Source organism: Drosophila subpulchrella, unplaced genomic scaffold (assembly GCF_014743375.2).
Source record: "Drosophila subpulchrella strain 33 F10 #4 breed RU33 unplaced genomic scaffold, RU_Dsub_v1.1 Primary Assembly Seq365, whole genome shotgun sequence".
NCBI classification, from domain to species: domain Eukaryota; kingdom Metazoa; phylum Arthropoda; class Insecta; order Diptera; family Drosophilidae; genus Drosophila; species Drosophila subpulchrella.
In genome coordinates this window covers 1,972,646-2,116,824 of record NW_023665585.1, presented here as the reverse complement: position 1 = coordinate 2,116,824, position 144,179 = coordinate 1,972,646, and positions in this window count along the sequence as shown.

Sequence of the window (144,179 nt, the reverse complement as noted above, 5' to 3'; positions counted from 1 at the left end):
TTCTTCAAACAAAAACAATAGTAACTGCAAAAAGAATTTTTCAAAAATCATTTTTCTTATATTTTTTATGAATTTTTGAAAATGCTTAAAAACAGGCATTTGAGCCATATTTTTGTCTTTTTCATACAAATTTTTTCCGACATTGTCACCTTCAAAAAATCATAAAAAATATAAGCAAAATGATATTTGAAAAATTCTTTTTGCAGTTACTATTATTTTTGTTTGAAGAAACTTTTTGCATCAAAAAATTTAAGTTTTCAAGACGAGGAAAAAAGTTTTTTTTTTAAATTTCAAAGTTGATTTACACAAATTCGTCCTTTTCAATAAGTACTGAATGGGTAAAGAAATGTATTGTATCATTCAAACGGCATTGAAATTACCTTTCCATTGATGCCTATAGTTTACAAGAAGTATATTCAAGTTATGAGTATACTTAACTTTTATTTTGTCAAAATACATATGCCGACCAGTGTATGTTAAAAAACACCGAAGCTATAACTTGTTTCATATTATATTCCCACCAATTTTCCGATCGTTCCTATGGCAGCTATATGATATAGTCGTCCGATTTTGATAAAATTAAATTCGAAATTCAGAACTAATTTAAAAATGTTATTTTCAAGCGTAGGAGGTTATATGTTAAAAAACACCGAAGCAATAGTTTGTTTCATATTATTTTCCCACCGATTTTACGATCGTTCCTATGGCAGCTATATGATATAGTCGTCCGATTTTGACAAAATTAAATTCAAAATTCAAAATTAATTAAAAAAATGTTATTTCCAAGCCTAGGAGGTTATATGTTTAAAAACGCCGAAGCTATAATTTGTTTCCTATTATTTTCCCACCGATTTTACGGTCGTTCCTATGGCAGCTATATGAGATACTCGACCGATTTTGATAAAATTAAATTTTAAATTCAGAACTAATAAAAAAATGTTTTTTCCAAGCGTAGGAGGTTATATGTTAAAGAACACCGAAGCTATAATTTGTTTCATAAATTTTTTCCCACCAATTTTACGATCATTCCCATGACAGCTATATGATATAGTCGTCCGATTTTGATAAAATTTAATTCGAAATTCAAAATTAATTAGAAAATGTTATTTCCAAGCGGAGGAGGTTATATGTTAAAAAACACCGAAGCTATAATTTGTTTCATATTATTATCCCACCGATCTTACGATCGTTCCTATGGCAGCTATATGATATAGTCGTCCGATTTTGATAAAATTAAATTCGAAATTTAGAACTAATTAACAAAGGTCATTTCCAAGCGTAGAAGGTTATATGTTTAAGAACACCGAAGCTATAATTTGTTTCATATTATTTTCCCACCGATTTTACGATCGTTCCTATGGCAGCTATATGAGATAGTCGTCCGATCTTGATAAAATTAAATTGGAAACTCAGAACTAACTAAAAAATGTTTTTTCCAAGCGTAGGAGGTTATATGTTAAAGAACACCGCAGCTATAATTTGTTTCATATTATTTTCCCACCAATTTTACGATCGTTTCTATGGCAGCTATATGATATAGTCGTCCGATTTTGATAAAATTAAATTCGAAATTCAGAACTAATTAAAAAATTTTATTTCTAACCGTAGAAGGTTATATGTTAAAGAACACCGAAGCTATAATTTGTTTCATATTATTATCCCACCGATCTTACGATCGTTCCTATGGCAGCTATATGATATAGTCGTCCGATTTTCATAAAATGAAATTCGAAATTCAGAACTAATTAACAAATGCTATTTCCAAACGTAGGAGGTTTTATGTTAAAGAACACCGAAGCTATAATTTGTTTCATATTATTTTCCCACCAATTTTACGATCGTTTCTATGGCAGCTATATGATATAGTCGTCCGACTTTGATAAAATAAATCAGAAATTCAGAACTAATTGAAAAATGTTATTTCCAAGCGTAGGAGGTTATATGTTAAAGAACTCTAAATCTGAGTTCCCAATTCTCTATCTTACGATTACGATGACGATTTTTTGAAGTTTTTGTGCGTTAAAGTGGTCGTGGCAAACTCTTGGGTCAATCGATAGGTTTTGATGAGAACAATACATTTTAGTTAACATTTTCATTCTAGCATCAAGGCTGTAGGAGCCGCAGTTTTGGGCAGCTAGTGTTCGTTAGAGTGGGCGTGGCACCCTGCTGAAACAAACTTGCGCTGCGCAAGAAGCTCAGGAATCTGCATGCCAAGTCCGAATAGCCTAGCTATAGCCTAGCTTTTATTGTTTCCGAGAACTCAGCGCTTAGACGGACAGACAGGCAGACGGACATGGCTGGATCGACTCGTCTAGTGATCCTGATCAAGAATATATATACTTTATTGGGTTACTCTACGAGTAACGGGTATAAATAGTTACTGAAATATTACAAGTGCACCAAAGATTTACATAAACAATAATAATAATATTATTTAAAAAAAATATACATATTGTGGTAAAATGGGCGTTATTAAAATTTTATCAATGTCTGATTTTTCTGTTGTTGTTGAGGATTTTTCTCTTGTGGTTGTTGTTGTTTTTGGCGTGGTTGTTTCTTTTTCTGTTGTTGTTGTTTTGGTTGTTTGTGAGGTTGTTGTTGTGGTTGTTGCTCTCGAGGTTGTTTCTTTTACCGTTGTTATTGTTGGTGAGCTTGTTGCTGGGGGTGTTGTATCCGTTGTTGTTGTTGTTGGTGAGGTTGTATCTGAGGGTGTTGTTCCCGTTGTTGTTGTTGTTGGTGAGGTTGTTTCGTTTGTCGTTGTTGTTGTTTTTGTGGTTGTTGCTCTCGAGGTTGTTACTTTTACCGTTTTTGTTGTTGGCGAGATTGTCGGGTTTTGATCCGGTTGTTGTTGTTGTTGTTGTTGTTATCGTTGTTTGACTTGAGCTGATTCTTGTAGCTACATATAATAGCAAAGACAATACGTAAAAATTTATTTTTTTATATCTTTACTTAAATGTTGTTAAATGCTTGAGTAAGTTCTTACACACTAAATCGAATGTCAAACATGCAAGCAATTTTATGGCTGAATCTATACTATACAAATCGCATTCTCTTTGGTTAATTTATCAGTTTCCCTTACATACAAAGTAATACAAAGTATGCACAGGAAACTACTAAATTGAACACTCTCCCTCTCTCCCTCTCTCTCTCTCTCTCTCTCTCTCTCTCTCTCTCTCCCTATCTCACTCTCTAATACACAACAGGAAGACTCCTTTTATTCAGATAGATGATGTCGAACTAAAATAAAACAAAGAAAATAACTGTAAGGCATGTGTAGCGTATATTATATATTATTGATATACTTACAAAATTTGATAGGAAATCATAATTTGTAATGCGTCATGTTCATCAATCGATTTTTGTTGAATGTACATAGAATGTTTTTGTAGTTCTTTTCCACAATCTACTTCATCGTCATCAGTTGTGTTCATCTCTTTATTCGTTTCAATTTGATTAAAGGTAATACTCAAATTTTTAATATTTCTAATCGCATATGAATACTTTGGAGAGTTTCCTTACCCTCGGGCGACAGAATGTGTAGATATTTTTTAATGAAATCAATAATTTTTCTTGTAAACACCATATTTTTTGTGTGGTTCTTGTTTTTATTTGCGTATTTATTGAACATTAATATGCAAAACCTGTTCATAGTCATTGATGTTATAGGTTCCGATGTTTCTCGGTAACTGAACGTCTGCAGGGTGGTGGGGTTGGTTTCATCATCCTCGTCGATGTTAAATTTCCGTTCAAGCAAATAATTTTTTTCTAACTGGTTTCGCTGATGGACATTGCTTGCAGCATTATAGTGATGACAATAAGTTTGTAATGTCTTATTTTTGAAATCGCTATGATAACTGCATCGAATATTGAAAATACTTTTCAAATATATTTATTTGAAATATCTACAAACCATAGTGGGTGCATCAATTATTTCACCAATATCCTGTTCTTTCTTAATTAACTCTCGGCGAAAATTTGCAAGTGCATCATCGACCGTGGGGAAAGAATGCGGCATTTGCTCGTATACCACATCTCGTTTTAATCTATTGCCATGTTGATTTTGGTGTTGTTGTTGTTGTTGGATCACTTCCACAAATGCGGTATTTAGTTCGAAAATTAAATTTACTTTGATAGTCAATGTTTTGTTTACAACGAGTTCAAATATAGAGTATTTAATTTCCGTTTGATAGGGAGTTTTGGTATCAAATTCACCTTTTACTTCCGATATTCTTAGCCCATGTTCAAATATTAATAAAAATAAAACCACAGTTATTTTAATTTTTTTCTTTTATTAATTTATTATGTGATTATATACTTTCCCCTTGGGCGATTGCTTAACAACTAGCCTTACAGAATTGTGCTTAAGTAAATGCATGAATAAAGTATTTTTGTATATATATATATATATAGACATAAATTTAATGACTTTTTTTGCACTCTCTCTCTCTCACAGTTTTGGGCGGTTTGTGGGCGTTAGAGTGGGCGTGGCACTCTGCTGATACTAACTTGTGCTGCATAAGAAGCTTAAGAATCTGCATGCCAAATCCCAATAACCTAGCTCTAATAGTTTCCGAGATCTCAGCGTTATCCGGACGGACGGAGAGACGGACAGACGGACATGTCTAGATCGACTCGGCTAGTGATCCTGATCAAGAATATATGTACTTTATGGGGTCGGAAACGCTTCCGTCTGCCTGTTACATACTTTCCGACGAATCTAGTACACCCTCTTACTCTACGAATAACGGGTATAAATACGAACTCTGCAGACCTCGCGGTTTCTGCAACTGTGCAAGAATTTGTCAACGCCACCAACGCCGCTGCCAACAACGTCAGCGCCGCCGCCGCCGAAGTCAACGTCGCTGCCCCAACCCACAGCTTAGATCAGGGTATCGATAAGTAGAGTAGAATCAGTTCCGAATTGAATCTCGAATAAATAAGACATCCTAATTGTAAAATTAAAGTTTTAACTAATTTGGAAATTAACTGGCGCCCGAACACGGACCAGGGCGAGTAAATCCGATTAAGTTCTTTTAGTGGTAATAAACTATTCCGTGCAACTCCGTAGAATTCTCCTTAAAGTTCAACGCGGGGACATCTGATAAAGTTCGATCTGTACGGGAAATTGGCAAGTGCAACTCCGCTGGCCCAACACAGGTCAGACTCAGAGGAACTCCTTCATAATAAAATTGAGGCTGAAGACGACAACTGGTCGGCAAAATAATTGCTGATCCATCGGTGGACTACAAGTACTGTCAGGCGAGCCCGCATGCCACTCTCTATTTTTGTGCGTCGCAGGATCCTCAGAAGGCAACAAACAGAAAAACATCCAGACCATCAGGAGAAGTAGCCACATCAAAGTTAAGTTAAGTGCGACTAGTGATTAAGTGATACTTTTAAGAAACCAAATTAAATGAAACAAGCTTAGTGAAAATCCAATTTAAAATTAAAATCAAAGTAAAAATTTTTTGCAAACAATTACAAATTTGAAGAAAAAAATCTTTCTCCAAGCGTAAAGTTTAAATTTAAATTTAAAATCTAAAAGTTATTCTATCAAACTCAAATAATTAAATTAAAATTAAATTTATAAATTAAAATATAAAACAAAATTAAAATTCAATTTAAATATTTTTGCACGATTTAAATGTTATATTAAAAAAAAAAATTAAAATAATACACTAAAGTTCAAACTTACAAATTAAAAAATTATTTAAATTTTTTTTAAATTTAAATTATTAAATTTATATTCATATTATTATATCTTGAAATATTTGCAAGACACACCCATGGAATATTCCCTTTCTTTAAAAACAAATGGCCAATCATGGAAATCTTAGAAGAACCCCCATTATCAATATTGAACAACAACAGCCAGCAGAACAAAACGCAGTTTTCCAGTTAGAACAGCTAGTAGATCCAAACCAAATCGATTTAGTTCAGCAGCTTCAGAGACTAGGAATTCAACAGCAACAATACAGGATATCGGCCGTTAGGCAGATACTTGCGGAGCAATTACCAATTTTATTACGACAAGCACAAAACCCAGGGTTTGATTTCGCACATGCCCCATATCAAGAAATTTCTCCAGAAAATAGGGGTTATCTCGAAGGTCTAGACAGGGTACCAGACATAGTAAAATGTCTTCGAGAATTTTCGGGATATTCAGCAGAATTCAGTTCTTGGAAACAAGCAGTCGATAAAGTGCTAAGAACTTACGAAAACACTGCAGGAACGTCTAAATATATTGGTATTCTACACAATATTCGAAACAAAATAACGGGAAATGCAGACTCTGCAATGGAATCCTACAACATTCCATTAAATTGGAATGCTATCTCGAAATGCCTCACCCTTCATTACACAGATATACGAGATTTAGGAACCAAATGACAACAATTAGCCAGGGCACTAATCAGACTGTAGAAGAATTAACGGATTAATTATATGAATAAACCAGGACGTTTTGAAGCTGGCAAAAGGCCACCAATGCCAATTAACGAGACAGCAAAGAAATCCAGAAACTTTAACATCCAGTCAGCTACAGGTACTTCCACGGAAGTTAAAGAAGAATTACCATAACTCGCAGATTACGACCAAACTTTAAAATCACAATAGGAAACACCAACAGAATACCATGAAACTCTTTCCGAGTACTGTGACACAGAAGACCAGGAATACCCATATAACTACACACCTTAATTTTTTAGAATAACAAGCTCCTCATTACCATATTTTGAAAGTAAATTGAGGAGTGGAGAAACTCTAAAAATTCTTGTTGACACCGGTTCAAATACCTAATCCTACCTAAATTTATTAAAAATCCAGTAAAAAATATATCCCCATTCGATGCCATATCGGTTGGCGGAAATATCAAAGTCACACACCATAAATTAGCAAACTTATTCGACGACACCGATACGAAAATTAAATTCTTTTTGTTACCAACGTTAAATACATTCGATGCCATATTGGGAAACGACAGTTTAAAAGAGTTAGGAGAAGAAAGAATAGAAACAGTCAACCTAATTATTGCTCGGACAGACCATCTTAATAAGACGCAAAAAATAGAACTATGCCAACTTCTCCGAAAATACCCAAATCTCTCTGCTGAACCGGACGAAAAACTGACCTATACACAAATGTGAAAGCTGAAATTCATACAAATACTTATACTCCAGTTTATTAAAATTTTACCAATATCCTATGGCACTAAAAGACGAAATAGACCGACAGAAAGAAGATATTTTAGAAAGCAACATAATAAGACCCTCAAGATCACTTTACAATTCACCAGTCTGGATAGTTCCAAAAAAAAACATAGTTCCAATGTAAAAAAGTACAGAATGGTAATAGAGTACAGAAAATTAAATAGTGTAACAATAGCGGACAGATACCCCATACCAGATAAGGAAATAATAAAATGTTTTCTGTGTTAGATCTCAAGAGCGGATTCCATCAAATTCCCTCAAAAGAAAATGATGTGGAAACAACTGCCTTTTCCGTGAACAACGGAAAATACGAGTTCACAAGACTTCCATTTGGGTTAAAAAACGCACGATCAATATTCCAACGAGCATTAGACGACATTCTCAGGGAACACATAGGTAAAATCTGTTACATTTATATCGACGATATAATTGTATTTAGCCCCGACGCTGAAACCCATTCCAAAAACTTAGGGAAAATATTTGAGACCTTAAATAATGCCAAATGGACAAGTGCGGGTTCTATAAAAGTAAAGTTGAATTCTTAGGTTTTGTAATATCAGATAAAGGAATAGAGACAATCTCCAAAAAGGTAGAAGCGATCGCCAACTTCCCTTCTCCCAAAACCGTTAAGGAATTAAGAGCCTTCCTTGGACTGTCTGGATACTATAGGAGATTTATTATGGGATACGCAACGCTAGCAACACCTCACGACTTTACTTAGAGGCGAGGACGGCCGTATTTCAAAAAAGGTTTCATCGAGAAAGACCATCCACCTCAACGACGCTTTTAATAAACTAAAAAGCACCCTAATATCAAAGGACGTATGACGTATTACAATATCCAAACATAATGAGGAATTCTTACTAACGACAGACGCTTCCGACCACGCAATAGGAGCAGTACTTTCACAAAAAGACAGACCAATAGCCTTCATATCTAGAACCTTATCACAAACAGAAGAAAATTACGAAACAACTAAGAAAGAAATGGTAGCCATCTCTTGGGAAGTAAAATCGCTTAGAGGATACTTTTACGGTGGCACTAAGGTCAAAATTTACACCGATCACGAACCACTTACACACGATTGTAACTGGAAAGGAGGAATTGCGATCAAGAGATGAAAATCATACCTTGATGAATACAATAAAGAATTACTTTACAAGCCCGGAAAAGAAAACGTAGTGGCTGATGCCTTATCTGGAATCCCAAAAACCAAGGAAATTAATTCATTAACTATAACACAACATAGCGCTCAGAGTTCAGGCCACAACCTTATTAACAACGTAGAAGCACCCATAAATGTATTTAAAAATCAAATATTCATTTATAAAGAAAATCCGCCTGACTACAAGTTCACTATTCCATTCCCCACATTTCATTGGCACATTATCACTCAACCGGACTTTCAAAGAAATAATCTTTTAATATTACTAAATATCACAACAGAAGAAATAATGTGAGAATTGCAAAAAATTTATTCAGAACATTTTAGATCCTTTAAAATCAGGTTCACACAGAATAAAGTGGAAGACATAGTAAACGAGAGTGACCAAGAAGAATTCATATTAGAAACCCATAACAGAGGCCACAGAAACGCGGATGAAAATAAAGTTCAGCTTGCAGAAAAATATTACTGCCCCAAAATGAAACAAAAAATAATAAATTTAGTTAAACAATGCAAGGTGTGTAAAGAAGGAAAATACGACAGACACCCACCTAACCCAGAAATTACAGAAGCCCCAATTCCTGAATACCCAGGACATACAATTCATATTGACATTTTTTCCACAGAAAAAAAATTAGTTTTGACCGCAATAGACATTTTTTCGAAATTAGCACAGGCAAAAATTATTAAATCAAAATCAACAGAAGACATTAAAAAACAGCTACACGATATTCTATTTTACAACGGTGTACCAAAATACGTTGTAATGGATAACGAAAAATTTTTAACTCAGCAACCATTAATTTTATGAAAGATCAATTAAATATTACTATTTTTAGAGCCCCACCTTATAAAAGTTCAGTTAAGGGTCAGATTGAAAGGTTTCGTTCCAGTCTTTATGAAATAATGCGATGCATTAAGACAAAACAAATTTACAATACTTTTGAAGAATTGTTAAATAAAGCCATTTATGAATAAATTTACCCAATCCATTCCGTTACAAAGAAACGACCGTTAGAAATATTTTTTGGCAGAAACGTTACTACTGATCCAGAACAATATGAAAAAAGCGGACGCGATAATATAGTTCACCTCAAACAAACGTAAAAAATTGACCTTGAAAATCACTACAAAAAAAGAAAAGACATAATAACTTATTTACCAGGACAGGAAATCTTTGTTAAACAAAATACAAGATTAGGTTCAAAATTATCACCACGCTTTAAAAAGAAAATTGTCAAAGAAAATATAAATACAACCGTAATTACTGAAGCAGGAAGGGTTGTTCACAAAAGTAATATTAAAGGAGATTAGGTCCGATTTTCCATAGCGAAACTTTTGTCCACCTTTGTTTGATTTAAAAAAAGAAACCGTAACCTATAACTTTAAAAATGTTGTCCGCTTGGGGTTATCAGTCCGTTCGTGAGGGATCGGCCCATAACCCTAAAATACCGATGTTTAATGGCAAATTTTCTATTACAGGATGCTGTTCCAAACAATATTGCTACCATTGGTAACCGTAACCACCGACATAACAAACATAACAATAACAATAACAATAACAATCTACAAAGGAATAGGGAAACTACAGATATCATCAGTAAAACTTATCCATTTAATTAATCTAAGCCACATCGAAAATGAATTACTTCAAATAAGGAAACACACACAAACCAGATTAAGAAATAGCTATCATTAGCATACTTTAACACACGAGATAATACAATCACTCACAGCACTCAGTACACTTACAATAGAACCAAAGAAACGCCAAATCAGATCCATAAATATGATCGGCTCAGCCTGGAAATACATTGCAGGTATCCCAGATCATGAAAATTTAGTATCGATAGAAGAAAGTTTAAACAACCTAGCATTAAATAACAATAATTAATAACCAGAACAGAATAGATAATTTAACAACAATTTCAAACATGTTAGCAAACACTATCCAAAATGACAACCGTTTTAGTAATGAAATTGCATCAAATTTACAAAATCAAAAAAAGAAGAAATAAGAAACATTAAATTCGCGAAACAATGGCCCAAAACTAGCGTAATAATAAGTACCCTACTACTAAACGAATTCGAGTTAACTAAAATAAACAAGATATTCCAAAGAAATACTATCTCCTCCTTTTCCGTTTAAGAAATGTTAAAATTCGTTGATGTGTCTGTCTTACGAAATAAAACAACCATTATTTACATGATCAAAATTCCCGAACTTGAACCAAGCAACTACGAAAACCTTATAATTAAACCTGTTATTAAGAATCAAGCAGCAATACATTTACATATTATTGAAATTTTGGTGTCAAACAATAAAATATTAGTCTTACCCAAAAATTGTAAGTCATCCAACCTCATAAAAATCTGTAAAAAGAAAAAACAATTGACCTGAGAGAATCTAAATGTATTTCTAAGTTAGTTCAGGGAAAGGAATCGCTGTGTGACTATAGTAACTCGGACCACATAGAGCAAATAAAGGAACTAGACGATGGCGTTATACTTCTCAACGACTTTGACGGCAATATAATAGCAGACAACACTTCTCGCACCTAAAAAGGCACCTTCATAATACATTTTTTTAATGATACCATAAGTATAAACGGATAAAACTACACAAACAAGAAAAAAACAATGACAAAACCTGAAATACCAATATCACTTTAACATGTGTCATTATTCTTGTTTTAATCACATTCAGAACCTGCTTCCAAAGAAAAGAAAAAGTAATTTTACAAGTTCACGAAACACTTTCAAAAGTTTTAAACAACAAGACCAACATCATATCAACCCCGAAAACAATATTCCTGGAATTTGATAACATTCCCTATTTCTAACTCCTCTTGAGGACAAAAAGAATTTGGGGGAGGGTGAGGTAACAACAGTAGTATTTCCTCATTTTTTTCTCAGAAAATATTGTAACATTGTTAAGCACAAAAAATGCAACATAGTAAGAGCCAGCCTAAGTTCAATAACATAAACACGAGCATCCGGTCAGCCGCAACAAAGTTAAATCGAAAATACGAACTCTGCAGACCTTGCGGTTTCTGCAACTCATCAAGAATTTGTCAACGCCACCAACGCCGCTGCCAACAACGTCAGCGCTGTTGCCGCCGAAGTTAACGTCGCTGCCCCAACCCACAGCTTAGATCAGGGTATCGATAAGTAGAGTAGAATCAGTTCCGAATTGAATCTCAAATAAATAATATTGTAAAATTGAAGTTTTTATTATTTTAGAAATTTAATAATATTTCTCTAACCTCGTTTGATAGCAGCGTATATTCGAATAATTTATCATGAATTATGAGGCAGTATGCAGATGTTTTTGCAGAGATATTAGTTAATGTCTTAACATCAATTCGTATATCAATGGGTCCACTTATTACTGCTTCATTTTGATGCGTCACATCTAAAACAATGATGGGAGCCTTATCTTTGTAATTCTCTAGCGATAATAACGATTGTGGTTTACAGCCGAAATAACTTTTTTGAAAATTGACATACATATCGTATAATAGTGCATATCTATTAAAATTAAAATTTTGATTTAATCCGTCATACGGATATACTTCAGAACTTAGATATACTTTCACATCGTTTAAATCACTTCTTGTCTCTTTTAAATGCAATAATAACTTAGCGGGGGCGTTCAGTTTCAACAGCTAATTTAACATTCCATAAAAATGTAGTAGTCTGCGGGACTACTGGGTCATAATAGATATCCTGAATGGGATCAATAATGGTGTTTGTTTGTTTACAACATTAAACATGTACAATTTATAAGCATCGGACAATTGTATATGGGGCATTTTCCATACAATGCTAGAAATCGTCATTTTCAATTGCGCCATAGTTAAAGTAGCAGCAGTGTTTTTATAAACATCATCGTTATCTTTTCCTCTTAATAGAATTATCTCGTGTTCCCATTAAGCATTCGGCAAATCCAAGTAACAGGTTCAACGGCACACACAAATTAAAGTTTCCATTTTCAATTTTTAAGTCAGCATCATCGATGGACCATCCAGTTATTTTATATCCAAGGCTAACGACAAGTGCAAACTGATGTAGTGTGTTTATATACGTTCCATTTATAATATTACATTGCACACAAATGTTATTGATTTTTGTTATATCGATCGTCTTATAGAAAGTATGTTTTGTAATAGGTTTTAATATTTTAGGAGTGAATCCTTATAATGATCCGATTGATTCATTCTTATTAAAATATATTGGATCAGTTAAAGAGAAAATTTCTGATTCCAAAGTGTTGTAGTTTGAAACTAGACCAAAATTTATGGGTTCATGCTGTGTTAAATTAGCATATTCTGCCGACAAAAGTTCACTAATATCACTGATTTCGTAAGAACCTACAGGGATTTTTATCACATGCTTACCAATATGAAATAGATTATTTTCTACGTCGACGTTTGGAACCGAACGGTAAGTGTCCAGACTGATTACCCGCACTGATAGTTCCGGTCAAGTTCAATTGGAGGAAAATAATCTGCGACAAGTACTGACGTATTGCCTGTTAGTGTTAATGGGAATGAAATGTTAATAGGCTTTACATATACACATATAGTATGCTGCGAATGCTTACAAATCAATCCAAGAATTATGAAATATGCTCTGCACCATTTCGGTGTCTAATAACCTTCTCTACTGGATATGTGTCGGGAAACTTAGTTTTTATTAACTCATATTCGTAAAATCCTCCTTTAATATCATTTTCTTGATATTCTTTCAATATATACGTAAAAGGATTGGTATTTTGTATCCGTTTGATTTTGAATATCTCAGTTGTCCAGTTTGGAGTATAGCCTTTTTTAAACACATGTTTATACTTACTTATTCGCACATAATCGTCAACTTTGAATTTTGGCTTATGAATGATTTTTAGATGATTTTAAACGGTATCGAGGAGTAATGGTTCATTTAGGAAATTAACATCGTTTGGCGCCATCCTTATTGTTTTATGGTATGTGTTATTATATTTGGCAATCAATGCCTTGTAGATATTAATCCATTTGTAGCTACCTTGATAGCTGAACTCTTTCCACATCATATTTTTGATGGTCCTATTAAATCGTTCAACGATACTAGCTTTTAAAATGCTGTACGTTGAATAATGGTTAATATGATTTAATTTAATCAGATTTTGAAATGTCTTATAAAATTCTTTGCCATCATCTGTTTGCAAATTTTTCGGCTTTCTTTGTGTGTCATCGAAAATGCTTTTCATACTTTTTGTAACGCTGTCTCCTGTTTTGTTTTTATTAGCAACAGCCCATGCTTGCTTCGAAAACGTGTCAATAACAGTTAAAAGATATCGATATCCCTAATTATATAATTGATAGGGTATCATTTCAACTAAATCGGCTTGCCATCAATCATCTATCCCTTTCATTATCACACGCCGTATGATACAATTGTTTCGTCCTTGTCTATGCAACTCTTTGGTGAGTTGCCTTTTATCCGCATTCAAGTTGTTGTTGTTGTTGTTCTCACTCATTTTTTTTTATTTTTCAATATATTTAATAATGAGGAAATGTACTTTAATTTTTTGCACATCCTTCGTAGGTTTGTATGCAGTGATTAATTGAAAGAGAACCTCCTCAAGACGTTTAATATTTAATTGTAATCCCTCTATATACTTAGTATAATTAACTTGAGAGTAATTTTCAGTGACATCTGCTTGAAGGCTTGTTTCTAATTGAATTATTTTGCTATTTATAATATTTATGCTCTGTCTCTAGCTTTTTAAATCAATATCCGTTTTCTCCTGTCGATGTAAGATATATTGTATCCTCAATCCTCCTTTGAGTAAGATTTTGTTGTTGTTGTTGTTGTTGTTGTTGCTGTTGTTGTAAGCAAACCTTTGCCGATAAGGTGTGTTTTTTAGGTTTGAATAGCTTTTTTATAATATGCTGGTATTTAAAGGACTTAGACCCCTTAACTTGACAACTATTCTAATATTTTCGTTTATGAGCGTTTGTTCTTAGCAAAATATCTCGATAATTTTTCAAGTCCAGATTTAAATAATGCGCGGGCTTCATGTGAAAAGGCAATTCAAATAGACCAGGCGTCAATTTCCAGTATTCCTTATCAATAATAATTGTATTACTATTATATTTCAATTTACCATTAGACTGAGGTGGAGATAAATTTTCTGTGAGAGCATTACGTTTTTGGCACAAAATTTACAGTGTTTGATGACGCTGTTTTTTTAAATCTGTTAAATTTAGGTCCATTGACTTTACGGCTTTTTTAGCAGATTAAAAGGTAATTTGAATCTCTTATTTTTAGGCTGAACTGCTAAAGATAAATTCTCTATGTTAGCATTACGTTTGAGATTTTTAAAAAGACTTAATTGTAAATTATAATCATCATCATCTGCAGCAGCAGCAGGGTGACCAGCGGGGACAGGAAGAGCAGGAGGGACAGGGAGAGCAGGACTAGGATCTAGAGCATCAGCAGCAGAAGCAGCAGCAGCAGCAACAGGAACAAGAGCATTAATTTAATTATTTTGTGTAGTGGATGTACTAACTGCATTGTCAGCAAGAGTGTTTTCAAATAAATAAGAGTATTTTGCTCTTTGACTATCTAAAAATGAAGTATAGTTTGTTAGGACTTCGTCGGAAGCATCTACTATCAAGTCGGGGGGATCTGAGAATTCCCCCCTTTTTTTTTATTGGTAAATTCTTTGAGGGCGATCAAATTCCATTTCATCATCATCATCATTGGTAGCATCCTCATGCTGTGTTTTTCGTTGATAAGGTCTTCTTTTCCCTCTGTTTCCATTATAGGATTTTACTTTTCTCACTTTATCCCAATCGTTATCGAGTCTTTTGTGTTTAAGCATTTCAACATGTTGTTGTTGTTGTTGCTGTTGTGCCTGATCGTGTTGTGGTTGTTCTTGTTGGAGTTGATGCCCTCGTCGACCTCGGTGATGATGCTCAACATCATCATCATCATCCTCATATTTTACCAGTTCACGCTTATTATTATTGTTGTTATTGTTATTCCCAGTAGTAGTAGTAGTCGGATTCTGAAAGTTGTATTTGCCCGTCTTCTTTTTTTTTCTTAGAAAATTTTCCGCAATCACATTCAAAGGTTTTGTAATTGGTTCAAAGGTATTTTCCAGCACATTTATTCGGTCCATTTCATTCGACTTCATGCTCTTCAATTTCTGAGTCAACAACAATCTGGTTTGAACCAGATTATTCAACACATTGGACTTCTTTTTTGATTTCGCCATTGTTGTTGTTAGTTGTTTAAAATTCAATTAATAACTAGTAAAATAGGCCATATTATCACATATTATATAGCTGATACGGAGCTGATCCAAAGCTGATGCAGAACTGATCCGGAGCTGATCTAGAACTGATACGGAGCTGATACGTAGCTTATCCAGAACTATTCCAAAGCTGATGCAGAGCTGATCCGGAGCTGATCTAGAGCTGATACGGAGCTGATACGTAGCTGATCCAGAGCTGTTTATAGATATACAAAACTATCGAATCCTTTTCTATGTCGTCCTTTTTCAATATCATTATTTTTACTTATGAGAACAAATTCATATTTTTGCTTCCAGCATTCCTCGCAAATATTGTAAATATTCATTGTAAATATGTTTAATATTCATTTCATATTGTTTAAAAATTATAATCAAATTATCGTTGTCACGTATTAAATGTTTTGGTATTTTTGTATACGTTTGACATTCAGGGGTGGTCAAAATTATTTTCACAAAACAAAAGTTAAATATACTCATAATTTGAACTTACTTTTTGTTAACTTTCGCATCAATGGAAAGGTAATTTAAATGCCGTTTGAATGGTACCATACATTTCTTAACCCATTTTGTACTTATTGAAAAGGACGAATTTGTGTGAAAATCTACTTTTGGAACTTTTTTCCTCGACTTGAAAACTTAAATTTTTTGATGCAAAAAGTTTCTTCAAACAAAAACAATAGTAACTGCAAAAAGAATTATTCAAAAATCATGTTGCTTATATTTTTTTATGATTTTTTCAAAATGCTTAGAAACATGCATTTGAGCCACATTTTTCTCTTTTTCATACAAATTTTTTCCGACATTGTCACCTTCAAAAAATCATTAAAAATATAAGAAAAATGAATTTTGAAAAATTCTTTTTGTAGTTACCATTATTTTTGTTTGAAGAAACTTTTTGCATCAAAAAATTTAAGTTTTCAAGTCGAGGAAAACAGTTCAAAAAGTAGATTTTCACACAAATTCTTCCTATCATTCAAACGGCATTTAAATTACCTTTCCATTGATACCAAAGTTAACAAGCAGTAAGTTCAAATTATGAGTATATTTAACTTTTGTTTTGTGAAAATACTTTTGACCACCCTTGTAGATAGAAGGAGTCTATGTGTCTGTGGCGACCCATACAGAAATAATCTCTTATTGCTGTTTGCTTATCACAGATTACGTCGTCAAATATCATTATTGAGTGTGGTCTAGCTCTATCTGAGCTGACAACATTTTCCTTGTCTGAAAACGTAAACATGTATATTGCCTTATTTGGTTTAACCAATTTCATGAAGTATTGATATTTGGGCTGATACAGCGATTTTGAATAGATGTATTTATTTTGAAATTTAAGTCTATTGGGACTTTCGATTAAACTTATCATATCTTTTGTCTTTCCGCAATTAGATAGTCCCACAATTAGAGCGCGTATCGAATTTGGTAACAATGGGCTGTGCGTAATTTCTTCGCTCCTATCCCGCTCACCACAAATTTGATCGACATTTCGATCTTTAATTTGTCTGGTTTGTTTTATGATTCGCATTTTTGTTTGTTGTTGTTGTTGCTATTGTTTTATTCATCAATTTTTACCAACTACTAATGAAAATACTATAAATATGAGTATATATTTCGTTTTTGCTTAATAAGCGATTGTCATCGAAACAGAATATTCACACACACACACAGAAATGCAAATACATATGCAATAATTCAAATAATAATAATAACAAAATAAATAATGCGCATATATTATAAACATAAATTAAATTCGAATCAGTATCGAACTGGTAGTGAATTCGCCAACAACTTAATTAACAAACTACCTATTGAACTTCATTTGCCAGGATATCAATTTTGTGAACCAGGCACAAAACTTGCGGAGCGTTTGAATCGTGGAGACAAAGGGATTAATCCGCTGGATGCAGCGTGGAGAGAGCACGATATTGCATATTCACAATTCAAAGACCTGAAAAATCTTCATCAGGCCGATGATATATTAGCGTGGGAACGTGTTAAAGCAAAAGATAGCGGTCTGAAAGAACGTTCTGCTGCTTGGTTTGTGACAAACGCTGTGAAAACAAAAGTTAAATTCGGTCTAGGTATGACTAAGAATAAATACCAAGAATGATACCAATTTTGACTGCTCTTGGTGCTCTTGGTGGTCTTGCTGGTGGCGGAACAGCTGTTGCTAAAGCAATAAACGCTATCAAAAATGGTAAAGAGCAATTATCTGAAGCGACACATCATAACCGCTATATGGAAACAATTGCGATGGGAAAGGAACTTTTCCTGAAGCCATATAAGAAAGGCTATGGACTATTTTATAAGCCATGTTTAGCAAAAATCTAATAGGTATGCTACCCAAAGAAGTACTTACCGATATTGATTTAATTGATTTTGGTAAACAGCATTTTAGACACTTTCGTGGTGTTTTTATGCGTGATCATCTCCCAAAGAAACCATGGACCAACGAATGTGATATAATAAATTCAGATAACGAAAGCGGTAGTGGCACGCATTGGGTAGCATATTTCAAGTATAGAAATTATAAAGAATACTATGATAGTTTTGGCGATTTTCAACCTCCGATTAAAATTGTGAATTATTTAAAACCCTCCATTGAATATAACTATACAAATGATCAAAAATTCAATTCATATAACTGTGGTCATTTATGTTTAAAAATTTTTTTTGAAAAAATAATATGTAAGACATTTACAAAAAAAAAATACATTTTTTTGTTTGATGTTTGTATGCGTTTTTATTTTTAGCTTAACTTAGGATATGTCTCTATGGCCCCATGCAAGGGTGTCCATATTATTCTCTTTTACATAGCGCTTATAGTTGGGAAATATATAGATAGAAAAACCCTGCAACCACAGGAAAAAACAAAAACCGGAAAATTCTTTAGATAACAACCGCCCCCTCAAAATAAATAGAGCGTGGAAAGAAAATACTAAGTTAGTTAATATTGCATTTTTTCTTAGCATGCAGTTATCACACATCCGAAGTTCAGAGACATATCAGAAGCAAACCACCAACTCAAATAATTAGAGTGTGAGAAGAAAATACTAAGCTAGCTAATATCACTTTTTTTTTTTTGCTTAGCATACAGTTATTACGCATATTACAGCCGAAATAACTTTTTTTGAAAATTGACATACATATCGTATAATAGTGCATATCTATTCAAATTAAAATTTTGATTTAATCCGTCATACGGATATACTTCAGAACTTAGATATACTTTCACATCGTTTAAATCACAATGAACATACTTCTTGTCTCTTTTAAATGCAATAATAACTTAGCGGGGGCGTTCAGTTTCAACAGCTAATTTAACATTCCATAAAAATGTAGTAGTCTGCGGAACTACTGGGTCATAATAGATATCCTGAATGGGATCAATAATGGTGTTTGTTTGTTTACAACATTAAACATGTACAATTTATAAGCATCGGACAATTGTATATGGGGCATTTTCCATACAATGCTAGAAATCGTCATTTTCAATTGCGCCATAGTTAAAGTAGCAGCAGTGCTTTTATAAACATCATCGTTATCTTTTCCTCTTAATAGAATTATCTCGTGTTCCCATTAAGCATTCGGTAAATCCAAGTAACAGGTTCAACGGCACACAAAAATTAAAGTTTCCATTTTCAATTTTTAAGTCAGCACCATCGATGGACCATCCAGTTATTTTATATCCAAGGCTAACGACAAGTGCAAACTGATGTAGTGTGTTTATATACGTTCCATTTATAATATTACATTGCACACAAATGTTATTGATTTTTGTTATATCGATCGTCTTATAGAAAGTATGTTTTGTATTAGGTTTTAATATTTTAGGAGTGAATCCTTATAATGATCCGATTGATTGATTCTTATTAAAATATATTGGATCAGTTAAAGAGAAAATTTCTGATTCCAAAGTATTGTAGTTTGAAACTAGACCAAAATTTATGGGTTCATGCTGTGTTAAATTAGCATATTCTGCCGACAAAAGTTCACTAATATCACTGATTTCGTAAGAACCTACAGGGATTTTTATCACATGCTTACCAATATGAAATAGATTATTTTCTACGTCGACGTTTGGAACCGAACGGTAAGTGTCCAGACTGATTACCCGCACTGATAGTTCCGGTCAAGTTCAATTGGAGGAAAATAGTCTGCGACAAGTACTGACGTATTGCCTGTTAGTGTTAATGGAATGAAATGTTAATAGGCTTTACATATACACATATAGTATGCTGCGTATGCTTACAAATCAATCCAAGAATTATGAAATATGCTCTGCACCATTTCGGTGTCTAATAACCTTCTCTACTGGATATGTGTCGGGAAACTTAGTTTTTATTAACTCATATTCGTAAAATCCTCCTTTAATATCATTTTCTTGATACTCTTCCAATATATACGTAAAAGGATTGGTATTTTGTATCCGTTTGATTTTGAATATCTCAGTTGTCCAGTTTGGAGTATAGCCTTTTTTAAACACATGTTTATACTTACTTATTCGCACATAATCGTCAACTTTGAATTTTGGCTTATGAATGATTTTTAGATGATTTTAAACGGTATCGAGGAGTAATGGTTCATTTAGGAAATTAACATCGTTTGGCGCCATCCTTATTGTTTTATGGTATGTGTTATTATATTTGGCAATCAATGCCTTGTAGATATTAATCCATTTGTAGCTACCTTGATAGCTGAACTCTTTCCACATCATATTTTTGATGGTCCTATTAAATCGTTCAACGATACTAGCTTTTAAAATGCTATACGTTGAATAATGGTTAATATGATTTAATTTCATCAGATTTTGAAATGTCTTATTATAAAATTCTTTGCCATCATCTGTTTGCAAATTTTTCGGCTTTCTTTGTGTGTCATCGAAAATGCTTTTCATACTTTTTGTAACGCTGTCTCCTGTTTTGTTTTTATTAGCAACAGCCCATGCTTGCTTCGAAAACGTGTCAATAACAGTTAAAAGATATCGATAAACCTAATTATATAATTGATAGGGTATCATTTCAACTAAATCGGCTTGCCATCAATCATCTATCCCTTTCATTATCACACGCCGTATGATACAATTGTTTCGTCCTTGTCTATGCAACTCTTTGGTGAGTTGCCTTTTATCCGCATTCAAGTTGTTGTTGTTGTTGTTCTCACTCATTTTTTTTTTATTTTTCAATATATTTAATAATGAGGAAATGTATTTTAATTTTTTGCACATCCTTCGTAGGTTTGTATGCAGTGATTAATTGAAAGAGAACCTCCTCAAGACGTTTAATATTTAATTGTAATCCCTCTATATACTTAGTATAATTAACTTGAGAGTAGTCCTCAAAGGTTAATTTTCAGTGACATCTGCTTGAAGGCTTGTTTCTAATTGAATTATTTTGCTATTTATAATATTTATGCTCTGTCTCTAGCTTTTTAAATCAATATCCGTTTTCTCCTGTCGATGTAAGATATATTGTATCCTCAATCCTCCTTTGAGTAAGATTTTGTTGTTGTTGTTGTTGTTGTTGTTGTTGTTGTTGTTGCTGTTGTTGTAAGCAAACCTTTGCCGATAAGGTGTGTTTTTTAGGTTTGAATAGCTTTTTTATAATATGCTGGTATTTAAAGGACTTAGACCCCTTAACTTGACAACTATTCTAATATTTTCGTTTATGAGCGTTTGTTCTTAGCAAAATATCTCGATAATTTTTCAAGTCCAGATTTGAATAATGCGCGGGCTTCATGTGAAAAGGCAATTCAAAAAGACCAGGCGTCAATTTCCAGTATTCCTTATCAATAATAATTGTATTACTATTATATTTCAATTTACTATTTACAAAATACCATTCTCCATTAGACTGAGGTGGAGATAAATTTTCTGTGAGAGCATTACGTTTTTGGCACAAAATTTACAGTGTTTGATGACGCTGTTTTTTTAAATCTGTTAAATTTAGGTCCATTGACTTTACGGCTTTTTTAGCAGATTAAAAGGTAATTTGAATCTCTTATTTTTAGGCTGAACTGCTAAAGATAAATTCTCTATGTTAGCATTACGTTTGAGATTTTTAAAAAGACTTAATTGTAAATTATAATCATCATCATCTGCAGCAGCAGCAGGGTGACCAGCGGGGACAGGAAGAGCAGGAGGGACAGGGAGAGCAGGACTAGGATCTAGAGCATCAGCAGCAGAAGCAGCAGCAGCAGCAACAGGAACAAGAGCATTAATTTAATTATTTTGTGTAGTGGATGTACTAACTGCATTGTCAGCAAGAGTGTTTTCAAATAAATAAGAGTATTTTGCTCTTTGACTATCTAAAAATGAAGTATAGTTTGTTAGGACTTCGTCGGAAGCATCTACTATCAAGTCGGGGGGATCTGAGAATTCCCCCCTTTTTTTTTATTGGTAAATTCTTTGAGGGCGATCAAATTCCATTTCATCATCATCATCATTGGTAGCATCCTCATGCTGTGTTTTTCGTTGATAAGGTCTTCTTTTCCCTCTGTTTCCATTATAGGATTTTACTTTTCTCACTTTATCCCAATCGTTATCGAGTCTTTTGTGTTTAAGCATTTCAACATGTTGTTGTTGTTGTTGCTGTTGTGCCTGATCGTGTTGTGGTTGTTCTTTTTGGAGTTGAAGCCCTCGTCGACCTCGGTGATGATGCTCAACATCATCATCATCATCCTTATATTTTACCAGTTCACGCTTATTATTATTGTTGTTATTGTTATTCGCAGTAGTAGTAGTAGTCGGATTCTGAAAGTTGTATTTGCCCGTCTTCTTTTTTTTTCTTAGAAAATTTTCCGCAATCACATTCAAAGGTTTTGTAATTGGTTCAAAGGTATTTTCCAGCACATTTATTCGGTCCATTTCATTCGACTTCATGCTCTTCAATTTCTGAGTCAACAACAATCTGGTTTGAACCAGATTATTCAACACATTGGACTTCTTTTTTGATTTCGCCATTGTTGTTGTTTAAAATTCAATTAATAACTAGTAAAATAGGCCATATTATCACATATTATATAGCTGATACGGAGCTGATCCAAAGCTGATGCAGAACTGATCCGGAGCTGATCTAGAACTGATACGGAGCTGATACGTAGCTTATCCAGAACTATTCCAAAGCTGATGCAGAGCTGATCCGGAGCTGATCTAGAGCTGATACGGAGCTGATATGTAGCTGATCCAGAGCTGTTTATAGATATACAAAACTATCGAATCCTTTTCTATGTCGTCCTTTTTCAATATCATTATTTTTACTTATGAGAACAAATTCATATTTTTGCTTCCAGCATTCCTCGCAAATATTGTAAATATTCATTGTAAATATGTTTAATATTCATTTCATATTGTTTAAAAATTATAATCAAATTATCGTTGTCACGTACTAAATGTTTTGGTATTTTTGTATACGTTTGACATTCAGGGGTGGTCAAAATTATTTTCACAAAACAAAAGTTAAATATATTCATAATTTGAACTTACTTTTTGTTAACTTTCGCATCAATGGAAAGGTAATTTAAATGCTGTTTGAATGATACCATACATTTCTTAACCCATTTTGTACTTATTGAAAAGGACGAATTTGTGTGAAAATCTACTTTTTGAACTTTTTTCCTCGACTTGAAAACTTAAATTTTTTGATGCAAAAAGTTTCTTCAAACAAAAACAATAGTAATTGCAAAAAGAATTATTCAAAAATCATTTTGCTTATATTTTTTTATGATTTTTTGAAAATGCTTAGAAACATGCATTTGAGCCACATTTTTCTCTTTTTCATACAAATTTTTTCCGACATTGTCACCTTCAAAAAATCATTAAAAATATAAGCAAAATGATTTTTGAAAAATTCTTTTTGTAGTTACTTTTATTTTTGTTTGAAGAAACTTTTTGCATCAAAAAATTTAAGTTTTCAAGTCGAGGAAAAAAGTTCAAAAAGTAGATTTTCACACAAATTCTTCCTATCATTCAAACGGCATTTAAATTACCTTTCCATTGATGCCAAAGTTAACAAGCAGTAAGTTCAAATTATGAGTATATTTAACTTTTGTTTTGTGAAAATACTTTTGACCACCCTTGTAGATAGAAGGAGTCTATGTGTCTGTGGCGACCCATACAGAAATAATCTCTTATTGCTGTTTGCTTATCACAGATTACGTCGTCAAATATCATTATTGAGTGTGGTCTAGCTCTATCTGAGCTGACAACATTTTCCTTGTCTGAAAACGTAAACATGTATATTGCCTTAATTGGTTTAACCAATTTCATGAAGTATTGATGTTTGGGCTGATACAGAGATTTTGAATAGATGTATTTATTTTGAAATTTAAGTCTATTGGGACTTTCGATTAAACTTATCATATCTTTTGTCTTTCAAAAGTGGATTCGCGACCGCTGAAGAGAGCGGACGTGTCTTGTGCGAGCTCCGCGAAAAGTGCAAGAAAGTTGATAAATTAAATGCAAACAAAACACAAAAACTAAACTGGTTAATTTCGAATAAGCGAAAAGACGCTAAAACCCAAAGAAATTTAGGTTTCAACACACAAAATCGGTGTAATGACTTTGACTAGCACATACATTGTCTCATCTTATAATATTAAATAAGTGCCACGCTAATAAAAGCTCAATGAGCTACGAACAGAATAAAGAGCGACTCAGCTCCGCGAGCCGAAGAGACGGTTACTTTTCGTATGTCTCAACGCGTGATAGCGAAGTACAAGAAACGACCCTACTGTCGGTCGATAGCCAAAGAGCACGATCTTGCTCACCATGCTTACTTACGGCTACCCCTACTCCGACGGCGTGGAGTCAACAATGCAAAACCCCCCCACCATCAGTTTCGACCCCTGGCGCACCAACAACATGCAACGGTAAAACTTCTGCATCCGCTCTAAATTTGTCAGCAACAACTACAGCTACGGCAAAAAAACCAACAACAACCACAGCTACGACTATTATTTCGGAATCGACTGCAACCGCAGCTCTAAATACAAGGGCAACAAAAACCACAACAAATCAAAACCAAAACAAAATTCAGCAAGCGGGTCCGGCCATACAGACCGGACTAGATCGGTACATCCATATCAAGCGTAAGCTTAGCCCGCAGAACACCGCAGTAGGTAGCAAGGCAAAAATAAACCGTGTCCAAATAGAAGATAAATTACCCGGGAGATCCAACAGCAATAGATTTGCGCTTCTAGCGGAAAATGAACCAGAACGGGCTCAGGATACCCAACCGAAACCTAAGCCCCCACCAATTTACATTAGGGAGAAAATCTCGAACGCCCTGGTCAACAAAATTGTTGCGCTGACCGGGGACGGAAACTTTCATGTTGTTCCGGTCACAAAAGGGGATATCCATGAAACCAAGCTTCAGACCAAATCTGAAGAACATTTCCGAGCAGTATCCAAATACCTGGAGGAAGCTAGGAAAAGCTACTACACGTACCAACTAAAAAGCAGCAAGGGCCTGCAAGTGGTACTAAAAGGAATCGAGCCCGACGTAACCGCCAAGGAAGTTATCGATGCTCTCAAGGAAAAAGGGTTTTCTGCAAAGAACGTCAGTAACATTATAAACAGGAAAAAAGAGCCGCAACCACTCTTCAGGGTCGAGCTGGAGCCAGACAGCAGAGTCTTGAAGAAAAATGAAGTGCACCCCATTTATAACCTGCAATACTTATTGCACCGAAGAATTAACGTGGAAGAGCCACATAAATGGAACGGCCCAGTGCAATGCACAAATTGTCAGGAGTATGGACACACTAGGGCATACTGTTCGCTTCGAACAGTCTGTGTAGCTTGTGGAGACTTCCACAATTCGGCTAACTGCCCTGTCAACAAAGAAGACCCCAAAAAGAAAAAATGCGTTAATTGCCAAGGTAACCACACGGCAAACTACAGGGGCTGTCCGATCTACAAGGAGATGAAGGACCGCATGCGAAAAGTGATAGCAACGCGCCATCAGAATACCCAAAATGCGTACACTTACTCGCGTACGACGCCGGAAGTATTTTTCGGCACGGCTGCAAGATCATCATTTGGTCAACTAAATACCCAGAAGGGATTCTCATACGCCGATGCCCTTCGATCGGGGACGGAAAACCCACTCCAGTCTAATCTAGGAAACGCTCAGCAGATCCAAGTACAGTCGCAAAGCACTCTGGAAACTATGATGGTCACCATGCAACAAAGTATGATGGAACTCATGTCATTCATGAAAACGACCATGCAAACACTGGTTCAAAACCAGAACATGGTGATACAGCTACTTGTAGCTAAGCAGTCCAAATAATCAGATGGCAAATCTACGAATAACCATGTGGAACGCCAATGGCGTTTCCCGGCACAACCTTGAAGTAACACCTCACAAACAAATACAACTTCCAAATAAGAGGCTACACTTTCTACCGCACAGACCATCCAGATGGTAAAGCCCACGGTGGAACCGGCATCCTAATCAGGGAACGCATCAAGCACCACTTTCACCAAAGGTTTTTAACAAATTACTTGCAAGCCACGTCCATCAAAGTGCAGTCAGGCAACGGAAACATCACCATAGCCGCTGTCTACTGCCCGCCTCGCTTTACAATTTCTGAAGGACAATTCATGGACTTCTACAACTTGCTTGGAGATCGCCTTATAGCTGCAGGGGACTATAATGCCAAACACACGCACTGGGGATCACGCCTTGTGACTCCCAAAGGAAGGCAATTATACAATGCAATCATAAAACCGAATAACAAATTAGACTATGTTTCCCCTGGCAGCCCCATATACTGGCCAACAGACCCCAGGAAAGTTCCAGACCTAATAGACTTTGCGGTGACAAAAAACATTCCCCGCAATAGTCGATTTAGCGTCGCTTGTGACCGGTTGTGTTTATCTTGTGCTCTGTGATTTTTGTCAATTTGTCATTAATATCTGTGATACTGGTGCCTTGTTTTGTGACTTAGTCCTTCATAACCAGCCGTGCTTGTGTTTTAAATCGTCTGTTATGTTTAATTGTCTATTTTATTGTAGAAATTTTAACAAAACCTAACTCTGTGTTTAGCCCGTGCATTTTGTTATTGTAACTTCTGTACGCTGTGGTGCTTTGGTTTCAATAGCTTTTGTTGTTGTTTCCCATAACCTTCTTGTAATCTCTCTCCCGTTTCTTGTCGTATAAACTGTTGTCGTGTATATTTTGTTTGTGTTTTGCAAGCCACGCTCAGTCGACAGACACTCTGTTGCGCTCTCTCGCTCTCGAAGTCTCTACGCGCTCTTATACTTTTGTGTTCTTGTGTGTCTACATTTTTATTTGTTTGATCCCAGTGTCAAATTAAGTGAGGTATTTATAATTCTTTTGATTCTTTGGTTTTATTAATAACTTTTTTCCTTAAATTAAAAATGGCTCTTTTTTGTTGCAAAAAAGATTGTCAGTTTGGATCGTCACCTAATGACGTTTTTATTTACTGTCGTCTCTGCAACATTGTCATACACCCAAAATGTACTGGACTTGTTGGCAGAGTAAAAGATTATATTGATCTGCGTGTTGGTTTTTCGTGGACTTGTGCCTCATGCGTGGAAGTAGATCGTGATTTGGATGGCTATGTTGCGCTGACCAATGATCGTTTTATGAAACTGTTCGATAAACTCATGAGCGTAGTTGCTGATTTTAAAGAGTTTAAGGCGGACCTTGATAATAAAAAAATGTCAGTAGGGTCACCTAAACGCAAGAAGACTGCTCCTTCAAAATCTCTTCAAGTAAAGGCATCAGTTCCAAATCCCAACTTAGCTTCTAATATTTTTACCCGATCGGTAACGGCAGCAATGTCGGCATCCACTGGGGCTGGTGGACCTAAAGCTTCTCTGACAGCAGTACCCATAGGTACCAAAAGCTCTGGAGCCCCTGTTTCTGCTAGTCAGCCTACCGTTTCAAACCTTACGCAGCTTTCTGTGCCTACGGTGGAAGTTAGCTCTATAGTCCCTAGTCTCGATAATCAGACGAACGATGTTCAGATTGCTGGTGGTGGAAGAAAGAGCCTCTCGGTTGTTCCATATAGGAAGCAATTATTTGTGTCTCGTTTAACACCTGAAACCACATCTGCTGATGTTTTGGAATTTATACAACAGGAATTCCCATCTCAAAACATCACAGTGGAGGAGTTTAAATTTCCATATGTTCGTAGGATATCTTCCTTTAAAATATCTGCTCCTCCGGAAGTATTTAATGTACTAAAAGTTTCTAAAAGTTTTTGGCTTAATGATGAATTGGTCATTAAAGAATTTGTTCCAAACAGACGGAGAACTAATAATAGGCCTTCCACGACAGTACCTGCGCCAAAAAACTGAGCAGTTTATTTTTGGCCTATCAAAATGTTAGGGGACTTAATATGAAGCTACCTAAGCTCTCCTCTGACTTTTCGGAAGACATTCTGGCCTTTACTGAGACTTGGCTGAAACCGGAGATATCAGACTCTGAAGTTCTGTCCAAAAATTTTAGTACGTATAGAACTGATCGCTCTCCTCGTAGGGGCGGTGGGGTGCTGGTTGGCGTTACCCCTACTTTAACATCGGAAAGGATATACTTTCTTAATCCCAATGAAATAGAATTCGTTGGTGTTAAAGTTTCTTTGAAATCTTTTTCTATTTTTGTAACTGGTTCTTATATTTCACCTGGATCCGACTTAACAATTTATGAGCAACATTTGTCTGCAATAAAAACTGTTTTATCTCATCTTTCCGAAAGGGATCTTTTGATTGTTTTGGGTGATTTCAATCTCCCTGACATTTCTTGGTCCCTGTCCACTGACTCACTTGTCTCTACCCCCTTATCTGACCATGAATTCGTTGACGGTCTGTTAGAATTATCATTACAGCAAGTTAGCTTTATACGTAATTCTCTAAACAGACAATTAGATCTTGTATTTGCTTTAGATCCGTCTGAAGTCACGGTATCTAGAATTGACCCACTAGTTATGCCAGAAGACCGGTATCATCCCACATTAGAACTTACAATTTGTCTTCCCTGCGTTGACACCCTCTCTCCTTCTCTTTCACCAACTAAAAGTAGATGCTTTCGTAAATGTGACTTTAGTAAACTCAATAACTTGATTTCACAATATAACTGGACAAATTTATATAATTGCTTGGATATTGAAAGTGCTACGGAACTATTTTATAGTGTCCTAAACTCTTTTTTCTGTGAATGTGTTCCTGATAGTTTTGCTCCTAAGTTAGACAGGCCTCCTTGGTTTACCAATCAGTTGCAAAGACTTAGAAACCTAAAAACAAACTTCTATAAAAAGTACAAAAAGTCGGGTAGGCCATCCGATTTTTCAAGATATGTGGTGGCTCGTACTAATTTTAATGTACTTAACAGTCATTGCTATTCCATGTATTTGAACCGATGTAAATTTGAATTTTCAAAGGATCCAAGGCAGTTTTATAACTTTGTCAATGCTAAGCGAAAGTCTTCAGCATTGCCATCATCTGTACGATTAAACTCTATTGAGGCATCTACGGATCCCGAAATTGCAGATTTATTTGCTGAATTCTTCCAATCTACCTATAGTTCTGTTTTTTGGTCTAATTCTAGCTACCCTAATCACTTAAACAGGGCAAATTGTATTTTTTCTCCTGTAATCACCGAAAGTTCTCTCTTAACTGATTTAGAAACTATAACGCCAACCTATTCTCCGGGGCCAGATGGACTCCCTGGGTGTGTTCTTAAGTTTTGTGCCCGAACTATTTGTAAACCCATTCTTAAACTTTTCAATTTGTCTATCTCATCATCTGTTTTTCCTACTATCTGGAAAGATTCTTTTATTATTCCACTCCACAAAAAGGGTGCGAAGGTTAATGTTCAGAACTATAGAGGAATCTCCGAATTGTCTGCAATTCCTAAAATATTTGAACGCATTATTACCTCTCAGTTGCAACATTTGTGCTCCTCTTTAATATCGCCGTGTCAACATGGTTTTGTTAAGCGAAGATCGACCACCACTAACCTGCTCGAATTGACATCTTTTGTAATAGATGGGTTTAACGAAAAATTGCAGACAGACGTTATATATACAGATTTTAGTAAAGCCTTTGACTCTGTAAACCACTCTCTTCTTTTATTCAAATTAGATCAGCTCGGGTTTCCGAATAATCTGTTAACTTGGATTTCAAGTTATTTGAATGGTAGATCTCAGAGGGTTTTATTCAAAAACGCTGTTTCCAAGATGATCAACGTGACATCTGGAGTGCCTCAGGGCAGTCATTTAGGCCCTTTGCTGTTTACTCTGTTTATAAATGATCTTCCCTCTATCGTAACTCACTCTCGTGTACTAATGTATGCTGATGATGTTAAGCTTTGTTTTTCATATAATAATATTGAGTCTGGTTTCTGCTTGCAGTCAGACATTAATAGATTCCAGGAATGGTGTCAGTACAACCTTTTGAATTTAAACTATCTTAAATGCAACGTTATGACTTTTTATAGGGGTACGCCAACGTTCATAAGTTACTCTCTTCAGAACATGTCCCTGGACCGAATATACTCAGTAAACGATTTAGGTGTTCTCCTAGATCCTAAACTTAAATTTGACTCCCACATAACCTCTACTGTAAATAAAGCTATGAGTGTTCTTGGGTTTATAAAGCGTTGGTCTAAAGAATTTGATGATCCATACACTACCAAATTATTATTTACCTCACTTGTCCGTCCTAATTTGGAATACTGTTCTTCCGTTTGGAGTCCTCAGTATCAAGTGCACATTGACCGTATAGAGTCCGTACAGAAACAATTTCTTCTTTTTGCCTTACGTGGTTTGAACTGGGATCAAAACGTCAGGTTGCCTTCTTACTCGAGTAGATTGCTTTTAATTAATTTGCCTAGTCTAGTAAGCCGTAGAACTATGCTTGGTACTATTTTTATGAATAATCTTATCAGAGGCGATATTGATTCTGTAGATTTGGTAAGCCGCCTTACTTTCAATGTTCCTGTTAGACTAATGCGAAACTACTATCCTATAAACTTGCCACGATGTTCATCTAATTTTAGTCAGCATGAGCCTTTTCGCGTTCTTTGTAATAATTATAACAACCTATATCATTTAATTTGTTCCTCAACCTCTATCCCTGTATTAAAAACTAAAATCTTAGCTCATTTGCTTTAGTCTTGTTGATCTATGTTTTGTCCTGTCCTTGTTTGTTCTATGTACCTTCCTCGCGAACCGTATTTGCCCGAAATAAAAATGGGCCCGCGCGTAACAAGCACGTGCTTGGTGTCGTTTGGGCCACTTGTTTGTACTGCTCTTAGTGCATCAACGTTCAACAATAAAAAAAAAAAAAAAAAAAAAAATATAATAAGCGCCAAAGCGCTTTCGGACCTGTCGTCAGACCATTCGCCAGTGCTAATAACTCTTCTTCAAAGCACAAAAACCACAGACCACCCCCTCAGGCTGACGTCGCACAGAACCAACTGGTTAAAATATAAAAAGTATGTAAGCTCACACATCAAATTAACCCCTCACTTCAACATCGAAGCGGACATCGACTGCTCTACCGATGCTCTTGAAGAAGTATTCGTGGAGGCAGCCACTATCTCAACACCACAAGGCAGGGACGTGCAAGCCAACCATTTCAAAACTAATCTGCAAATTGAACGGTTAGTCCTAGAAAAGAGGCGCCTGCGACGTGCCTGGCAAACCAACAGATCGCCGTCATCAAAACAACGACTCAAGGAAGCCACTCGCACACTAAATCGAGCTCTAAAGCAAGAAACCGAAAATGCACAGCTGCAGTACATTAAAAAACTTTCGCCAACCAGTACAAAACATCCTCTGTGGAGGGCTCACCCAAATCTGAGCTCTCCAATCGAAACAGTCACTCCGATAAGAAACTCATCTGGCATCTGGGTCCGCAGCGACGAAGATAGAGCCGAAACTTTTGCTTTACATCTCAGAAACGTCTTCCAGCCGAACCCTGCCACTGGTTCATTTTTCCTACCACAAATCGAACCTGAATCTATTTCCCTACCACCACTGTTTCAGCCAAAGGAGATCGCGAAAGTCATTGGTGAACTAAAACCGAAAAAGGCCCCTGGCGGTGACCAAATAACCCCAAAAATGTTAATAGAACTTCCAAACTCTGCCATTGAGGTTATTTGTAAGCTCTTCAATGGGATTATAACTCTCGGCTACTATCCGAAAAAATGGAAAAAATCTATCATCATTATGATACCGAAGCCCGGAAAAGACCACACAATTCCGTCATCCTACAGACCAATTAGTTTATTATCGTGTCTGTCTAAGCTGTTCGAAAAATGCCTTCTAACTCGCATAACACCATATCTAGGAGCACACAATGTTATCCCTGCTCATCAATTTGGATTTCGTCAAAACCATGGAACTATCGAACAAGTTAACAGAATAACATCAGAAATACGCACAGCCTTTGAGCATCGGGAATACTGCAGCGCAATATTCCTCGATGTATCTCAAGCCTTCGATCGAGTATGGCTAGATGGCCTCATGCACAAAATTAAAACACACTTGCCTGTTTACACTCACAAGCTTCTTGAGTCGTATCTATACAACAGGACCTTCGCAGTAAGGTGCAATACAACAACATCCGACGACTACATTATCAAAGCCGGAGTCCCGCAAGGAAGCGCGCTAGGGCCTACTCTGTTCCTCCTATACACAGCGGATATTCCTACGAACGAGCAGCTGACAACATCTACGTTCGCTGACGACACCGCAATTTTAAGTCGCTCGAGGTGCCCAGGCCGAGCCACAACACAGCTAGCAAACCACCTCCTCGTAGTAGAGAGGTGGCTATCTGATTGGCGGATTAAAATAAATGAACAAAAATGTAAACACATAACGTTCACTCTCAACAGGCAAACATGCCCTCCACTATTATTGAATAATACGCAGATTCCCCAAGTCAAAGATGTAACGTATCTCGGCGTCCACCTTGACAGACGACTAACCTGGAGAAGACACATCGAACGCAAGAAAGTACATCTAAAACTAAAGGCCAGCAGCTTCCACTGGATTCTTAACGCTCGTTCGCCCCTGCGTCTAGACTACAAGGTTTTGCTCTACAACTCCACTCTCAAGCCTATCTGGACATACGGCTCCCAGCTATGGGGAAACGCCAGCAGAAGCAACATAGACATCATACAGCGCGTTCAATCGAAAATCCTGCGAACTATCACTGGGGCACCATGGTATATTCGCAACCAAAACATCCACAGGGACCTAAGCATTCCTACCGTAAAAGATGAAATAGACAAACAAAAAGCGTCCTACAACGAAAAACTCTCTGTGCACCCCAATCGCCTCGCAAGAGGCTTGACTTGGGTTTCCAGCCGATCCCGTCTACAACGCAACGACCTGCCAAGCCAGCTATAACTTTCGGGCCCCTTTAGCACAACAGCAGTCATATGACTGAGAGATAGATTAAGTAGTCTAAGATTTGATACACTTATTGTTAGTATCCAAAGGGAGAAGATTCAATAAATAAATAGCAAAGCATTAAAAAAAAAAAAAAAAATCTTTTGTCTTTCCGCAATTAGATAGTCCCACAATTAGAGCGCGTATCGAATTTGGTAACAATGGGCTGTGCGTAATTTCTTCGCTCCTATCCCGCTCACCACAAATTTGATCGACATTTCGATCTTTAATTTGTCTGGTTTGTTTTATGATTCGCATTTTTGTTTGTTGTTGTTGTTGCTATTGTTTTATTCATCAATTTTTACCAACTACTAATGAAAATACTATAAATATGAGTATATATTTCGTTTTTGTTTAATAAGCGATTGTCATCGAAACAGAATATTCACACACACACACAGAAATGCAAATACATATGCAATAATTCAAATAATAATAATAACAAAATAAATAATGCGCATATATTATAAACATAAATTAAATTCGAATCAGTATCGAACTGGTAGTGAATTCGCCAACAACTTAATTAACAAACTACCTATTGAACTTCATTTGCCAGGATATCAATTTTGTGAACCAGGCACAAAACTTGCGGAGCGTTTGAATCGTGGAGACAAAGGGATTAATCCGCTGGATGCAGCGTGGAGAGAGCACGATATTGCATATTCACAATTCAAAGACCTGAAAAATCTTCATCAGGCCGATGATATATTAGCGTGGGAACGTGTTAAAGCAAAAGATAGCGGTCTGAAAGAACGTTCTGCTGCTTGGTTTGTGACAAACGCTATGAAAACAAAAGTTAAATTCGGTCTAGGTATGACTAAGAATAAACCTCGCCAACGTCATCGTAAGAGGAAATCAGTTAGTAATAAAAAACAACGTCGACGGCGAACAATATCCCCAATATTCCGACGGTGATACCATTACCAAAAATTGGTGGATTCCTACCGCTGATACCAATTTTGACTGCACTTGGTGCTCTTGGTGGTCTTGCTAGTGGCGGAACAGCTGTTGCTAAAGCAATAAACGCTATCAAAAATGGTAAAGAGCAATTATCTGAAGCGACACATCATAACCGCTATATGGAAACAATTGCGATGGGAAAGGAACTTTTCCTGAAGCCATATAAGAAAGGCTATGGACTATTTTATAAGCCATATTTAGCAAAAAACTAATAGGTATGCTACCCAAAGAAGTACTTACCGATATTGATTTAATTGATTTTGGTAAACAGCATTTTAGACACTTTCGTGGTGTTTTTATGCGTGATCATCTCCCAAAGAAACCATGGACCAACGAATGTGAGATAATAAATTCAGATAACGAAAGCGGTAGTGGCACGCATTGGGTAGCATATTTCAAGTATAGAAATTATAAAGAATACTATGATAGTTTTGGCGATTTTCAACCTCCGATTAAAATTGTGAATTATTTAAAACCCTCCATTGAATATAACTATACAAATGATCAAAAATTCAATTCATATAACTGTGGTCATTTATGTTTAAAAATGTTTTTTGAAAAAATAATATGTAAGACATTTACAAAAAAAAAAATACATTTTTTTGTTTGATGTTTGTATGCGTTTTTATTTTTAGCTTAACTTAGGATATGTCTCTATGGCGCCATGCAAGGGTGTCCATATTATTCTCTTTTACATAGCGCTTATAGTTGGGAAATATATAGATAGAAAAACCCTGCAACCACAGGAAAAAACAAAAACCGGAAAATGCTTTAGATAACAACCGCCCCCTCAAAATAAATAGAGCGTGGAAAGAAAATACTAAGTTAGGTAATATTGCATTTTTTCTTAGCATGCAGTTATCACACATCCGAAGTTCAGAGACATATCAGAAGCAAACCACCAACTCAAATAATTAGAGTGTGAGAAGAAAATACTAAGCTAGCTAATATCACTTTTTTTTTTTTGCTTAGCATACAGTTATTACGCATCCGGGGTTCAGAGACATATCAGAAGCACTTTGTTGCAAGTGCGGGAAAATAAAACTAGCACCCCCATACAATAAAAAAATCCCAGACAGAAATTCGCAATAAATAGCGCTAGGCAGACAAATTCAAAGCCAGTTCATAATTGAATTGCATTCGGCTCCATCCCTAAGTACGAGAACTATAACCAGGAACCAGAACTATAACCAGGACTAAACGAGGAGCAAACATGGAGCCCATCCACAACAACAACAACAAGAAGGAGGATCCTGTCAAAGGTGGAGCAGCACTTAACCCTCAATACCCCCCTAAATACGACTGTAACAACGGTCCCGGTTACGGAACCCCCGAAGTCCTCGAGGGCAACATCGAGGATGAAAATGTAGGTCACCATAACCATACCTGCTGCGCCTAGACAAAAAAATACAAAGTTACAATTTCTTCATGTTTTTTTTTTAAATTATTAAAAAGTTTTTAAAAAATTTTATTAAAAAGCAATTAAAATTAAGAATGATGATGGTGCTGATGCTGTTGGCGAGGGCGACACACAAAATAATGAGATGGTTACATCTAGCATTGTTGACGCTGATAGCGAACAAGGATCTATCATCATTGATGGCGATGATGCTGTTGCTAATGAGGACGTTGAAAAACTAAAAGAAGATATTGAAGAATTTCCCAAGGAGGATGATGATATACTCTCTAAAGCTCACTTGCGAACCATTACTGCTAACGGTAGGAGCACAACTTACCGCAGGAGATTTCAAGGCTTTACGTCCCATCAGAGGACAATTCAAATTAAAGAAAGAAATGACTAGTTATGACATTGAAACCTCTGTTAATGCTGACGATATAAAAAGAGAAATAGATGAATTTTGTGTTGAGTATGAAGATCTTCTGACTGAGTTCGATTTGAGGACCTTACGCACTATGAGAAAACTGATGACGATAGGAGCACTCAGTAGTAAAATAATACTCAGTCCTGGCTCACTAAAAGAATATACACAAAAACAAATGAGATCGTTTATGAGGTCAAATACGTTTTTATTTAATCATATTCGTGTTAAATTAGTTTCCATTGAGTTTTTTAAATAAATTAATGTATCTTTCCATCAATTTTAAGGCATCTTCCTCTTTCTTTTCAACATGCAAGTTATCCAGCTCATGATCCCAGCCTCCTTACCCAATTTATAAACAAACTCTTCATATACAATTCTTAGCTGAGAACGCCTTCCAGCTCGAGCGCCCAGCTGCCTTACCCAAGTCGTAAACAATTTCTTATAAACAATTCTTAGCTGGGAACCCCTTACTCAGCGTTCCCACAGAATCCCAATTAGCTCCCCCACTTCAATCGAAGTTCATTATTAAGATTCAATTGCGCCGCGGTCCTCCAAACATAAACTAAGCTGGGTCCAGCTAATGTAAACACAAGCTTCCGGTCATCACCCGGCGAGCCCCAAAACTTCAGCGTAATCCGTTTAGCAATCGAGTAGAGAATTTGATCATCCGATTTCCCGACTCTCTTGAGTCCAACCCTTGTCCAACTCTTAAGGAGTTCCCCAATTCTCTTAAACCGAGGTTTGTCTATCAGATAATCGGCCCTTGGCCAGGCAGTCCGTTTTTGCATCCGAGAAGATCGGTTTAATAAAAGATATATTGTGAACAGTAAAATAAAAGTCGGTATTAAGGAATAGTTGTAACAGTTGTAACTTAGTAAATACAAAATAAAAATAAATTTTTTTAAATTATTCGCAAGTGAAATAATTAATTGGCGCCCAACGTGGGGCCACGCTTAAAATTGTTCTAATTAAAAATCTTTAAAATAAATAACTGACGGTTTTAAAGAAAAAAGGAACTTGCGTGGTCAAATAAAAACCTAATCAACCGACGAAAAGTTCGTGTTAAAAACAAAGGAGGAAATTAATAAATGAAATAATCCCCTTTGCTTACAAAAATCCGCAAATTAATAATCGGCAAAATAAACCTAATGTTCAACAAAAAAAAAAAAAACTAAACGGCCTCAAAAAATAGTTTACAAAATTAAACTAAAATTGTAAAACTGTGAAAGTGAAAGTTGATACAAAAAAAAATATAAACTGAGAAACAAAAGTCAAATAAAATAACAAATCTACAAAATACTAATTCAACAATTAGGAAGAGCTGAGGGCAATCCCTCGCTAAAACAACCAAGAAGGACGAATTGAAGGAAGAGCTGAGGGCCATCCCTGGCTAAAACAACCAAGAAGGACGACCCCATCAGGATCATCAAAGGAAAACAGAAGACATCATATTTATCCCAGAAAGAAAAGAAGACAATTAGTGAGCGTATACTGTAAATTTTTTTATATTTTATTTAAGTAATATAAGCAACAAAATTTTTAAATAAAATTAAACAAGGTGGAAGACCTAATTAACGATTTTGAAAGAATTCTACAATGCCTCTACCCCAACCTACAATGGCTTCTAGCAGCCCAGCTAATAGCCAAGTGAGCGATTTAATTGTACATATTGTAAAAAATGAGTTGAATTCATTGAGAGTTGAGATCTTGAGTTTAAAAGCACAACTAAATCAAAATATAAAAAAGGTTGAAGATTTTCTAGTAGAAGTCATTGACCCAAATATTAAATGTGAAACTTCATTCGAAATTATCAAATCGGTTAGGGAGTATAAAGGTGAAGAGGATAAATTTGTAAGCTGGAGAGAATCGGCTGAAGTAGCCATGGGGCAATATGCCAGAGGGAAATAAAGATTTTATTCTGCCTTACCTATATTACGAAACAAAATAACAGGAATGGCAAACGATGCCTTAACCAATAACGGTACGGTACTAAATTTCGATGCCATAATGGCCAGACTTGACTTTGTCTTTAGCGACAAACGATCAATTCATATTATTGAACAGGAATTAAGTGTATTGAGTCAGGGAAAATAATCCATAATGGATTATTATGGTACAGTTAATAGAAAATTAACTCTACTAATTAATAAAACTATTATGTAGTAGAATCAAACCGATAACAGCGGAAATGAATGAGAAACATAAGAAGACAGCTCATAGAGTTTTCATTATCGGCCTCAACGGCCAAATTTCAGATACTATTTTCTCAATGAATCCACCTGACCTACCAAATGCAATGGTCATAGTTCAGGAATTGGAAAGCAACAACATGAGGGCTCATTTCGCAAATAGTTTCTCAACTACTCAGAGAGCCAAACTCTAGTGGAAATGGACAAACACATTTCAACCACAAGACAAGATAGCAAAACAATAGTAACAGTAAACAGAGAAACAATAATAATTTAAGGTTTAATCATGACAACAACCAGAACAAAAATACTTATGGTTATTATAAACAGAATAAAAATAGTTCTTGGAACCAGGGTAGATTTAATAATAACCAACAAAATCAATGGAACACCTATAGGCAGCCACAAAATAAGCCGGAACCAATGGAGGTAGACGAGTCTATCCAGGTTCAGAATAGGGCTAACAACGGCTATAATCAAACCTATAATAAATATCAAAATAATAATTATAGCCAGAACAAGTGGGATCAAACTAAAAAATTTGATACCCAGAACACTTAGCAAGGCCAAGCCCAAAATAAAAGGGTACCAACTGGAACTGTTAACCAACCGGCTAACAAGACGATGTGACTAAATAACATTGAGGAGAACCATTTTTTAGACAAAAGTCAGGAGTAGGCTTACCCTACTTAATTAGAAATGACCAAAAAATTAATTACAAATTAAAAATATTAATTTATAAAAATAAGAACGAGCTTCCGATATGCAAAAGAGTATCCACAGTGAATATTCAATAATTAAATATTATCATATGATAACTATTTTTTATACGCGATATACTTTTTATGAAATAGATGGGCTCGACTCAGATTTACTGGTCGGCTATAACCTATTGAAAAAAATAGGAGCAGAAATTGATACAGCTAAGGGAGTTATCAAATATAATTGAATTGAAGAAAAATTAAATTATGATAACGGAAACATTTTAAACCAATATTCTTTAACAGAAGAAAGCACCATTCTTCCATTAAAAAAATTTATATTAAAAAAATACTTTGATGAAAAAGCTCAAATCAGATCCGAACCTGAAATGGGTAATCAAAACGAATCTAGTTTGGGATATACAAATCCCGAACACGCCGTCGTTGAAAAATCCGACAAAAATAAAAGTTATGAGTTCAAAAATTCCGAACACGCCGTCGTTGAAATATCCGACAAAAATAAAAGCTTGGGAATTAAAAATACTGAACGCGCCGTCGTTGAGAAATCCGACAAAAATAAAAGTTTGGAATTTAAAAATTCTGAACACGCCGTCGTTGAACTATCCGACAATCAAAAAATAAGCAACATAAAAATATCGTCTGCAGATAGAAGAAAAGATCTGGAGAACGAAATATTAAATATTATCAATGAAGAGCATTCAAAAATAAATATGCAGATTCCTTTTAGGACAGATATACGCGGTGAAATAAACACCGTAAATGATAAGGCCATTTACAGCAAACAATACCCTTATGCTCTATCAGCTTCAGATTTTGTAAATTCTGAAATAAGTCGAATGCTAAAAGAAGAAATTATAAGGCCAAGTAGAAGTCCTTATAATTCCCCAGTACTAGTGGTACCAAAAAAAGGGTTTCAATGAAGACGGAACTCCAAAACTCAGACTCGTAATTGATTATAAAAAACTTAATGAAAATACAATACCTGATAGATATCCAATGCAGGACCCTTCAGTGATTTTGTCAAATCTTGGGAAAGCCCACTTCTTTTCAACAATTGACTTGGAATCTGGATTCCATCAGATTCTCATGAATGAACCAGATATTCAGAAAACCTCATTTTCAATAGATAATGGGAAATACGAATTCCTAAGAATGCCTTTCGGTTTGACCAACGCTCCAAGAATATTCCAACGAGCGATGGATGATATATTAAGAGAACAAGTGGGAAAAACATGCCATGTTTATATGGATGACATTATTATATTTTCTAAAACAATAGAACAACACTACAAGGACTTAATCGTCATAGTTAATATATTGCTGAACGCAAATATGAAAATTTTAATTGAAAAATCAAAGTTCTTCAAATTAGAAACCACATTTCTGGGTTACGTTGTTTCTCACAATGTAATCAAAACAGACCCCGAAAAAATATCTACAATTTTAAAATATCCAATTCCAAAAAACATTCGAGAGCTTAGAAGCTTCCTAGGCCTTACCGGCTATTACAGCAAAATTTGTGCAAAACTACGCAAAAATTGCAAATCCTCTGACAAAGTATTTGAAAGGTCAAAATGGTAAAGAATCCAAAAAAATGTCCCGTAAAACTTCCTTACAGTTAGATGATTCAGCTGTAAGAGCTTTTAACGAGCTCAAAGATAATTTAATTGCACAAATCGAATTGGTACAACCTGATTATAATAAAAAATTCACTTTAACGACCGATGCGTCCGATCTAGCTATTGGTGCAGTTCTTCCTCAGGAAGGAAAACCAATAACCTTTATTTTAAAAACTCTATTTAAAGCCGAACAAATATATGCAACCAATAAGAAAGAAATTTTAGCAATAGTTTGGGCATTTAAAAATTTGCGAAACTATTTACACGGCGTTAACAACATAGAAATCTATACAGATCATCAAACACTGTCTTTCTCGATCTCTCAAAAAAATCCAAACATCGAACATTGAACAAAAAACTACAGGAGTACATAAAAAACTATACAATTTGTAATAGTAACAAATATAACAGACACCCAGTACTAATTCCTATTGGTCAAGCACCCATCCCAAATAAAGAAGGAGAAATTCAGCATATCGACATTTTTTACGCTCAGAATTTAATGTTCATTACTTGTATTGATTCATATTCAAAATATTTAGTTGTAAAGGAGATCCAAAATAAACTCAATTTAGAAACCAAAATTTCAGAAATATTGCAACATTTTCCACTTGCTAAAACTTTAATGATGGATAACAAGCCTAGTTTTTCATCAACACAATTTAAATCCTTCGCACAAAGATGCGGTATTAATTTATATTTCGCGGATCCTCGCCATGGTACGTCCAATGGACAGATAGAAAGGGCTCATCCAACCCTTACAGAAATTGCTCGTTGCATTAAAGATGAACTTAACTTAATTGATTATTCTGAAGTTATAATTAGAGCAGCTCAGAAATATAACATGACTATGCATTCCATTACCAACCAACGACCGTACGATATATTATACAATAAAATCGAACATGATACAATTCCACAGTTATTAAAACAGGCACAAGAGAAAATGTTAAGTTCTCACAACAAAGGTAGAAAGGAAAAAGACTATCTCGTAGGGGAAGTCATTTATGAGAAAAAACACGGGGAAAGGAATAAGCTTAACTCTAGATATGAAAAAAAAGTAGTTAAGGAGAATTTACATAATAAGGTTATCATAAATAATAGAAATCGTACGATTCATAAAGATAACATCAAATCTTAAATTACAGGAAATGAATTCAATAATATTTGTATTATTGATAGTAGCGGTCACCAATTCCGAAATAATGGATTACACGAACCATGATTTTTTCCTCTGCAAGGATACAAAAGACATTCTCATTTATGATTCATACGCTGACCTATTTCATATAACTAATTTAAGTTTTTATAAAGACATATTCAAACTCAAATCAACACAAATAAACAAAAGTAATCAGATTTTACAGTGGGAAATTTCCTATGATTTAGATATTATTAAAATGCTTCTCTCACAAATTTTACCAAGTAGGGCAAAAAGAGGAATCAATGAATTAGGCACCCTTTGGAAATGGATAGCAGACACTCCCGATCATGATGATTTGATAACAGACCAAAATAAAACTGATTATTTAATCCAAAATAATAACAATCAATTTGTTATCAATTCTAAGATTTTAAAAGAAATAAAAACTTTGTCTGAGAATCTTCAAACAGTTCTTTCAAACCAAGAATTTCCATTCAGAAAACACAGTCTTCGCTTACTGACTTACGATCTGATGAATTTTATGGATACAATTACATTAGCAAAAATAGATGTTTTCAACACTAAAATTCTAGTAATTACTGACATATTAGATATATCAAAATTTAAAATCGCCATACACCAAGAAATAATTGTAATATATATAAACTACCCCATCATAACAAACCGTTGCGAAGTGTATAACGCAAGATCCATCAATGATGGAAAACTGTTAATTGATAATCATGTCGCTAAATGTAACATAGATATTATGTAATTTCTAATTTTAAGACAGAAATATTTAATAATTATGGCACTATAAGCCCAGAAAGTACTTGTTTTACTAGGATACTAAATGGAGAAAAATCCCTTTGTAATAAAATCAGGGAATATAATAAAAAAATTGACGTAATCCAAGAAGGGCCCATTTTTATAAATGGTTATAATACTGTTAGTCATACTCATTTAAATGGGTCATTTTTAATAACTTTAAATAGTACTACTACAATAAATAATATACCGTGCTCTAATCTTGACCATAAGATAATAGAATATATCACTGCTAAACAGTATAATGATTTTTCGTATCCGAATATCTTATGTCAAAAGTTTCGGAACTTTCATTCGATAACATTAACATATTAAACCCATTTATTCAAATTAAACAAACACAAATTCCAATAACGTTAATACTGATCATATTAACTTTAATATATGTAATTATCACGCTTGTATTTAAATTAAAAAAAAATCTAATATTCAAACCACGGCAAATTCATATTGAAATAATCCCGAAAATGAAAATACCACTGAGGATGAAATTCTAGTCGAATTTACAAATCATCTTAATTCAGTTTATCCGACACTTCCAATGAATCGGGACGATTCAATTTAGAAGGGGGAGAGTTATCCCAGCCTCCTTACCCAATTTATAAGCAAACTCTTCATATACAATTCTTTGCTGAGAACGCCTTCCAGCTCGAGCGCCCAGCCGCCTTACCCAAGTCGTAAACAATTTCTTATAAACAATTCTTAGCTGGGAACCCCTTACTCAGCGTTCCCACAGAATCCCAATTAGCTCCCCCACTTCAATCGAAGTTCATTATTAAGATTCAATTGCGCCGCGGTCTTCCTAACATAAACTAAGCTGGGTCCAGCTAATGTAAGCACAAGCATCCGGTCATCACCCGGCGAGCCCCAAAACTTCAGCGTAATCCGTTTAGCAATCGAGTAGAGAATTTGATCATCCGATTTCCCGACTCTCTTGAGTCCAACCCTTGTCCAACTCTTAAGGAGTTCCCCAATTCTCTTAAACCGAGGTTTGTCTATCAGATAATCGGCCCTTGGCCAGGCAGTCCGTTTTTGCATCCGAGAAGATCGGTTCAATAAAAGATATATTGTGAACAGTAAAATAAAAGTCTGTATTAAGGAATAGTTGTAAAAGTTGTAACTTAGTGAATAAAAAATAAAAATAAATTTTTTTAAATTATTCGCAAGTGAAATAACTAATTTGCATACACCTACAAGTGTCAGGTCCAACTTTACAATCATCATATGCCCATGCACAGGATGATAGGTGGTCTCCATACTTTGAATGAATTACTGGGGTGGCTTCTACATCTTTAAAAAATGTTTGAAATGATTTCAATTTCGTAACATGTTCCTTGAAGATATCACTTCCATGCTCCTTTAAGAATTTCTTCAATTTTTGAGGAAATTATTTTTTCTTTCAACGTAATAGTCTGAATGTTTATCTTAAACTAAAGTTTGGTAGAGATAAATCATTGTATTACACTTAGAAAACAGATGTTAAAAAATGCAACAGCTGATAATGAACCCACCCTCGAAAGCAAATTCAAAACAATAGAACATTTTTTTTTTTGGTTTTCTCGTTATTTTAGAATTTCAGCATATGATAAGATTAATTTTCTAACTCTATATTGTTGAACTACAAAATGAAAACAAGCACAAGTTTCTATATTATCATTAGAAAATTTACATAAATTTAAATGTTCTCCAAATGTTGTTTTTATAAACTCCTTTACGTCAATACCCATGATTATGTTCCTTGACTCCAGTAGTAGTTTCAAGTCCTCTTTTGATATCATATTTTCAAATGTATTAATAAATAAATTAATTGTATTTATTAAAGAAGAATAAGTCGGTATATTAAGACTGTTATTAGAATCAGTCATTTCATAAACTTCTTTACCCGACTCTCAAAATGTGAATGAATGGTGAAAACGTGTTTAGGAGTTTTCGTTTGTGTAAAAGTTTAAGATTTTATGAGCATTGTTCAGAGAGCAGACACCATCCCGAGCATGTAATGAACAATATGGAAAGTGATTTCCATCCGTTATTTTTAGAGAGGGATAACCAATTTCATCAATGTTATTTACATCATCAATTTTTACAAATTTTTGTAGAAATAACCATTTTTGATATTTCCATCATTCCAATAAATTTTATGATGTTTTTTTGTTAGCCAAGTAGCTGATTTTCTACATTTTTTATTCAACTCAATAAAATAATGTGGAGAGTGTATGATAAAATAAGAATTCAAGATTGTTTCGTTTTTGAATACGACACCAATTTCTTTTAGAATAAATTTATTATTATTCTCTAGAAATCCTTGAACATCAATTGCAACAATGTCTTCACTCATGATTGATTGATTGATTGTAAGACAATCCGCTGAAGTAGACCATTCAACGGGTTGTATTCAACTAAATGATCATGTATGAGCACGCAATGTACTTGAACATTTTCGATAGTGGGCTTTGCTAGTTCAATTGAAATCCTAACATCAATGGGTCCCGATTTAACCATTTCATTTTGATATGATAAGTCTATTACGATAATAGGAGGTTTAGTTTTAAACTCTGTAGGTGATAGTAAAGGAGATTCACTTCGGTTATAGTAGCTAGTTTGAAACTTGCAATACATTTCATAGAGGTGAGCAAATCGTTTTTTTTCAAAGTCCAAGTTTAGGTCATCGTAGGGATATGTTTCAGAGTTTAAGTAGACCTTTAGATTTCTTAAATTGTTTGTAATCAGATGGTGGTTATCTTTAAATCCAATTAAAGCAAATCGTGGACGTTCTGGGTTAGCAGCTAATTTAACATTCCAAACATGATCTGTTCCATTACTTAGTTTAGGATTAATGTATGTATACCAACTACGGAACGCAATCGGTAGATTGGTTCCACTTTTTATAATATCATACACTTTAATTCTCGTTGAATCGCTGGGTGTTATATGAGGAATTTTCCATGTAATATTAGTCATATTGAGATGATATTTTCCGACTAATTGTGTATTCTCAATTTTATCTTGCTCAAGTATATCATTAAAATTTTTTGATATTAATAGTACTAGTTCATGTTTACAATTTAATAATTCTTTTTTGAAATCTTCAGCAAATCCAAGTAGATTTTTAAGGGGTATTGAAAAGTTGAAGTGGGGGCTTAAATTTAAATCGGCTCCTCCACTCCATCCAGAATTGTAAAGTCTCTTGCTTTCAAATTGATTTAAAGAAACAAAGTTGTTTATTGTAGAAGTAATACCACTAAATCTTGTTCTATCTACCTCAACACCATTTATTTCATAGCGTATTTCATCTAAAAAGTATGCCATACAATTATTTCTCATTCTTCCAAATAACATTTTGAGTTTCTACCGCTCATCCTTCCTTAATTAGGGTAATATCTCCTTGAAAATTAAGAAGACTCTCATGGGGGAGTTCATATAAATCTTAATTTTGGATTGTAATTCTTATCTTATCATTTGGTTTAAATGATTGTTGATACGGTGAATAACTGTGGTATTCTTTCTTTGATATACTATCATTAGAGAAAGGTTTTTCTCGTACTGCCAATATTTCATTTAACCGCATAACTTTAGTTAAACTCGCACTTTGAAGCCCAGTGATTTAAGAATTAACTCATTTTTTTATGTAAGTGTGTGTCTTTTTGGTTTCGATCCTCTTCCTATAACTTTATGTTTTAAAGTGTGCTGATGATGGTAAGTATCACCTCTTTTATTGTATATAATCATTGTATTAAATTTAAATGTAAACGAATTGTATAGTTTTCACAGCGTAAATTTATTAGTTCACCGTTCTGATCAGTTATGTGTATAGAGAGTGTACTCATTTCTCTAGTGTTTACTGGTAAGTAAATAAGATTGTGTGGTGTGATATTCATTTTATAGCCCGGTGGAACATTAATTCGTATAAAGAATGATCTTGTCTACTATCAATTTAAAGATTCGCTTACAGTATTACATACTAAGCGTATTGTGTTTATTTTTAAAATGTTGACAGGTTGATCAGATATATATGTTTTTTTTTAAGTCGGGGTAAATTATTATACCCGTTACTCGTAGAGTAAAAGGGTATACTAGATTCGTCGGAAAGTATGTAACAGGCAGAAGGAAGCGTTTCCGACCCCATAAAGTATATATATTCTTGATCAGGATCACTAGCCGAGTCGATCTAGCCATGTCCGTCTGTCCGTCTGTCCGGATGAACGCTGAGATCTTGGAAACTATGAGAGCTAGGCTATTGAGATTTGGCGTGCCGATTCCTGAGCTTCTTACGCAGCGCAAGTTTGTTTTAGTAGAGTGCCACGCCCACTTTTACGCCCACAAACCGCCCAAAACTGTGGCTCCTACAGTTTTGATGCTAGAATAAAAATTTTAACTAAAATGTTTTGTTCTCATCAATACCTATCGATTGACCCAAAAAAAAGTTTGCCATGCCCACTTTATCGCCCACAAACGGCCCCCAAACTTCAAAAAATCGTAAATATGAACGTGGATATCTCGGAAACTATCAAAGATAGAGAATCGGGATCTCAGATTTAGATTCCGTAGCTTTGTACGCAGCGCAATTTTGTTACGCGAATATGCCACGCCCACTCTAACGCCAACAAGCCGCCCAAACCTGTGGCGCCCACAATTTTCATGCTAGATACAATTTTAACTGAACTGTATTGGTCTCGTCAATACCTATCCATTGACCCAAAAAAAAATTTGCCACGCCCACCCTAACGCCCATAACGCTTAAATCTGTCTACCGCCGGTAGGTGGCGCATTTCAGTCTTGCTTTGCTGCTTGCTTATCTCCATTTCCCTTTGGTCCCTTTAGCTGAGTAACGGGTATCTGATAGTCGAGGCACTCGACTATAGCATACTTCCTTGTTTTTTATTATATCATATATATATATATATATATATATATATATATATTATTAGTTGATCAGATATATATGTAGATATATATATATATATAGTGACATATCCATAGCACCGCATACTCCTATGTACATGTCCACACACCCACACATACACACACACATTATGCAGTCACCCTCAAGACACCCTCTAAGAAATAAGAACCCAAATTTAATTGTCAACAAGCCAATGGAAAATTACCGAACTATAAGACAAAGGAAATTTCCATGTAACAAAAAACCACAGTCTGTAGACTAAACAATTAGAACGAGCCGCTGCTCAGACTATCGGCCCGTTCCCACAATTCAGGATGCTCAGATTTCGGGACCCAAGTCTGGAGTCCAAAGTCTAAATTTAGAGAATCACTCAATAGCAATAAGTCCCACTCACAAAAAGCTCTAAAGCTTAAAACCGAGGTATGATCGTAAATGAAGTAGGAGTTAGAGAATGAGTTCAGTTTGAGATTTGTCAACAGCAAGTCGGTGTTCTTCCAAAATATTGTAACCAGTGTAAATTAAATTAAATAAAGTTTTTTTTTAAATACACTTATGGTGCAGAAATTTAATTGGCGCAGTCGGTAGGATCTCAAAGGTCCTTTAAAAAGTCACCGGTACTGATCAACTAGAAGGATATTACTAAACGACTAGTTTATCCTGATCAGCGTTAAAAATCCGTGAACAAACAAAAGACAAAAATCGAGATCCGCATAAGAATCTATGTGTAAAAATCGCATGAAGAACTTATAACAATAAAATCCAATTCGGTCAATGTGCGCTTGAAAAACCTAAAACAAAAGTGCCAATATTGAGGAACAAAAAGTCTATGTATAATAACCAATAGACTAAATTAAAATCCAAATCGGTCAATACGCGCTAAAGAAAAACTTAAAAGTGCATATATTGAAAAAACAATAAAAAGATGGCAAATCCCCCAAATCTACCACAACTGTCCGAGATTCATCTGAATCAATTAATCGGTCAAATTAAAGAATTGCCATATTTCGATGGAAACCCATCGGAATTAAGCCGGTATATAGCCAGAGTGGAGTACCTTCTACAACTATACCCCACTCAAGACGTCCGTCAAATTCACATCATATACGGAGCTATAGAGAGGACCATTGTTGACTCAGCCCAGAGGGTCATCGAGGAGGAAAAATCTAATACCTGGATAACAACTAAAGCAGCTCTAATCAAGGCCTTCAAGGATCATAGACCTTACGAGGATATTATACAACATGTTCGGGACACACAATATCAAGGAAGCATAAGTAAGTTCGTTAATGAACTACAAATTAGGTCTTCAAAAGTAAATAATAAGTTAGAGTTAGAATCAGATCAAATGGAAAGATCAATTTATACAAATTTTTTAAACAAAACAATTAAAGATTGTATTGAGAAAAAACTTCCCGACAGATTATATAATTCCCTATCCAAAAAGGATATCTCAACACTTGCTAACTTAAAAGAATCAGCAATGATTTTAGGTCATTGGGATTCAGACCCTTTTGACAATTACAAACCTAAACGTCATGATAACCGAAGGAATTCGGGAAGTAACCTTTCACATCAAAATCATTACTATCAAAAATATAATTCACAGACACATAGTTATCGAAGATACAACTGAAATAACGCACTACTTTCACAAATTAAAAATTAAAATTATTTATAAAGAAATGACAGAAACTTCAGCAAAAGAAATAATTAAAGAATATTTATGCACTAAAAAGAGCGCAGTTTATTTCCATAATGACTCAGATTTCCTCACATTCCAAAAAGCCTATGTAGAAATTATAAGTACTAACCATTTAACAAAATTAGTAAGATGTACAGCCAGACTCGAAGACATATTGACATATACAGACTTAAAAGAAACAATTTTGAAAAGACATAAAGAACTTTTACACCCAGGAATCGAAAAAACTATTAAATGGTTCAGAGAAAAATATTATTTCCCTGATTATCAAAAGTTAATTCAAAACATAATAAACGAATGTGAAATTTGTAACATCGCTAAAACAGAACATAGAAATACTAAACTGACATTTGAACTTACCCCAGAAATTCAAAATATAAGAGAAAAATTTGTCATGGATTTTTATATGGTTGGTAATCAACAATTTTTATCATGTATTGATGTATATTCAAAATTTGCTACCCTAGTGGAAGTCACAGGTAGAGATTGGTTAGAAGCCAAAAGAGCTATCATGAAAGTATTCAATGAAATGGGAAAACCACAAGAAATTAAGGCAGATAAAGACTCAGCATTCATGTGTGTAGCCTTACACAATTGGTTAAATTCAGAAGGAGTACAAATTCAAGTAACAACAAGTAAAAACGGTATTTCGGACATAGAAAGATTTCATAAAACAGTAAATGAAAAACTAAGAATTATAGGAAGCGAATCAGACATTGAAAACAGACATACTAAGTTCGAATTAATTCTTTATATTTACAATCACAAAACAAAACATAATGCTACAAATCAAATACCAGCTGACATATTCATGTATACAGGAACTCCTGATTATGACACACAAGAAAGGAAAACGGATAGAATTGAAAAATTAAATGAGAAACGTCAGGATTACGAAATAGATCCAAAATACAAACAAGCCCCTCTAGTGAAATCCAAGACTACAAATCCATTTAAAAAGACAGGAACCTTGAAGAAAGTTGATGAAAAACATTTTGAAGAAACGAATAGAGGAAGAAAGATTGTTCATTATAAATCAAAGTTCAAAAAGAAGAAGAAAATTAATAAAAGTAAATATGATAATTCCAGGCAAACAGAAAGAAATGAACGGACTCAGGAACAACTCGGTGAAAACGATAATTTTCTCTATTATATTAGCAACTGTAATCCAACTGACAATTGGACAAAGTATTGAAATAAACCCCATAAAGGCACAAAATGGATATCTTGTATTTAAAACAGGATCAATCGAAATCCCAACTAATTATGAATACCATTACTTAAGCGTAAATATAACAAAAACCGAACAAACATTTGAAGATCTTTTAAAAGAAGCCGATGAATTTAATGATGTTATTAAAATCAGATATTTAGTAGAAAAACTTAAAAGAGAAATCAATGGAATTACAATAGCAAAACGTAGTAAGAGAGGTCTATTTAATATTGTAGGAACAGTTTACAAATATTTATTCGGAACTTTAGATCAAGATGATAAGGATGAGATGGAACAGAAAATTAACAACTTGGTAGACACCAGCGTTCAAAACACAGATTTAAACATGATTATCGATGTCATAAATAACGGAATCGAAATAATTAACAAATTAAAAGAAAAAGGAGAAAGAGATCAGCAAGTTAGCGTTTTAATATTTAACTTACAACACTTTACAGAATATGTAGAAGATATCGAATTAGGAATGCAAATGACAAGATTGGGATTATTTAATCCAAAATTACTAAAACACGATCATTTAAAAAATATGAACCCTGAGAAATTGTTGAGAATTAAAACATCAACTTGGCTTAAAACAGATACAAATGAAATTTTAATTATTTCCCATATTCCTTCAGAGATAGTGAAATCTCCCGTTTATGAAATTATTCCTTATCCGGACGAAAATAACAATATTTTAACAGAAAATATACTTGATAAATATTTCATATATGAAGATAAAATTTTTAATAAAGAAACAGGAAAAATTGTAATCGATGATTGCATAAATGGAATAATTAGACAGGAAAACACTGAATGTAAATACACGAAAACGTACAAAAATTTCCAAGTTAATTTTGTTGAACCCAATATTTTATTGACATGGAATATCCCTAAAACATTGCTTAATCAAAATTGCATTAATAAAGAAATTTCTATAGTCGGAAGCAACCTCATTAAAATCCTTAATTGTTCGATACAATTAGATGAATTCACTCTTTCAAATACAATGTTAGATTATACACAGAGTGTTTACATAAACAATAATGTAACAAAATTAGAACCATTGTCTTATATTCAAACAAAAGAAATAATAGAATCACATACAAAATATTATAATGTATTTCAAACAATTACTTTAACAACCTTTGTAATAATAATTATAAGCACTTTATTGTATTTATGGTATAAATTTAAGAACATACCAAGAAAACTTATTGTAAAATATATAAAACCAAAGGAAGAAACACCAAAAAGTACAGAAATTGTAAACGATCTACCCAATCAAATTAACATAGAATAAAATGTAATGTTATACCCAAGATTATCGACCTGAGGACAGGCCAAATTCAACGGATGGGGGAGTGACATATCCATAGCACCGCATACTCCTATGTACATGTCCACACACCCACACATACACACACACATTATGCAGTCACCCTCAAGACACCCTCTAAGAAATAAGAACCCAAATTTAATTGTCAACAAGCCAATGGAAAATTACCGAACTATAAGACAAAGGAAATTTCCATGTAACAAAAAACCACAGTCTGTAGACTAAACAATTAGAACGAGCCGCTGCTCAGACTATCGGCCCGTTCCCACAATTCAGGATGCTCAGATTTCGGGACCCAAGTCTGGAGTCCAAAGTCTAAATTTAGAGAATCACTCAATAGCAATAAGTCCCACTCACAAAAAGCTCTAAAGCTTAAAACCGAGGTATGATCGTAAATGAAGTAGGAGTTAGAGAATGAGTTCAGTTTGAGATTTGTCAACAGCAAGTCGGTGTTCTTCCAAAATATTGTAACCAGTGTAAATTAAATTAAATAAAGTTTTTTTTTTAAATACACTTATGGTGCAGAAATTTAATTATATATATATATATATTATATCACTCCAACACTTTTGACAAATTTTCATATTTACATTTTCTGTATTTACATGATCACGATATATATGACGCATATTTAAATCATCTTGTTTAAACATTATAATCATATTTGCGTTATCACGTATTAGATGTTTTGGAATATGAGTATATGTTTGACATAGGTAAAAAGAATCTTTATTTTTTTGACGTCCCATACAGAAATATGAACGAATGTTGTTTTGTTTTTCACAAGCAACATCGTCAAAAATCATAATACAGTTTTCTTTAGCTTTAGTGGGTGGTAAAACTTCATCATTTTGTGAGAACGTATAATATCCCATTCCCTTTATCGGTTTAATTAGTTTCTCTAAATACTCATACTTTGGTTGATATAAACTCTTCGAGAATACATACAAGGGTGGACAAAAGTATTTTCACAAAAAAAAAGTTAAATGATACAATACATTTCTTAACCCATTCAGTACTTATTGAAAAGGACGAATTTGTGTGAAAATGTCCTTTTTGAACTTTTTTCCTCGACTTGAAAACTAAAATTTTTTGATGCAAAAAGTTTCTTCAAACTAAAATAATAGTAACTGCAAAATTTTCAAAAATCATTTTGCTTATATTTTTTATAATTTTTTGAAAATGCTTAGAAAAATGCATTTTAGCCATATTTTTCTCTTTTTCATACAAATTTTTTCCGACATTGTCACCTTCAAAAAATCATAAAAAATATAAGCAAAATTATTTTTGAAAAATTCTGTTTGCTGTTACTATTATTTTTGTTATATATATTGTTATATATATTGTTGTATATATTCTCAAATTTAAGCCCGTTTGGACTTTCAATAAGACTGAGCATAACATTTGTTTTTCCACAGTTTGAGGGACCGACAATCAATGCTCTTATTGTATTGGGTAATAAAGAACTATGTCGTGGAACTGAATTTGTTAATGAGTGATCACCACCCTCGATATTTCTAACACAGATTTCTTGATTTGACGTATTAAACGCATATTCACGTGTGTAATGTAGTGCGTTCGATGAGAAATACTCCGTGATTAAACATTATATAAAATGGAAATAAGTTTTTATAATTGTTGCAGTCAGAGTTCAAACTTGAAACGAGGTAGTGGTATTATCAAAAAAATAATTAACTCACTTCCATTTGAAGCACATATTCCTGGTTATAATTTTTGTGGACCTGGAACAAAGCTACAACAAAGTTTGGAGCGCGGTGATCGTGGGATAAATCAATTTGATGAAGCTTGTAGAGTACATGATATTGCATATTCACAATATAAGGATCTAGCTGATCGACATAAGGCTGACGCAGTATTAATAAATAAAGCGTGGGAACGTGTTGGTTCAAAAGATAGTAGTATTGCAGAGAAAACAGCAGCATACTTGATTACAAATATTGTAAACAATTAAAAAAAAAAATTACCTTATAGAAAAGGTTATATATTACATCTTAATCCATTTAGAGGAAATCCAAAAAACTAATTACTAAGCTACCTAAAAAACCTCTATCAAATTTTGAACTTTGCTCAAAAGTACATTCCACATTTCCGAGGTGTGTTTATAAGAGACTCACTACCAAAATCTCCTTGGAGAGAAGAGTCAGGAATTATAAACCTAGATGACAGTTCATCAAATGGTACACATTGGGTAGCTTATAACAAAAACAAGGAAGAATGCTATAGTCGAGATACCCGTTACTCAGCTAAAGGGACCAAAGGGAAATGGAGATATGCAAGCAGCAAAGCGAAATTGAAGTGCGCACCTACCGGCGGTAGACAGATTTAAGCGTTATGGGCGTTAGAGTGGGCGTGGCAACATTTTTTTTTGGATCAATCGATAGGTATTGACGAGATCAATACATTTCAGTTAAAGTTTTTTATCTAGCATAAAAATTGTGGACGCCACAGGCTTGGGCGGTTTGTGGGCGTTAAAGTGGGCGTGGCATACATAGCAGTTTACCTTAAGGTATAAAAACTCATTCAAAAGTTATTCTAACTCACATTTAAAAACCACCTGCAAGCAGTCTCAAACTAAAAGTTTCAAGCTAAAACGTTCTCAACCTAAAATTTCAACCTAAAAAAATGCAAACATCAAAAACAACAACAACAACAACATCAAAAACAGCTACAACTGCTATAAACAACTGAAAACAACAACAACAAAAACAACTACAATAGCAACAACTACAAATGGTCAATCCGGAAATGATGTAAGTACTCAAGGATTTTAATGGTTACGCACCAAAACCTCTTTTAATAAAGACGAAGATGGAATCGGACGTGCGCTACCCTATTCAACGAGCTCAATGTAAGAAAACTAGCTTTGGAATGGCCCTCACTCTTGAACTTGAAGAGTATATGCTGTACTTGCAGGAACGATACTCAACTTTAGAGGATTCAACAATTGAATATATAAAGGATAATCTTTTTTGTATTATTAAAAGGAATGATAACAACCTCTATCTAATGTATTAATGTATCTAATTTGATAAATAAAAATAAAATATAAAATTTCATCAAACTCAAACTCAAACCCTTTGTTCTAAATATCTAAATTATACTACATTTTTCCCAGTAGCACATGAGTATCAGAGAAAACGACAACAATGAAGCGTAAACTTTTAGAACAGTTAAAAGTAGAAATTCATTTAAAGGAAAATTTGATGAATTGAAACAAATAAAAAATGAGAACGTATCAAATTTGGAGGAAACTTTTAAACCTATTACAGAACCTTTGCATGAATTACTCACTGAAAATAAAAAATTGAATAACAAAGAATATATTAATAATAAACACATGATATTAAGACTAAGTTCAAGAAAGAGAAAATAAGAGTACCTAAAAGTAAAAAAAGGGTACACGAGAGAGTAATCGAAAGTGATAGTGAGAGTGATGCTTATGTTGATGCTTTTTGAATGATGATGAATCCGATGGTTCACAACAGTCTCTTATAGATGATTCCGATGTTTCACAACAGTCTCACACAGATGACTTAAGTGAAAGTGTGTATGAAGAAACCGGGGTGACGTACAATCTCAACATTAATCAGTTAAAGCAAGACAAGATTTTAGACAATAGTTATGGACCAAGAGAATAAAATAATATTTTAATGTTAGGTAATAGTACACTTAAAATAAAAAAAAATGTAATGGAATTAGGAAGTGGAAATTTATGGACTCTATCACCAGGACTATACTCTTTAATTTCTCATAATAGTCCTAAGGATTATACTAAGAATGATTTAGAATCATATAAAAACATTTTAATTGAAACAAGTGCTCACAAAGGAAACTATCAACCAGATGGTCAAGTAAAAGGAAATCGTTCTAAAAAATATTCTTCAATTAGTAAACCATTAATATCATCTTCAGTAAATGAAGAATATACTGGTTCTGGGTATATGTGACTACATAAAATACCACCAAACAATGTATATTGGGATAATGTTAATGAACTTGTTGAAAGATTGCAACTCTTAATGGCATCAAGAGCTGCTGGTAATAATAACCATACTTATAAAATTCTTTCAATAATAGAAGAATTGCGCGACGCAAAAATAATATATTAATACAATAGAAAACATTTTCTCATTTTGTTTAATAGTAAAATGTCTATTGACAAGTTTGGTCACTTTTCAAATGACAGAGATTTTTCCTCGCTTTTCAAAAGGGAAGTTGAGAGTCTTACAGGTATATATCTAGACACTGATGGTCACATAAATGTTCAGAAAAAAAGAATTTAAAACTCTTCAAAACCAATAAATGGAAATGATTTGGCTATTAAATTTTATGTAGATGATAAAATTAATGAAGCGAAATCACATCAAATGGAAACTATAACTAAATAATTTCAACTAGGAAATAAAAGAGTATCAGAGCTGGAAAGTAAAGTAATAAAAATGATAACTCAAATGGAGTATATACATAATTCATGTAGAATTTGCCAGGAGCAAACATGCTTGATTACGAAGCATGGATGGCGACCCACCAGAGAATAAGGGAAGAGGCAGACTGGTATGCCGCCGTGTACCAGGGCCTGTTCTGGGACCCAGTGTTCCCGGCCTTTCCCGTCACCAGGCGGAGGAGCATCCGTCCAGGTCTGGCCTTATTCCCGACAGAAGAGCGGAGACGACAGAGAGGCGGAGGAGCCGCTCTTCCCGGGAGAGGGGATTTTTCGGCGATTTCTTTATAAGTAAACTTAAGTACTTTATCATAAAAAATGAATTTAAAAAGAATAAATAAATCAAGATATATAAAAAGTAAACAAATACAATCCTTTATTCAGAGAAAATATATAAATATATTGAACTAGAAAATAATCATCTTCATTTATTGATTTTAAGCCCAGAACGGTTGTTATGTAGATAGTCTAGGGCTTTACAGGTAGTTTTAAAGTTTTACCTGTACTTAAACCCTGAACCTTGATATTCATATTTCATAATATTTATAATCATTATTTAATCACCATTTTTAACAAATTTCATATAAAATATAAATAAATAAATGCATGTTAGTATAACAACAGTTCACTACTATCGAAATAGTAGTTCCTTTTAATCTGGTATTTATTTGAATGCGATAAATGAATAATTTTCTGAAATAAATAATTTTGAAAATATGAATTATGTATTTTTCTTGGTGTTGGGGCGGGGTGGCTTGATTGCTTTAATTAAAACAACGGAGTCCCAAGAACGAAGGTACGAACACACGGGAGTACGTTGGGGTTTTTATTGTCAGTTTGAAAATTTAACTAGTAAAGCCTTACATATCTTAAGCGCTCCAGAGCGGAGCGGAGCTTAGGGGAGAGATGGAGACGGAGAGCAGAGAGCAGTGCAAGCACGCGAGTTGCAGACATCTGGATAAAACTGCCACTCGTCACTGCCCCCAGAAATTAAACGCCCTTTTGACTTGAACACTTGGGATATTAGCACAAAACAAAATGATAATATATTTCTCTCTCTGTTGGCTTAACGATTTTTCCTAATTTAATTATAAGATTGAAATTAACTCCAAAACCAGTTTTAGAAATTTTTTAACATTGATAGAAAAGAGACGGAAATATTTTGTTCTATGACGTTGTAAATCATTGAGGAGTATATGTGTATAAATGGGATGGAGTTGGCAACCATCCTTGATATAAATTGGTATTCATCGCTGGGAATCTGTGAAATCAAAAAAATAAAACTGCAAATATTAAACGGTTCTTTTCTTTAATAGTCTGATATCTTTGATTATATTCTGCCACCTACATGTTATGAGTTAGTATCTGGGATTTGGGGTGATCAATAATACTATAAAAGAAGAACGGAAGTTAACTTCGGCTAGCCGAAGTTTGTATACCCTTGCAGTTATAATTATTAAATTTAATTCGAAATTCTTAAAAATACAAAAATGATATTCCCAATACTATAAGATTATATGTCAAAAAACACCGAAGCTATAATTTGTTTCATATTATTTTTCCACCAATTTTCCGATCGTTCCTATGGCAGCTATATGATATAGTCGACCGATTTTTATAAAACTGAATTCGAAATTCCAAGCGTAGGAGGTTATATGTTAAAAAACACCGAAGCTATAATTTGTTTCATATTACTTTCCCACCAAATTTCCGATCGTTCCTATGGCAGCCATATGATATAGTCGCACGTTTTCGAAATCAATTCTGGATTACAAAACGTAGTGTTCACATTAATTCGTAGTTTTGAAATCATGTCACCTCGATTCATGAACATAGTTTTTGTGTTTAGAAGGTATTGAAAGTGCTGACCAATTATCTGCCCCTTAAATTGTACAATAAATTGGCCAATTTCTTCATGATATTTCATTTAATTAATTTTATTTTCTTACAGTGCCTTACACTTTTAGTCTCCACTTCAAAAAGATGTATGAAAAATTATTTTATTGTCTTGAAGATACTTTTAAAAAATATCAAAATAATGTATGCATTGTTAAGAGCACAAACCCCGCTAGTCCGTTTAATGGGTTGTATTTAACTAAAACTTTCACGTATGAGGAGACAATAAGCTTGGGTATTTTCATGACTGAAATAAATATTTAGAAGCTGATTACTACTTGATAGCTTTTATTGGATGTTTACTATGTTTTTAGTAGATGTTTACTAGTTTTTGCAGGTTACTAGCTGTTATTAACTGTTATGAGCTGTTATAAGATGGTTACTAACTGTTTTGAAGCTTTTTATTAGTTTTTATTAGCTGGATACTAGCTGTTATTAAATGTAATGAGCTTTTATTATATGGTCACTATCTGTTTAGTAGTTTGCTGGTTACTAGCTGTTATTAACTGCAATGATCTGTTATAAGATTGAAACTATTTATTAAGTTGCTGTGTATGTGTCTTTAACAGTCAACAAGTATCGGTAGCCCTCATGAGATTTTGAAAGGCTTTGTACCCCTTGTAATCACTCGGCTTGGTTGAAAATTTTTTCGAGATGGTCCGTGCAACTCATTTACGATTTCTCGCTTAATCATATTATTCTTATAGGCTTAAAGGCGACACCTTCTAACTCAATTGTGTTTTTTTTGGTAATGATATCGGTTTTGTTACATATTTAAATATATAGTCCTCAACGCTTTTAATCTTTTTCAGAACTTTGGCAATAATTTGGTCAGCGCTGTCTGCCCTCATATAATACAATTCAATTTTATTTTCTAAGCTTGAAATTTTCGTGAGTCGACGATATTTTTTAATTTGCTTTAATTCACGATACTATCTTTTACATTAGAAATCTTTTGTTTTTTATTTTTCTTAACAAGTTCATGTAAGGCTTAGTAATGGGATTAAAAGTTTTCTCCAATTTTAAATTCGTATGACTTTTTTTTCTTATTTGAGATTATCGAATTTTCGCTTCAATGCAAAGCTTTGGTTAACTGAGCCAAAATATTCATCGTAGTACATTTTACAAACCTTATAGGTGGAAAATTTAAAATTTGCGAAATTCATGTAGTCACTCCTCAGTTACTAAACAAATACTGCGTTACTGTAATATTTTATACCATTTCCGAATAAAAAAAATTCGATATACATTATACGATTTCTACATTATATTTTAAAAAGTGTATTTATTGTTATTTTATTGAAATTGCAGTCTATTCAATGATTATTGACTTATTTCTAAGTACAAATTGTCATTACTTTTACGAATATTACATTTTTCAGCAACCGCTTCATTGATGATATCATCCTGAAGAGAGTTGTACCTTTCCGGCATGTATAGGATGGGCTTCTGATTCCGCCATGAGGATCGGGAATATTACATTTTCAGGCATCCTTGTCTTTCATAGCAATGGGTTCTTATTAAATTTATTTAACTCTTTAATTACAATGTGCATCTGGTTTTCCTGATTCCTGATGGTAGGTGAGGTTTTTGGGGTAGTAGTAAGCGTAATATTGTCGTCGCAGTCGCCGCTGTCATCAGCAACATGGTTCTGCCACGGCGGTTGAATCCCAGCTGTGGAACGCGCGATGCGTCAGTTCGTTAGCAACAACAAGCGGGTGTCGGGGACAGGGACAAAGGGGTACACTCGGAAAAATTGGGATGAGCTAATGTTTTTTATTGACAAATAAAACAGGTGTGCCACAGGAATCGCTTAGCGGTAAATTCGAGTGGAAATATAGATGGGAACTTTGCCCAAATCCCGAAAATCAAACTTAGGGCGGGCCTCACACCTCTTTTAAATTTATAACAATTGCACACAACTTTACTATGCTAAACATTTGCTGTAAAATACTAATAATAATCAACAACTAACCTACCATTAGGTATATATCGTAAGTGAGCTAAAGCCCTACACCTTCTATAACTCTATAAAAAACCATGCGTTAACTTATAGTTTGAACTATAAGAAGCAATAGATAATATTAATAATAATAATAACAAATGTATTCCTTGCCTTTGCTATTTAAAAACTAGTTAAAGCGAACCATAATAAAATTATTTATTGTCTATAAATACACTTAATAAAAGTTAAGAAATAGTTATACTTACAAATATTCTTTGACACTGTGATATTGATTATATTATGTAGCATTCAGCTTTCGTAAATGCTCTTGAAAATCCAACCAACATAAAAGAATTATTTTTTTAAAAGTAATTTATATGTATGTTAAAAATCTTGAACATAATTTGAACATCGATTTTAAGACTTTTGCTGTACTTGCATGAATTCATTTTAGCCCTAAACAAATGCCTATTACACAACTCGGTGAAAATTGGGCTTAAAAGTATTAGACTTGCAGCGTCAATTAAAGCAAAGACAATTTGAAATTATTTCTTATTATTATAATAAACTTCAGTGAAATATTTTTTCCAGTGCACTCACTGAGCGGCAGAGCTACGTCATGTTTATATGATTATGCCCGGAAGCACTAATTACCTTTATTACACATTTATAACTTGGCAACTTGCGCGGACGCCGGATCGCGAACGGCGGATCACGGATCGGAGATTTATGATTAATTATGACCACGGTGTAATCATAAAGGTATGATGATGATAATCCGGAACCATGTATTCCAAGATCATCTAGTGAGGATGAAACTATGGTTGTTGAGGGTGTTATAGATAAATATTAAAATGAACTGATTTTTATGGTCTGCTCGCTACGAGATTCGTGCGGCTAGCTCAGTATATTGTGTGTTCGTCCCACCAAATTTATATTAACGTGACCGCCCAGTAGCTCAGTGAGAAAGCACAGAATTCACGGGTTCGTATTGGGTTTTATTGCGGGTATATTATTACAAGTGCCTTAGTCGCTTGGTTGGCCTTGACTCGTTGCTTGTGACCTTCGGTGCTTCCGACGGTCCTGATTGACTCGACGACCTCTCGCCTTGACGACTCGGTGCTCCAGTCATGTAGCTCCCTGAAGATACTCGCAGCTCCCTGAACATCCTCGCCGCTCCCTGAAGATCCTCGCAGCTCCCTGAAGACGCTCGCTCGCTGTTCACTTCTCACGCGTGACTTGGTGACTGCTGGTAACGACTCGGAATCGCGAGGGGTATCGGCCGTACGGGCTTAGGGAAGCGTCACCGTTCTCAGACTAGGGTGAACAGAAGCTGCGCTCTCCAGGATCGCTCCTTTCGACACACCGCCGCCTGTCCCTTGCTCTGTCCCGGATGGTCCCACTGGATTTCTGCTCAGCCCGCGCGGACAGTCAAGGCGGAACGCCAGGAAGCTGCCGCGCGCCTTACTTCGCTTCCACGCCTAGTGTAAACGAACGTTCCACCCTAGCCTCACCCTTTTGCTTTTTGTCCGGAACGTTTCCGTGTGGCTTTTGGTACTCGGGGTTCGGGCACGCCGCTCCGGGACCTCGCAAGTCGAATCCGTAGGGCTCTCCTGGATAATTCCACTCGAGACCGTACCGATCGACCGCTCTCCCTTCTGGCTTGTTATACTCGTGGTTCGGGCACGCCGCTCCGGGACCTCGCAAGTCGAATCCGTAGGGCTCTCCTGGACAATTCCACTCGAGACCTTACCGAACGACCGCTCTCCCTTCTGGCTTGTTATACTCTTTCCAGGCGTAAGGCCAGGACTTTGTGGACAGGGTTAATCGACCGCCTTGACCTAGCCGTTTGATGCCCTCTGGATCTCAGCTACCTGCGTCTCAATTCGGAGATTCCTGGTATCCCGATCCCGAACGTCTCGACGTAGCAATCTCGCTCCTTGTAGGCTCCCACGGCGCTGCTTCTCTGGCGACTCGACTTGCTGCTGCTCCCTTGTAGATTATCTGGTTGTTTGATTGTTCACTTTGGTATCTGAGTGATCTTGACGGTTTGACTCCTTGTGATCGACTGATCCAGCTGCCAGCGCTCTGCGGCCTTATATAGGGCTTCCGGGAACCGTTATTTCCCTTTTGCGCACGGCCCGCTGGATCTCTCCACTCTGGGTCCAAAGTCCGTGCCTCCTGGATGACCCACTTGTCGTTCCCGTACCGCTTCCAATCGATGCTCCGCCCACTGCTGCCATCCCGCTGATTCCCGTGATGCTTGTGGCACGCCTGTGTGCCGCTCCACCGCCGAGATGTGGCACTTCCTCTCCCGGTCCAAAGTTCACGGGAGAGTCCAAAGTCCGATGGAGTCCTGTTACCCGCTTTTGCACACGGCACTCTTGCCTTGCCCGCGAAGTCTCCACTCTCCCTCGATCTCCATGCTTGGTCTCCAAACTCTCTCGCTCTCCACCCTTGGTCTCCAAACTCTCTCGCTCTCCACCCTTGGTCTCCAAACTATCTCGCTCTCCATCCAAGTCTCCAAACTCTCCTCACCGCGCCGTTACTACGCGAATTCGCCGCGTATCTGGCAAGCGGCCGGCCATCTGCTGCTGTTTCTATTTGTGGGGAGTTATTCAACTCCTCACATTCCCCCCTTACTTCGGGAAACATTTTAAACTTGTTCCTACTCTCCGGCGTTTTCTTGTTTATCCTAGCCTTCGAGTCCTTGTGATTCCCGCGGCGCTCCCTCGTTGCTCCCTCGATGCTCCCACGACGCTCTTAACTCCGTTGAGTTTCTACAGCGCTGGTCATCCTCCTCGTTGCAACTTGAATCTCCCGCGCCGATATCTTTCCTGACTCCACTGGGACATCGATACTCGTGTGCTATCGATCCCCAGCTCGCTGCTCATCGCTGCGTTCTACTCCTTTCATTTGCTTCCTCCGCCTGGTCACACCATTCGTGTGTGATCGATGTGCGATATCGATATCGACGGTGCGGCGTTGCCACCTGCTCGTTGCGATATTCCCACCTTTGGCCGATATTACCATTTGACGTGTACCCATCGATCGCACTTTCATCTAGTGCCAATCGATCGCCTATCGAGGCGCCCCCTTCCCTGGCCCATGGTGATTTTGCAACTTTCTAGGTAAGTTTTCGCATTTCTTTAAAATTTGTTTCCTCTCATCTTTTTCTTTCCTTCCGGCCTTCACTCGTCAGCCTGATCATCGCGCATGAGTCGCTGGAAGGCGCTATTGACGCCATCGCCGACTGCGCCCCAGGCTTCAGACTCCACGCTGTCTTGGCGTTCTCCTCCTCCACAAGGCACAACTGGCCAGCACAGCTGGCGCACATCCTCACAGCCGGCCATTAGGGAGTACATGATCGTATCGATGGCCTCGTTTTCCAATCGCAGAGTGAACATCTCAGGGGACACCGACATACCCCACACCTTGCTCCGATTGTCCTCCAGCTGCTGTTCCAGTGGCGATTCCGGCTGCGGTTCTACCAATTTTGACACCGTCTGCAGGATGAACCGATTGCTGAACATCGTATTGCCCAATGGTCCAGCCGTTCCACCTCCTCGGCGTCATCGTGGGTGGGCGGGCCGTGGTCGAGGCGCTGCTGGCGCTGGCAGAGGCTTGTGGCAGAGACGTCGCTTACCTTGTGGATCGCAATTTCCGCGGGGCACATCGACCGGCAGTGGGCGATAATGAAGTTTTTATTTCCTTCGGCCTCCCCTTCTTCCTACGGATCTACGGATCTACGGTACAGCTCTCTGATCTGTGCCGTCTTCCCCCTTCCCTGGCAGACTGTTGATGCGTGTTTTTCTTCCCTCCAATCAGTCCCAATCGAGTCCTTGGACGCTCTGGTTTGCTCCCTTTGTGTTCTTGACCTTCTCCTGATGTCCTTTATGTGTTTCATTGCGCCTTTGTAGATGCCCTGTAGTATCCTTGGAGACGGTTTGTAGTATCCCTTTCGAATCCTTGGAGGTATCCTTGGAATTTGTTCGTAGTATCCTTTGGGCATCCTTGGAGGTATCCTTGGAATCCTTTCGTAGTATCCTTTGGTCATCCTTGGAGGTATCCTTGGACTCCTTTGGGCATCCTTGGAGGTATCCTTGGACTTTTAATGTTGTTTTGCATCTGTTGTGTCTGCTTGCTGTAGCCACTCGCTTGTGTTTTCCGTTTGTTGCTGTTTCAGCTCGCTTACGTGGATGGTCCGCTCTTTCTTTGTGTTTATGTGTCGTATTTTGCAGATTACTGGTGACGCAAAACCTATGACTTGGTAAGGTCCGTCGTATCTTGGGGCCAATTTTGCTGCTGTTCCTTGGCCCACACGACGTCACCCACCTTTGGCGTCCATTGCCTCCTCCTTAGGTTATAATGCCTAGCCTGGTCCTGGGATGCTTTCTCCAGGTTCCGCCTTAAAATCTCGAAGATTTCCCTGAGTTTGTTTGCATTCTCTTCCGGGGTCTCTGTCGGTCGTCCGGTCCCTACGGTTTCTCTGTCGTATAGGGCGCTCGGTAGTCTTGGTTCTCTGCCTTGTGTAATGAACGACGGTGTGTAACCTGTGGATTCTGAAACGCTCGTGTTTACTGCCAGCATGATTTCTGGCCATTTTTCGTCCCAGTCTCTTTGGTTCTGCCCTGCGAACTGCGCAATCATTGTTTTCACCGTCCTATTGGCTCTCTCAGTCGGGTTCTCCTGTGGGGTGTATGGAGCTGTGAACTGTTGCCTGGCTCCCATTTCGGCCAGGAAACTCTTGAAGGTTTTGCTGGTAAACTGGACTCCGTTGTCCGTTATGACTATTTTGGGAACCCCATACCTCGCGATTATGCGTTCTTTAAAAGCTTTCTTTAGGGATTCGGCCGTCGCGCTTCGCAGCGGCACCAACTCAGTCCACTTGGAGAACCGGTCTATCAATCCCAGCAGCATTTGGTTGCCGTGCTTCGAACGCGGCAGGGGTCCGACGAAATCCGCACATACCGTAGCCCATGGTTCCTCTGGCACCTGCGTAAGCATTTTCCCAGCCATTTGCATCTGATTCGGCTTGAACCTCATGCATGTCTCGCATACTCGCACGTGGGCTCGGGCGTCTCTGTGCATTCCTGGCCAGTAGTACCGGGCTGCCAGACGTGCTATTGTCTTTCGGCTTCCTACATGGCCAGCCGCCGGTGAGTCGTGGTTCTCCTTCAGCACCGATTCCCGTAGAGCTTTCGGGACGCACATCTTCCATGTTGCAACATGTTCGCTGCCCGCTCTATGAGGTATATTCCTGTATAGGGTGTTACCCTCCATCACGTAGTCTGGATACTTTTGCGGCTGGGTCCTTATCTTTTCGCGCATTTCCAGAATCCAGCTGCATGCTGCAGAAGCTTTCGCCGCCGACGTCTCCTTGATCCCTCGAAGCGTTTCCGGCAGTGGCTGCCTTGACAAAGCGTCTGCCACCACGTTGAGTTGCCCTTTCCTGTACGCTTTTTCGAAGTCGTACTGCTGCAACTCCAGGGCCCATCTGGCGATCCTCCCTGAAGGGCTCTCTATGCTGTTGAGCCACTTCAGTGCCATGTGGTCGGTTACTACTTTAAAGTGGTAACCCTCCAGATACGGCTTGAGCTTTCGGATTGCCCAGACGATTGCCAAGCACTCCTTCTCGGTTTTTGAGTAATTCTTCTCAGCGCCGTTGAGCGTTCGGCTTGAGTAAGAGATTACCTTTTCGCCTCGTTCAGTTTCTTGGGTCAAGATTGCCCCGATGCCGTAGTCGCTTGCGTCAGTTTGCAAGATGAATGGTTTGTCGAAGTCCGGGCATGCCAGTACGGGGTCTGCGACGAGTCTTGCCTTCACCTCTTCGAACGCCGTCTGATGTTCCTGTGTCCACACCCATTTATTGCCCTTGCGTAGCAGATCGTTGAGAGGTTTGACTATTTTTGCGAAGTCAGGTACAAACCGGCGGTACCATGATGCTACGCCCAGGTACTGTCGGAGCTCTCTTACTGTCGATGGTGGTTCTAGTTCGGCGATGGCTGCTACCTTTTCCGGATCCGTGCCTATTCCTTCGCTAGTCACTCGATGACCGAGATATAACAGCTCTTTCTTGAAAAATTGGCACTTCTCCGGGTTTAATCTCAGATTTGCCTCCTTTAGTCGTCGGAACACTTCCTTTAGGTTGGCCTTATGTTCTTCCAGCGAGCGCCCGATCACTATGATGTCGTCCTGGTAAGCAAATGCGTGCGGCGACATTTCTGGGCCGATCACCCGGTCCAGCACCCGTTGAAAGGTCGCAGACGCCGAATGAAGTCCGAATGGCATTACTTTCCATTGGAATAAACCTTTCCCCGGCACTGTAAATGCCGTATACTGCCTGCTGTCCGCTTCCAGTGGGATTTGCCAGTACCCATCCTTTAGGTCCAAGCTGCTGATGTACCGTGCTTCCCTCAGTTGGTCGAGAATATAATCTATTCGGGGCATCGGGTAGGCATCCTTTACAGATTTGGCGTTTATTTGCCTAAAGTCGACGCACAGTCTCCATTTGCCCGTCTTTTTTCTAACCATCACGATGGGAGAACTGTATGGGCTTGTTAAGTGTTCTATGTATCCCATTTGGAGAAGCTCGTCCACCTTCGCATTGATCTCTCCTTGAACTTTCGGATTCTTGGGATAGTATCGCTGCTTTATTGGTTTGTCGTCTTTCATCGTGATCTGATGCTCTGCCATGTTTGATGTTCCCTTCATGCTGCTGAAAGTCGATAGCTCTGCCTCCAGGAATTTCGTCGTGTCGTTATCTTCGCTTGCCCGTTGTACGACTGCCACCGACAACTTTTCCTCGAGCCATCCCTTGTGACTATTCCTGGCCGGTATTATCACTTCGTGTCCATCGCACTTAATTTCGGTACCGACTTGTGTCAGAAAGTTCCATCCCAACACCAATGAATCCACTACTCCTGGTAGTATCAGCAGGCTCATGCTCAGTCGCTTGTTCCCGAACGCGATTTCCACCTCCAGCTGCTCATCGATTCCGCCACATCTTCCGTCTGCCAACCTTACTTGCCGTCGTATCCTCGTAATCTTTCCGAGGGCAGCCAGGTCGACCGCCAGTTCTTTGCTTATAAAGCTTGCTCTTGCCCCGGTGTCGATTGTGGCCTTGTATGTGCCCCTACCAATCGTCACCGCTGCGGACAACTGCTGCTCCTCCTCGATCAGCTTTCCCGTTAGTTTGGAGAGGTAGCATCTTGCGACCCCCTCGCCTCTCTGCGGCTGAGATCGCTGGGCATTTCCCGCCTGCTGGCAGCATTCAACGCTCCTGACGCCTACTCTCCCGCACACCCAGCAGAACAACAGGCGTCCATGACCGCCGCACTTTCGGCAGGCCTCCTGGGGGTCTGTGATGTGTGTCGTTTCACGAGGCCTTTGTGTTGTACTTGGTGGCCTCCAAACATTGTTTGCTGGTTGCATCTGTTGCTGTTGTGGTGGTGTCCATTGGCCTCCGCGTGGTGCTCCTGTTGCCTGCTGCCGTGGTACTCGGTTAGGTGGCGACCATTGGTCGTTTCCCCGCGTCTCCTGGATTCCTGTCTCTTCGCATCTTCTGCATGTTACCTGCGCTGGCGATGACGACTTGTTCTTCGAGAATTTGATTTCTTGCGCGAACGCTTCCCGCTCCTTTTCGAGTTCTTCATACTCGTCTGCTAATATCATCAGCGTGTCCAGGTCCGACACTTTGTATGCCCTTAGGAAGATCCTTAGACTGGGGGTGCAGTTCTCCTTGATGATTCTTAGGGTCTCTATAGCGGAGTAATTAAGTGGCCTCACCATCGTCTGCATGTCGATCATGTAGTCTTTGAACGACTCGCTGAAGCCCTGCTTCCGTTGCCTGACCTGATCCGCCAGCCTGGTGAAGAAATCTCTCGGTAGAAAGTATGTGTGGAAACTATCTATGAACTCCGCCCAGGTTTTCCATTGTTTGTTGTTGGCGATGAACCACTTCAAAGCCCTTCCCTTCAGTAATTCAGGCATCGCTCGGGGAATCATGTCTAACTCCAAGCCGTATGTGTTGGCGGACCATTCCACCTGCTCCAGGAACTCGAACGGTTTTTCCGCCCCGTCGAACCTGAATGACCATTCGCGGACCTGTTTAGCGATCCTTGCATAGTCTGATTGATTGGGACTCGAGATCAGCGCTGTTGTTTTCCTGTCTTGGCTTGATTCTCTCCTGTTTGCCTCCTTTTGTAGGTTGTCAACGCTCAGGCTTGCCACTAAGTTGTCCCCTTCGGCGGTTGTTAACGTGATGCTGGGGCCGGCTTTGTCGTTGTATGTGGCTTCCAAATCGGCCCAGATGTCAACGAGTTGTGGGTCATTATCCGTTTCTGAGTAATACTCGGATAATGCTTTTCTCATGTCCTCTAATCTGCCGTCCAGGGTGACATTAAGCCTCTGTGCGACATTGGCGAAATCCTCCTTTTTAAGCCGGTAGATCCACTTCTTCCCCATTCTGTTTAAATTGCTTTCACTGCTGGGACAATCACGTTGGGCGCCAGATGTAACGAACTGATTTTTATGGTCTGTTCGCTACGAGATTCGTGCGGCTAGCTCAGTATATTGTGTGTTCGTCCCACCAAATTTATATTAACGTGACCGCCCAGTAGCTCAGTGAGAAAGCACAGAATTCACGGGTTCGTATTGGGTTTTATTGCGGGTATATTATTACAAGTGTCTTAGTCGCTTGGTTGGCCTTGACTCGTTGCTTGTGACCTTCGGTGCTTCCGACGGTCCTGATTGACTCGACGACCTCTCGCCTTGACGACTCGGTGCTCCAGTCCTGTAGCTCCCTGAAGATACTCGCAGCTCCCTGAAGATCCTCGCCGCTCCCTGAAGATCCTCGCAGCTCCCTGAAGACGCTCGCTCGCTGTTCACTTCTCACGCGTGACTTGGTGACTGCTGGTAACGACTCGGAATCGCGAGGGGTATCGGCCGTACGGGCTTAGGGAAGCGTCACCGTTCTCAGACTAGGGTGAACAGAAGCTGCGCTCTCCAGGATCGCTCCTTTCGACACACCGCCGCCTGTCCCTTGTTCTGTCCCGGATGGTCACACTGGGGTTTCTGCTCAGCCCGCGCGGACAGTCAAGGCGGTAACGCCAGGAAGCTGCCTCGCGCCTTACTTCGCTTCCACGCCTAGTGTAAACGAACGTTCCACCCTAGCCTCACCCTTTTGCTTTTTGTCCGGGACGTTTCCGTGTGGCTTTTGGTACTCGGGGGTTCGGGCACGCCGCTCCGGGACCTCGCAAGTCGAATCCGTAGGGCTCTCCTGGATAATTCCACTCGAGACCGTACCGATCGACCGCTCTCCCTTCTGGCTTGTTATACTCGTGGTTCGGGCACGCCGCTCCGGGATCTCGCAAGTCGAATCCGTAGGGCTCTCCTGGACAATTCCACTCGAGACCTTACCGAACGACCGCTCTCCCTTCTGGCTTGTTATACTCTTTCCAGGCGTAACGCCAGGACTTTGTGGACAGGGTTAATCGACCGCCTTGACCTAGCCGTTTGATGCCCTCTGGATCTCAGCTACCTGCGTCTCAATTCGGAGATTCCTGGTATCCCGATCCCGAACGTCTCGACGTAGCAATCTCGCTCCTTGTAGGCTCCCACGGCGCTGCTTCTCTGGCGACTCGACTTGCTGCTGCTCCCTTGTAGATTATCTGGTTGTTTGATTGTTCACTTTGGTATCTGAGTGATCTTGACGGTTTGACTCCTTGTGATCGACTGATCCAGCTGCCAGCGCTCTGCGGCCTTATATAGGGCCTCCGGGAACCGTTATTTCCCTTTTGCGCACGGCCCGCTGGATCTCTCCACTCTGGGTCCAAAGTCCGTGCCTCCTGGATGACCCACTTGTCGTTCCCGTACCGCTTCCAATCGATGCTCCGCCCACTGCTGCCATCCCGCTGATTCCCGTGATGCTTGTGGCACGCCTGTGTGCCGCTCCACCGCCGAGATGTGGCACTTCCTCTCCCGGTCCAAAGTTCACGGGAGAGTCCAAAGTCCGATGGAGTCCCGTTACCCGCTTTTGCACACGGCACTCTTGCCTTGCCCGCGAAGTCTCCACTCTCTCTCGATCTCCATGCTTGGTCTCCAAACTCTCTCGCTCTCCACCCTTGGTCTCCAAACTCTCTCGCTCTCCACCCTTGGTCTCCAAACTATCTCGCTCTCCATCCAAGTCTCCAAACTCTCCTCACCGCGCCGTTACTACGCGAATTCGCCGCGTATCTGGCAAGCGGCCGGCCATCTGCTGCTGTTTCTATTTGTGGGGAGTTATTCAACTCCTCACATTCCCCCCTTACTTCGGGAAACATTTTAAACTTGTTCCTACTCTCCGGCGTTTTCTTGTTTATCCTAGCCTTCGAGTCCTTGTGATTCCCGCGGCGCTCCCTCGTTGCTCCCTCGATGCTCCCACGACGCTCTTAACTCCGTTGAGTTTCTACAGCGCTGGTCATCCTCCTCGTTGCAACTTGAATCTCCCGCGCCGATATCTTTCCTGACTCCACTGGGACATCGATACTCGTGTGCTATCGATCCCCAGCTCGCTGCTCATCGCTGCGTTCTACTCCTTTCATTTGCTTCCTCCGCCTGGTCACACCATTCGTGTGTGATCGATGTGCTATATCGATATCGACGGTGCGGCGTTGCCACCTGCTCGTTGCGATATTCCCACCTTTGGCCGATATTACCATTTGACGTGTACCCATCGATCGCACTTTCATCTAGTGCCAATCGATCGCCTATCGAGGCGCCCCCTTCCCTGGCCCATGGTGATTTTGCAACTTTCTAGGTAAGTTTTCGCATTTCTTTAAAATTTGTTTCCTCTCATCTTTTTCTTTCCTTCCGGCCTTCACTCGTCAGCCTGATCATCGCGCATGAGTCGCTGGAAGGCGCTATTGACGCCATCGCCGACTGCGCCCCAGGCTTCAGACTCCACGCTGTCTTGGCGTTCTCCTCCTCCACAAGGCACAACTGGCCAGCACAGCTGGCGCACATCCTCACAGCCGGCCATTAGGGAGTACATGATCGTATCGATGGCCTCGTTTTCCAATCGCAGAGTGAACATCTCAGGGGACACCGACATACCCCACACCTTGCTCCGATTGTCCTCCAGCTGCTGTTCCAGTGGCGATTCCGGCTGCGGTTCTACCAATTTTGACACCGTCTGCAGGATGAACCGATTGCTGAACATCGTATTGCCCAATGGTCCAGCCGTTCCACCTCCTCGGCGTCATCGTGGGTGGGCGGGCCGTGGTCGAGGCGCTGCTGGCGCTGGCAGAGGCTTGTGGCAGAGACGTCGCTTACCTTGTGGATCGCAATTTCCGCGGGGCACATCGACCGGCAGTGGGCGATAATGAAGTTTTTATTTCCTTCGGCCTCCCCTTCTTCCTACGGATCTACGGATCTACGGTACAGCTCTCTGATCTGTGCCGTCTTCCCCCTTCCCTGGCAGACTGTTGATGCGTGTTTTTCTTCCCTCCAATCAGTCCCAATCGAGTCCTTGGACGCTCTGGTTTGCTCCCTTTGTGTTCTTGACCTTCTCCTGATGTCCTTTATGTGTTTCATTGCGCCTTTGTAGATGCCCTGTAGTATCTTTGGAGACGGTTTGTAGTATCCCTTTCGAATCCTTGGAGGTATCCTTGGAATTTGTTCGTAGTATCCTTTGGGCATCCTTGGAGGTATCCTTGGAATCCTTTCGTAGTATCCTTTGGTCATCCTTGGAGGTATCCTTGGACTCCTTTGGGCATCCTTGGAGGTATCCTTGGACTTTTAATGTTGTTTTGCATCTGTTGTGTCTGCTTGCTGTAGCCACTCGCTTGTGTTTTCCGTTTGTTGCTGTTTCAGCTCGCTTACGTGGATGGTCCGCTCTTTCTTTGTGTTTATGTGTCGTATTTTGCAGATTACTGGTGACGCAAAACCTATGACTTGGTAAGGTCCGTCGTATCTTGGGGCCAATTTTGCTGCTGTTCCTTGGCCCACACGACGTCACCCACCTTTGGCGTCCATTGCCTCCTCCTTAGGTTATAATGCCTAGCCTGGTCCTGGGATGCTTTCTCCAGGTTCCGCCTTACAATCTCGAAGATTTCCCTGAGTTTGTTTGCATTCTCTTCCGGGGTCTCTGTCGGTCGTCCGGTCCCTACGGTTTCTCTGTCGTATAGGGCGCTCGGTAGTCTTGGTTCTCTGCCTTGTGTAATGAACGACGGTGTGTAACCTGTGGATTATGAAACGCTCGTGTGTACTGCCAGCATGATTTCTGGCCATTTTTCGTCCCAGTCTCTTTGGTTCTGCCCTGCGAACTGCGCAATCATTGTTTTCACCGTCCTATTGGCTCTCTCAGTCGGGTTCTCCTGTGGGGTGTATGGAGCTGTGAACTGTTGCCTGGCTCCCATTTCGGCCAGGAAACTCTTGAAGGTTTTGCTGGTAAACTGGACTCCGTTGTCCGTTATGACTATTTTGGGAACCCCATAAAAGCTTTCTTTAGGGATTCGGCCGTCGCGCTTCGCAGCGGCACCAACTCAGTCCACTTGGAGAACCGGTCTATCAATCCCAGCAGCATTTGGTTGCCGTGCTTCGAACGCGGCAGGGGTCCGACGAAATCCGCACATACCGTAGCCCATGGTTCCTCTGGCACCTGCGTAAGCATTTTCCCAGCCATTTGCATCTGATTCGGCTTGAACCTCATGCATGTCTCGCATACTCGCACGTGGGCTCGGGCGTCTCTGTGCATTCCTGGCCAGTAGTACCGGGCTGCCAGACGTGCTATTGTCTTTCGGCTTCCTACATGGCCAGCCGCCGGTGAGTCGTGGTTCTCCTTCAGCACCGATTCCCGTAGAGCTTTCGGGACGCACATCTTCCATGTTGCAACATCTTCGCTGCCCGCTCTATGAGGTATATTCCTGTATAGGGTGTTACCCTCCATCACGTAGTCTGGATACTTTTGCGGCTGGGTCCTTATCTTTTCGCGCATTTCCAGAATCCAGCTGCATGCTGCAGAAGCTTTCGCCGCCGACGTCTCCTTGATCCCTCGAAGCGTTTCCGGCAGTGGCTGCCTTGACAAAGCGTCTGCCACCACGTTGAGTTGCCCTTTCCTGTACGCTATTTCGAAGTCGTACTGCTGCAACTCCAGGGCCCATCTGGCGATCCTCCCTGAAGGGCTCTCTATGCTGTTGAGCCACTTCAGTGCCATGTGGTCGGTTACTACTTTAAAGTGGTAACCCTCCAGATACGGCTTGAGCTTTCGGATTGCCCAGACGATTGCCAAGCACTCCTTCTCGGTTGTTGAGTAATTCTTCTCAGCGCCGTTGAGCGTTCGGCTTGAGTAAGAGATTACCTTTTCGCCTCGTTCAGTTTCTTGGGTCAAGATTGCCCCGATGCCGTAGTCGCTTGCGTCAGTTTGCAAGATGAATGGTTTGTCGAAGTCCGGGCATGCCAGTACGGGGTCTGCGACGAGTCTTGCCTTCACCTCTTCGAACGCCGTCTGATGTTCCTGTGTCCACACCCATTTATTGCCCTTGCGTAGCAGATCGTTGAGAGGTTTGACTATTTTTGCGAAGTCAGGTACAAACCGGCGGTACCATGATGCTACGCCCAGGTACTGTCGGAGCTCTCTTACTGTCGATGGTGGTTCTAGTTCGGCGATGGCTGCTACCTTTTCCGGATCCGTGCCTATTCCTTCGCTAGTCACTCGATGACCGAGATATAACAGCTCTTTCTTGAAAAATTGGCACTTCTCCGGGTTTAATCTCAGATTTGCCTCCTTTAGTCGTCGGAACACTTCCTTTAGGTTGGCCTTATGTTCTTCCAGCGAGCGCCCGATCACTATGATGTCGTCCTGGTAAGCAAATGCGTGCGGCGACATTTCTGGGCCGATCACTCGGTCCAGCACCCGTTGAAAGGTCGCAGACGCCGAATGAAGTCCGAATGGCATTACTTTCCATTGGAATAAACCTTTCCCCGACACTGTAAATGCCGTATACTGCCTGCTGTCCGCTTCCAGTGGGATTTGCCAGTACCCATCCTTTAGGTCCAAGCTGCTGATGTACCGTGCTTCCCTCAGTTGGTCGAGAATATAATCTATTCGGGGCATCGGGTAGGCATCCTTTACAGATTTGGCGTTTATTTGCCTAAAGTCGACGCACAGTCTCCATTTGCCCGTCTTTTTTCTAACCATCACGATGGGAGAACTGTATGGGCTTGTTAAGTGTTCTATGTATCCCATTTGGAGAAGCTCGTCCACCTTCGCATTGATCTCTCCTTGAACTTTCGGATTCTTGGGATAGTATCGCTGCTTTATTGGTTTGTCGTCTTTCATCGTGATCTGATGCTCTGCCATGTTTGATGTTCCCTTCATGCTGCTGAAAGTCGATAGCTCTGCCTCCAGGAATTTCGTCGTGTCGTTATCTTCGCTTGCCCGTTGTACGACTGCCACCGACAACTTTTCCTCGAGCCATCCCTTGTGACTATTCCTGGCCGGTATTATCACTTCGTGTCCATCGCACTTAATTTCGGTACCGACTTGTGTCAGAAAGTTCCATCCCAACACCAATGAATCCACTACTCCTGGTAGTATCAGCAGGCTCATGCTCAGTCGCTTGTTCCCGAACGCGATTTCCACCTCCAGCTGCTCATCGATTCCGCCACATCTTCCGTCTGCCAACCTAACTTGCCGTCGTATCCTCGTAATCTTTCCGAGGGCAGCCAGGTCGACCGCCAGTTCTTTGCTTATAAAGCTTGCTCTTGCCCCGGTGTCGATTGTGGCCTTGTATGTGCCCCCACCAATCGTCACCGCTGCGGACAACTGCTGCTCCTCCTCGATCAGCTTTCCCGTTAGTTTGGAGAGGTAGCATCTTGCGACCCCCTCGCCTCTCTGCGGCTGAGATCGCTGGGCATTTCCCGCCTGCTGGCAGCATTCAACGCTCCTGACGCCTACTCTCCCGCACACCCAGCAGAACAACAGGCGTCCATGACCGCCGCACTTTCGGCAGGCCTCCTGGGGGTCTGTGATGTGTGTCGTTTCACGAGGCCTTTGTGTTGTACTTGGTGGCCTCCAAACATTGTTTGCTGGTTGCATCTGTTGCTGTTGTGGTGGTGTCCATTGGCCTCCGCGTGGTGCTCCTGTTGCCTGCTGCCGTGGTACTCGGTTAGGTGGCGACCATTGGTCGTTTCCCCGCGTCTCCTGGATTCCTGTCTCTTCGCATCTTCTGCATGTTACCTGCGCTGGCGATGACGACTTGTTCTTCGAGAATTTGATTTCTTGCGCGAACGCTTCCCGCTCCTTTTCGAGTTCTTCATACTCGTCTGCTAATATCATCAGCGTGTCCAGGTCCGACACTTTGTATGCCCTTAGGAAGATCCTTAGACTGGGGGTGCAGTTCTCCTTGATGATTCTTAGGGTCTCTATAGCGGAGTAATTAAGTGGCCTCACCATCGTCTGCATGTCGATCATGTAGTCTTTGAACGACTCGCTGAAGCCCTGCTTCCGTTGCCTGACCTGATCCGCCAGCCTGGTGAAGAAATCTCTCGGTAGAAAGTATGTGTGGAAACTATCTATGAACTCCGCCCAGGTTTTCCATTGTTTGTTGTTGGCGATGAACCACTTCAAAGCCCTTCCCTTCAGTAATTCAGGCATCGCTCGGGGAATCATGTCTAACTCCAAGCCGTATGTGTTGGCGGACCATTCCACCTGCTCCAGGAACTCGAACGGTTTTTCCGCCCCGTCGAACCTGAATGACCATACGCGGACCTGTTTAGCGATCCTTGCATAGTCTGATTGATTGGGTCTCGAGATCAGCGCTGTTGTTTTCCTGTCTTGGCTTGATTCTCTCCTGTTTGCCTCCTTTTGTAGGTTGTCAACGCTCAGGCTTGCCACTAAGTTGTCCCCTTCGGCGGTTGTTAACGTGATGCTGGGGCCGGCTTTGTCGTTGTATGTGGCTTCCAAATCGGCCCAGATGTCAACGAGTTGTGGGTCATTATCCGTTTCTGAGTAATACTCGGATAATGCTTTTCTCATGTCCTCTAATCTGCCGTCCAGGGTGACATTAAGCCTCTGTGCGACATTGGCGAAATCCTCCTTTTTAAGCCGGTAGATCCACTTCTTCCCCATTCTGTTTAAATTGCTTTCACTGCTGGGACAATCACGTTGGGCGCCAGATGTAACGAACTGATTTTTATGGTCTGTTCGCTACGAGATTCGTGCGGCTAGCTCAGTATATTGTGTGTTCGTCCCACCAAATTTATATTAACGTGACCGCCCAGTAGCTCAGTGAGAAAGCACAGAATTCACGGGTTCGAATTGGGTTTTATTGCGGGTATATTATTACAAGTGTCTTAGTCGCTTGGTTGGCCTTGACTCGTTGCTTGTGACCTTCGGTGCTTCCGACGGTCCTGATTGACTCGACGACCTCTCGCCTTGACGACTCGGTGCTCCAGTCCTGTAGCTCCCTGAAGATACTCGCAGCTCCCTGAAGATCCTCGCCGCTCCCTGAAGATCCTCGCAGCTCCCTGAAGACGCTCGCTCGCTGTTCACTTCTCACGCGTGACTTGGTGACTGCTGGTAACGACTCGGAATCGCGAGGGGTATCGGCCGTACGGGCTTAGGGAAGCGTCACCGTTCTCAGACTAGGGTGAACAGAAGCTGCGCTCTCCAGGATCGCTCCTTTCGACACACCGCCGCCTGTCCCTTGTTCTGTCCCGGATGGTCACACTGGGGTTTCTGCTCAGCCCGCGCGGACAGTCAAGGCGGTAACGCCAGGAAGCTGCCTCGCGCCTTACTTCGCTTCCACGCCTAGTGTAAACGAACGTTCCACCCTAGCCTCACCCTTTTGCTTTTTGTCCGGGACGTTTCCGTGTGGCTTTTGGTACTCGGGGGTTCGGGCACGCCGCTCCGGGACCTCGCAAGTCGAATCCGTAGGGCTCTCCTGGATAATTCCACTCGAGACCGTACCGATCGACCGCTCTCCCTTCTGGCTTGTTATACTCGTGGTTCGGGCACGCCGCTCCGGGATCTCGCAAGTCGAATCCGTAGGGCTCTCCTGGACAATTCCACTCGAGACCTTACCGAACGACCGCTCTCCCTTCTGGCTTGTTATACTCTTTCCAGGCGTAACGCCAGGACTTTGTGGACAGGGTTAATCGACCGCCTTGACCTAGCCGTTTGATGCCCTCTGGATCTCAGCTACCTGCGTCTCAATTCGGAGATTCCTGGTATCCCGATCCCGAACGTCTCGACGTAGCAATCTCGCTCCTTGTAGGCTCCCACGGCGCTGCTTCTCTGGCGACTCGACTTGCTGCTGCTCCCTTGTAGATTATCTGGTTGTTTGATTGTTCACTTTGGTATCTGAGTGATCTTGACGGTTTGACTCCTTGTGATCGACTGATCCAGCTGCCAGCGCTCTGCGGCCTTATATAGGGCCTCCGGGAACCGTTATTTCCCTTTTGCGCACGGCCCGCTGGATCTCTCCACTCTGGGTCCAAAGTCCGTGCCTCCTGGATGACCCACTTGTCGTTCCCGTACCGCTTCCAATCGATGCTCCGCCCACTGCTGCCATCCCGCTGATTCCCGTGATGCTTGTGGCACGCCTGTGTGCCGCTCCACCGCCGAGATGTGGCACTTCCTCTCCCGGTCCAAAGTTCACGGGAGAGTCCAAAGTCCGATGGAGTCCCGTTACCCGCTTTTGCACACGGCACTCTTGCCTTGCCCGCGAAGTCTCCACTCTCTCTCGATCTCCATCCTCGGTCTCCAAACTCTCTAGCTCTCCTTCATTGGTCTCCAAACTCTCTCGCTCTCCTTCGTTGGTCTCCAAACTCTCTCGCTCTCCTCGCCGCGCCGTTACTACGCGAATTCGCCGCGTATCTGGCAAGCGGCCGGCCATCTGCTGCTGTTTCTATTTGTGGGGAGTTATTCAACTCCTCACAATATGTTCAAACTATACCGTTTAATTTAGATGAAGATAATGATGAATACATTAAATCAATTCCTTTGAGTAATGATGACAATAATGTGTATAGATTAGAGGGTGGTATAGATAACTATAATCAAACTATACCACTAAATATAGAAGAAAGTTAGCAAATTAAATGTAATTCCAAGAAAATGTTGTAATTGTTCTGTTAAATAAAAATTTTATAATGTTCTGAATTGTAATATTTGGTTAATACATTTTCTTAAATTTTAACATTAACCTCTAAATAAAAGCGATGTTTGTTCTGTTAAATAAAAATTTCATTTGTTTTATTTACAATTATAAGTTACATTTATTCGAATGAAAACGTATTTGACTAAATAAACGATCTCATTTGTTTTTGTGTATATTCTGTTAGGAACCACCACCACCACCACCATTATTCGGGTAAAGATCACTCTAAACAACCACACATTTTTACGTATGACATTTGCACCCTTCACACACACACACCTTTGGGGTGAGAAAAAGACAAGACAAAACAAACACCCGCACTTTCACCATTTCTTTGGGGTGATCCTCGCACCTCACACCCCTTTCTAACCTCATTAAGTGACCTTTTTATACTAATTAGTTCATTATAACACCTGTGTGCAACCATGCGTGACTAATTAGGGTCACCCCCACCCCCTTTTTAGACATGATTTATTACCTAGTGAGCCAGGATCCGTATTATTCAACTACTGCACTCATTTCTGCTACTGATTTAAATACCTCACGCCCCATCAGAAGACGGTTCAGGGTAGGGACTTATACTTTAATGCGACGTTATCAGGATTTGAGTGAGAGAATGGGAAAACCTCTCGGCAATATGTAAGTATATATATATCAGTGAAAGCTTTACGCCTCATAAGAAGAACTTATACTTTAATAATACGTTATCACGATTTGAATGATAGAATAGTAAAACCTCTCAACAATATATATAATATATACTATAACAATATATATATATCAATAAAAACTTATTTACGTTTGAAACAACTTAATATGTATCGTTCTCATAACTGGATGCTCAGAAAAAAAAATATTTCGGGGCTTGTGATAACTATACACTGACAAAAACAATAATAGATATTGTTTCTATTCAGCGTTCCATGGCAAATATTAATATTCACATAATATTGCAGTGGTGTACTGAACAAAAAAAATATCTAAAGCCTTCAACGATCGTGTGAATGGGGAAGTATATTTTCTCTTTTCAGTGTATATTGAAATATTCTAATATTCCTATAATAGTCCATTGCACACTGTACAAAAAAAATATATCAAACTTTCAACGATTGTGTGTGTGCATGAGGAATGTGAAGTGGGATGGGGAGTATGTAAACATTGCCTTTGTATTATTAATATTGTTTGTGTTAATCTACATTGCAATTGGAATATTTCAAATATTCATTTTTTGTCATAAAGACTGCATCAATGCGATCGGTACAGATCGATATAATAATTATGAGCTTAATGATGTTTATTGCTACAATGAATAAATAATATTTAATATTGTGATGAAATAAATCGTATTTAATATTGGGGAGGGGGTGAAATAAAAAGGTTTTCATTTAAATATAAATATTGTTGTGAAATAAATTCACATAATATACCATTGTCCAATCAACAAAAAATATTTTCTTGTTATATCGATTGTATCGATGCCAACGATACAGTCAGAAGTAATAACAATAATAATAACGACCCTTATAATGTTTATTTTTAAAATGAATAAATATTAATGTGATATAAATAGGTTTTAATTTATAAATCAAATCGCAAACATGTTTTTCTTTTTATTTGAAACAAATTGCAGCATATTACAATCAGGGTAGGTAAATAAAATTAACATAACCATCCAACTAATTTGCAACAATTAGTACAGGCGTGGCAGCGCACAGTGAGAGATCCTTCATAGCGCAGAGAAAGAGAGCCGACCGCGAACTTATTGATTATACGCTCAAAATCGTTGTGCACGCGATCCTCTGCATCGGTCGTTTCAACTTTCGATGACTCTTGCCTCTTGCTGTAATTCGGCTCTCGCTCGGCGGATTTCAGCGGCCACGGTCCATTGATCAAGGCGTGGTTGGACAAATTCAACATCCTCGCAACTCCGTCCTTGCCCAGGAAGATGCCGACGCGGCACACATTCAAGTCGAAACTGAATAATATTGTGGCGAAGAACTGCAGCTCGTTGCACTTGTACTGACGAGCGACTGCGATCAAGTCCAGATTCAGGCCGCCAGAGCACAAGCTTTACGTTTCCGACCCGTCTTCTCAGCTGCATAGAACACGTCCACGTTGTAGCACTTAGTGAGACCCAGCACATAGGCGGCGAATCCGCCCGCTATCATCCACTGATCGATGCCTCGTTCCCGCATTGCCATTCTCACTGCGGTCAGGATGGCAGTGGACCTCAAGTGCTCTCTGGGGGTGAGCGGTCGCACCTTGTCGATCTCCATTACTGCTGTAGAATCTTGCTCCTCTACTGAAATTTTCTGTTCTTCTTCCATTGTAGCTGCTTATACGAACATTCAACTGTGGCGTACTGCCTGTTCGGGGCGTCTTATGAGGTTATTGGAACGGTTCCTTTTTTCTTATTTGAGTCAAATTGCAACCACACACATCCGGGGTTCAGAGGCATATCAGAAGCACTTTGTTGAAAGTGTGGGAAAATAAAATAAACACGCCGTCCAGTCAGAAAAAATCCTAGATAGCAATTCTAATGTAAATAAATTTCGGCAGTCATGGGAGGGGAAGTGGGAGGGCGAGTGGGAGGCCAAGTGGGAGGGGTAGTGGGAGGGGAAGTGGGGGAATATTCTAGAATATTCTACGCAGCAGAATATTCTGCGTAGCAACAGTGGGAAGGGAAGTGGGAGGGGAAGTGGAACGATAAAGGAGGAATGATAAAATGCTATAAAAGGGGGAAATGAGGATGGGAACGGAGGAGGATCGAGAATATTCTAGAAAATTCTAAAATATTCTAAAAAATTCTTGAATATTCTAGAAAATGATTGGTATAAAGGTATGTATTCAAATGCGTGCCAGAACCGGTATAAAAATTCGTTCGACTTCCGGTAATTAAATTGTGCCAGAATCGACATAGTGCCAGAACCGGTATAAAAAACTGCTCCAGAACCGGCTTCCGGTATAAAATAGTGCCAGAATCGGCATAAAAAACAGTTCCAGAACCGGCTTCCGGTATAGACTTGTTCCAGAACCGGCATATCCTACCTACTCATTACCAATAACATGACCAAGTTACTTCACTTCCTTAAGACAGAATTTGCTTTTGTCAACGTTAATAGTCAGACCGGCCTTTTGTAAGCGATTTGCTAGTGCTTTCAGTACTTGCAGATGCTTGGGGAATGTATCTGAAATGACTAACAGGTCGTCTAAATAAATGAAAATATCATTATCCATTAATTTCGACATAGTATGCCATAGGCATAGATAAGCCAGACGGCATGACCGTGAAGTGGTAAAGTGGCCTTCCGGGAAACGTAAAGGCGGTCTTTTCTCTTGCGCTATCTTTAAGAAGAATTCGCCAATAGGCATCCTTAAGGTCAATGCTCGAGATATATTGGGCTTTCGGCAGTCGATTCAAAATTCCTTCAATAAAAGGCGTAGGGTAAGCATTTTTCACCGTTACTTCGTTAACTTTTCTGCAGTAGATGCATATCGAACTTTACCAGGCTTACGAACGAGTACTACCGGCAAGGACCAAGAACTATCTGACTCCTCAATGACCTCTAGAGCTAGCATCCTATCTAATTCTTGGTACATTAACCTTTTAATTGCTGGGGATACTGAATAATGCCGTTGCTTAATATCATACATCAATGTCTTGTGCTATTAACGTGGTTTTTCCTAAGCCTTTCTTTGCAGAGGAAGGAAATTGTGCGATAATCTTAGCTAAATCCGTGGTTTGGCTTTCGGACAGGTTTAGACAGGAGTTATCATCCATGATTAAAGAAGATTCATTTGGTTAGACCTTTTTGTTTGCAAGGATCACTGGAAGAAGGTTATAATTTCTCCAGAACTCGATCCCTAAATAAAGATCCTGATGCAGTGATGGTACAACGTAAAATTTTAATTCTTTTGCCCCTCCTTGAAAACAAACTGCTGTGGTGATCCTCCCGAAGATTGACTGACTTGTCCCATCTGCTGTGCGAACTTTAAATGAAACAGGCACTAATTCTACATTTTGGCAATGCTGATCTCGAGCAAACCATCCTTCTATGCAATTAATGGTTGCCCCAGTATCCATCAACCCACTGAGCGTTCTACCTAGTATAGTAACTTCCGCAAACGGCCTGTAGTCCTTGGAGGTGTCAACCATTGAGGATAGAATAGCTCTTCGATTGAGATTGTATCTTTCTCTAAACGCAGTTCTACGTGCTTGTGCTCTATTTTGCATTGTCTGGATAAGAGATATATTGTGATGGGTCTGCGTTCTACGATGCAAGGGTAACGCTGGTAAATTTTGAACGTCTCTGGTTTCCCACAACCATAGCAGAAAACCCTCCTTGCATTCCTGATACCTATGCCCTGCGATCCCACAGTTCCAACAGGATAATGTCATAGCTGTTATTTCCTTCTATCATCAATATCACTTTCCTCTACCTCATTTTCTGATTCGTTGGATGCAATCACTTCATGAATTTGCCGCCGAGGAATAGGTCGAATATTACCTATACTACCTCTTGCTTCAGACTGCAGAAATTGCTCTCGTCGGGCTATGGTCGAAATCGGAAAACATAGCATTTCATGTTGAATTTCCGGTAGGAGATTTGCTTTCAGTACTTCTAGTATAGATGCTTCGGACCACGGTTGCAATAATTTATCGGCCAAAGAAGTGATAGGCTATCAAAAGATTCAATAGGCTTTTGCTTTCGATGTGACATCGACGCCCGAATCTCAAGATCACTTCTTATGTCCTTAAACTGAGCACGAAGTGCTGAATTAAACTCTTGCCAAGCTGCCTCCGTAACAGTTTTGTGGTATCGCCAAAACCACTCATTGGCGCTTCCATCGAATAAATTAGAAGCATACATACATACATACTAATGACTGCTACGTAAGTGTTTCTACGCGGTAGATTAATTCGTCGACTGGGACGACTGAATGTCCTGAAAATCGTATTTTCCAATTTGCTATTACTTGGCCTATAAGATCCGGTCTTAGGTCAGGAGCAGGTTGCGATCCAGATTGTGAAATTTACTCCCGACCCATGACTCGCTGCCTACGCTCGTTTACGCCAGGTGTCGGTGTCTGGTCCAAACTGTGCTCAACTCCCTCCTGTGTATTAGAAAATCGATCGCCCTCCGAATGTACGTTTAATCTTTGAAAATTCAATTCTATAATGCGTGTTAGGCGCTGAATTTGATCTTCGAGAGCCCCAGAGATTGCATTGCCAATTACCTGTTGCATGTTTGCAGCTAATGATTCCGAATTGTTGCCAATATAACCTGTCATTTGCTGTGGCTGGATCTTTCGATTACTAGTTTCTCCAACTCCTTCTGTTCCTTGACCACTGGTATTAGCTGCACCACCTTCGTCTACTAGACTCATGGTTGAAGTCTGCAAGGCGGCTACCTGGCATGTGGGACAAGTTTTTCGGTTCCCTTACCGATTTGCAAAGCATACGCGATGGAACGCGTGGTTGCAGGCTGTTTTATAAAGCTGCGCTTGGAATTCTATAGTTTGGGCACAAATATTACAATTATGCCGCCCATCTCCTGTTGCTGCGCTAATATCTTCTGGACTGTGTCTTACCGGCATTCTTTATTTATCTTTTATTTATTTTATTTGGTTGTTTGAAAACGTTTTTATTTATGCTGAGTTAGTATTATCTACCCTACACGTGTAGTTTATTTTAAATAAAATTCTGTAATGCTTTATAAAGTCAAAAACAAATCTGAATAAATGAACTGGAAGCCATTACTTTCCCTTGTCAACCGGAAAAATGTCTCAGAAGAAATGAAGAATAGATGAACAAAGAAAAGGAAAATTGTAGTGAACTTCTACTGTGTGAATAAGCTACCTAGGCCGTAGAATTGTTCTACATAATAACCCAGGCTCAAGCTCACCTCACGGTTAGAAGTTTGCACCTACTATTTTAAGTGCCTAGATTCATAAATAATTTTTGAAAAATACCTTTTTTTTACCAACTTTAAAAAATTCTAACTTAAAAAATAATTTTTTTTCGGCCAAATCCTTATACACGTGTTTACTAATTTTCCGAAAAGTATACGTAAAAAAAGTTTCAGGCAACTTTAAAATGTGAAATTTTTCCGTTCGGTTTGTAGAAGAACGACCCGTATACATATATATAATAATATAGTATAGTGAATAATATATTATAGTTAAGTCATGAGTAATACAATGGTAAATACCAGGATATTAGGAAAATTAATTATATTAAGGAATGGGGTACGGCAGTTAAATGGTCTGCATTTTATAGTTATTATTATATTACGTATTAATATAATTATTATAAGTTTTACTTTGTTTTCTTTTTTCCACTGCACTTTAGAAGGAAAACAACTATAAGTAAGATAAATAATTAATTCTGACCAAAAATTATTTAATATTAAGTTTTAAATGAACTGAGCAGCTAAGTTTCTCGGGGTGTAAATAATCATTCCAAAAAATATCATCCCAGAGTAATGAACATGTTCCGTATAATCACGGGCATACACCGGCAGAACATTGGCTGACGTTAAAACTCAATATAATTACCTAAGTCGAAAATTATTATATTCGGATATATTCAACACTCAAAATAATATTTTAATAAGCTTTAAATAGAGCTTGGAACTAATATTGCAGTTTCTGCTTAATTTAAAAATGCTAGACGTTAATTTCACCGTGTAGTACCACGTTAAGATAGATAAACCGATTTATTAATATACGCGAGGTAAAAACATTAATTATCACTAACAGTTGTGCTGCTCCATCGTCGAAAGATCTTTGGGCGGAGATACACCTGTAAAAGTTTCCACCGCAAACGCTATTTTTTTTCTCACTGTGGTTAATTGAATTCATTGATTTTATAGGTTACCATCATTATTATTTTTGCTTAGTTTTAATTTTAATTTTATTATGACTTTAATTTGTTATTATAATTTTATTTATTTTTATATAATCTTTTTTATTCTTCTGTGTAGTTCCTGTTTCAATTTGTTTCCTTTTATGTCATGGTTATTAAATTAGATGTATTCATTTTCACTATTTTTTGATTTTACCAACTTTTGTACCACTTTCCGACCATGTCGCAGGTTTATCTTTTGGATCTTTCTTTCGCACTTATGCCATTTTTATACTTTTAAGGTTTCACAGACCAGAAAAAAAATCGCGATCTGTGACGTTACCGACCTATAGACTGTTTAAGCCCAATTTTTCACTGTTTTTCCCCCTCGGGTTAAGGCTGTGTGGGTGGTGGGTCGCTCACGTGGTTTTGGGAGGTTTACAGCCGCACTTTCACTATGTAAAACGCCGGATGCTTCGACCGCTTGTCGTAAGTATTATCGCTGAACTGATCTTAACCCTATTTTTGGGTATTTTTCACTTCCGAACTCTTGATGCCGCTACTGCGCTTGGGGTTATACACGAGTACGACCTTTCAAAATTTCTGGCGTTTTAGCTTTCTAAATTGGATGAACGAAGGTTTGAGCAAGGCTCCGATCACCTGTTCGCTCTAGCGTCGTTGGGGGGGCAGCTGATGTATTAATTACCCTGGCACCAAAATAAATTGGTATATTTTATTTTGTAGATAGGCTAGACTTCTCCAAGCTCCGCGTTGCCAAAATTAAGGGGTTGTAAATGGACTGGAAATAATTTTTACTTTTATAACAGCCAAGGGGGAACACAAGCGAGCGCTTCGGTTGGTAATTCAAATTGAAAAGACTGGGTTGAGGACCTGGCGGGTATATATATCCCCCAAGAACGGTAATCGGGGTGTCGTATTTTTCTGATTTTCCGTCTATAGCTTTCCAATATCGGAGCTGACCCTGTTTGTCCCGATTATTCCATTATATCCCTATTCCAACAAAAATTATCTATACCATTTTTATAGATAGCCATTTTTATACCCGTTACTCGTAGAGTAAAAGGGTATACTAGATTCGTCGGAAAGAATGTGACAGGCAGAAGGAACCGTTTTCGACTCCATAAAGTATATATAATCTTGATCAGGATCACTAGTCGACTCGATCCAGCCATGTCCGTCTGTCCGTATGAACGCTGAGATCTCGGAAACTTTAAGAGCCTGAGCTTCTTGCGCAGCGCATGTTTGTTTCAGCAGGGTGCCACGCGCTGAAAACAATACATTTCAATTAAAATTTTTATTCTAGCATCAAAACTGTAGGAGCCACAGTTTTGGGCGGTTTGTGGGCGTTAGAGTGGGCGTGGCACTCTGCTGAAATAAACTTGCGCTGCGCAGGAATCTCAGGAATCTGCATGCCTAATCCCAGTATTGTAGCTTTTATAGTTTCCGAGATCTCAGCGTTCATACGGACAGACGGACAGACGGACATGGCTAGATCGATTCGGCTTGTGATCCTGATCAAGAATATATATACTTTATGGGGTCGGAAACGCTTCCTTCTGACTGTTACATACTTTCCGCCGAATCTAGAAAACCCTTTTACTCTACGAGTAACGGGTATAAGAATCGTAAGTATGAACGCGGATATCTGGGAAACTATCAAAGATAAAGATAGTTTGTTGTGCGAATATGCCACGCCCACTCTAACGTCCACAAACCGCCCAAGTCTGTGGGGCCCACAATGTTCATGCTAGATAAAAATGTTAACTGAAATGTATTAGTCTCGTCAATACGTATCGATAGACCTTAAAAAAGTTTGCCACGCGCACTCTAGCGCCCACAAACCGCCCAACACTGTAGCGCCCACAATTTCCATGCTAGAACAAACTTTAGCTGAAATCTATTAGTTTCGTCAATACCTAGAAATACCTAACGCCCATAACGCCCAAATCTGTCTACCGCCCACATAACCATATATTGAGATCGCAGGAGGGTGGCGCATTTCAATCTCGCTTTACTGCTTGCATATCTTCATTTCCCTTTGGTGCCTTTGGCTGAGTAACGGGTATCTGATAGTCGAGGTACTCGACTATAGCGTTCTTCCTTGTTATAGCTAAGTTCTTGTTTTTCTTTTATCAATGAACATTTCATTATAAATTCAATTAAGATTTATCCTAATATTGTTAACGACAAAAGGGTTAACATAAATTGTAACCATTCTTGTTTTGCTTACTACTTCTAGAACTGTGGCGTAAACTAAGCTGTTTACTGGGAACACTTTGGACACTTTGGCTATCGTAATCCTTTGCCTACTTCTAAGGCCAATTTCTTTTCGACTCTGTAGTGCACTATGTGGACTTTGACCCGTTTTTTTGGCATAAATTAATTACTCCTGAACTATGCAAGGTATTTTTATCATTTTTTGAACAATCAGCAATACTTTCAGATTTGAGACATGGCTAGTATCCATTGGCTCAATACTATAGTTAGTAATACTTAGGGCTTTAAGTAACCAGCAAAGGAATACAAGTGAATGGCTAAGGAATAGAAACTGTTCCAGATAACGAATATGGTTTTGAAGCACTATATGCTTGTGTCCGTATTTTAGAAGGTTCATATACGATTTAGCAATGATTGCAATGTATTAATATATTTATTTGAGGACAAGGAATTACAATGCCTTGAAGCGCTTAAGAAAATTTGGTTGGAGCTCCAGTGTTGGATTATTAGAAGGACAGACGCAAGCGCGCAAGGTTTTGGAGCAATATTCCTACAAAGTAAAGTACCCTCTATTTTATTTTTCGAGAGCCGTAACAAAAGACGAACTTAAACTTTAAATTACAATTAACGGTACTTTTCATTTAAATCAGAAAAACCAATCCCACAAATATGGGGGCTCAACCTACGTGAAAAGTAAAACGACGAAAAGTGGGCTCAAGAAAAAATTTAAAACGACGCAAACTGTGGAAAACGAGGAAAAACTTAAAAAACGACGCACGAGTGTGTGAAAACGACGCTACAACCACCACTGTGATCTGCCATATACATATATAACGACGCGTATGTGTATATAAACGACGGGTAGAGAACGTGAGTGAGAACGACGAATACGAGTGTAAGGAAGAACAACGAGTACGAGCGAACATTTACAAAAACTATTTCTGCAAACATGTCCAGTCTAGCTGATTTTGAGTCGGTTTTTCAGGCACTGAAATCTGAAAAAAAGAAGAATGTCGACCTGCTGCATAAGTTTGTCTACGAAAATCAAGGCGATCGGCATAACCGAAAGCGACTACGAGGTTTCGATGGGTTTGACTTTTCGGAATCTGATGGACTCTTTAACCAGAAAGTGTCTTACGTTGCGCAAAATTTATCAAACAGCGACCTTGCCATAATTTGCAACATTTTGGGCTTGCAACACGACAAAAGTGATCTCATGCTTCACATTTTCCGAAATTTGCGCGCAGGAAAACTGCTGGAAGATGCAGATGAAGAGGACTCCAAAGATGATGAAATAGACGAACGAGAAGAGAATGACGAAGATAACGACGAGAAAAGTTCTAACGGTGACGACGACGAGTTTCGCTCTGTGCGAAGCAACGCAGAGAAGCAGAAAAAACTGAAAAACGCACCGGCTGGCACAGTGGCGTCCAACAATAACGATTCCGCCTCTGTACAAAATTTCGCTGTGAATTCGCCGCGTTTTTCTGTAAACTTCCGCGATGTAGAAGACTCTATTCGACCGTTCAGTGGAGATGACACCCTTGCAGTTGAGGTGTGGATTTCCGATTTCGAGGACATGGCTTCCATTATGTATTGGGATGACCTGCAAAAACTCATCTTCGCGAAACGTTCTCTAAAAGGTCTCGCTAAAGTCTTTATTATGAGTGAGCGCGGTATCAAAAATTGGCAAATGTTAAAAATTGCGTTCATCAAAGAGTTTAAAGCTGAAGTAAATAGCGCTCAATTGCATAAGTTGCTATCCGAAAGGAAAATCAAAAACAATTAAAGTGTTCAAGAGTATCTTCTCAAAATGAAAGAAATTGCTTCTCGTGGCAGTGTAGACAACTCTGCACTCATGCAATATGTTATCGATGGCATCAATGACTTAAGTGTAAACAAATCGATTTTGTACAATGCCAAGGACTTGAAGGAGTTCAAGGAAAAATTGAAGTGCTACGAGAAAATTCGCGAAAAATCCGGAAAGCCTAAAATTTACGAAGACAAGTCGAAGTACCCGATAGGTAAAGAAGGTCATAAGGAAGTGTCAATGCAAAGAAAGGTACATTGCTTCGACTGTGGTGCCGGTGGCCATACATCCAATCAGTGCCCCAATCGAAACAGTGGTCGAAAGTGCTTTAACTGCAACAATTTTGGACACATATCGAAAGACTGCCCCACAGGCAAGATAGAAACGGTTGAAACTCCGAACAATACGCGCAAAGTATCCGATGATAAACTTTCGATGTGTAAAGACATTTATATGAAAAGCAACAAGTACACAGCCCTTATTGACACAGGCAGCAAATACAACATTGTAAGTGAAACAACGTACGTAAGCTTGAACAAGCCAAAACTAAGTGCTGTGAACATTTTTCTTGTCGGTTTCGGGAACAACAACCGGGTAAAACCATTCGGTTCTTTTAAAGAAGAATTCGAAGTTGACGATCAAGTGTTTGAAGAACACTTCCTTGTTGTCTCATCTGACTTTCTAGACGTGCAAGCTGTGTTAGGTGCCGAATTTTGTAACAACGCTGAAATAACAATTAATCGTGACGGAATAAAAATACAAAGCCAAGAAAAGCATGCCGAAACTGAATTAGGTGCACTAATGAAAATCAACGTCGAAAATGCCGAAAATATAAACATAAACATTGACGAGAGTGCAACAACTGAGGCAAAACGCGAAGTTTACGATCTAATTAATAACTATAAGCCGACAAGTACAAAAACAACAAACGTTTCGTTTTAAAGGACGACACTCCCGTACATTCGCGCCCGCGTAGATTCGCGTTTTCCGAGCGGTGTATCATAGACGATCAAATCGAACAATGGCTCAAGGACGAAATCATCGAGCATTCTGAGTCCGAGTACAGCAGTCCGGTCGTCCTGGTAAAGAAACGCGATAACACACCTCGACTCTGCATTGACTATAGGAGGATTAACAAGGTAATAGTACGAGATATGTTTCCCCTTCCCTTGATCGAAGACCAATTAGACCGCCTGCAAGATGCCCATGTATTCAGCACGCTGGACCTCAAAAACGGATTTTTCCACGTTAATGTCGATGAAGAAAGCCGCAAGTTCACATCCTTTGTAACTCACAATGGCCAGTACCAGTTCCTGAAAGTCCCTTTTGGCCTCACGAATTCTCCAGGCGTATTTCAAAGACACGTCAACGCCATTTTCCGAGACTTGACCCGATCTGGTATTGCGATTCCCTACGTCGACGATATCATTGTCCCAGCTGCAGACGAAGGCGAAGCAGTAGCCAGTCTCAAGACAGTCGTCAAGCGATGTGAGGAGTATGGTTTAGTTATCAACCTGAAGAAATGCTGCTTCCTAAAAAAGAAAATCGAGTTTCTAGGCCATTGTATTGAAAACCAATCGATCAGCATCAGCATCAGAAGCAATTACAAAGCTTTCTGCGTCTGGTTGGATATTTTCGCAAATTCATCCTGAGCTTTTCGATCATCGCCAAACCTATGACCGATCTTATGAAGCATGACGCCAAGTTTTGTTTTTCTGGCAGAGAGATTGACGCTTTTAACAAGCTTAAGAGTTTGATTACCCAAAAACCTGTGCTCAAAATTTTTCATCCACAGCACGAAACAGAACTTCATACAGATGCTTCGATTGACGGTTTTGGGGCAGTTTTACTCCAAAAATCTCCTAAGGATAACCAAGTTCATCCAGTGTATTACATGAGTAAGAAAACTACAGACGCAGAAAGAAAGGTTTCTAGCTACGAGTTGGAGATCCTTGCAGTGGTAGAAGCTTTTAGAAAGTTCCGAGTATACCTGTTGGGTATGCACTTCAAGCTGATCAGCGATTGCAATGCTTTCACGAAGACGATTGAGAAAAGGGAAGTCTGCACCAGAGTCGCACGTTGGATCCTCGAACTTCAGGAGTTTGACTTTGAAGTCGAACACAGTTCAGGCACACGCATACGCCATGCTGATGCTCTAAGCCGTTAGCCTGTAATGATGATCTCCGACGAAAGTTTGCACAGCAAATTGAAGTCTGTTCAATCGCAAGACGATGAATTAAAAGCCATAATTGACATCCTTGCTGAGAAATCTATCCACAACAATTTCTTTTTACGATCTGGATTGCTGTAAAAATTGGTGAAAGACGACGAGCTTATAGTTGTACCACCGATCCTTCAACGTGAAATCATTCGGCAGGCTCATGAAAAAGGACATTTTTCTGTAAAGAAAACCAAAGAGATCATCGGAAAGAAATATTACATTCCGAAATGATTGAGCAAGAGTTGATACAAATGTTTCAGGACAGTCGAGATCCGCAAAGCTGCAAAGCAACAGATCCTGGCTATGCAGAATGAAAACAAGCACTCATACAACCTCAGACGTAGACCAGCAGCAACATACAAAGTTGGCGATATTGTCGCTATCAAACGCACGCAACTTAGTGGTGGACTTAAGTTAAAGCCTACGTACTTGGGTCCCTACCGCGTTACAAAAGTCAAGCCGAAGGACACTTACGATGTTGTAGAAGAACCGCTAACTACGGACGGACCAAGATACACAACCTCTTGCGCTGAGTATATAAAGCCATGGATGAAAATATCTTCCGAGGGCGACGAGGATACATTCGGGACGAATGTTTAGAAGGATGGCCGAGTTGTGGGAATAGGTCTGGCATCCTTGTCAGCTGAACCCACCACAGATGAACAGCACTACTAATTATGGGCGAGGTGAAAAAGGAAGTCTTTGACGAGCACTTAGAACGAGAGAGACGAAGAAGAAAGACGTGAAATATATACGAAGTAAAAGAACGACGCGAGTAATAATCTAAAACGCTGTTAAAATCCCTATTCAATACCTAAAACTATATTCAGAACTACTTATCACTATTCCTTTTAAATAAAACTATAAACATATTATAATAAAATTACAATTAGTGGGACTTTTAATTTAAATCAGAAAAACCAATCCCACAGATATTATACAAATATCACAACGACCTTGGTCACTAAGGAAGAGATAAGTTGATGGTCGCGATTGTTTGAACGTGTTTTCGAATATAAAAAAGAATGTTGTTGCAATAATCGCATAAGTCAGGGCAAGGGTAAGGACTGATGCACAGCATACCGAAAATAAACGTGCTATTCAAGATTATACAAATTGACTATTATCTACCGGTAGATATTGGAAGATCAAAGAAACATGCTTTTCACGGTTATAGACGGACTTACTAAGTTTGCTAAGCCATATGCATCGAAATCGACTCACACAAAGGATGTTACTATATCGTTAAAATATTACTTTAGGTCTTACAGCAGGCCAACATGTATCGTTTCGGATAGGGGAAGCTTTTTTACATCGGAAGATTTGGAAAGCTTATGGAAGAATATAATAAACATTTTAGTCGAAAGGCAGTGCTAGATTGAAAACCACACAAAAGTGCCACCGAGCGTTCAATCCTATCGGCTGTTTACACGCCACCTAGCTATTATTCCTATGGAAGCTGGCGTGTTAGTAATATCCATCCATATATATATCCACCCCTCTCGCACTCTGTTAAAAAGCTTATTAATTTGTATACCGTTGCAGAGGGTATTTTGATTTCAGTCAGAAGTTTGCAACACAATGAAGTAGTCGTTTCCGACCCCATAAAATATATATATTCTTGATCAGCATCACTAAACGAGTCGATCTAGCCGTCCGTCCGCTTCTACGCAAACTAGTCTCTCAGTTTTAAAGCTATCGGGCTGAAACTATTCCAAAAGTCTTCTTTCTTTTGCGGGTAGTATATAAGTCGGAACCAGCTAGATCGTACAACTATATCTTATAGCTCCCATAGGAATAATCTGGAAAACAAACTTTAAAAAATTATATCTTTGGTCTTTTTTATAACCTCCAACGCTTGGAAATAACATTTTTAATTAGTTCTGAATTTCGAATTTAATTTTATAAAAATCGGACGACTATATCATATAGCTGCCATAAGAACGATCGGAAAATTAGTGGGAAAATAATATGAAACATATTATAGCTTCGGTGTTTTTTGAAATATTATCTTATATCATTAGGCACATAATTTTTTTTTTTTTTAAGAATTTCGAGTTAAATTTAATAATTATAACTGTTCGTACCAAAGGGTGCTCAACATGACCATCACTCAACAAATCAAGCAGTAGCCAAGTTGGGTACAGTACCAGGCGCTCAGTAGCACCCACTGCAGATGAGAATTGCTGATCACTAACTCACCGTCTCACCGACTCAATGGTACACTGACCCAGTCAGCACATTTTTGCAGTGTCAACCAAGACATCTACGCAAACTGCTACCATAATCAAAACTCCCTTACCTAACCAACCTACCTACCTACTTTAGAATATATCTTATTTCACTAATCATTACACTAAACTTCCGTGTTCCAAGTAGTATATAAGCATGTATCAAATGTAGAATAAATCAGTTATTAACGCAACCTATAACTCCGCGGTTCTACTTTCCACCTCCGGGAATAGAGCTCGTAATCCAACACTATCTCAACTAGCAGCTAACCACGTTAGCTCAACCTCAGCGCAGTTCCCGCATCGCCTGTGGTCCGGCATCGCAGTCTTCGGCTTGCCGAAGTAAACTTTCTTTCTTGTTTGAAATTTTTTTTATAACATTTTATTGAATAGTCCGATTTAAATTATTTTTGGCATGAAGATAGGTATTGATAAAAAAACAAAGATATTTGGCGTTTTTGGAGTTTGTGGGCTGAAATTAATTTGAGCTGCGAAGGAAGCCCAAGAATCTGCTTGCTAAATCCCAACATTATAGCTCTTATAGTTTCCGAGACCTCAGCGTTTATACGGACAGACAGACATGGCTGGATCGACTCTACTAGTGATCCTGATCAAGAATATATATACTTTATGGGGTCAGAAACACTTCCTTCTACCTGTGACATACTTTCCGTCGAATCTAGTATACCCTTTTAGTCTACTAGTAACGGGTATAACAAGGAAGAACGCTAAAATCGAGAACCTCGTCTATCAGATACCCGTTACTCAGCTACAGGGACCGAAGAGAGATAGAGATATGCGAGCAGCAAAGCGAGATTGGAATGCGCCACCTACCCGCGTTAAATGGTTATGTGGGCGGTAGAAAGATTAAAGCTGAATGGGCGTTAGAGTCGGCGAGACATATTCGCGTTACAAGCTTGCGCTGTGTACAAGGCTACAGAATCTAAATATAAAATCCCAATTCTCTATCTTTGATAATTGCCGAGATATCCGCGTTCATATTTACGATTTTTTGAAGTTTGTGGGCGTAGAAGTGGGCGTGGCAAAATTTTTTTTGGGTCAATCGATAGAAATTGATGAGAACAATACATTTTAATTAAAACTTTTATTCTGTCAATAAACTTTTTGGAACCACAGTTTTGGGCGGTTTGTGGGCGTAAGAGTGGGAGTGGCACCCTGCTGAAACAAACTTTTGCTGCGGAGGAAGCTCAGCTTCCGAGATCTCAGCGTTCATACGGACAGAAAGACAGAATTTATAAAGATATAAATATATAAAATATAAATATATAAATATATAAATATATAAATATATAAATATATAAATATATAAATATATAAATATATAAATATATAAATATATAAATATATAAATATATAAATATATAAATATATAAATATATAAATATATAAATATATAAATATATAAATATATAAATATATAAATATATAAATATATAAATATATAAATATATAAATATATAAATATATAAATATATAAATATATAAATATATAAATATATAAATATATAAATATATAAATATATAAATATATAAATATATAAATATATAAATATATAAATATATAAATATATAAATATATAAATATATAAATATATAAATATATAAATATATAAATATATAAATATATAAATATATAAATATATAAATATATAAATATATAAATATATAAATATATAAATATATAAATATATAAATATATAAATATATAAATATATAAATATATAAATATATAAATATATAAATATATAAATATATAAATATATAAATATATAAATATATAAATATATAAATATATAAATATATAAATATATAAATATATAAATATATAAATATATAAATATATAAATATATAAATATATAAATATATAAATATATAAATATATAAATATATAAATATATAAATATATAAATATATAAATATATAAATATATAAATATATAAATATATAAATATATAAATATATAAATATATAAATATATAAATATATAAATATATAAATATATAAATATATAAATATATAAATATATAAATATATAAATATATAAATATATAAATATATCAATGTATAAATATTTATATATATAGACCAGCAGCAACATACAAAGTTGGCGATATTGTCGCTATCAAACGCACGCAACTTAGTGGTGGACTTAAGTTAAAGCCTAAGTACTTGGGTCCCTACCGCGTTACAAAAGTCAAGCCGAAGGACACTTACGATGTTGTAGAAGAACCGCTAACTACGGACGGACCAAGATACACAACCTCTTGCGCTGAGTATATAAAGCCATGGATGAAAATATCTTCCGAGGGCGACGAGGATACATTCGGGACGAATGTTTAGAAGGATGGCCGAGTTGTGGGAATAGGTCTGGCATCCTTGTCAGCTGAACCCACCACAGATGAACAGCACTACTAATTATGGGCGAGGTGAAAAAGGAAGTCTTTGACGAGCACTTAGAACGAGAGAGACGAAGAAGAAAGACGTGAAATATATACGAAGTAAAAGAACGACGCGAGTAATAATCTAAAACGCTGTTAAAATCCCTATTCAATACCTAAAACTATATTCAGAACTACTTATCACTATTCCTTTTAAATAAAACTATAAACATATTATAATAAAATTACAATTAGTGGGACTTTTAATTTAAATCAGAAAAACCAATCCCACAGATATTATACAAATATCACAACGACCTTGGTCACTAAGGAAGAGATAAGTTGATGGTCGCGATTGTTTGAACGTGTTTTCGAATATAAAAAAGAATGTTGTTGCAATAATCGCATAAGTCAGGGCAAGGGTAAGGACTGATGCACAGCATACCGAAAATAAACGTGCTATTCAAGATTATACAAATTGACTATTATCTACCGGTAGATATTGGAAGATCAAAGAAACATGCTTTTCACGGTTATAGACGGACTTACTAAGTTTGCTAAGCCATATGCATCGAAATCGACTCACACAAAGGATGTTACTATATCGTTAAAATATTACTTTAGGTCTTACAGCAGGCCAACATGTATCGTTTCGGATAGGGGAAGCTTTTTTACATCGGAAGATTTGGAAAGCTTATTGAAGAATATAATAAACATTTTAGTCGAAAGGCAGTGCTAGATTGAAAACCACACAAAAGTGCCACCGAGCGTTCAATCCTATCGGCTGTTTACACGCCACCTAGCTATTATTCCTATGGAAGCTGGCGTGTTAGTAATATCCATCCATATATATATCCACCCCTCTCGCACTCTGTTAAAAAGCTTATTAATTTGTATACCGTTGCAGAGGGTATTTTGATTTCAGTCAGAAGTTTGCAACACAATGAAGTAGTCGTTTCCGACCCCATAAAATATATATATTCTTGATCAGCATCACTAAACGAGTCGATCTAGCCGTCCGTCCGCTTCTACGCAAACTAGTCTCTCAGTTTTAAAGCTATCGGGCTGAAACTATTCCAAAAGTCTTCTTTCTTTTGCGGGTAGTATATAAGTCGGAACCAGCTAGATCGTACAACTATATCTTATAGCTCCCATAGGAATAATCTGGAAAACAAACTTTAAAAAATTATATCTTTGGTCTTTTTTATAACCTCCAACGCTTGGAAATAACATTTTTAATTAGTTCTGAATTTCGAATTTAATTTTATAAAAATCGGACGACTATATCATATAGCTGCCATAAGAACGATCGGAAAATTAGTGGGAAAATAATATGAAACATATTAAAGCTTCGGTGTTTTTTGAAATATTATCTAATATCATTAGGCACATAATTTTTTTTTTTTTTAAGAATTTCGAGTTAAATTTAATAATTATAACTGTTCGTACCAAAGGGTGCTCAACATGACCATCACTCAACAAATCAAGCAGTAGCCAAGTTGGGTACAGTACAGGCGCTCAGTAGCACCCACTGCAGATGAGAATTGCTGATCAGCATATTATATTTCTCACTAACTCACCGTCTCACCGACTCAATGGTACACTGACCCAGTCAGCACATTTTTGCAGTGTCAACCAAGACATCTACGCAAACTGCTACCATAATCAAAACTCCCTTACCTAACCAACCTACCTACCTACTTTAGAATATATCTTATTTCACTAATCATTACACTAAACTTCCGTGTTCCAAGTAGTATATAAGCATGTATCAAATGTAGAATAAATCAGTTATTAACGCAACCTATAACTCCGCGGTTCTACTTTCCACCTCCGGGAATAGAGCTCGTAATCCAACACTATCTCAACTAGCAGCTAACCACGTTAGCTCAACCTCAGCGCAGTTCCCGCATCGCCTGTGGTCCGGCATCGCAGTCTTCGGCTTGCCGAAGTAAACTTTCTTTCTTGTTTGAAATTTTTTTTATAACATTTTATTGAATAGTCCGATTTAAATTATTTTTGGCATGAAGATAGGTATTGATAAAAAAAACAATGATATTTGGCATTTTTGGAGTTTGTGGGCTGAAATTAATTTGCGCTGCGAAGGAAGCCCAAGAATCTGCTTGCTAAATCCCAACATTATAGCTCTTATAGTTTCCGAGACCTCAGCGTTTATACGGACAGACAGACATGGCTGGATCGACTCTACTAGTGATCCTGATAAAGAATATATATACTTTATGGGGTCGGAAACACTTCCTTCTACCTGTGACATACTTTCCGTCGAATCTAGTATACCCTTTTAGTCTACTAGTAACGGGTATAACAAGGAAGAACGCTAAAATCGAGAACCTCGTCTATCAGATACCCGTTACTCAGCTACAGGGACCGAAGAGAGATAGAGATATGCGAGCAGCAAAGCGAGATTGGAATGCGCCACCTACCCGCGTTAAATGGTTATGTGGGCGGTAGAAAGATTAAAGCTGAATGGGCGTTAGAGTCGGCGAGACATATTCGCGTTACAAGCTTGCGCTGTGTACAAGGCTACAGAATCTAAATATAAAATCCCAATTCTCTATCTTTGATAATTGCCGAGATATCCGCGTTCATATTTACGATTTTTTGAAGTTTGTGGGCGTAGAAGTGGGCGAGGCAAAATTTTTTTTGGGTCAATCGATAGAAATTGATGAGAACAATACATTTTAATTAAAACTTTTATTCTGTCAATAAACTTTTTGGAACCACAGTTTTGGGCGGTTTGTGGGCGTAAGAGTGGGAGTGGCACCCTGCTGAAACAAACTTTTGCTGCGGAGGAAGCTCAGCTTCCGAGATCTCAGCGTTCATACGGACAGAAAGACAGAATTTATAAAGATATAAATATATAAATATATAAATATATAAATATATAAATATATAAATATATAAATATATAAATATATAAATATATAAATATATAAATATATAAATATATAAATATATAAATATATAAATATATAAATATATAAATATATAAATATATAAATATATAAATATATAAATATATAAATATATAAATATATAAATATATAAATATATAAATATATAAATATATAAATATATAAATATATAAATATATAAATATATAAATATATAAATATATAAATATATAAATATATAAATATATAAATATATAAATATATAAATATATAAATATATAAATATATAAATATATAAATATATAAATATATAAATATATAAATATATAAATATATAAATATATAAATATATAAATATATAAATATATAAATATATAAATATATAAATATATAAATATATAAATATATAAATATATAAATATATAAATATATAAATATATAAATATATAAATATATAAATATATAAATATATAAATATATAAATATATAAATATATAAATATATAAATATATAAATATATAAATATATAAATATATAAATATATAAATATATAAATATATAAATATATAAATATATAAATATATAAATATATAAATATATAAATATATAAATATATAAATATATAAATATATAAATATATAAATATATAAATATATAAATATATAAATATATAAATATATAAATATATAAATATATAAATATATAAATATATAAATATATAAATATATAAATATATAAATATATAAATATATAAATATATAAATATATAAATATATAAATATATAAATATATAAATATATAAATATATAAATATATAAATATATAAATATATAAATATATAAATATATAAATATATAAATATATAAATATATAAATATATAAATATATAAATATATAAATATTTAACTATATAAATATATAAATATAGAGACGGGTACTCTCAAAAAACCCATGGATAAGCTGAACACTGGTTCCACCATCCATACCAGCACGGTCCAGAAAGGGTCGCATCCCAAACTGGGGATGATGGGTGGCAGAAAGCCAGCCGCAAACGCCTCCGGCACGTGCGCATCTGCGCCGAAAGCAGCGGTAGGCACTGCCAAGGCGCTCGGGCCACCCGCTGGAACTAACAAATATACATACGCGGAAAGGCGGACTGCCGCCCAGACTCTGCGCTCACAACTTAGGAGCACCGTTGCCACACCTTCGCCTGAATGGCTAAAAAAGATAGAGTGGGCAAGGAAGGGGCTTCCTAACCACTGGCAGGATAAGCCCACTTAAGAAGGGACTCAGGCGAAAAGACAGCGATCCCTCGAACTACCCGGGCCATCGGCGAAGAGATCCAAGATCCAGCCATCGGTCTCTTTCGCCGAAATCACGAAGAACCGTGTACTACTCGGCCTGATTGACAGGAGAAATCCGGAGGGCAGGATCCCCAGGAACAAGTGGAAGGCAGTGGAGTCCCACCTTTCCCTCATTTGCCTGCGCATGGTACGGGAGAAGCCAGGCACCTCGCCCTGCTGCATGAACGCGGGCTGGTACCAGGGCAGCGTCAAGGTGGTGGCCTGCGACAGTCAGCGGTCGGCTGACATGTATAAACAGGCGTCGAGCACGCTCGGCGAGGTATACGAAGGGGCGAACATCGTTGCGCTTGACTGGTGCGATGTCCCCAGTAGACCCTGAGCCAGGATCTGGCTTCCAGCAGCGATCAAGGCGCCGGAGGACATCCTCTTCATGTTGCAAGAATGCAACCTGCACCTCCCCACGAAGGACTGGAAAGTCGTCAAGGTGGATGAGCATGAAGGGGACGTCAACCAGGCGGTGTTGGTCCTGAACAAGGAGTCAGTTGCTCCGATCGAGACTGCTCGAGGAGTGCTGAACTTCGGGTTCAGTGCGATACACATCAAGGTGTATAAGGGCGACTCCAACGCCGCTAGCAGATCTGCCGGCAACCCAGCCGAGCAGGTGCTTGCTGAGGAGTTGGAGGCACCTGGTAGGCCGGAGGACGGCTACTCTACTGATTCGTCGCTGAGCAGAGAGTTGCGAGCGCTCGGACCGGCCATCGAGGACGTGGACCTCAGCGACACAAAGGAGGCCGACGTCACTGTGCTGGAGGTAGCAGCTGTAGATGTCAATAAGGCTTCTACAAATCAACCTACACCACAGTAAAGCAGCGCCGGCTGCACTTATGCTTCACCTGACCGAAGGCGGAGCCGACCTAGTCCTAGTACAGGAAGCTTGGTTAGTAAGAAGCAAGGTTGCTGGACTAGGAACAAAGGAATACAAGCTTATATTTGACCAAAAAGAAGGTAAAACTCGAACTTGCATATTTGTTAAAAGGCATCTTAGTATATTTCCGCTTAGCAATTACAGCAACCGAGACAACACTGCAGTAAGCCTTGAGCTGCAAAGTGGCTCTATAAGGGTCCTATCGGCCTACTTGGCCTTTGAAAAGGAAAACCCCCCAGATGCGCTGGTCAGAGGACTGGCAGATGAATGCGAAAAGTTTGGTAATAGGCTGTGACGCCAACGCCCATCACACCCAGTGGGGTTGCCCAAACAACAGCGAAAAAGGTGAGTCTCTTTTTGATTTTATTCCAAATTCGAACCTATTCTTATGCAAAAGGGGCAATGCCTGTACATTCATAACTAAAACTTGCCAAACGATCATAGATCTAACTTTGGTATCAGACTCACTCGTAGGCGCAGTCAAAAACTGGGCAGTCTCTGACGAGCACTCCTTTTCGGACCATTGATTCATAGAAACCGTATTGTCCCTTGACTCGCCCTTGCCGGTCAGTTTCGCTAACCCCAGACGAGCCGACCGGCACAGGTACAAAGAAGTTCTGACGAATAATATATGGAACCGTTAGAAAGCATCACAAACCCACAAGAGCTGGACGGAACAGTATATAAATTCACAGAGGCATGCAACACTGCCTTCAAAGTGGCATGCCCCACAGGGAAACCAAGGGGAAGGAAAAAACCCCCCCTTGTGGACCCAACAACTATCAATCCTCAGAACCAACTGCAGATGCCTATTTAACAGAGCAAAGGCGGGAAATGATGACACTAACTTGCTGAACTACAAGTATGAACTAGCCTCTTACAAAAAGGCCATTAGAAGAGCAAAACGAACGGTATGGCAGACCTTCTGCTCTGACATAGAAAAAACAACTGATGCCGCAAGGCTCAGGAAAATACTCTCTAAGACAGCCGCGCCTTTGGGCTATCTTCAGAAAGCAAATGGATCATGGTCAGACTCCAGTAAAGAGTCCTTGGACTTGCTCCTAGACGCTCACTTGCCAGGGAGCCAACAAACAGGTCATCATCCTGAAAGAGGAGCAGGAGAGGGAATCGAATTAGATCCACTCCTATCAGACAGCAACATGAAATGGTCCATTCATAGTTTCAAACCGTACAAATCGCCGGGACCGGACGGGATAACACCGGCTCACATCCAACAAGCAGGACAAGTAGCCATAAACTGGTTGAGGAAAATCTTCCAATCCATCCTGGTGGTAGGAGAACTACCAACAGCATGGCAAGAAACGAAGGTGGTTTTCATTCCCAAGGCAGGGAAAGCCACTCACACCACAGCAAAGGATTTTGGGCCAATAAGCCTTGCATCATTCCTGCTTAAGAGCTTTGAAAGAAAGATAAGCCTACACATAAGGGCCACCATAGAACCGACACAAATATCAGAGGCATAGGGGCGCTACACTTGGTGGTAAGCAGCATCGAGATATCACTCAGCATCAAGGAATACTCACTGATCGCCTTCCTGGACATAGAGGGAGCCTTCAAAACCGTGCTCCCCACTGCTTTAACAGAATCTCTCAAAGAACTAGAGGTTGAGCCGCCAATGGTGAGGCTGATCCATAAATTGCTGATTAGCAGAATGGTCACAGCCACACTAGGGACCTCAACCCAGACTAGACTAGTGAACAGAGGCACCCCGCAAGGAGGTGTACTATCACCCCTCTTGTGGAATATCGCAGTAAATAAACTACTGCGGATTCTGGAAGGAGGAGGTTGTAAGGTAGTGGCATACGCAGACGACGTCGCCATTCTCTTTAATGGAAAATATCCAGAAACTCTTTGCGATCTTATGACCGCTAAACTTAAAATACTATAGGAATGGACGATAGAGAACCGACTTGGGGTAAATCCCTCGAAAACGGAACTTGTTCTATTTACAAATAGATACAAAATTCCACAACTCAACCCACCCATTCTGAACAATTGTAATCTCTCTTTTAGTGATCACGCCAGATACTTGGGGTTAGTACTAGATAAGCGCCTCAATTGGGGCTTAAATAACCAAGAGAAAACCAAGAAAGCGACCATTTCACTTAACTCCTGTAAAAAAGCAATTGGGCTAAGATGGGGCATGTCCCCTAGAATAGTCAACTGGATATACACAGCGGTAGTTAATCCAATCCTACTATATGGAGTGGCTCTGTGGTGGACCGCTCTGCACAAAAAGAGTACAGTACCTCTAAAAAAAGTAGAGCGAATGGCGGCTTTGTGTATTAGTGGAGTCCTTCGGACAACCCCGAATGAAGCGCTGAATGCGATGTTGAACCTCCCTAGCCTGGACTTAGCAGGCATGGAAAGGGCCAAATCGGCAGCTATTCGAATGAGGGACACCGGGCAGTGGAAAGCCCAATTTTATGGCCATGCTAAAATTCTCCAGCATGATAAATCGATTCCGAAGAAAACTGATCTATGCAAATCCATTGAATATAGTCAGACACCCTTTCAGGCCCTGATTCCAGATAGAGAGGAATGGGAGCCGGGCCGACCGGGCACGACGGACGCAATCTGCTTCTATACAGATGGCTCAAAATTAGAAGGACAAGTTGGCGGAGGTGTATTCAGGCTCCCGGACCACTGTAGCGTCTTCCGTCTTAAAGGAGCACTAACCTGTTTAGGGAACATGAGCCTTCAAAGAGGACACCTAAATATATATAGTGACAGCCAAGTGGCTATTAAATCGATCTACTCGACAAACACCAACTGCCGTACAATAGCAGACTGTCGCAAATTTCTCCACGAGATGGTTAACTATCAGCCTAATATGGGTTCCGGGATATCGTAGGCAACTCACCAGACATGGCCTGTGATAAACAACAAAAGAACCTCGGAATTACTCCAATTCAGCCGCACAGAGTGTGGCATGCTGGTTCGAGCTCTTACAGGCCACTGGCTTGTTGGCGCGCATGCCGGCAGGCTAAAAGCCCCAAAAAATGACTTCTGTAGAAGCTGCAGGGATGAAGAAGAAGAAGAAACGGTAGAACACCTTCTCTGCTTCTGTACAGCCCTAAGCAGACTCAGAATGAAACACTTAGGAAACCCCTTCATCGCATTGCTGCTTGCATATCTCCATATCCCTTTGGTCCCTTTAGCTGTGTAAGGGGTATCTGATAGTCGAGGTACCCGACTAAAGCGTTCGTTCTTGTTTATTATAAAGTATTTTACATAAATTATGAAAAGTTCTATATGTAGTGCTATTTTGAATACAAAGATATCCATTAAGTCAGCGATAATTACTGGCTTATGTTATTGTTTTAATATTTCATTAATATTTTCATCAATATTTTATCTAACACATGGGCTGAAAAGTCCCGGGCCTAACAAAGAAAACACGAGTTTTTTGGTTCAAAATCCGCTTTATTTATCAACGTAATCTCCATCAAGCGCAACGCAATCATTCCACCGCCGCTCTAAAATTTCAATATCACTTTTGTTTTTCATTATATCTCTCTTCGTTGTCTTTTTGTAATTTTCTTTGCGCTTTTGAACAGTCTTTTCTAATAGTATCAATTAAATTTTGTAGGTCAAATGCTAACAATCGTAAGCGATGTTTTCTTGATCTATAAAACCCTTTTTAAGATCTTCAGAAAGAGATTCTATTTCTTTGATTAATTTGGAACTAATAATAGATTGTTTATTATTATTTTCAATTGATTAATTTATTCTTTTTTACTTTAACGATATCATCATGATCCGGAGTTCCAGCCAACCATATCCACACGGTGCCTAACTCATTTATTCCCCTTTTTGATCTAGCTGATATTAACTGGAATAAAATTAATTCGATTACTTCTATGTCGTATTTAATTTTCCATTGTGACCTTTTATTACAATCTCTTTTTATATTATTTGAATCTATATTATTATTTCTTTAAAAAAACTTAAATTAGTTACGTGAAATAAATCGTTGTACAATTATTATTATTATATTATTATTTTATTAGGCATAACCTCCTTAACTATTAGCTTTTTATACCTTGGTTTAAGCTTATTTCTTTCTCCATATTTCTTTTCATGAACAACTTGTCCTACATGGTATTGTTTTTCCTTTCTGTTGTTATTATGTGTTTGTAGCATTTTCTCTTGAGTTTCTTTCAATATTTTAGGAATATTTTCGTGTTCGATTTTTTATAAAGAATTTCAAAAGGCTTTTGGCTTGTTCTGGCATGAATACTCTGATTATATTCCTGAGGTGATTAAATTCTTCCTTTATGCAGCGTTCTAATTCTGTTAGTGTCGAATATGCCCTTCCAACCTGTCCGTTTGAGGTACTGTGCCTCGGATCTGCGTAGTGTAAAGTTAATCCGCACCTTTGTGCAAAAGATTTAAATTGAGACGATGTAAAGCTCGGTTCATTATCCGTCAATAGTACTTTGGCTTGGGGAAATTGTTAAAGAAGTTCCATTAATTTATTTTCGATATTTAATTTATTTTGAATTTCTTTAACTGCTAGGAACTTAGAGTACGCGTCAAAACAAGTTATGAAAGTTAAACTTTGCGCATAGTATATGTCAATGTGTAAGTTCTTTAGTTGGTATTGGGGCTTCATCAATTGGAATTTAAATGGGGTGTCTGTTAAATTTGTTCTCATTGCAAATTTTAAAATTTTTTATGTATTCTCTTAGTTTTGTACATAGATGGGGCCAATAATATAGTCTACTGCTTTGTTTGTAATTTTCGTCTAGTCCCCTAAGAGCTCGATTGTGCGTTTCCTCTATTATTATAGCTCTATCTTCGGCGTTTTCTATGTCTTGTAGAAATATTCGCGTAAAAAGAAATTTGTTAGTAAAATTATTTTTAAAAGATACTTGACTATGATATAAATCTTCTAAACTACAATGAATTCCAACCGCTGGAAGAAACTGTCTTAATATGGTTACTACGTTCTCAACTGTATCACATTCGATTATGTGTCTTGTCAAAAATTTCCAGTAACTCATGTATTGTATACCTTCCCGTTGCTAAAACCAATTGTTGTTTAAATTGATTTAACGGTTTACGGGTCTCTTGTATTACATTTTCAAAACTACTTTCAGCAGAATGCTCTGTGTCTTGATCTGAGTTTGACTGATCAGAAACGTCTATATCGTTGTTTGTAATATTATTTATCTGTATTCGTGATACAACAATTCGCTACAACATTTGTTGTTCCGGGCTTTTATATTATTTTTGGGGTAAAATAAAAGAATACCATCTTTTCATTTCTACGCTTGGATTTTTTTCCGAAATTGTGAACGATAAGGATTGATGGTCCGTTTGTATTTCTATGCTAATTACTCTATATAAATAGTGGCATAAATTTGTTCCGTCTTGTTTAATGTTTTAGAAATAAACGTAGTTGGATTATTATCTTGTGTTAGTACTGCGCCGATAGCTCCATCTAATACGTCTGTTGTTAAAACGAATTTCTCACTATAGTCTGGCTGAAGTAATTCAACTTGTGCTATTAGATTCTCTTTTAGCTCGTTAAAAGCTTGTTCAGCTGATTCGTCAAACTATATTGAAATTTTTTTAGACATTCTTTTAGAAACTTTTCCATTTTCCCCTCCTAGATATTTTGTTAATGGCTTAGCACTTTTTGCATAGTTACGGACAGATTTTCTGTAATACCCTGTTAGGCCTAGAAAACTTTAGAGTTCTCTAATATTGCGTGGAATCGTTTTCAGGATCCGTTTTTATTACGGTATGGGAAACAATGTACCCAAGAAATGCAGTTTCCAATTTAAAGAACTTAGATTTTTCTATTGAAATTTTCATATTTGCTTATTTTAAAATATAATTTATTTTTAATTAAATCAGCATAATGTTGTTCAATATTGTTTGAAGAAATAATATTATCGTCCATATAGACATGGCAAGTTTTTCCTACGTTTTCCCTTGGCTCTTTGAAAAATTCTGGGTGTGTTTGTTAACCCAAAAGGCATTCGTAAAAAATAAAATTTTCCGTTATTAATAGAAAATGCTGTTTTTTCAATATATGAAACCTTCATTGAAATTTGGTGGAATCCAGATTCTAAATCAATTGTTGAGTAGTATTAATCATCTCCTAAATTAGCTTATATTACAGACGGATCTTGCATAGGGTATCTGTCGGGTATAGTGTTCTCGTTTAGTTTTTTGTAATCTACTATTAGTCTATGTTTGAGACTGCCATCTTCATTCTGTCCTTTCTTGGATACCACTAACACTGGTGAATTATAAGGGCTTCTTCTTGGTCTTATAATATTTTCCTAAGCCATCTTTTAATTTCATTATTAACGAAATCTGAGACTATTAAGGCATAAGGATATTGTTTACTATCAATTGCCCTGTCATTTTCGGTGTTTATTTCACTTCGAATATCGGTTCGAAATTTATTTATTTTTATTTATTTTTAAGTGTTCTTTTTCGATTATGTCTCCAACACTCCCTTTTCTATATTTATTATAGCTCTGAATTTTCTTAATAAATTAAATGCAATTAATAGGACAGATTCCAATCCTACTATTTCATAGAACAAATGCCTTGTCTCAAATCTATTTATATAGTGATAATATTTAATAATTGAATATCCATGAACTGTCGATACATTTTTGTAAATTGATGATACATTTTTATTCTCAAAAATTCCCTTCTCAATATGACAAGCAGTGGCTCTCGTGTCTATTAGAATACTTAGCTCTTTTTTAGTTTTTCTATCCACTCTTTTTAAATAATTCCTCAGTAGGGGTCTGATCTAAAAAATGATCTTCATTGATATTATTTAATCTTGTTTTCTTCTTAGCAGGCTGATTAACTGTTCCTTAAGCTTCCCTTTTTGGGGCTTGAGATTGCTCTCTGGCTTGATTTGTACAAGGTGAGTTCCAAAGTAAACAGGACTTTTTGAATCTAGCGCCCTCTAGTGGCGCCATCTATATGTCAACTGGTGCGTTAGAATCTGCTATCGTTTATCGACTTCCAGTCAAAGTTTCATGACATTTCATCTATTGGAAGTAAGGTTATTGCGTTTTAAGTGTCAGTATGTCTTTGTCATCGGTGCGAAAATGAGCTTCTAACAAAGAGCCAACATTAAATGTTGTCTTAAAATTGGTAAAACTTTTACCGAAACGTTTCAATTGATGAAAAAATTTTTTTGGCGATGATTGCCTATCCCGTAGCAGAGTGCACGAGTGGTTTCAACGTTTTCAAAGTGGTCGTGAGGACATAAATGACGATGAATATGTGGGCCAACCAAAATCCGTGATCACCGAAAATTCCATCGAAACTGTGCGTGAATTCATAAAAGATCAGCCGAAATCATAATTGAAATTCATGGAAATTGAATTGAACATCTCCAAAACATCGATTTATCGCATTTTGACCGAACATTTGGGCTTACAAAAGGTGTGTGCCCGGTTTGTTCCGCACAAATTGACTGACGTCCAAAAATTGCTCAGAGTTCAACATTCAAAGGACATCATTAAAGAGGCAAAAAAAGACCCGAACTTCGTTTACAAGATTGTGACTGGTGACGAAACGTGGTGTTTTCAATATGACGGAGCCGAAACCCAAAAAATCGAGCCTGGAGAAGTCAAAAGTGAGGACAATGCTGATTTGTTTTTATTATTGCAAGGGTATTGTCCACAAAGAATTTGTTCCACCCGGCCAAAACGTTAATGCGTTAATACGTTCGAATATCGCGAATATCGCCGTTCCCGCCTTCGTCCTAACGACCGTCCCATCCAGCGACATTTATTAGGACAGTCTTACATAAATACAGTTTAACATACTGTTAGAATAATGTCGTACTTTAAGATTTTAACACATTTTGTTAAAATTCAAAATAAACAACCAAAGTATAAACAAAAAAAAAAAGAAATTCCATAAGTGGAACCGTTTCACGGGTAAGATAACTTACATTTCAATGTTTGCCAAAGCATGCTGTGGTCGGGCTTGTATGGAGCCGCGGCCATAAGTACTTCTAGATGTGCTATCGCTGTGAAACTTTCACCAAAAATCTATAAAAATATTATAAATATATAGTAAAAAAATTGACCAGATCGTACAACTATATCCTGTAGCTTCCTTGGGAACGATTTCCTCAGTAATTGCGCTTACTGGAGAAAGCAGTCATAAATTCAGTAAATTCATAAATTCAGGCTGATATTTTTACTGTAAGTTATTTAACAACATGTATGTATGTGATTACCTATTTACACCCCCACGCACACCCTCTCAGATAACAGACAAAAAGCTTAAGATATATACAAATATTTTTAATGTGGAAAACAAACAACAAAACAAAATCATATTCTTTTTAAATTGTTTAATTAAGTAATGAAATAGTTGACTCTAGTAGCGTTGATTTTTGGTTATAAGTAATTTTTCTTTGTCCAGTTATATATGGATCAGAGCTTAAAAGCAATCTGTTTAACAAATCTGTATTCCACGACTAATATTAGTTACTTTTGGTGGCAAGGAGTATTTTATAGTTATAGTTTCCTTGCACTCCAGCCAATCAGAATGTTTGTTAAGAAATCTCTCTTTATTCCGATTAGCAATCTGCCAAAACGATGCCAGCTTTTTACAAATATAGCTTATTTGTGATTGGAATTCGTCCAAATTCGGCTCATATCCCTTATTTCTTATGTCCTTAATTAGGGCATCCAGTACATTTTTAAATCTCTCCGCAAGTGTGCCAGATTCCTCAATCCAAATGTTAAAAACATAATTTCGAGTATACTCGCTTTGAATTTGGGTACCTGAGAAAATAATTAAATAATCAAACAAAAAAATAATCTGAAAACATAAAACACATAACAAATATCGCAAAAACAACAACAAACTACAACGGCAACAACAACATAACAGACACATAACAAAAAAGTGCGTCCCTCCTAGATAGAGATGCTGAAAAATAAAAGAGGTTATGTTGAATTTTGCAATGGCAAATGTGCAGACGCAGGTTGTCGCAGCTGAAGTCAACATTTTTATAATCTGAAAATATTAATAAATAATATAATGTGTACTTTATTGGGGGGCAACGGGGGGAAAACACTTAAAACTTTACCTAAACTTTGTAATGGACAACAAATACAAACTAAATAAGACGCACTTCCTTAAAAATAGATATAGACAAGACACAGCACAAAATATTTATATATTTATCTGTATAAATAAAGTATATACCACTATGAACAATATTCATTTGAGTTCTTTTGATTTTACGGGTGTTTTATAATTAATTTGCCTTTTTTAAATTTGGGCTGTTGCACTTGACTGCTGGCAAATTGCAAATACGTAAACACGTGCTCGCTCTTTTCGTTCAATTTTTAGAGAGTCCCGTTAGAATTGCCAAACAAACGGTATTGTGTCGTTAAGTTTGGACAATCAGCTGTTCGAAAAAGTGGGTTTCGTTGGAATAGCTCAAAATCAATTTTTAGACCTATGGCCTATGGCAGCGACCACTGTGCAGCAAGCTAATTGAGTGGAAATAATTATAAGCTATTTATTTTGTATATCACTCTGGACGGCAGTCCACGTAGTGACGAAGCGCACCAGGAGAGTGTGTAAAGCCAACTACTATATAGTGATACACTAATCAAAAGGTATTGGAAACTCAAACAGGATTGCATTCCAACCCTTTTAAAATTGCTGTAAAATAGGTTTGGAGGAAAAGCAGTGAAATAGCAAAAGAAAAAATTTGTAAAAATTGGGTCTGTTGGGGACTTGGCAAAAAATGTCTCAGTGCATTGGTCTAGTTGTATTCTTACTAAAAATATGCGAATGACACATCATTTGTCAAAATCCGATGCTCCGTTCAAATTCTTGTGGGCATTTCAAAATGAAAATTGCATTTTTTTTGTCAGTTTTAATATTATAAATTGTTTGTATTTTTTATACCCGTTACTCGTAGAGTAAAAGGGTATACTAGATTCGTCGGAAAGTATGTAACAGGCAGAAGGAAGCGTTTCCGACCCCATAAAGTATATATATTCTTGATCAGGATCACTAGCCGAGTCGATCTAGCCATGTCCGTCTGTCCGTCTGTCCGTCTGTCCGTATGAACGCTGAGATCTCGGAAACTATAAGAGCTACTGTTGTGAGAAACTCCTTGTGTTGGTAGTTATATTATTCCGTACCCACTTAGTGAGAACACATCTTTTGGTAGTTTTTTAAGATTCTTTATTTAGTTAGTTTTTGTATCCAGGAGCAGCGTTAATGCCGCTTCCAACGTCAAGTTGTCTCTGATTTTACAATTTGCCTTAGGATCTAAGTAAGCCTAATTCTCGTAGCTGCGCTGCTTACAGTTGGGCGGCAGAGAGACGGCTATGTATATCTTATGTATATAAAATGTATTTAATTATGCTCTCTTTGACTGGAGCGCGAGGGCATGTGTATGTACTTGAGTTTGGCTGAGCGGCCGGCGTGTGCAACAGAATGCTGACACTTGCACTTTCTTCATGCGCGCCGATCGACTCATGTCTCGGCCACTTTGGGCTTTTGACCGAGCCTTTTGTTTATAAAAATAATGCAACAAAGTGTTACAGTGTGTTTGTTTCAAGTACTCTTGGTACAGTAGATATTCGATATAAGTGCATACTACATCTCCCTCCTTTTGAAAAATAACGTAATATTATGAAGTTATTTTGTTAATATATTTTACTTAAAGGAATATTTATTTTTTTTTTTTGTTTTTAATCCTTTTTTTTTTTAAATTTCTTATTTATTTTTTTTTTTTTAAAGAGATTGGAATTGAGAATAATATACGTATTAAAAGAAGAAGTATTTTTAAACGTGGAGTGTAAAAGTATTTCTAAACATGGTTACACTCATAAGTATTTCTAAACATGGCCATGTTAAATGCAATTATGAAATAAACATTTTTAATCTATCTTTATGTACTATTTGTTTTTTATTTTTGTTATTTATTATAGTTATGTTATCTCTATCTCCTATTTGTTCTACCCTATAAGGACCTGTATATTTCGAATCTAACTTATGTCCTGTTTCATTTTTCAATAAAACCTGATCTCCTATTTTTAAATCGAAATCTAAACTAGTTTTGTCGTAACTAATTTTCTGTTTTAGCTTATGAGATTCTAGCATTAGTCTAGCTCTCTTAATTGCCTGTTCTAATCTAAATTTGGATTCCTTAGCATAATCTTCTATATTATAAAGGGGTTTTATTTTATCTATGCTATTAAAGTGTTTTGGTAGATTTGAAGTTTTACCGAAAACTAGCTCATATGGACAATAGTCATGTGCCATAGATGGGGTTGTATTAAAACAATATACGAAGTATCGTAGCCATACATCCCAATCTGTTTTGTCAACTGAGATGTATGAACGAATGAACTCATTTAGTGTTCTGTGGCTTCGCTCCACGGTACCTACTGTCTGGTGGTGGTGTGCAGTTGAAGTTATGTTTTTAATATGTAAGTATTTACATAGATCTTCAATAATTGAATTTTTATATTCTGTTCCCATGTCCGTAATGAACGTCTTCATTGGACCGTACTTTAGAATAAAATCTTCAAATATAGCTTTTGCTACTGTATTTGCACTTTTATTTGGTATAGGTATAGCTACTAGGTATTTGGTTAAATCGCAGATGAGTGTTACTGCGTATTCGTTTCCATTATTCGATTTTGGAAGTGGACCAATAGTATCTACAATTACTCTATCAAAAGCTCGTTGTGGAGTTTCGGTTATAGTTAGTGGGGTCTTAGTATGTTTAGTCGTTTTCGACTTTTGGCATTTAGGACATTTCTTTATGTACTCTTTTATGTCTTTGGACATATTTTTCCAGTAATAGTGTCTCTGGACCTTGGCCAAGGTTTTTGTAATGCCTGTATGACCACCTTGTATTGGATCATCATGGAATGTAGACAATATAGCTTCTTTTTCTTTATTATGTTTTATTACGGTCACCGGGTTGAGTAGCGCTACTCTCAATGATTTCAATATTTTATTGCCCATAATTTTAAAATTATCAATTGAAACAAGTTCAAAGATATTTTCCCACGGTGCCACTTTGAGTTGGCTGACTTTGTGAATACCGGCCTGCTTTTCAAGCCTTTGAAAGAATTGACCTAAGTCAATGGTTCCATTAGTATACAAATCGCTTACATCATAACTTGCTGTAATTTTCTTTCCGTGCTTAAATAAACACATTTTATTATTTACATGCAAGGTCACTACTTTACGTACTTCATCATTGTTTATGACTTCATATACGTTGGGCTTTGAAGCTTTTTCTATAGTTTGCTTATGCAATTCTATTTGATCTTTTCCTGCGCAAGATTTCTGTCTACTTTGGTTTCTGGTAGTGACTTTCAGAATTTTATTACTTGTTTGTATATTTGTTAGGTCTGTGATTGTTATTCTGGAGAGCGCATCGGCTACATAGTTGTCTTTACCCTTTAGATACTCTACCGTAAAATTATATTCCTCTAATTCAAGTCTCATTCGTGTTAGTTTGGAACTTGGATTTACCATTGAAAATAAGTATGTCAGTGCTCTATGGTCTGTTTTGACAGTGAAGTGTCTACCATAAATATATGGTCTGAAGTGTGTTATTGCCCAATGAATGGCTGCTAATTCTTGTTCTGTGGTGCTCTTGTTGCTTTCACCTTTCGTAAAGGATCTTGATGCGTATGCCACTGGAAGCTGTAGTCCATTTTTGTTTTGAGTTAGGACTGCTCCACAAGCGTATTTGCTAGCATCTGTGATTATGCAAAATTCTTTGCTAAAATCTGGATATTGCAACAGAGTAGGATTTATTAATGCTGATTTAAGATGTTCGAAGGCGTTTTGACATTGTGTTGTCCATTCGAATTTTACATCTTTCTTACATAATCTTGTTATGTGACGGGAGTATTCAGCAAAATTCTTTATAAAACGTCGGTAATAATTGCAAAATGCAACGAATCTTCTAGCGCCGTCCGCATCATGTGGGACTGGATAATTTTGAATGACGTCGTATTTTTTGTCGTCGGGTAAGATTCCTTTATCTGTGCATTTATGTCCTAAGAAAGTGACTTCATGCATGAAAAATGAACATTTTTCAGGATGTAACTTCAGGTTGTGTTTCCTACATTTCTCGAAAACATCAGTTAAGTTCTTGAGCATATGTTTTTCGGAACAACCTATGACTATTAAGTCATCCATATAAAGAAATGCTTGCGAAGGTTCTAATCCAGAGAAAGCTATAGTCATCATTCTTTGAAAAGAGTTTGGCGCTATTTTTAAACCGAATGGTAATCGCGTGAAGCGGTACGAACCATTGTTTGTTGAAAAAGATGTTATATCCCGTGAACTTTTTTCCAGTTCAATTTGATGGAAACCTGACATTAAGTCAAGGCATGAGAAGTATTTTGCTCTACCTAGTTGATCTAAAATATCATCGATTCTAGGCAGTGGAAATTTATCAGACAAGAGTTTTTTATTAATTTGACGATAGTCAATTACTAATCGCCATTTTTTATTTTCCGTATTTGGAAGTGACTTTTTTGGTACTAACAGAAGTGGGCTATTATAAGGTGATACAGAGGGTTCCACTATTTCATCATTGATGAGTTTTTGGACTTGTTTTTGAATTTCGTCTTGTTGACTATGAGGATTTCTATAATTTTTTATATATACGGGTTCATCATCAATTAATCTCAGCTTTTGTTTATAAAAATTATTGGTAGTGATCGATTCGGTTTCTAGTCCGAACACATCACTATACTGGGTGCATAATGCTGTAAGTTGTTTATTGAATTGAGGCGGGAAGTTTTTTGCAAGTTGGGATAATACAATTTTTTGTCTGTCTTCTAAGTTCGTTTTTACTATGTCGTAGTTTGAAAGTGGTTCATGATGAATGTTTTTGATATAGACTACTTGATCTGTGTTTGTAGTATTTAGTAATCTTATATATGCATTTTGGACTGTTGCTATGGTATTTGCGATATAGATACCATGCTGAATTTCTTGATTCGGAATTAATACACTGTCTTCTTCTGAATTTATTTCGATTTTTCGGACGACTTGGGATCTTGCTGGCAGAATTAGGGAGTTGTTGCCAGAACTGTATGCTATTGGAACATAAATTGGATATTTTAGGTTATTTGGTCTTATTATAAGCCAGTCTTCAGACGGCTTGAAGTCTAATTGACAGTTGTATCTTTTGATAAAATCGATTCCTAGTATTCCATCACATGGAATAGCGAATTGCATATTTACGATATGGAAATCATGTTGAATTATGTACTTAGAAGTTTGAATTTCAATAGAAGTTAAGCCTTTAGATTTTGTAACTTCCTGACTTATACCCTGTATGTTTATGATGTGATTATCTTGAATGTTTTGAAAATTATCAGAATTTTCCTTCAATAAGGATATTTCCGCACCTGTGTCTAGTAAGAGAACTAATTCTTTTCCTGTTGCTACGTTCGTGAAAGTGACAAATGTATTTTGACTGAGATTTAAAGTGTGAATTTTGATGTTGTTTACTGTCGTGTATCTAAAGGTGTTTGGTAGTTTCCCGAATTTGTTTGCGCCACTCTAACATTGTTATTGTGGTTGTTGTTTCCCCCACGGCTGTTTCCGCCGCTGGTGTTTCCACCACGGTTGTTATTTCTGTTATAATTGTTATTTTGGTTATTTCTGTTATAACCATTGTTTTGATTATATCCGTTATTCTGATAATATCTGGTATTGTTATAATTACCTCGATTATTACCTCGATTATTACCTCGTCCGCGATTTCCACCGCGCTGCGGGTAATTTTTGTAATATAGGACAGTGTTTGGCTGTCCGGTTGCTTCTGTGCAACTGCTTACAAATTTGGATATGGCGTCATTCATTGTATTGAAGGTACCGGCTTGCATTATAGTTTTTACCTTATCTATTTGGCAATTTTTAGTCATTGCTTTCACTGCATGCCGAGTGGAATAACGTCTGGCTAACTCTAGGGATAAGCCATCTGTTATAAATGCACCTTCTAAGGATTTCGTCATCTGCTCAACCTCTTGTGTTTACTGGTTGGCAGTTTTATTGCGTTGTTGTAGGCTCATCAGTTTTGCTGACAACACTTCTACAGATTCGCCTTTGACGTTGTTTTTTAATCTGGAAATGACTTCAGCTATTGTTGTTTCATCTCCGATTAGATTTCTGGCGACACCTTTTAGCTTTGTTTTTATAATTGAAACTGCTAATTGTTCGTGTTCGCCTTTTATTGATTCTATTATTTCTAATGCATCCATAAAACTTGTTAAGTTTTCAGATTTACCATCGAAAACTGGTATAAGTTTGGATGCTGTGTTAATGAAATCAATATTAGATTGTGCCATTGTGATATTGTTTCTTATTTTATTTTCTATTAAGGAATTATCATCAGAATCTGTAGAATCATCCAGATCTGACATTAAAACAGCTGGAATAGTAAGATTATTTAAATCTTGCTCTTCTATTTTAGGATTTGTTTCTGTAAGGTCTTCTGATTCTATTTGGTCACTGTCAGTTTGTTTTGTTGATTCCGATTCATCACCAGTTTCAACTGCTAGGGAGGTGTTAAGTATAGTTGGTACCGATATGTCCAACTTAAACTTTTGTTTAATTGATATTAAATTATATCGTAGTCTGATCAAAAATTTTGATACTTGGGACCAATGATCTTGATTTAATTTTTCCTTCTGGCCATATATTAGTATTCGTGCTTCATTAAAGCATTTTACTAGAATTTCCACATGTTTTTTAATGGTATTCTTTTGAATTGGCCTGTTTTGAGTAAGTGACTTATATGATTTGTCAAAGTCAACTTTTATATTATTTAGCTGCTTATATAATTCATTCCATTCCATTATATTGTGGAGATGAATTATTTCTTGGAGACCATCATTACTATTGTTTTACCTAGTATTGGGTGTTCGTCTACTACTGATCTAACCTGTACCCCTGGGATGGTTGATAGGACAATTGCCTTTTGGGTGCTTGTGCAATGAATAAGTGGAGAGGCATCTAAATTAAATGTTTCAATATATAAGTTTTCTAACTCGTAAATGCTTACTGAAGTTGGTGCAACTAATTGCAGAATTCTTTCTCTAAAATAGATGTCCCTATCAAATGTGTTTGCAATTGCTTTTAGCGTAGCCATTTTTAATTAATTTGTTTTTATTTATTTATTTGTATTTTATTCCATTTTCTTTAACTTTTTTAAAATTTAAATACAGCAATATTTTTATAATAATGTTGTTTGTGCCAAAATGTTTAAATTTTGTCCAGATCATTTGCCTGGCTCATATATTTTTTTTTTAGACATTTATTGTGCAATTTATAAAGTTTATAGAAACAGTTAGCGCACATTATTACAACAATTATTATAAGCAATGTATGAATTAATTCTAGGTCTATGGGGTTTGATTCTACCTTATTAATAACATTTGCAGTGGAATCCACTGTTTTTGTATCTATTAAACCCATCTTTGGGGTTGGTATTCTTAATATATATCTTGGTCTGTCAAATTCTTTTGATTTTTGAATCAATTCGTAAATGTTGTTAATGTTATTCATAAACAACTTGTTTAATATTATTAATTTTGATTTTACTTTTTTTTTTGTTTTTGACCAATTATTATCATATTTTACATATAATTTCCTGCCTATTTTGTGTATGGTTTTCAGGCCATACTCTAATCGGGCAACTTTTATGTCGCTCAATTTTTACAATTGTTTTTATAAAATAAATGAAAAAATATGCATCGCAGTGCAATTAAAAAAATTTTTGCAACGCAGTGCAAAGATAAAAAAAATTATGCGCTCTTGGTAGCGCTGTCGGTTCACACTTCCTTGGTACCGGTGCTGGCTGCACAGGTGTACTTCATGGTGGGGCACCGGTGCTGGCTACACAGGTGTACTCGCAGAACGGGGAGCACAGTGGTCCCTCGCAGTCATCTGGGCACGTCTTCTTTAGTTTTGGGATGGCAACTTTTCCTGGAGGAGGCAATGTGTTTTTATTTTTTGAAATATTTTGGATTACAGGGTAGGTGGATGTGGCTGTAGCTGTGGTCTGATTTTTTCGTTCTGATAGCAAATTTTTTAGGTATTCGACTTCGGCATGTATTTTTACCGAGTCGTTCCACTGTATTGCTTTGCCGCTGTTGAGCAGCTTCAGTAGATGAGCCTTTCTGGCTTTTAATCTTTTGACCACGCCACTTCTTTTGGCACACATCACACTCTACTCACTGCGTTTCTTCTCTTGTTCTTGTTGTTGCTGCCGTTCTTGCTTTTGTTGCCTTTGTTGTTGCTGTTGTCTTTGTTGTTGTTGATTGCTGCTGTCGCCTTGGTTGCTGTTTTATTTTTCGAAGTCCCGATCCATGTCCAGATCCAGGTCCAGATCCTTTAGGACCAAAGTCACGGTCGCCATGTTGTGAGAAACTCCTTGTGTTGGTAGTTATATTATTCCGTACCCACTTAGTGAGAACACATCTTTTGGTAGTTTTTTAAGATTCTTTATTTAGTTAGTTTTTGTATCCAGGAGCAGCGTTAATGCCGCTTCCAACGTCAAGTTGTCTCTGATTTTACAATTTGCCTTAGGATCTAAGTAAGCCTAATTCTCGTAGCTGCGCTGCTTACAGTTGGGCGGCAGGGAGACGGCTATGTATATCTTATGTATATAAAATGTATTTAATTATGCTCTCTTTGACTGGAGCGCGAGGGCATGTGTATGTACTTGAGTTTGGCTGAGCGGCCGGCGTGTGCAACAGAATGCTGACACTTGCACTTTCTTCATGCGCGCCGATCGACTCATGTCTCGGCCACTTTGGGCTTTTGACCGAGCCTTTTGTTTATAAAAATAATGCAACAAAGTGTTACAGTGTGTTTGTTTCAAGTACTCTTGGTACAGTAGATATTCGATATAAGTGCATACTACATACTACTGGGATTTGGCATGCAGATTTCTGAGATTCCTGCGCAGCGCAAGTTTATTTCAAAAGAGTGCCACGCCCACTCTAACGCCCACAAACCGCCCAAAACTGTGGATCCTACAGTTTTGATGCTAGAACAAAAATTTTAACTGAAATGTATTGTTCTCATCAATACCTACCGATACCGCCCACAAACCGCTCACAAACTTCAAAAAATCGTAAATATGAACGCGGATATCTCGGAAAATATCAAAGATAGAGAAACGGGATTTCAGATTTAGATTCCGTAGGCTTGAGCGCAGCGCAAGTTTGTTACGCGAATATGCCACGCCCACTCTAACGCCCACAAACCGCCCAAATCTGTGGCGCCCACAATTTTTATGCTAGATAAAAAATGTTAACTGAAATGTATTGGTCTCGTCAATACCTATCGATTGATCTAAAAAAAAGTTTGCCACGCCCACTCTAACGCCCACAAACCGCCCAAGCGCCCACAATTTTCGTGCTAGATAAAAAATTTAAACTGAAATGTATTGGTCTCGTCAATACCTATCGATTGATTTAAAAAAAACTTTGCCACGCCCACTCTAACGCCCACAACGCTTAAATCTGTCTACCGCCGGTAGGTGGCGCATTTGCTGCTTGCATATCTCCATTTTCCTTTGGTCCCTTTAGCTGAGTAACGGGTATCTGATAGTCGAGTTACTCGACTATAGCGTTCTTCCTTGTTTTTTTTTCCAAATACTAGTTCGTAAGGGCAGTAAATATGTTCCATGGAAGGTGTTGTGTTGAAACAATATAAAAAATATTGAAGCCAATACGTCCAAATTAGTTTTGTTGACTGATATATATAAACGTTTATATTTATTGAAAGTTCTGTGGCTTCTTTCTAATGTTCCTTCTGTCTGGTGGTGGTGTACTGTTGACACGATATTGCCAGTTTTCAGGTTTTTACATAGTTCATTATTAATTGAATTGTTGTATTCATTCTTAAATTTTTTGTCCGAAATTAACGGGTTGGTTTGACCAAACTTTAAAATAAGGGACTTAAAAATTGCATAAGCTACAGTACTTGCATTTTTTTTTGGAATTGCAACTGCCACTAAGTACTTAGTTATACTGGTGCATACACCTTTAAAACACACCTTTCTGGTGTATATTGGCAAATTTGGCTTTGAATACTATTTTCGCTTGTAATTTATTTATTATGCCTTAAATATTGATCTAATTTTGTACCTTATACAAAGTGGAGCCCTTTTTTATTTAATAACTTCAATAGCAATAGCTATTTGTGGTCCCTTTGTTAGCTTAACCAATTTCAAAGCAGTTAAAATTCGATGTTGATGTATTTTTTCCAATCGAAGTCTGGTATTGCGGCGCCTATCTCCTAAATATTGCCCGTTGGGCAATGGAATCGTTCGTCATGCCTGCAGTGTTTTGTTGGTAATCACTGTCATGAAATTTTTCTTCTTATACGGCATTTTCCCAAGATCGCGGATCCGGCCGCGTAAATTTTGTATTTTTGTTGTTTTTACTTATTTATTTATTGGTACCTTAACTGGCTACTTGTCTATTACTAAACTAAATACTTAGGGACGAAAGGTAATTGTAAAGGGTTTTCTTAATTAATTCTTTCGGGGAGCATGGGTCCAGCCGCCTGTGAGATGGAAGTTTGTTCCAGTAGAACAAGGCTCTACACAAAGGCTAATTAAAAGCATAGTTTGCCGGAATAAAAAAAGGTTCAAAGACCTATTAGGTACGGAAAAGCTTATGCTGCTGAGCAATGCAGGGCAGTCTATTTTGGAGGACAGCAGGTCACAAATAAAAACTAGTGCGCTAGTTGTTTTAAAATCTTGTAGGGAAGAAAGGTGCACAAGACGGCATTTCGCAAAGTAAGAGGGGTCCGGGTCATTAAATTTGTTTTAGAACACGCTCAATACGATTGATATGTGTAGTACCAATCGGACTCCAGACAAACGAAGCATATTCCAATCTGAACCTAATGAATGAAGAAAATAGGTTTAGATTCGTGTACGGATCTTTAAATTGCGTGGAATTTCGTTTTACAAACCCATACATTGCGTATGCCTTTGGAATTATGTAATTTATGTGATTAATGAAAGTAAATTTGGTATCAAACATAACTCCTAGGTCCAGGGATTCATTTCTTAAGGAAAGAATTTGGGATCTAATGGAATACGAGCTGAGGACATTAATTAATCGTTTGCTGTACCTAACGTAAAAACATTTTGACACGTTGAGAAGCAACTTATTTCGAGAAAGCCAATTTCCCACTTTTATTACGTCATTTTAAAGAAGTTCACTATCGGAGATTGAATTCACAGACCTAAATATTTTAAGATCGTCCGCAACCAACAAGAACTCAGAATTTTTTATAGCTTAAATCATTAATGAAGATGATGAACAGAAACGGGCCCAATGCACTTCCCTGAGGAAGGCCAGAAGTTGCCACATACGGGTTTGAGAAAACACCATTGCACTCTACTCTATAAATCCGCCCATCTAAATAAGATTTAAATCAATTAAATATTGATAAATAAAGTCCCAATTTCTGCAGTTTTGCCAATAAAGTATTATGGGAGACCTTGCCAAATGCTTTGGCGAAGTCGGTGTAGACTACATCAACTTGATGATGACTGATAAACGAGTGGATGCAAAAAAGATTGAACGTAGCTAAGTTAGAGGTAGTTAACCTTCCAGGCATAAAAACATGTTGGCTAGGACTGATGATCCGACCAGCAAGAAAAGTTAGCTGCTTAGCTACAATTCGTTCAAGCATTTTTGAGACATTACTTAGCTTTGCAATTGGCCTATAATTTGAAACAATGTTTTTGTAACCAGACTTGAATATAGGAGAAACTGTGGCAAGTTTCCATCTATGCGCAAATACCCCAATGGAAAGAGCCTTGTTGAAGATCATTTTTAGGGGCTCACAAAGAACACCTATACAGTTTTTCAAAATAAATGGAGAAATGAGTCGTTAAAACTCTCAGCCGCCATTTGACAGTCCAAATCAGTAAGCACCCAATATTTAGCATCGTGGCAATGGCACCGAGTGAATCATCGTCATTCCACAGCGAGCTCGGTTCAAAGTTAGATGCAAAGTACTTAGCAAATTGATAGGCGACCCCAATATCAGAAGAAGCTGAAAGACTTTCATATGACATGTGGGAAGGAAAGTAGGAGGTTGTACGTTTAGAATTGACAAAGTGCCAGAATGATTTAGATTTGGTAATTAGTTTACACTCTATATCAGCAATATATTGGCTGTATAAGAATTTATTGAGGAACTCAAACTCACGCTTATGTTGTTTGTACCGATCAAAGTCAGCAGCATCACCGCTTTCTATGTAGCGCTTATAGAATTTGTTTCGGATATTTTTGTATTTTATTAGTCCTTACACACAAGGTGTGGTTGTCTATAAGAACTTTGAACTCTAGTTTTAGCGTATCTGCCTATAATAGTAGAGAGAAAAGATATAAAAACTTCATAGGTTGTATTCACATGCGAGAGGACTTCCGCCCATCTGATATTAGAAATATAACTACGGATAGAATCTAAACTGCTAGAATTAATATAGGTAAGAGGCAAGCGAGAATTATTTGGTGAGAAAATATAACAAGGCTAGAGGATTATCGCTGCAACATAAAGTAAGGCATAAATCAGGGTGTACAAAAATTAGATTTAGAAGCTTATTTAAGTTATTAAATACATGGTTAATCTGGACTTATCCCATACTAAGAAGGTCATCGATGACTAAGACTTCGCGGGGAAGATGCAAATTACTGGGAACCATTGCTGAAGACTCAAGATCATGAGCCCACACGAGCGGAGATAGGTTGAAGTCGCCCAAAACACATATATATTGGCCATCTTCCAGCTCCTGGTATAGGTGGGCAATGTTGTCCACATGCGCTTTATATAAATCAAAACTGCTGCTTGGGGGTATGTATGATACTGTCAGAAAATTGTTTCCGTAGGACCAGCGAGAGATACACAGAGTTGGTCGAACAGAGAATCCTCGTTCTGGAGACGAATAGATAAAGATTTGTATCAAAGAATTCATAATCGAAGAAATCCATGTTGAGCAAGGTTTCAACAAAAATGATTACGTCATGATTACCATGAGACGTTGCCTGGAAAAGGAATTGAGCTTTCGTACGCATACCACCGATATTTTGAAAATAAATATTGAAATTTGTATTGTTAGCGCATATCCGGTCATCCATGGTCATGCTATCAATAACTGGTCCAGCATCATGGCCCGAATCCGTAAGAGGCCTCGCTGGGATTTTATCATAATTAATAAAATTATTTGTAAGAACCTTCAGTAAAGTCGTGGTACGGATACGAATAGGCTGGTGATCGGCGCTCCAAATATTAGGTGAGCAGTCAATATTAGCATTCAAAATATAATAAATATATAAAATATAACAAATATAAAATTTGTTACGCCGACATATTAGTGCCCTAGTCCTGAGAAGGACTTAGGCCGAGAGAGTTGCGTTCTGAGCAGGCACGCTGGCTGCCGACTAAGCTCGCCGGGTTTCGGGTGGGCCCTTGGGAAACCACTCTATTAAATTGATCATGCCTAGCTGTCGCTTGATCGTATCACGATCGGGATGTGTTTCGGCCACATTCCCTCCCCTTCACACGTCGTGTGACAAATGAATCGCCGCGGGCCGTGCTATGCGATCCCTTAATGTCATTGTCGTCAGTCGAAAGTTACGTCATTGTTCTTGACTCCTTCTTCCAGTTTACCAGCTCCCCCTCTTAATGTGTTTCTACCAATACATTATTATATTTTTTATTTATTTTTATTGAACAGATTTGTACACGGGTACATAAGGCTGACAAAGGAACAAGATACATGTGTGTAGGTGAAATTCCTAGAGTCCGCTCTAAAAGTAAATGATATAATTTAATAGAAAATAATTATATGTATATGTTTCTTACATAGTTTTCTAAGAAGTTATAAAAATATAACTATATATGTATATATATAGAGATAAATAAATATTCGAATAAACTTACTTTGTAAATTCCCCGCGATGAGATCTCGACGCTCTGGATGTTGGGGATGGTAAAAACATTACGCTTAATGAATATAAATATATATATGTATTAGTGTACTTTCACTTAAAAGAATATTGTTACAATTAATTAGACCGACAATTATTACTATTGGTGAATTGTTTAGTCTAGCATTATTCGTTTACAGCACAAAAACGAAAAATATTGAGGGAATGAAGAAACCGTATTCATGTGTAGTTCTTTTTTTGTTGATGAGCTTGTTGCTTTAAGTTGTGAATTGTTTTTTTGGTTATGCCTTAAGTTTTGTTCCCGGTTCCTCTCGGGCCAATTGGTTGTGACAGCCCCAATTTTCTGGCGCTAACGTCCGTGAGCCCGGCGACTCTGCACGGATCTCTTGTACATTTGTCCTCGAAGGATAATCAGGACCAACAAGGACAAAGCGATCTGGCGCAACACGTTGTGGACCTTCTCTATTTCTTCTTTGTGGTCTTTCACCTCAACGTTGTTGATCACGTTGGCGGTGTTACCGACACTTTACACTTTCAAATTAGACGTATTATTATTAGTATTAGACGGACCGTAGATGGATTTCTAATCCCTTCTTCCATGAAGTTACTTCTTTTAAACTGTTGGCTAGAGCTTTTCTTTTGCTTCCGGCTTCTCAGTTTATGTACCTAAGTGTTCCCATCTAGGTACATATATTCACCCGCTATAGCCAACTAACCTACCTTTGGACTCTTCTACGGTCAGCTTGCCTATTCTAGTTCACCGCTTATTGCATCAGTGCTCGACAAAATTTTCAAGCTTATTTCTCGACTTGTTATTTTATCTGGAAGAAGCTGCATTGTGCAATTTTTGGTGTTTTCGCCATCTAACAGACCACGGTTCGTCTTCCTTATATTCCCCTCTGTCCGCAAAAACCGGCGCTCGTAACAGGCTCGATGTCGACGATGCGATTGGCGTATGAAACGACCTCGCAAGAAGGATCTCTACTGTAAGCGGTTATGGGATAACTTTGTTCTTCTGCCTGGCCCAACGTGTGTCCTAGACCAATACCCTGAGTTTAAGGGTCTCCTGCTCTACTGTCTGAGATAGCCGGGATATTTTCTGTTTTCTCTCCATTTGTATGTGTCTGTTTATATTTTTTATAATTAAGAGAGCAAATCGTGTGGTTATCTATTTATTTTATATATTTTTTTTAGTTATCTGTTTTAAAGTTTCTTTGTATATTCTTCTTTTGTATTAAAATTAATTTATAAGTATATCCAATATTTTTACATAAAAAGAAAATCGCCGAACTACGCCATCTACCGTGAAATGCGGATCCTCTGCCTCTTGGTCGGCCGCCTGTTATCTCCGCTCCTCTGTCGGGAATAAATCCATCCCTGGGCAGATACTCCACCGCCTGGTGACTGCGAAGGCCGGAAACACTGGGTCCCGGAACAGGCCCTGGTATACGGCTGCATTCCAGTCCGCCTCTTTTCTTATTCGCTGGTGGGTTGCCACCCACGCTTTCTAATTAAGCATGTTTTGCTCCTGGCGTGGTGGCCATCCAGGTTCACCGGAGGATCTGCAAAAGCCCTCCGGAGCTGGAGCGCAGTGGTTCTCAGCACTTTTATTAGGGAGACTTCCTCCCAATATTGTTTCTCTGCTTCGTCCTGCAGCGCTTCCGCCTGTTGGGGATGTCTTTAGGGAAATCGTAAGCGCTCATACTTCTGCTGCGGTGTCTTCTGGTGTTTTGACTGGGCTATCAAGCAGCGAACAGGTCTTTGGCATGATATTCTCCAACACGATTATCGGTTCCGTTCCCTAATTCGTACAACGAATTCCCTTGGCGTTTCAGTATGACACACCGAACTCGATTTAACTATGCATTATACCCTTCGGCCCGGTTACTTTGCCTATAGTTTTTGCGATATACAACCTGACCTACTGCAGACTGGACTTCTTTCCTTCGTGTATTATATGACCCTTCGGCCTTCTCGTGCGCCCAATGCAATCCTAGCTTAACTTTATCCCGGACTAGATCCATCTTATCTGCGAGGCACAGTGCTTGATCTGCTGCCGCAACGCCGCCTAGGCATCGCACCATCGCATACGTACTTGCGTGAATAACCATGCGGGTCCCAAACATCGCATGGTAAGTTTCAGGTCCCAAAGCTTCGTGGTAGCCACTTCTTAGCGTACACGCTATTCGGATAATGTGAGAGTCCCAATGCCGATGGACTTTCTCAGTCGATTCCTGAGCATTTGCAACACGGATCGGTTTACCCATTCAGCTGAATCCACTTGTGGGGCATAAAAGTTCGTTCTTAAGGGTCGTATTCCGTACTGGGTGAGCAATTCGGCGAATACTTCAGATACGAACTGCTTGCCGTTATCGGAGTGTATAGGCTCTAGCATAGCAAACTGATGAAAGATGTTCTTCTCAAAAAAGCTGGCGACTTCTCCCGCTGTGGCCTTCCGCATCGGTTCTAGCCAGACGTTCTTGGTGAAATGGTCTAGGCATACAATGATTACGGTGTATCCGCCCGTCGTTCGCATGAAGTCGATGTATAATCTTTGGCCGGAACGTTCGGTAATTCGATGCTTACCCATTGGCGGTTCGTTTTGTTGGCGGTTTTGCTGAACTTGCATACTGCGCAATTCCATATGGTTTCTTGTACGCTGACCGTCATGCCGGGCCAGTAACAGAACTGCCGTATTCTTTCCAGTGTTTTATGGATTCCCCATGCCTTGCTGTCCTAGTATGTTGAGCTTGATAAAAAAAATTCAGTCTAAGCTCCAACGGAACCCAAAACTTCCAGGCGCGATCTTCGATGATCACCTCACCCGGTCGGAAACCTATTTTTGTACACACGTAACCATCCGATATCTGCGTGTCTGGAACTTTCCCGGCACACTTCACTACGGTCAAAACCAATTCCTGGTATTCCTTTGACTAATACGCGTCTGACTTGAGGTCAATTTGAATTTCTGCAACGTCCGCTGTTGTTATCTGCTCCATATATGATCTTAATCTGGGACTACATTCGGTGCCCCTTTTCTATGCTCAATCTGAAAGTCAAAGGCTTGCAATTTTCGGCTCCACCTAGCTAGTCTTTCTGACAAATCTTTTTGTCCCATGAACCATTTAAGACTAGCGTGATTCGTAGTCCCCTTAAAAGGCATACCTTGTCGCACTTTGGTAATGCTCAAGATCGCGGCATAACATTCCAGTTCTGCAATGGAATAGTTTTGCCGGACTTTATTTAAGTTCGCCGACATATATGCGTCGGTTTGGAATAAAACTCCGCCCAAACCGATCTTCAAAGCGTCGCACTGAATTGTGAATTGTTTAGAAAAGTTCGGTGTTATTAATACTGGCGCAGAAACCATACTGGATTTTAAGGCCTCGAACGCTTTCACGCCTTCTTGGTCAAGCTCGTACTTTTTGATTCGATCCTTTTTCAGACTCTCGTGAAGTGGAGCTGCAGTTTGCGCGTAGTTCTGAATAAAACGCCGGTACCATCCGGTCAATCCCAAAAATCTCCGCATTTGCTTAGCGGAAGTGGCCTGGGAAAACTCTCATATCGCCTGTATTTTTGACTGGTCGGTTTTTATGCAATCCCCGCCCACAATATACCCGAGGTACTTGGCTTGGCTGTAGCAGAATTTACTTTTTTTAACATTAATTGTCAGCTTTGCCCTTCTCAACAATCACTGACCTGCCGATACACATTAAAATTTTCCTCAAAAGTAGGCGAACAAACCAGTAAATGGTCGAAATACACAAATACATGCTCACAAAGCGCGGCTGGTATAACTTTATCCATCAGGCGGCTAATTCTTTGCGCTGCAATGCATAAGAGAAACGGCATCACCGTTGTCTGATACAAAGGCCGACCTATCACTGTAAAAGCTGCATTTTGTCTGCTTTTTGCTTCCAGTGGTATTTGCCAGAAGACATCCTTTAAATCGATTGCCGAAATATAGTATGTCCCAACAGTCCTTCAATGTGAGGTAAGGGGTATGCATCTTTTATAGTCCGTAAACTTACCTTGCGTGCGTGTAAACAAAGGCGGTTCTTCGTTCCCTTCTGCACCATGGTGACTGGGGAGCTCCAGCTACTGTTACTTTCATCGATCAGTCCTAGGCCTAACATTCGGTCAATCTCGGGAAAAACCAGCTGTTGTTTTGCTGGAGAGAAAAGATAATGCCTCTGCTTGATCGGTACATTTTCGTTAGTTACTTCTATGACATGTTCTTCTAAGTCGGTCTTCCCTAAGCCCATGTCCGTACAGGATGGAAAGGTGGCCACTAGCTGTTTTAAAATGGTTTCCTTCTCGGAGGTGAGTTCATGTGGTTTGTATGCAGTTTTCTGCCGTCCGGAACTATCTTCCTCTTTTGTCACCATTGGCTCAATTTCTGCGAGCCCCACAACGCGTTGTCCTGGCAGCGGCAGTTCAAACTCCACCCAAAACTTTATTCCAAAATAAAACGGTTTTTGAAGCGCTGGCACTATTAAAAACACCAGTTTATTCGATTTCCCTCCCCATTCGACTGGTAAAGTGATCACGCCTGTAACCTCACCGCTCGCGGTTTGAACGTTTTGTCCGGTTAGCTTTTGCACCTTTTGTATTCGCCCTCGCAATAATATCTCCACTCCCTTTCCAATGCAGTTGGCGCTTGCTCCTGTATCTAGGAGCGCTACTATCTCTTCTCCGTCCCCTTATGTCAGGCTGATAATGGAAGCCACCAATTTTCTTCTGAATCTCCGGGTGATTTTGATTGCCTGACGCAGGTGCTGAAGCTTCGTGTCCTTCCGGAATTGTTTCTCGTCTTCCTGGTTCTCCATCGTGTTAAAGATACGGGCGCAAGCCTCCTTATATTCGGTCTTCCGCTGCTGCCATGTTTTTTGCGGAGAAATCTGTACCGGGCATACAAACGCTTTGTTGTTTCTGGGCTTCGTTTTTCTGGCAGTGCGCCCAAGCTTCCCTGGTCAGGTATATAAGTTCGTGTGGAACGGGGACGTGCACTCTCCTTCGGGTTTGGGTTTTCCCCACCGTGGAAAGCCTTCTTCTCAAGATTTTCCCGGAATGGGTTTGTTTTTGCTGTTTTCCCCCCGTCGCACCATGTGATCATCTTTCTGGAACGCCTCCAGCGGGAAATCCTCTGTCTCGCTTTCCACTTCATCCGTCTTCCTTTCTTCTTGAATTCGGGGAGTTTATTGAGTTTATTGGAGAAACCACCATGTAGGCTCCTAGCTTGGTGTTCAAATTATCCTTTAATGTTTCCACCAGGTCTCATTCTGGAATCTTATTCCTCATTTTGAAGAGCAGGTTATGCATTGCGGAGATATAATCGTCCAAGCTCTTATTATATACCTAGTGTCGCTCCACTAGATTCTTAATAGTGACATAATCGTTCTCAGCGGCGGAGAAAGCTCTGGACATTTTTCGTGTCAGTAAGTAGTACCCAAAATCGTATACGGCAGTCTTGTCCTCCAATACTTGACAATACCACTTCAGGGCTGGACCTGTGAGTAATCCGTATGATGTCTTCATCCGTTTCACTCGGAACAGAAAGCTTTCCACTGACATATCTCTGGAAGTCCCGTCAAACTTGAGATTGCATTTATCTGGGCTTACGGTTTGATTACCAGGCGGTCGGTAACCTAATTGGGACAGGTTCAACATATTGGCCGTATTTCATCTTTCTCGCTCACGAGGAGTAGGAGGATCAGGGGAAGACTGTCCAGCGTGTTGAAGCGGTGCTGGCCCTTGTTCAATACTACTGTGGTTACCACTCCCGGCGTCTCGCCCTTGAAAACCGGTTTGCGCTGGTTCGCGGCCTCCTTGTTCCAACCTGATTACCTGCGGAGTGGAGCTATTACCTCCCTGTTGGTTTCTGGATCCATGAGCTTCGCTTATTTTCGCGACGCGCGACTGTAGACTCACCATTTGTGTATTCAGCTCTGTTATCTGGGTCGCGAACAGGGCCTTGAAGTCGTTGCATGATAATGGCATTCATTGCAATCACCTTGCACCTGTGATTGGGAGGACACTGGACCGTCCTTGTGGCTCTGCCAACAGCGCCTAATAACTCATCGATTCCTAAATTGTTATAGTCTGCCAGGCTTCCTAAGTTATTAAGTTTACTGCTGAAGCTGACGAATTGATTTGATTCTGGCTCTGTCAAGTGGCCGGTGTTTGCTTGCTCTTGACCTATTTTGCACTTTCTGCTCTTTCTTGGAAATGCTTTTCTCGTATGGCTAGACTGTCTTGCCAATAATGTGGATGCCCGCGCCGATCTAGTCATGGGTAATCTTACCGCGTCTTGCTACTTTTTCCCTGCCATTAACTCCACGCTAACTTATGCTCTACTTAATTTTCTCCCGCCGCTTAGCTCGTCCCGCGGTAATAAGACTCTGACTGGCACACGCCCTTCAGCCAATCAACCAAATAAAACATCTTATTATAGAAATAATTGAGGTAAGTCTTCAAATTACCAAATGAAGGACGAAAGCAATGACGACGACATATGTGTATGGACGTATTAATGACTTTTCTTCTTTTGTGAACTAACTGTCTTTCAGCTGACAAGTACTCGGCACAGAAATAAACAAATTATTAAATCGGGTTCGCTGGTATAGTAAGGTATGTATGGGACAAGAAACCGTCCGAAATTAAGCCCCCAATCTACAACAAAAAATCCGTTCATAAGAGAAATTTATGGAAGGATTCAACAGGCCTCCACCGGAGTTAAGGGGTTACGTTCGCAAAATTAAAAAAACAGCAAAAAAACATTTTTATTGCTTAAATTTGGTCTGTTTTAATTCAAGTTTCATACATTTGTTTAAAATTAACTAAAAGTTATTATGCATATGCCTTTAATAAATGCATAATATTCATATTTTCAAAATAAAAAGTTGGTATTAAATTAAAAAAGTTGCTTCATAGAAACTTAAAAATGTTAAAAAGTAAGGAGATCATATGTTTCTATTCATATCAAATTCGAAATGCATTTGCTTATTTAAAGTTTAAGCCAGTTTGTTTCAACATGTTTTCTTTTTTAGTGGCTCCTTATCAAAAAAATCAGTCATTTTCGATTGTTTGGTATTCTTTCCAACTTTCTCTTAAGCTTTAGTCGTCGTTAGATGACCCGTTCTGAATTTAAAAAGCACGATTCCAAGCTGCTAGCATATGCGAATCCTTCTTGGAGCTTTTCTATCGATTAACTTATTGGATCGGTTTCTTCAGAGCTGCTGTCATCTGATTTCGAATTGTTTGCTTCATTCACAGCAATCTAAAGCAATAATTCGTCATTAATTTCTTCATCTTCAAACAAGTCTTGCAAATCATCTTTTGCCATGTCGTCGAAACCTTCACCTTCAATCAAGTGAGCATGGTCCAATATATCCTGGAATCCACGTCTTGGCACTTCTATTTCAGAGCTTTTAACAACCTCTGGCCATAATTTCCTCCAGCATTTATTTAATGTTGACACCTTAATCTCTTTTAAAGATAAATTTACCAACTCAAGGCTATCTTTAATAGAAAACTTCTCTCAAGCACTGGTTACATCGATGGAGTCGGTTTCAGTTGTATCCAAAATCTAGCGTATAGAGCGCCTGATGTAATATGTCTTGAAAGTGTAAATTATACCCTGATCCATTGGCAGCAGAAGTGATGTTGCATAAGGTGGAAGAAATTTTATTTTGACATTCGGATGGGTTAAATCTTTTGGATGCCCTGGGGCATTGTGCAATAATAATAGTGCTTTAAAGTGTAATTTTTTTTTAATATTTTTCAACCTCAGGTACAAAACAATTCAAGAACCAGTCTTTAAATATTTCTGCAGTTACCCAAGCTTTGGAATTTGCTTTCCAGTAAACGGCTTATTTGTTCTTGTCTATCTCTTTAAACGCTCGGGGATTGAAAGATTTATAAACAAGCACTGGCTTTACTTGAAAGTCGCCTGATGCATTACTACACAGCAAAAGTGTAAAAAGATCTTTTTGTGCCTTAAAGCCGGGAGCTACTTTTTCATTCTTTGATAAAAAAGTTCGATTTGGCATTTTTTTCCAGCAAAGTCCAGTTTCATCAGCATTGAAAACTTGGTCGGGCAGGAATTCCTCTTTATTTATGAATCCCTGAATTTCTTCTGCTTCCGCTTCGCCCTTAAATTTGAGGCTATGAATGCAGAACCGTTTTTTTAATTTCTGGAACCATCCATTACTAGCAACGAAATCTATGCTGGAAGAGGGCTCTCCATTTTGTCTTTTTCTGAATGATCCCCTAACCTAAAGGGGATCTTTTTTTCGTAGCTGTCGTCAATCCAAATGCTAAGTGCTCTTTCCATTTTCTCCAAAATTGGTGCACGTGCTCCACTGGTAAATTTTGTAGATATAGATGACCCAATGCTTCCTGCACGTCGTATTTCAGTTTCATTCTTTTTGATAGTGCGAACTGTTGCCTCATTTAAATCAAGGCTTCTTGCTTTTTCCGCAGGCAGTTTGCCCATTGTCTAAGCGGTTTAGAATTTGTATTTTTGTTTCTATTGAAATGACTTTTCGTTTTAAAGGAGCTCTGTTTTTTCTTTCTGCTGAAATTTATTTATTTTAATTATGTATTCACTTTTTGATTTAATCAAGCTCTACCACCTTTTTACTTACCACAAAATTTTTGACTATTTATTTACGCGTCTGCAAAGATCAAGATGTTTGTACATGTTTTACATCTGGCAGATCAAATGTGGGATTCCCCTTTTTGGTCAAGCACCCCATGCGTAAGACACAAGCACAAAGGCACTATCGCGTTAATTGACAGCAAAAAAAAATATATATCGATATTTTGCAATCGTGTAAGAACGAGGTTTTTAGCGTGCTAAAAGGGGGATGGCATTTGCTGCCGTAACCGTGTAAGACGGAGTTCGTGCTAAAAGAGTCCGTGTTAAGCGAGGGCCAAGTGTATATAAAAGTTCCTTCGTTGGGCGCCAATTCTGTTACGACGGCATATTAGTATCCTAGTCCTAACAAGGACTTAGGCCGAGAGAGTTGCGTCCTGAGCAGGAACGCTGGCCTAAAAGTGGATAGAGTATGTAAAGTTCGTCGGTCTTCTGTCCACACTGCCCCAAAAGCTTAGCTGTCGCTTGATCGTAACACGATCGGCCATATACCCTCCCCTTCACACGTCGTGTGCCAAATGGATCGTCGAGGGCCGTGCTATGCGATCCCCTAATGTAATTGTCGTCAGTCGAAAGTTACGTCATTGTTCTTATCCCCTTCTGCCAGTTTACCAGCTCCCCCTCTTAATGGGCTTAAACTAAGACATTATTATATTTCGGTTCACATTATCGTTTTATTGAAAAGATTTGTGCACTGGTGCATAACGCTGACAAAGGGATAAGATATATCCAGTGTTTAGACTAAAAGTAAAAAAATGAAAAAGAAAATAAATCTAAATGTTTCTAACATAGTTTTCTTAGAAGTTATACAAATAATTATTCTTGATTGACACGGCTTATGTTGTAGTCCACCCATATATATATGCACCCATATATATATATATGGACTACAACATAAGCCGTGTCAATCAAGAATAATTATTTATATATATATATATATAGGGATGAATAAATATACGAATAAACTTACTCTGTAAACTCCTGGCGATGAGATCTTGACGCTCTGAATGTTGGGGATAATAAAAACATTACATTTAATGAATATAAATATATATATGTATTAGTGCACTTTCACTTAAAAGAATATTTTTACAATTAATTAGACGGACAATTATTAATTACTATTGGTGAATTGTTAAGTCTAGCATTATTCGTTTACAGCAAAAAAACGAAAAATATTGAGGGAATGAAGAAAGATCATCGCAGCGGGGCATTCGGGTGAACTTTGTAGTGGAGACGACTTGACATGCCTCAGGTTGCACTTGCACGTTCACTTTGTTGTTGGCAGTTCTTTTTTTGTTGATGAGTTTATTGCTTGGTGTTGTGAATTGTTTTGGGTTATGCTTTAAGTTTTATTCCCGGCTCCTCTCGGGCCAATTGGTTGTGACAGCCACGATTTTCTGGAGCTAACGTCCGTGAGCCCGGCGACGCTGTACGGATCTCTTGTACAATTGTGCTCGAAGGATAATCAGGACCAACAAGGACAATGCGAATAGGTGCAACACGTTGTAGACCTTCTCTATTTCTTCTTATTGGTCTATCACCTCAACGTTGTTGATCACGTTGGCAGTGTTACCGATACTTAACACTTTCGAATTAAGGATTTTTTATTCTTTACTGTTATATGAACGGGAATTCTTCTCGCGTTGACCGACAGTGGGGTATCAGACGGACCGTAGATGAGTTTCTGATCCCTTCTTCCATGAAGTTACTTCTTTTATACTGTTGGCTAGAGCTTTTCTTTTGCTTCCGGGTTCACATTTTATGTACTGTTACGTACGCCCTCCACATAGAAAGAGGTTAGAAAGGGGTGCATGTGACTAACCAGACTCATACTGGTAAAGGCAGAAGAAAATGCAATTCGGAAGTTCTCGGGTGTCGCGTGGCCAGAACAACGGCCACGATCAACCTACTGGTAACCATACTCCAGTAGCTGGCAAAGTGAAACAGCCGGCCGTTGACTCCCAAGATAGCAGATATCGAGGAATAGTAATCTTAGCTGGGATCACCTAGGTGATCCGATCCATACCGGCAGCCAAGTAAAAGCTCTAGTCTGGTATAAAAGACCTTAGACAACTAGAGATGAGGAGAGAATCAATTTGTGTGTCTTGCTGACGGAAGCTGGCAGCTCCGAGGGAAGACGACTTTCCCTGGGGTAGTCGTCCACGGAGACTTTTGACACCAGGACCAGCCACCATATCCAACAGTCCTTGAGGAGGTCACAAATCGCTGCTCGAAAGATCCTTATGTGTTGGACCAGCGCCACCGTTGTCATCAAAGAACGTGGAGAGGATCAACAATAAGGACGACATCTGACATACTGTGATGTTTGTAGCCGCTGTACCCGTGATCCCCATGCTCCTGAAAATTGTTCAGCTGTGAGAGCCATCTGGTCGAAAACGTGGCGACCAATCGCGTACTTCGGAGAAAGTAGTGGTGCAATATAAATGTGTTAATCGAGCCAACCAAAGGTAAAGTGAACTCATGCATAACCAAAGACTAATATCGTCAAGTAATACAATTGGAGAACAAGTGAAAATCAACAAAAAACATTGGAAGCATTCAAACATGCACTGAAATACATTTAAACCAACCGAATCGATAGACAAAGTGCGAATCATGATGAAACACGGTTCCCTTCTTATAAACATACATATATAAATATCCGTGCAGTATCCTACGGTTTTATAGACTACTATAAACTTTTTCAGCGGCGAGTAACAGCCTTGTTGTTGTATGTACAATTGCAAGAGCTCTCTGAGCGACGTTTTGTAGTCGTGAATAGTCAGTATTTTGCTGATGTGTGCACCTTCACAGGTGGTATATTCGATACTCTCCGCTAACCATATATTGTCAATTAGCTTCATTTCCATATGAATTAGCCAACATTATGTTATTCATCCACGGCACTCGGCGATATAAATATTATCCAATAAATTTGTAATGTAAAAGAACATCAAAACGTGAAGTGCTAGAGCTCTGTTAAGGGGGTGTGCTGACGCGAGAAGTGGAGTAGGTCAAGAACAATGACATAATTTTTGACGGACAACCTACGGTCAGCTTGCGGATTCAAGTTCACCGCTTATTGCTTCAGTGCTGGAACAAATTTTTCAGTGTGTTATTTTAGCTGATTGGAGCTGCGTTGTCACTACGGTTTCTACGTCTTTCTTATCTTCCCCTCTGTCCACCATAACCGGCGGTCCTATCAAATTTCCAGAAAACATATCTACTTTTCCGTTATAGTTGGGTCCTTCTGAGTAACTTTTGTGCCATGTGGTCTACATAATTCGACGTATCTTGAATATTTTTGCCGAAACACACTCTTAATACAAGACGATATTACTTACCAAGAGAAAAAGCTGTAGTCGACGGACTTGACTATTAGATACCCGACTTAGATAAAAAAAAAGCGCCACATATCGTTCGTTCCTATCGGCCGTTTACTCGATTTCACAAACATTTTCAGTGCTTCGGTTTTGTCTTTTTTCCGAACGGATCTATACTATTTTAAACTGCTCCAGCCGGAAAAAATTAAAACATCTCCTGTCCGGAAATCTCACCTTTTTTCTGCTTCTTGAACAGAATTAATTTATTTTAACAACAACTTTACTAAGGCAATAGACTTTTTGGGGTAACACTCTAGATTAAGGGATTCAACCCCGAAATTCGCGAAAAAATCGGACATGGTTCTCTTGTAATTGAGTTTCAAAGTTTCCAGTTTTGCTATAAAAACAAGGGTGCTTTTCTCATATTTTCAATCAATGTAATTATATTTTAATAAGTAGTTATAAAATGAATTTAATTTTTAAATGAGTTCCTATAAGCCTAATAAGGGTTTTAAATGATTTCCTATAAAAATCATGTAACATTGTTTTTCTCTTAATAAAAGATTAAATTTTTATGTGTACTGAAATCATGTTATACGTGGAGTGCGGTCTATAAAGGACACATGATTGATGTCACAATGGTGTACCATGATTTCAGTGTCGGCCATGAACGATCATGGCCATCCACGGTCCCCCACCATTTTAATGCATTAAATAACACTCCAACAACTTGTATCTTCATATTTATTCAAATAATTTCAATTAACACTTTTCCGAACCACCATCGAGATAATGTTCCAGGCTCGTTATCGTATAGTGGTGTCCCCCATAGGCCTAGTTCACGTTGCGCAAGAAGCTCAGGAATCTGCATGCCAAATCTCAATAGCCTAGCTCTAGTTAGCCTAGTTTCCGAGATCACAGCGTTCATACGGACAGACTGACTGAGCTTCCTGCGCAGCGCAAGTTTGTTTCAGCAGGGTGTCACGACCACTCTAACGCCCATAATCCGCCCAAATCTGTGGTTCCTACAGTTTTAATGCTAGAATTCAAATTTTAACTGAAATGTATTGTTCTTATCAATACCTATCGATTAATCCAAAAAATGTTTTCAGCGCCCAGTTTAACGTCCATAAACCGCCGACAAACTCAAAAAATCGTAAATATAAGCGCGGATATCCCGGAAACTATCAAAGATAGAGAACTGGGACTTCAGATTTAGATTCCGTAGCCTTGTACGCAGCGCAAGTTTGTTACGCAAATATGCCTCGCCCACTCTAACGCCCACAAGCCGCCCAAACCTGTGGCGAACACAATTTCCATGCTAGATAAAATATTTCAACTGAAATCAATACAAATCGATTGATCAAAAAAAAAGTTTGCCACGCCACTCTCACGCCCATAATGCTTAAATCTGTCTACCGCCCACATAACTATATATTGAGATCGCGGGTAGGTGGCGCATTTCAATCTCGCTTTGCTGCTTGCATATCTCCATTTCAGTAGTAAGGAAAGACGGGTTCTGGGACAATTAGCATATTAATGGCCCCCGGCCCCCCCTCATTAGCATATGCGGGTTCTAGGACATTTAGCATAATTCAATAAATTCACTGATTTTAATGGGCTTTGAAGTCATAAAAATGTCACGATCATGTCCATTAAGAGTATACTTTATTGCCCCCATCGCCCCCACATCCCAATGTGACAATATTGATCATGTATCCTTCCCCTCATTATGTGCATTAAATAGTCAGGTGACAATATTGATCATGAATCCTTCCCCTCATTATGTGCAATTAATAATCAGGTGAAAAAGGTGCACGTGAGAAAGGTCGCACAACCATAGTATCCAAAGGTTGTTATCTTAGAGGAACATGTCCGATCATGTTGAGGAATAATATTTTCTATGATTGTAAAATTAATTTAGAAATTAAAAGAACCCCAATAAAATAAATCTCACAAGTTAATGATTCGCAGATGTGGAATATTTTCAAACATACGTTTTTGTTTCCGCTCCAGAACGTTTAACTGGTAAATTGTCTAAGACTCTCTCCTTCCCACAAATGGGTCATAAACATGTCATAAAAGGGATTCAGGCAAGAGCTACCCTAACATGCGCACCTGTCCATTACCTGACCGCAATAAAAGGGGCACATGCACAAGCCTGAAGGCACACGCTTATTGACAAGCTTAATAAAAGAGACACATGCACAAGCCTGAAGGCGCACGCTTATTGACAAGATCATGGGCCTCACGCCAACGACCTCACGGCTGACTGCTAGCTCTTATACGTTCCATAATAGGGGTTAAAATCACGACCGCGCAACAACTCGCAAGTAGCCAACATATCTTAATCAAGAAAATATTTTCCATTCTCCGTACCTGTAATTTTAACTCGAAATAAAAAGTCAGAAGTTTATTTTGTAGCATAATAATACATTTATTAATTTATTTTGGTATTGCGAACATGTTTTATTATATATTGAAATTACTTTTCTGACTTCGTTCTGGTGATTTGCATAGAAGATGCAGGCGCACGTTTCCAACGTCAATTCAGGATTAAACAAAAGAGAACGCTATAGTCGAGTACCTCGACTATCGGATACCCGTTACTCAGCTAAAGGGAAATGGAGTTATGCAAGCAGCAAAGCGAGACTGAAATGTGCCACCTTCCAGCGGTAGACAGATTTAAGCGTTAAAGGCGTTGGAGTGGGAGTGGAAAATTTTTTTTTTGGATCAATCGATAGGTATTGACGAGACCAATACATTTCAGTTAAAATTTTGTATCTACCATGAAAATTGTGGGCGCCACAGGTTCAGGCGGTTTGTGGGCGTTAGAATGGGCGTGGCATATTCGCGTAACAAACTTGCGCTGCGCTCAAGCCTATGGAATCTAAATCTGAAACCCCATTTCTCTATCTTTCATTTTTACGATTTTTTGAAGATTGTGGGCGGTTTGTGGGCGTTCAAGAGGGCGTGGCAAACTTTTTTTTGAGTCAATCGATAGGTTTTGATGAGAACAATACATTTCAGTTAAAATTTTTATTCTAGCATGAAAACTGTAGGAGCCAAAGTTTTGGGCGGCTTGTGTGCGTTAGAGTGGGCAAGGCACTCTGCTGAAACAAACTTGCGCTGCGTAAGAAGCTCATAAATCTGCAAGCCTAATCTCAATAGCCTAGCTCTTATAGTCTCCGAGATCTCAGCGTTCATCCGGGCGGACAGACAGACGGACATGGCTAGATCGACTCGGCTAGTGATCCTGATCAAGAATATATATACTTTATGGGGTCGGAAACGCCTCCTTCTGCCTGTTACATACTTTCCGATGAATCTAGTAAACCCTTTTTGCTCTACGAGTAACGGGTATAAAAATGTAAAGTGTTCACCATAATTCGTAGTTTTGAGATCATGTCCACCTTGATTCATGAACATAGTTTTTGTGTTTAGAAGGTATTGAAAGTGCTGACCAATTATCTGTTATTTAAATTGTTCAATAAATTGGTAATTTTCCTCATGAAATTTCATTTTTTTAATTTTGTTTTCTTGTAGGTCCTTACACATCTAGCCTCAACTTTAAAATGCTGTATAAAAATAATTTAATTGTTTTGGAGCTACTTTTAAAAAATGTCAAAATAATGTATGCATTGTTAAGATTACAAACCCCGCCCTTAAGGTGTGTTTCACAATAGGGAAACCGGTTTTCTTTAAACCTGTTTAATGACGGACAGCCCATTTCCTCGATATTAATGAGCTGAACACTCCCAAAAAACGTCTGAAGAAATCGTTTCTTTTCCACACCTTTACAAATAATTTGCTTTCCGCTTGTAATTGTCCTTAGATACTTTCGAGTTTGTGGAACACTTTTTCTCCATCGTTCCAAAAAATGTTGTAATGAGTATTGGTTAACTAAATTGCAATCTTTCGAGATTTTGTATTTAGCTAAGTAAAATCATATGGTGGTTCTATTAAAAAACTATTATTCAAGTTTGGATCTTTTTCGAATACAATTCCAATTTCCTTTAGAATAAAATTATTATTATTGTCCAAGAAACCTTGAACATCAATCGAAACAGTATCTTTCAACATTTTTCTAATGTTAAACAACTCGTTGTACTAGTACGTTTAATGGGTTATATTCAACTAAACGGTCATGTATGAGGAGACAGTAAGCTTGGGTATTTTCATGATTTGGTGTCTTCAGTTCTATTGAAATTCTCACATCAATAGGACCAGTTTTGACACATTCGTTTTGATATGAGAGATTAACCACAATAATAGGGGCCTTCAATTTAAATTTATTTGGGGTCAAAAATGGTTGTGACTCACTATTAAAGTAACTAGATTGAAATCTTTTATACATTTCATATAGGTGAGCATACTGATTCTTACTAAAATCAACATTCAGATTATCATATGGATATGACTCAGAATTCCATTTAGTGTACGTCCAATTATGGCAAATCTTGGTTTTTCGCGGTTAGTCGACCATTTCACATTCCAGCTGTGTTGACTCCCACACCCCAACTTGGGGTTAACATATGAATACCAACTCCGAAATGCGATTGGTAGGCTTACACCACTTTTAATAATATCATACATCTTAATTTTTGCAAGATCGTTCGTTCCGAACGGATCCATCCTATTTTAAACTACCCCTGCCGGAAAAAATTAAAACATCTCCTGTCCGGAAATCTCACCTTTTTTCTGCTTTTTGAACAGAATTGATTTATTTTAACAACAACTTTACTCATGGCAATAGACTATTTGGGGTAGCCCTCTAGATTAAGGGACTCAACCCCGAAATTCGCGAAAAAATCGGACATGGTTCTCTTGTAATTGAATTTCAAAGTTCCCAGTTTTGCTATAAAAACAAGGGTGCTTTTCTCATATTTTCAATCAATGTAATTATATTTTAATTAGTAGTTAAAAAATGAATTTAATTTTTAAATGAGTTCCTATAAGCCTAATAAGGGTTTTAAATGAGTTCCTATAAAAATCATGTAACATTGTTTTTCTCTTAATAAAAAATGTAATTTTTATGTGTACTGAAATCATGTTATACGTGGAGTGCGGTCTATAAAGGACACATGATTGATGTCACAGTGGTGTACCATGATTTCAGTGTCGGCCATGAACGATCATGGCCATCCACGGTCCCCCACCATTTTAATGCATTAAATAACACTCCAACAACTTGTATCTTTATATGTATTCAAATAATTTCAATTAACACTTTTCCGAACCACCATCGAGGTAATGTTCCAGGCTCGTTTTCGTATAGTGCAGGAAGCTCAGGAATCTGCACGCCAAATCTCAATAGCCTAGCTCTAGTTGGCCTAGTTTTCGAGATCACAGCGTTTATACGGACAGACTGACTGAGCTTCCTGCGCAGCGCAAGTTTGTTTCAGCAGGGTGTCACGACCACTCTAACGCCCATAAACCGCCCAAATCTGTGGTTCCTACAGTTTTAATGCTAGAATTCAAATTTTAACTGAAATGTATTGTTCTTATCAATACCTATCGATTAATCCAAAAAATGATTGCAGCGCCCAGTTTAACGTCCATAAACCGCCGACAAACTCAAAAAATCGTAAATATAAGCGCGGATATCCCGGAAACTATTGTAACGAACTGATTTTTTTATGGTCTGCTCGCTACGAGATTCGTGCGGCTAGCTCAGTATATTGTGTGTTCGTCCCACCAAATTTATATTAACGGGACCGCCCAGTAGCTCAGTGAGAAAGCACAGAATTCACGGGTTCGTATTGGGTTTTATTGCGGGTATATTATTACAAGTGTCTTAGTCGCTTGGTTGGCCTTGACTCGTTGCTTGTGACCTTCGGTGCTTCTGACGGTCCTGAATGACTCGACGACCTCTCGCCTTGATGACTCGGTGAAGATCCTCGCCGCTCCCTGAAGATCCTCGCAGCTCCCTGAAGACGCTCGCTCGCTGTTCACTTCTCACGCGTGACTTGGTGACTGCTGGTAACGACTCGGACTCGCGAGGGGTATCGGCCGTACGGGCTTAGGGAAGCGTCACCGTTCTCAGACTAGGGTGAACAGAAGCTGCGCTCTCCAGGATCGCTCCTTTCGACACACCGCCGCCTGTCCCTTGTTCTGTCCCGGATGGTCACACTGGGGTTTCTGCTCAGCCCGCGCGGACAGTCAAGGCGGTAACGCCAGGAAGCTGCCTCGCGCCTTACTTCGCTTCCACGCCTAGTGTAAACGAACGTTCCACCCTAGCCTCACCCTTTTGCTTTTTGTCCGGGACGTTTCCGTGTGGCTTTTGGTACTCGGGGGTTCGGGCACGCCGCTCCGGGACCTCGCAAGTCGAATCCGTAGGGCTCTCCTGGATAATTCCACTCGAGACCGTACCGATCGACCGCTCTCCCTTCTGGCTTGTTATACTCGTGGTTCGGGCACGCCGCTCCGGGACCTCGCAAGTCGAATCCGTAAGGCTCTCCTGGACAATTCCACTCGAGACCTTACCGATCGACCGCTCTCCCTTCTGGCTTGTTATACTCTTTCCGGGCGTAACGCCAGGACTTTGTGGACAGGGTTAATCGACCGCCTTGACCTAGCCGTGTGATGCCCTCTGGATCTCAGCTACCTGCGTCTCAATTCGGAGATTCCTGGTATCCCAATCCCGAACGTCTCGACGTAGCAATCTCGCTCCTTGTAGACTCCCACGGCGCTGCTTCTCTGGCGACTCGACTTGCTGCTGCTCCCTTGTAGATTATCTGGTTGTTTGATTGTTCACTTTGGTATCTGAGTGATCTTGACGGTTTGACTCCTTGTGATCGACTGATCCAGCTGCCAGCGCTCTGCGGCCTTATATAGGGCCTCCGGGAACCGTTATTTCCCTTTTGCGCACGGCCCGCTGGATCTCTCCACTCTGGGTCCAAAGTCCGTGCCTCCTGGATGACCCACTTGTCGTTCCCGTACCGCTTCCAATCGATGCTCCGCCCACTGCTGCCATCCCGCTGATTCCCGTGATGCTTGTGGCACGCCTGTGTGCCGCTCCTCCGCCGAGATGTGGCACTTCCTCTCCCGGTCCAAAGTTCACGGGAGAGTCCAAAGTCCGGTGGAGTCCCGTTACCCGCTTTTGCACACGGCACTCTTGCCTTGCCCGCGAAGTCTCCACTCTCTCTCGATCTCCATCCTTGGTCTCCAAACTCTCTCGCTCTCCTTCATTGGTCTCCAAACTCCCTCGCTCTACTTCGTTGGTCTCCAAACTCTCTCGCTCTCCTCGCCGCGCCGTTACTACGTGAATTCGCCGCGTATCTGGCAAGCGGCCGGCCATCTGCTGCTGTTTCTATTTGTGGGGAGTTATTCAACTCCTCACATTCCCCCCTTACTTCGGGAAACATTTTAAACTTGTTCCTACTCTCCGGCGTTTTCTTGTTTATCCTAGCCTTCGAGTCCTTGTGATTCCCGCGGCGCTCCCTCGTTGCTCCCTCGATGCTCCCACGACGCTCTTAACTCCGTTGAGTTTCTACAGCGCTGGTTATCCTCCTCGTAGCAACTTGAATCTCCCGCGCCGATATCTTTCCTGACTCCACTGGGACATCGATACTCGTGTGCTATCGATCCCCAGCTCGCTGCTCATCGCTGCGTTCTACTCCTTTTATTTGCTTCCTCCGCCTGGTCACACCATTCGTGTGTGATCGATGTGCGATATCGATATCGACGGTGCGGCGTTGCCACCTGCTCGTTGCGATATTTCCACCTTTGGCCGATATTACCATTTGACGTGTACCCATCGATCGCACTTTCATCTAGTGCCAATCGATCGCCTATCGAGGCGCCCCCTTCCCTGGCTCATGGTGATTTTGCAACTTTCTAGGTAAGTTTTCGCATTTCCTCACTCCTTTCTATTTCATCCTTTCTCTCTCCACACGACCTCTCTCGCCTCTCGTCTCTCTCTCTCGCCCTTCAATCGTCCTCAGCCGGCTGAGCCTGGCTTTACGCTGGCAACACTCGAAAGCTGGTGCGGAGAGGACTTCGCATTTGCTTCGCTGCAGGTAAGTATTTTGGTGCCGCTTGGCTGCTTCCTGTATTAACCCAATATTGATTTCAGGACGCTGAAGCTGCCATGTATGCCCCTTACTTCTGGCCCCTGTTTCAGCCGCGTTTCCCGTTCTATGTCGGTTTTTTTTTTTTTTTTTTAACTCTGTTTTTCGATTTATTTAACTTTTATTTTTGCTCCTCGAACACTCTCATGCCCGCCAGCCCCAACCGGACGCGGAACGCGCGCCCCTCTCTCCATACGCGCACGCTGCGCCTGCCGC